This window comes from Pinus tabuliformis, chromosome 1_1, assembly GCF_031772625.1.
Source record: "Pinus tabuliformis cultivar Carrire ecotype Pingquan chromosome 1_1, CPIR1, whole genome shotgun sequence".
Taxonomy (NCBI): Eukaryota; Viridiplantae; Streptophyta; class Pinopsida; order Pinales; family Pinaceae; genus Pinus; species Pinus tabuliformis.
Window position 1 is genome coordinate 514657250 of NC_142297.1, and position 144179 is coordinate 514801428.

A 144179-nucleotide genomic window follows, 5' to 3' on the forward strand; every position below is an offset into this window, starting at 1 on the left:
CCGCAGAGGAAGAAGAAGACGTGGAGGAGGACATCCAACTATTGCGCTCTGCAGAGAAACTGCCCGTGTATGTCCCTTCGCGGAGAGGGAAGACCAAAATACCGAAGGATTTAGATGCAACAAAGAGTTCACTCCAGACTCCACTCCTCCCCGATGGCATTATCTTTGAGGGCTTGCACCTAGGCTGCATGCCCGCCATGAAATTTGAAGACTGGGACCTCACGGATAGCGAGAAATTCCTGCACCTAAAGACGACGAATCTGATGAAGCAAAATATGGAGGGGGCAATGATAACATTAGAGCCACGAAAATGGCTGCGCGGTGTGGAAAAGGCTGAGTTGCTGCAGTTTTTGTGGATACCACATTTCCACCACGTGCCCATCACCATTTTCATCATCAGGCAGTTGCTCTGCTTGGTGCATGATGGGTATCTATGGCTGGAGGAGCCTATTCCCATCATGACAGACCTCATCCATCGTATTTCCTGGCTCCCTTGTAAGGGAAAGGACCCCACCACTATAGCTGGAAAAGGCAGCAATTTGGCTCTCACAGAAGCCATGAAGGAAAAGTGTAAGCTGGAGAAAAAGAAGAGGGGCTACACCATCTCCAGAATCAAGGATAAGGGGGTGCACATAGCAACTCAACTCCTGTCCAGTAAAGTGATGAGAAAATGCCACGCCGATGAGGTACCATCGCCGGTGGTCGCATTGGTCGAACAGTGCATGGAGGGGGTCTAGTTCAACTGGGCCGAGTTGCTCTGCGAGGAGTTTTTGTTAAACTATCGCGAGGCCCAGGAGCAGGGTAAGACCTTACACTACACATGGTTTCTCTTATCCATCTTGTTGGTAGCGGGAGAACTGCCGAAGGATAGTCAGTTCTTGAACATTGACCGAGACTTACCAGACGTTGCGAAGTACGCTTCACTCTGGGCCACCAAGAATGTGAAACGGATTCGAGATACTAAAATTTTTTGGGTGCTCATGGAGGTGAGCATCCGAATGTGGATCAACAAGAGGTCGCACCTATTGCCTACGGTGCACAATAGTCTGCAGAGTTTTGCAGAATTCAAGGTGAACATGCACAACATATACATCAGGGCGTGAAAGGATCCGGTGCAGCAGTGGACAAAGCTACCATTTGTAGCCACTGATGACGCGATCTTTATGGTATTGGAGACATGGCCTCTCGAGTGGCGCGCCCCATATTTGGCGAAACTAGAGAAAGCAGCAGCACATAAACATAAGCATGATGCCAAGCTGCGCATCACCCAACAGGCCAAGAGAAGGCGGAACGAAAAAGTGATAGCTAAGGTAAGGGTAGTGCATGAAGTGGCACAAAAAGCCGCAGAGTAAAAGAAGGCCACAGAAGCAGTAGCAACAACGTAGAAAGCAGAGGCATCAACGACACAGGAAGAGGAGGGCCAAGCAACTTCCTTAGGGCAGGAGCCAGAGGACACCAAAATAGCAGAGGGGAGCGTGGACCAAGGGACCATGTCCACACAACTCAAACGGCCACACATCGCAGAGAGATCGGGTCCAAGGAAAAAGGTTAAGGCTTCAAAGTTGGCCATTGACCCAATCACCTTAATCGAAGGTGATCAACATGACATTAGCAAAACAGTTCGCGATGTCACAAGTGAAGCACTTCAAGAATTTATGACGGAGCACCAGAGTGTGTTGGGGGCCCTCAGGGCACAATTTGAGGAGTTACAGGTGCGACCCCCTTAGGAAGGTACCTTGTCTACCCACGTCGCAGTAGGCACTTCAGCAGCAGAGCAGATGCTGTGCGCGAGGATGGCCAACAAAATAGTATTGCTAGGAGTATTAGTATAATCAGATGCGATGGACCGAATGACGGTTAGCATCATGAAAGGCCTTGGCCTTAATCTAGCTGCCCTTCCCCGGGAAATGCTCTATCAGCTCTAGCATGGGATCATAGCAGAGATGCACGCTAGGGAGAACTGCGCGATCCAAGTTCTTAGTGAACCAAAGATCAATATGGAGTATCTCAACTTGCAGTGTGATGAGTTGGTGTCACAGAACAAAAGGTTGGTGTAGACGATAGATGACGCTTGCCAATGCATCCCAGAGCTGGCTATCGCAACAGATCTACTGGTAGAAGTAGGGATTCACAGTTTGGCAAGTGGAGTCCACGATGGGTGAGAAGAGACAATAAAGGTTCAGCTAGAGCTGAACCTTCAAATTGCTGAGCTGTGGTTGAAGGTACAACCTTCCACTCCCCCAAAAATATGAGAACAACGCGCCAGTGCTATTGCAGCAGGGATGGAAGATATTGGAGGTGCAGTGTGCGACTGTACGAATATGTTGGAGCAGGAACTGGAGGTCCTCACGACTTTTCAAGAGGATCCCAACATCCAGCAGCTGGAAACAGAGGCACACAAACTCCAGCAGTAGTACGACAACATTAGAGGGACTGCACATATAGTAGTCCTTACTCAGCGGCTTGTAAGGATGCAGCAAGCCAAGGCATTAAAGGAGCAGGTGGAAATGGCACGCCACAAGGAATCAGTCCTCAAAGTGCATGTCCAACCATGGATTAACGAAGCCATCACAATCAAAACAAATATTGAATGGAAGCTCACACAGATTCAAGGGATGCATGCACAGATGCAGCGCAGCACGCTGGAAACAGAGGTTTTAGAAGAGAGAATGCAGCAGGTCCAACAGGTAGTGGCTCAATGCACTGCAGACATTGGCACAGTTCGGAACCAAATAGAGGGACTCCACGCCAAGATCGCTGTGCCAACATAGTGACTCGAGGGTGAGTCACGATGTTTGTGTTGGGGGCCTATTGGGCATGGAATCCCCCCACAACATGTTTTGAGGCTCAAAGCCCAAGTTTTAAGTAATATTATTGTAAAGCTCCATGAATTGCAAGTGCGGAGCGCCAATTGTATGTTAGAGTCATAGGGTTGTTCGCCCTATGTTTTGAATGTAGTGTCGGCCTACCTATGGTCTGTAGACCATGGGATTGTATAAATAGAGTGAGGCTCTAAGTTGTCAAGACAAAGAAAAATGAATCGATGGAGTCTAAAAGATAGCGAAGCATAGAGCAAGAGTCTAAGTGTCTTGGGTCATAGTAGTAGGAAGAGGCTCTACAGCTGAGTGTGCAGAGGCTTGGTAGAGTCCGCAGTTGAGTGCGCGGACCCCTGAAACTAAGTGCACAGGGTAGAATCAAGTTTGTAACAGAAGGAAGAAAATAATAAAGAGAAGTTTCGTTACCAATTATGTGCACTTGTATTGTGAATATTGTTAAGTATAACAGAAAGCATACAAATAAGTTAAGAAAATCAACTAATATCAGACTACGAGTAGGAACTTGGCTAATAACACTACTCGGCCCCTGAAAAGGGTTGCGCAAAGGCAACATCTCAAGTTGTGAGGTACAGGTTGGTGTGCATAGTGACATGTGCACTAGGTTGAACCACAGACCACTTGAAACCATCAAACATCTCCAGGGTATGGAAACCTGGTTCTAGCACCCTCCCATACTACTTCAGGTGAGACCTTAGTCCGTGCTCTGTGGAATCTTTCCGAAAGGGCCAGTAGTACTAGGATTTGTTTAGCTAAATCATCTCTGAACCTCGGTCAAGCCCCAATAAGACAACAGATAGATTTGGACACTCCTAGGAAAATTACATGCTAGCATCTGAGGTTCAACTTCACTGCAGAAACCCTAGCCTCTCGGGCACTCCCTTAAACACCTTGTGTGAGCTTCTAAGATTTACTGGACACTCCCTAGACCACACAGTGCCAGGATCTAGGGACAAAAACCTTAGTTACATGCGAGTGTCCAAAACTCAGAAAGCCTAGACATGTTCAAGTTTCAACCATGTAGTTTTAGACCCTTTGTGCAAGCTTTCCTTTGTCCATCCTATGCGAAACAAACAATAGAAAAGAGAAGAGATTGCTTGAAGATTGTGTCCAAATGAGGTTGAGGTCTCTTATATTTATAGGCTTTCATGAGGGTCGACTTGATGTTGAGGCTGACCTATCCAATTGTACATGTGCATAGGGCCAACCTAATCCAATATACATAAGTAAATAAATAAATTCAAAACCCAGCTTCTGCTTTTCCAAATAAAGTGATATTTAGGTTGATTTTTGTCCTCTCAAAAAGAGGAATCTATTGAAATTATTATCTTCATCATATGAGCTGTCCAAGGTGGAATTTGACCACAGTTGCATAATTTTAACACTCCCTCTCAACTAGGAAGAATTCCACCTGTCAATATTTGTCCATCGATTAATATGCCATTATGGTATCTTCAAGTGTCATCACGTATCATCACTGATCATCTCTATCATGTAGTCATCATGCCATGACCATCTCAAGTATCTCATCATCACATATCATCAATCTACATCTCGATCTATCCCTTGCTTTTTCATGTTTATCGCTTGATTGTTTCTGCTCGTATGTTGAACATTGTCGAAATTGTAAAAGAAGAATAATTTATTACTGGAGGGGAGCTTAAGCTAACACCATCTATCCATCAGGCTATTATCCAAAATATCTTCTAGTGGGCTACTACTCAGAATATCATCATCAATCATCATCAGAGAGCATATCATCAAAGAGCACATATCAACCTAGAATCACATTGGGGAGCACATCTCAATCTAGAGTCTCATGGGGGAGCTATATGTCTACAACCCAATATTTAGCAATAGGATATCCAAATGCAAAGGGGAGCACATCTCGACCCTGGTATCACATCAGGGAGCTCAAAATCAACCTGAAACCGTATAGGGTTATCTCAACCCATCTTATTTCCTATTGATCTTCCCATCGATGACCCTGAATAGTCATGTGGTACAATACCTGCATCATAATCGAATTGGGTTGTACATCCCAAGTACAGTCTCAACTCATTGGCCAAATGAGGAGTCATATTCCCGACAAGCCCTACTTGTGGGTATGATGCCAATTGGGGTATACTCTGCAAAGGCCAGATAGGGGAGAAACATTCTTTGACCCTATGAAGATAGGGGAGTAGCATCTCTAACCCTATGGGTAACAGATAGGGGTCATACCCTATTGTCTAGAGTTCCCTCAACCCCAGGAGCCCTATATCTCAATTCCTCACCTTAGGATCTCATAAAGGTAGGAATATTTGGCTCAATGTCCTCGATCAGCGCTACTCTCATCATACTCAAATCTGGTATGTGCTTGTCTCAATAGTAGTTGTTTCCTATTCATATAGGACATCAAATCAAATATCAAATTAGATAATAAATAATCATATAAATCACAAAAGAATACCATAATCATCCTCCCTCTTAAGGAGGTTTCTGTTAGCTCTGCTACATACTGCTGATTTTCCAGGAGAAGGAATAAGTTTGGTCCTTGGTTGCTGGCTCAGAGATGGTTTATAATGGTTATCATGGTCTCTCCCTATTTTCCCCACCACCTATGTTTCCTCCTTCCTCTTAAATTCCCCTTAAACCCCTTTAAACCCTTTTTTACCTACTACCGGGCATATTTTGTTTTAACACTATAAAAGCCCGCCTAAACCCATGTTCCTCTAACCTCCTGGGCGCTTTTTGTTTATAATGCTATTAAACCACATAAACCTTTATTAAAGGCTTTTTGGGCGTTTTTATTGTTTTAATATTATAAACCTCGATAACCTTTATAACCCCGCGCATATAATAAATTCATAACCCTAAGCTTTAATAAACCCTGGGCCCACCCCTCGCCTATCACATCAACCCCGGAGCACATGTTTATTACCTCGACCGTCCGACCATGCCCACCTTATCATTCGACGGTGTACGCTTCCCCCTCTTCGTGAACTTGCTCGTCTGTTAACCCGCGGGGAAGCGGTTTCCTGCCTGCCACATGTCACATTTTCGTTGGATCGGTCACCCTCATATGGATACCGTCGAGCACCAAGAGTGGTGTGAGAAAACCGCTTATCGCCCTTCCGGTACGGTTCCCCGCTCGTTAACCCGTGTTCACCTCCGCCGCTCGATAGTCGTCCGATCATCCATCCTGCGATCGGACGGCCCACGATCCTCCGTTTCGCCTACTCGCCTGATAGCCTCTCAGATCGAATCTCCACCATTCATTCACATGATCCGACGGCCCTCATTGCATCTTCTTTGTCATCTCCCGATAGCTCCTCCCGCGCAATCTCCACCGTTGATTTTTATCATCCGATGGCTAGGATTTGTTTCGCTGATTAATCTACCTCTATGTATTTCATTGCCTCCAACCAGATTCCAATGTAATTTTCATGTTTATAGCGGTCATGTGCACCTGAAGAAAAAGGAGCTCATGGTTAAATACTCAGCACATTTAATTTGCAACCAACTGCATTTAAAGACAGAAAGGACATCCTCTAGCAGTTCAACCATGCAACAGTAATGGAAACTTATTCAGTTAATATTTCACCTGTTCAGGAAGGACATCAAAGTACAAAAAGAGCCATTTTATTCATTAAAAACAATCAAACTGTATCAGAGACCCATATTTGATTGTAAATGCGGTTGGTGGTCAGTTATGACCCCTCCATGCATGAGTTATGCAGAGCAATTTTGTATTCAACCTCCATATATACCTAGAGAAAAGATGTAATGAGGTTGATGAATGTTATTCTGATTGTAAAGTTCAACTTCTAGAGACTGTAACTATTGTGACACCTGCAGCTTCTGGTCTTCATTTCCAGCTAATACAAGCTTCTTTTGCTGTTGATTGCTCACTTTCCACTTCTTCTTCTTCGTTCCAGGCTGTGCCTACTCTGTATTTATTCATGTGCTGTTGATACTTAGCATTAGAGGGGCTGTCATCCCACCTCTGTGTTAGAATATAGCTACATCATTGAATTTCTATGCAAGTTTCTATTGTTTTAATGCCAGAGAGCTGTCATCCTGTCTGTGTATTAGGAAACAGATTTACAGACCTTTTTTAACTGGTTGCAGCTGGACATCACAGGGTTTTGTGCATCTGCTGGTGTGATCAGTGTTCTCCATCATCACATTTCCTTTAAAACTGTGAGTAATTGGTGGTCTAAAGCCTTGTAGTCTGGGGGTGTTCACCCATGTCTAGGGTTAAGCATAGTAGAAGTGGTTATCTGGCTTGAATATGCAGCATTTCTTTCATTCATCCACCATTTATCCAACTTTTTGTTGAGTTTGTAATGTTCCCGAGCATCTTTGATATACAACCTAGGAGAGTTTCTTGGGGTGATAATAGTTTCAATCACAAGCCTAAGCTTGTCTCGAATAGTTGCACTGTCTCAATATATGGAAGTATCTTAGTCCCAACTATATATATGGGATTATCTATCATCACTATGTATCCATGTCATATTCAGATCCTGATTAGACAGGTCTCTAAGGAGCTTCAACATCCCGCCTCATAGCTATCCATGCTAGCAACATAATACTCAATCTCGGTTGAGTGCAAAGTTATCGACCTGTCATCAATAATATCATGCCATATGTCATATTAAGGAAACACTAATATGTGCTCATAAAAAATAATATTTCTTAACAACAATACATCCATGCAGTCACATATCATAGGAAAAATATCTCAATCTCAAAAATAGTACATCTCATGCAAGCATTTCAAAGGATGTGTGGTGGAAACTCTATGTGAATGAAGCAGCTCAATCATGAATTTATTCAGGTTCTATGCACTTCAAGTGTATATATATATATATATATATATATATATATATATATATACGGATGGATGTTCAAATACAGAGCATCAATGCTTCAATCAATTGTCGGTTTTCCAAGTTAAATTTAACATCTTTTAATTCAATTAGAGTATCCAAGGATTTGGAGTCCCATTATTCAAAAACGTTTTTCAACAACCTTGCAATATAGAATTTCTTTCCCAAATTTCAGAAATTGATTCATCATGCCATGATACATCATTTCAAGCTTTAGAAGCCATCTCGCTCTGACTTAATTCATCGTAGGTTCATCACCTGTCAAGAGCAGACCATCAGTATGTAAAACCAAAACCATAATCAAAATAAAAGCCATACCTTGGAACTCATCATCCTAACTTCATAAGATAACTATAAAATAGTTACATATCTAGACCGGGGAGCTTGCTTCATGCAATGCTCTCTATAAGCATAATGCCTTACTAAGCCAATGTAATCAACCTTACATAAATCAATGTTTTATCAACAAATTCAGTGCATCAGAGTTTAGAAGTCAGATCAAAACTATTATCAAAGTAATCAATATCACAATATTAATTATTTAAACCAGGTGATAGGTAGAGCTCATATCAAGTCTTGACTTTAGTTATTATTGTTCCAACAAGTTTGTCATATATCATGCAATATCAATTCAAAACTCCATCAACACATTCTCATAATCATAATACAAGTCATTTATGTCACTAGATGCAAATGCATTCATCAAGGATAAGTCATGTAGGTTCCATCTTCATAGTGAATTGTAACTATCAATACTTCAATCATTGTGCTAGGAAAAAGTAGGCCAATACAAAACCATTTTTTCAAATACATAGATAAGTCATTGAAGGTTACTATGCCCACATAGCATTGATATTAGGGAAAATCAACAATCATCAAATTTAATCAGGTCAAGTCCAAATTTGTTATTGTAGAGAGATCTGTAGTGCAAAACATATCTCAAGTTACAATGTGTCTACACACCACCATGCACCCACAGAATGTCTCCCATATATGTGTCTTTCTTTCTTTTCTGCGCGTTCTTTCAAACTTCAAACATTTTGGTTTGTAATACCTTATCTTTTTTGTTTGTTGTGATGCTTGTATATCTTTCTTGACATGAATTCCCTTACGTACATAGGCTAGCCAATTCACCGGTGGCTGCATTAGAAGTATCATTTCACATGAGTCTGGCCTATTCATCGTTAGGTTAGGAGTAGGAGTAGTTGTTTGCTTTTCTTGTTTTTTTCTTTGATTTTCTCCACAATTTTCTTCTTTTATTTTCTTTCAGTGATAGGATAGCTTCCACATGAGACCATGTTTGGCTTCTCAAACAGGTATGGGGAAGTCCAAGAGGTATTTGTACTGCTACCAACGCTTCATTTTATATGTATTCCCTCTCTTTACATGAATATTTCATTCCTTTTAGTCGATGATACTCTGATGGAAAATACATTCCTTTCAGAGAAAGTCACAGTGAAATCATGATGCTTGCACTTTTAACTAGTACTGCCTACTCTAATTGGTCTTCTATTTTTTGGTTAATCCTTGTCAACTAAGTTGAGTAGAGTAAGGAGGGGAGGAAAACCTTAACAAGTATGTCATAGGTGTATATAAATATCTTCTCTTAAGGGATAACCTCTTCTTCTCTCAGTAAGTCGAGATCCCTCTTCCACCCCACGAAATAAATAAGTGATTATCCACAGTTCTTTGAACAAATAAAAATGAAAAAAAGGAAAAATGAAATAAAGGGTGAAAGAAGATAAAGGATTCATGCGAAGAGAGCTGAAGCAAGAAACTTCGTTGAGCTACTTTCCAGGGTCACTGGCAGCGGAGCAATGCTTGTGTTCCTGAAGTGACTCTGTCAGGGTACTGTTCAGGCATGTTGGTAGCGGAGCAACACCAGATATGAAAACTAAGGCTCTGACATTTTATTTTACTTGTGCATCTATATACTCCTCATCCCCAATCAAAACAACTCAGTTTGGCATTTCTTGATATGTGTGTTGCGATGAAGGGAATGGTAGGGACTATATCTTTAACTCAAGCTAAGTGAAGAAGTTGTGACAATAATTGAACTGAACAATACTCCCTAAAGAGTTAGAACCGTTTTGCATGAGACAAGGTCCATACAAAGAGCTGGAGTTGTACTAGTGTGTTGCCAAAAGGAAAATTTTAGGGGCTAATATTCCCAAGTGGGCTATTTTTTCATGGTTTTTCCAAAAAAAAGATTCGTTGATTTCCATTTTTTTCTAAAACTAATTCGCCCAAGTTTTATAGTAGAAAACTATTTTACCTTAAAGCTCGCCAAAATGATATAGATACTATATATAAAATCATTATAAATATGAATATTTTTATGAAGATATGACCAAATATTTTATAGTTTTCATATTAGGGACTAGTAAGATTCACCAAAATTTCTAAACTTTAAGATAGATTTCCATCCTTAAAATTTTCCCTATCGCCAGTGTTGTAGCAGCACAACCACCCTCCAAAATTTTTCCTATGCTTTGATTTTGGAGCCTTCCTTGCTATCCATAACAGCCTATCTTGCATTGTTTTAGGTATTCATGCTTTGATTGAGACTTATCTTTTTTATTTGTGCTTGTGTTTGCATGTTTCCACACTTAACTAATCTTTCTAACTCACAAGTTGATCTCCCGACTTGGTCACACAACAATTCTAGGCTTGCTTCCATAAATTACACATTCCTTGAGGGAAATCAACCTTGATGATGGGAATTGTATAGTTCAGACTGGAAGTCATCCTTGAGCTGAGAAACTATGTAGTCATGGAAGGTAGTCTAGCAATGAGCCTAGAAATTTCACAAGCCCTCACTGAGCTCAAAAAATGAGCAATGCACTAAGCTGCAAAGTTGCCTAGTTTACCAGAATTGCGCAATCTTTCCTGACAACATGCATGGAAAGTTTCGCTTAAAAATAAAAAAAGAAAAAAGAAAAAAATAAAAATCATCCCTAAAAAATAGGGATTTATTATTAGTATCCTGAAGGAGGCACTTCCGCTATTTCCACAAACTTCTCCCAAGTGTCACTTTTTCCTTGATTTTAGGCATGCACGTCACAAACCCTAATTCACTCAAATATATTTAATCACTGCCTGTAGATATCTTTTGTAAATTCGATATTGGAGCTCTAGAATTCTCGAGGAGATCAAGGAACCTTTGGTATGGTCATCGATTTTCTGGGTGAGTTTCGCTTTTGTCGTCTTTTGCTACTTTTTCTGTCGCTTTTTGTTGTTTTGCTTGTGTGGGTATTATTTTGCTTATTCCTCTTCATAGTTTTTGGTGTTTCAACTTGTTTTAATTTTTAGAAGTGTTGTTCTAATTTTTCATTTTACTTTCGCATCGCATTGGTTTTCCTATTTTTGCACCGATGGTTTTCGTTGCAGAGACTCTCCTCACATACTTGATTTTCCTTTTGTTTGATCAGTTTCTAGACTTAATATGCATTGATTTACTCATACTTGGTAATTTTTTAGCTCAATCTCACATCATCAGTCCTTTCTGCTCATTTTTCACACTTCCACTATGCAAATCTACACTTTCCTTGGCCATATCTTGCCTTGTCCAGCTGGCATTGAACAATATTAAGGCTCAAACCACAAGCTTGGCCTGTAGAACTGTGCAGTGCGCGGTATAGGCTAGCCCAACTACTTACTGCGCAGTTTTAGGGCTCATCCTGTCACCTCGACCAATGAGACTACACAATGCGCAATCTCTCCCAATCTATGCCTAGGTTGGGATTGTGCATAGTGCAATATCAAGCCTCAAGCTTCACCCTTGGCTGTTGGGACTATGCAATATAGAGCTCCCATAGTCAGCAAGTCTCCCATGTTGATAAAAATTGCACAATCCTTCTCTCCAGTTTCCCTGTTTACTGCGTGATCATGCTTTGAAGGTATATTTGCTGAAGCTAATGTTTTCTTTCCATGAGTGTCCTTGTTTTCCCATAGGTACCACACTTTTGAAGCATTTTTCTCTAGCAGTCACTGTTACCATGGCACCAAAGAGTGTTGCTTCAAAAGGCACCACTGAAATCAATACTGGGGAAGCAGTTGAGCAAACATTAGTAGACTTTATAGTGTATGCATACACTTAGTTGTTTATAGAAAAGGGGTCAACACTGTAGGTTTTAACCCCGTATAGAAATTACCTGCATACGAATTCTAAAACACATAAAATAAACAATGCGAGAGCATAACACATATACACAGAGATTTTCCCCTGGATCCCAAAACCGGGACTACCAACTTGATTTTCCATTATATTCATTTCAATGTTACAATACATATTTATACATGTTGAAGCATCCAATACCATGGACCAAAAACCATCGCATCCAAAACCATGGACCGAAAACCATTACATCCAAAAAACATGTGCGAAAATCATGCTAAAACCATAGGTGGGTCTGCCCAACCTAACATAGGGTCCAAAACCAAAATTTTTTGGGGCACTACCCCAGACCCCATAAAGTGGGGTTATAGGTATGCCTCAAACCCCATTTGATCCCCCCTCCCCCCCACTACACAATCGGTGCAATGAAGGGGGGGATTCGCTCCCCTCTAATCCCCCAGTTAACTACGTGGGCTAGTCATGGAAAGAATATAACACAACCCAACAAATGCTAACATGGTAGCAAGTTAATGTTGTTATTTCAACAAAGAGCCTTGAGGTAGATCTAGAGGACCGACATGTTTATCTCAGTATCTGACAATAAGGACTACATAAGGTTTATGCATATATCCATCATTTCCATGTGCAGATGTCATTAGCTAGATTGTCTCACACATTCATGATAAGACCATGACATTGAGTAGTGCTAGCGGATAAAATCTTGATACCTTTCGGGCAGGAGATTATCAGAACATGTATCACTTGCCCGAGGTAGTGAAGCTCATGGACACATTTTTCTATGCCTCCAATAGCTATGTGAATACAAAACACATTGTCAAAGGATGGGCGAAAGAGCCATCAAAGTTTCGATAGACACCCACCCATTTATACAAGACAAAGTCTCTTAGGAAGGCCTACCATCTCTTGGTTATCCTGGCTTTCAGTATCCATGGTTTGCAGAGCATCGATACCTTTCCTTAAGGGTGGGAAGTCTTATTGAACTAGGTTGTGAACGAGGGGAATTAGTTCAACTAGTCATATATGTTGGCTCGACAGTTGAGATCCCATGTAGCACAGGCCCAGAGTCCTCCCCAGGGTGAGCAAGCTAGGTTTTATATTTTTGCATATTTACTGGATGCAATCTATGCACAATAGTAGTTCCCTAGCATGAACTCGACATGGACACCATGAAAAATTGTTGTGCATATTTACTGCAGGCTTATTTTAGATTGTAGTCATTGAGGGGTAATGGAACAACTAACTAACCACTTTATCATCCTACTTTACAAGCTCATCTTTGAAGAAGATCCACCTTTCATGTCACAAGGAAAAATGGAGGCAATAACATACATCACATATTGGTATGCCTCATTGAGTGGCACCTTCCTTAGAGTGTTTGGCGGAGAGAAGCCTCTGCATGTTTTACCAAAGTATGCCACTAACAAGCTTTTCATGCAAGAAGTGTCATATCATCTCACCACATGGTTGTCAGTAGCTTTGCATGGGAAGAAGAAAGAACCATGGCCCACTCTTCCTCTACAAATTAGATTATATGAGATAAAGAACTTGACAGTCACAGATACCAAGGGAAAGGAGATAGTGAAGTTTGTGTTCAGTGCTCAGGACTTTAATCTATATGATCCCCGTGGTATTTGCAGAGACCATTGTGCGAGAATTTATTTTCACTGGATCAGTGGGGAATTTCATTGGATAGAGGAGGATCCATGGAGGAGCTGCTACAATGCCTCCATACTCCATAAGCCATTCATTTTAGTAGGGACTTCACAGGATACTCCATAGAGGGTAGCAATTCTAGAAGAAACAATAGCAGAAGGCAACAATCCCATGCAGGACAAGGGAAAGAGAAAGATTACCAACAATCCAGAGGGAGAACAAAGATGCAAGATGAAAGAAAATCCTATTGTCATGAAGGAACTTTTAGTAGCAGAAGCAAAGAGGAAGCAGACGATACCGAGAGTAGAGTGAAGGAAGAGAGAGAAACATAAGTTGCAGGAAGAAGAACAAAAACTGAAGGAAGAATAGGATTTTAAAATGAGAGAACAAGAAGAGAAGCAGAAGAAGGAAGAAGAACAAAGGCAAGGCATAATGGCAGAAGAAACAATGTTGATATAGATTGAAGAGGAGGAACAAAACCAACTAGTAATTGAGGAGGAAGGTGAGCATGATCCGGATTTAAGCAGGAACGCAATAGATTACAGAGATAACCATAAATACAGAGATGCGATAACCATAAATACAGAGATGCAGCGGAAATAATACTTCATTTCATTAATGGAAAATACTGAAATATGCTTACAACCAGAAATGGAAATAAACCAGCTAGGGCGATGGTAGCTTATCTCTGAGAAGAGATGTGCGGCTACATGCCTCTGAACTGTTCTAAACTGCGTTACAATGAGGCTCGAAGGCCTATTTATTGTTGAGAAATGATGGAAAAACCTTCACATTCCAAAACCTAACCCTAGAAGATGAAACGCCAAATTGTGGGCCCCGTTTGGGTAAATTGGTACATCAATTTCCCGGGGTCGTAACTTTGGCATACGATCTCCGTTTGACGCGCACGATAGCTCGTTAGAAAGATCTATCCGAGTACTACCACTTTGGGAGGCAACATCGGTCCATGGACCCATGTTGCCCCAGATTCCCAAAAAAACGTCGTTTAGGGCCTCAAAACGACTCCGGAAGTTCAGGACCCGAAAAACTGCTAAAAATAGTAAACTGTGCTACAATTTAGGAAACTGAAAGAGCCGAAACAGACAGTTGTGGGGGTCCAAATGGGATAGGTGGGTGGCCACCAACATCCACCTGGATCATTCCTTCCCCCTTAGGAAGCAATGGTCCCCATTGCGTTGAGTTCCTCGCTGAGATGAGGAAGCTTCTGCTGAGCTGGGTCTCTGGTGAGCTGTTCTGTAATCTCTGATGTGTTCAGAAATGGTGGGAAGCATGGTCGACAACAGTCCACATTGATCACTTGGTGCAAGAGAAGGAATGGAGGAATGCTCTGCTTCAAAGCATTGTTACCCGTAGCCTTGGTACTGGTGTACGGACCATGTCGGAGTGGTCTGAGCTTCTGATGGGTTCTGGTAAGGCATTCTTTCTGTCGATGCAACCAGACTTTGTTTCCCACCTGAAACTTGTGTGGTACCCATGTGGGTGAGGAGAAGTTGTTCATGTGTTTTGTCATGACCGTATCCCTTTGCTGCTGCTGCTGCATGGAGGAACCCTTTGCAGGGGTCATGGATGTAGCAACGATCTTTCCCTTATTTTGGGAGTGAGCCAGACAGATGAATTTCCTGGTCTATGAGATGAGCTTGCTGCCTTTCTTAGCGGTGATCAAAGATGTGGCAGTAGGTGGGGCTACCTTTGGTATCCTGTATAATGAATTATTCAAAGAAATAATGACAGCACGAGGCCTGGACTCATACACAGCATGTCGCCTCCACAAGTATGGCTGGCCTAATAATACATCACAAACGTCCAGAGGTGTAACATCACACAATACCTCGTCTGTGAAGGGCTTGATGCTATATGGAAGGCGGCACTGCTGGTGAACTTTGAGATCTCGTCCTTCATGAAGCCACCCGATACTATACGGCTGTGGGTGTGGTGTAGTCGGTAGGCCCAACCGCTTCACGACCTCTGCTGAAACGAGGTTCTTTTGGCTGCCACTGTCGACAATGAATTGCAGCGGCGAACCCTTCACCCACATCTGTGAGTGGAAAAGGCGTTCCCCTTCCTCTGGATTTTTGGGCTCATCTTTCTGGATCTTGGCGGTGGCAACAGTGGCGGTGGGATCCGCATCAATGATTTGCTTCCCTTTTCCATTCCCCTTGTCGGGTTTTGGCTCAGGGTCAGAACATGCATCTGATTCGGAAGCCTTCAACTCAGCCACCAGTGACTGCTTGGTCCGACACTCACTTGTGTTATGAGTGGGACTCTTGTGGAACTCACACCACTTCCCTGTGTCCTTCTTCGGCTTCATGGTGTTGTTCTTTTCTTGCGGCTTCAACGGTTTGTCTTGGGTCACCCTGCCTTGGCTTTGTCCTTTGGGCTTTGGATTTGCAGATCCAAAGTCTCGCTTCTTCTGTTTGAACTTTTGCTCGATTTTGACAGCGTATCGGTATGCTGTGCCGAGTGAGGAGATGTTCAAGAACCCCATCTCTTCCTGGATGTATCTGTGTAGGCAGCCACGGTATTTGAGTACCAGATGCAGCTCAGTATCTTTTATACCCAACTGTGTGCGAAGGGTATGAAAAATGTTTGTGAACTCCGACACATCTTGGTCTCGTCCTTGCCGCAGTGTGGTCCATTTGATGTATTTGTCCTCATAGGTTCCGACAGGGTAGTATTGCTCCTTGATGGCATCCCCGAAGTCATTCCAAGTGGGTGCGGCTAAAAATAGTGAGCCTGTGCTTTCATTCTTCTGCTCGTAGTAGGTTTCCCACCAGTCCTTGACGTGGGGGGCTGCTTTGAGAAGAGCGAAAACAATCTTTTCCCAACTTGAAAATTCGTGAACAGAAAAATACCCATCTAGCAGATTTAACCATTTATCTACAGCATCTGCATCTATTTGACCCTCGAAGATGGGGATTTCAAAATCAACTTGTACCTTGAAGGGTGTGGCATTTCCAGAGTCGTTGTTGGAAGCCGATGCGTCACCTCTGGGTAGCCGCTGAAGGATCTGCGCAAAGCTATCCATCATCACGTTCCTTTGCCGCTCGAGCGCCTCTTCGAGCAAGATTTTGATAGGATCTCCTGCCCCCTCGTCTTTCTTCTCACCCGCCATGGGAGGCCGTCGGGATTTGCGAGGCTGGTCTTGCAAAGGTTCGACCAGTTCAAGCCCTAACTACTTATATCCCGACCTCATTGGGGACATGCAAAGAAAAACAGAGAAAAAGCAGACCGCTCTAATACCACTGATCCAGATTTAAGCAGGAACGCAATAGATTACAGAGATAACCATAAATACAGAGATGCGATAACCATAAATACAGAGATGCAGCGGAAATAATACTTCATTTCATTAATGGAAAATACTGAAATATGCTTACAACCAGAAATGGAAATAAACCAACTAGGGCAATGGTAGCTTATCTCTGAGAAGAGATGTGCGGCTACATGCCTTTGAACTGTTCTAAACTACATTACAATGAGGCTCGAAGGCCTATTTATTGTTGAGAAACGATGGAAAACCCTTCACATTCCAAAACCTAACCCTAGAAGATGAAACGCCAAATTGTGGACCCCGTTTGGGTAAATTGGTACATCAATTTCCCGGGGTCGTAACTTTGGCATACGATCTCCGTTTGACGCGCACGATAGCTCGTTAGAAAGATCTATCCGAGTACTACCACTTTGGGAGGCAACATCGGTCCATGGACCCATGTTGCCCCAGATTCCCAAAAAAACGTTGTTTAGGGCCTCAAAACAGCTCCGGAAGTTCAAGACCCGAAAAACTGCTAAAAATAGTAAATTGTGCTACAATTTAGGAAACTGAAAGAGCCGAAAGAGACAATTGTGGGGGTCCAAATGGGATAGGTGGGTGGCCACCAACATCCACCTGGATCAGAGCATATGTAGAATCAGGAGTTTTCTCAGCAGATTGCGCACTTGATTGAAGTGACATATATGGATATTGAAGAGGATCCATAGAATGAAGATGTTGATCTAATGCCAAGCACACCATAGGCCATTGTTCAGTCTCCACCATCTCCAACAACAGAGCCAACCCTGAGGGAGGAATGGGATGGTGTTCCTCTTGGCGATGATCTGATAATGGATGTGTACAATCTGTCATTTGATGAGTTCCAAAAGAAGGTTGTACAAGAAAAAAGAAAGTATTTTATGGATGATCATGCATCACCTGCATTCGTTAGAGAAAGGGTGATAGTGGAAGACACCAAAAAGAATGTAAATGTCATTGTCAAACCTAAATTGGCCTTTGCACAATTAACATGATCAAACATTCAGTATTTCACAGTCAGGAATGAGCAATTGGCACAAAACTTGTAGGCTGTAAAGAAAGAGGCAGAACAACTCTATGGAGCAGCACAGAATGCAGTTTCCGCATAGGTTTACTTAGAGGAAATGAGAGCATCGATACTTGCTAAAGTATAAACACTTGCGAAAACCATGTGGAAACTCTATGAGGGTTTTGTGACCATACATAAAGAAGTTGTCCACTTGCATGACCTATAGTAGCAGAGCAGATATTTCGTTAAAAATCTCAAGAACATATAAGCTGCCATCACCTATGTGCAAGAATGGACAATGTGATATAAAGGGGCACTACTTGACTTATTAAAGAAAATAAAGCCACAGGAAGAGCTAGAGAAGGAGAGAGTTCAGATGTTGATTTAGAACAATAAGCAGTTCGCCTCATTTATTGGTAGCATTCAGGCCTCATATGTATGGTTGTTTAGTAGTTTTCATGTCTTGGTGAAAACTCAAAATATCCCATCAATTGGTTCACTCACCAAAGCCAAACCCAAGAACCAATTCAGAGAGGAGATCGAATATTACTTGGAGTAGCTAAGACAAATTGCACCATGGAAGATTTGGAGCTGAAAAGACAGAACGTAGAATTGCCTCAATGGTCCTGTCCAAATTAGAACAATGTTTCTCATGCTTTACAACAAACTTGAAATTGGTTCCAAAACATTGTACCTAGATGCCATGGAGTCTAGAGTCCGCTTCCAACCAGACACCATCATGAAATTTGGGGATATCATCACACAGTACCAAGCTTGGCACCAATATGTTACTGAGAAGCATCAAGTGCAAGTTGTTGAGCTAGAGTTTTCCCAAAATCAAGCATCATAGTATTTTGTCTTGTTAGGCTGTCAAGTTGTCTCTACCCTATTTTGCCTTAAATGGGTATGAGTGTAGAACGTAATATTATTAGTAATTATTTTGTAAAGTGAAATTCCAAGTCTCAATATTGGAACGTGAAGAGTCATGATGTAATGTAATGAGTCATTTGAAAGAAGTTGAAGAGTCATGAGGGTAGTCCAAAGGTCACAAAAGGGAGTTGAAGGGTCACCCACCCCTTTGTTATAAATAGAACCTCATAACTCATGTAAAGGGCTTTTGGGATCCAAAGTTTTGGCTAGGCTTAGGCTTAGAAGGAGCTTGGGAGTATTGTGAAGAGTCTTGGCTTCTCGGTAGCACAAAGCGAGTATATGTTTTTGGAGGACCATGTGTTCATGACTTTAATGTTCCACTATTGGCGCTAATGGTCCGTCAATGGTGTATGTATGAATGGAACTTCACTTATATTAAAATTAGAGTCAACATGCTTTCATGCATATGTTGTGAATATAGTAGGACTATTCTTGTTGTATTTGCAATGTATGTTATTTAACTTACGCTTATTCTTATGAACTATTTCATTTTCATTTGTATGAATCTTGTTGAATGCGTATTCATAACTTTAACTCATGGACTATTCTACATCTTAGCTTGTGATGTAATTACACTCATGTGCTCATTTCAAGTTGTGTAATATTACAAGATTCCAAGAGGTGCACTTTCTTTTCCCTTCGTGTGTTGGAACCTTCATGCATCGTACTTGACTTTCCGCAGGGTCACACACTTGGTCTCACCAAAGTTACGATACTTCACTCTACGCGTTTTCGCAATCAAGGCATAACATTGCCACCCACTGTTGGGACTCCTACTCCAAATAGTGTGAGATCTAGTTGCAACTTCATATCGAGGAGATCCCTTGAATTTTGGCAGGTCCAGCACCGTCAACACGTTGATAGAAGAACATGATAGTACAAAAACTAGAATCTACTTATTTAATTTTCTTTGTGAAATATCATCTAGTTTGAAAGAGAATGAGAAAATTTGAACCATATTTCATGTTATTATTCATCCAAGGATTTTATAAAATCATGATAGAGGTAGTCATTTTGCAAAGATAGATCATCAAGATCCTATAAGAATCATCATTATGGAAGATTCTTGGAAGAAGCATTATAACTGGTATATATTCCATCTAGTATGGAAACACTATATCTAAAGGATGAAGGAATGGTAATGGTGAAGTTACAAGTATGAAAGGAATAATTAAAATATTTCTTTGGAAAGAAACCTATGTTTGATAGGCATAAGAAGCAAGCTCGTTCAAGAAAAGATCGCTAGATGATTGTATGGAAGCAAAGGAATGCATATTTTAAGTAACTCCTCTCTACAGTAAGGTTCATATTTACAAGAATCTTGTAGAAAGAGTTGGATATAAAATTGTGCCATATAGCTACATGATTCTCAAAAATAGAAATTTAACTTGCTTTGGAATGAATGATCAAGACTCTCTCACAATATTGCGTGGCATAAATATACCAATGATGATCAACATCAAGTATAGTCTCTAGAAAAAAGAAAGGGAGTTAGCATTGACAACTCCAAGGAAGATATCGTAGCTTGGTTGCCAAGTTTGATCCATGGGAACTCTAATTAAAATGAATGCATGGAAGGATTCTTATATAATGTGGAGACGGATCATATGAAAGGATGTTAATCTCAAAGGACTCAAGTATGTAAATATTTCGAAGAAAGGGTCCATCATGATAACGTAAGTTTGATATTTATATTTTGATATTGGTTAACGTATTGTTTTTCTACCTACAAAGAGGTCGCAAGAATACATGAAGACATTTGAGACAAGTTCAATTGTTGGTATTGTACTCAATTCAAAGAACATATGGATTGAATGAATGTTTTCAATAATTCTTAGAGGATTGTAAACTCAAGATGTTTATATCATCTTGGAATTGAAAAGTAGCAGTGTACGAAGATGAAATAATCACTTTCATGTTCAAAAGGATCTATGACCAACTTGAAGTTTGATAAGCCTCAATATAATGCCTTCATTGATGATTATTAGAGAAAAGGGATGTGCAAAATTGATGGCCTAAACCCTATCACAAAATTAAATGCAAGAAGATGGCTCTACAACATTCAGGAAGAAACAATATCAATATGATCAGATATGAAGGAAAGAAGGACCCATGTTTCTATCTCCATGAAGAACTGGTAACTGATACTCTTATGGAAACAAGCTAGAGAGCTTGTGATTATGACTTCCCAATTGAAAAGATGTTAGGAATCTCCTCTGTATATGAGAGGGGATAAAGGAGTCTCCTTAAATAGGAGCAAAGATTTATTCCCTCTATTCCCTAATCAAGAGGGAATGTGTATCTACTCTCTAGTTGACAGAGAATGACGATGTAGATCGCACTTGTATTCTGTCATTCATGTGTCATGCACTTGATAAAGACTAACAGTTGGAAGTCTAAGTGAAGGCCTTGGAGGGAGAATGGAGAATGGAGGATTAGATAAGCATTTTTTATTTCCTTGAGAGAAGAAAAAGCTAGGATAGGAAATGGGCTGATACTCTTTGAGGATTGGACATGTATCCAAGATAAGAGTGGTTGAAGAGGACCAATGTTCTTTGAGGATTGGGAATCCAAGATAATAATAGTCCTAAAAGGAAATACCTAGTGAACATCTAGATGTGGTGTGTGCCTTGTAGAGGTAGTGTGGTATCTCATGTAACCCCTTCCATAATTATTGCATTAAAAATAGCTTGTCAAGTTAAGGTCTTACTATGTTGACAATGTTGGTCATAATGTTGATGCCTAAAGATGGATTTCCAGTCTGAATCTTCTTATGAGAACTCTTCAGTTTGAGAATATCTATATACTAGTTGTACAATTATGAATACCTCGCTAAATAAGAGGGAGTATTGGAATATGTAACTATTTTCAGTCTTCATAATTGTCATTGCACTCTTATCAATATGTATATCTTATGTAACAAGAAAAGGAAGAAAGAAAAATATTATTTTTAAAGCATGGGTTTCATTCTTCTAAGGTATTTTATGTCATAATATTTATTTTCATGAGTAAAGAGAGTCAATGTCATGTATATAAGACCCATCTGGGAAATATGTACCATGTAAAATAATTTATTTTGAGTCAAGATAGTCAAAATAAGCCTCTTATAAAAATTCGGCCTTGCTAGAGACAAGTCGGCCCAAAGAGGGTTATTTAACCTCCACATATGAGCATAAATATAAGTTTATCGACCACATTTGGAAACCAATGTGATCTGCAATCAAGGAGTTCGATCTAAAGTGATAAATTCAATAAGGAAGTCAAGAAAGACAAGGAGAAAAGAAGTCGGATCAAGAAGAAAGAAAAATCAAGTTTTTGGTCAACATTTTTCCCTAATGTCTCTCACACGTATGAAGATACTAAGCTACTGTAGGGGTTGAAGTTACAAACCTACTGTAGGTCTGAAATATTGTAGCTAGAGGCTGAAATTATGAGTTTGGTGTTGTTCTGGAAGGGTTTGGATCTTGTTGACTTGGCTTGACTTTAACCTAATTCGAAGGGCTTCTTAGAGGGCTGACTTAGTGCTAATAGGAGGTGTTGATCCTGAGGTTTGGATCTTGGTTTTCTCATTTGAAGTAGATTCTACAAGAAGATAAGAGATTTTTTTGGTTTTCTCCTTAGAGCAGTTTTGCCTTGGTTTGGAGCCTAATTTCTATATCCATTATATTTACTATTCTGTTATTGATAATTATTTGATGAAGAATATCTAATAAAGAAAAACAAGAAGATAAATAAAGTTCACAAGCAATTATTAAGTTTAAGGAGAAACTGAATTAATAGTTGTCCTACTACATTCTCCAACAAGGATGCCACTACATTCATCAGTAAATAAACCATCAGTAGTTAGGATGTTTGGGGCGATTATGATTGTGTTGGGGGCCATATGGTATTTTTCTAGTGTACTATGTTTAGGGCTAATAAGTGAGTGTATATTTTCATAGTTGTTCATAATGAATGAATATTTTTTGGAAAAATCTATGTAAGGATTTCTAATCCATCCTAGAACTCCTTAGACAATTTTTTTTGTGGAAAAACTCTATTCATTATGTTGATGGTTGTAATGGTTTAGGTGTTATATTATATTATGGGGATAACATGTCTAGAGTTGTAGTGTATTAAGGGTTGATTATTTCAAGGGTCATATTATATTAGGGGCTTACTGCATTTCAATTCATAGTGTGTTAATGTGTCATTGTGTTAGGCTTCATAGAGGTTATGTGTCATAGTATATTAGGGGTTAATGTGTTTTGGGCTATCCTCTATCTAGTGGATTCAAGACATAATGGGTTAGGGTATAAGTGTGTTATGGGGGTAAGGGTTGATAGGGTTAGTTAATTAGGAGTTTCATAGACATATGGCTCAACCATTGCTAACTTTGGCCAACATAGTCAATAATGGTGAAATATGGCTAATGGTTTACTATTCTAGCATGTAAAGAGGTTGGTACATTAAATTATTCATCTAAAAAATTTCAAGGTAAAAGATGGGCCCTAAAAAAAGTGTACAATCAACATTAACTTTTAAAAAACTAATGGGCTTTAAGATGTTTATTTCAAGCATAAGGGTAAATAATTTGGGAGGGAAAGAAGAACATTACCTTTTTTCATATTTTCAACTTATCTCCTTATTGCTTTACTAAAATTTCATGTGTAGGAACTCATTAGATGCAAAGGTATATTCTGATTCTAATGAGTATCCACTTTGCATATTTTTGATAAACGCACAATTAGATCAACCAAAAATAGATCAAAAAACATGTTTATTTTCAAGAAACACATTATCCTATAAAATTATTTACTACTATTATTTCATGTTTATACCATAGTTAGTTAAATATTTCATATGATAAGTTCTTAATATTATTAAAAGTCATAGATAAGTAAATCATCATGCAACATAGTATAGTATTGATGTATTTTTAGTAGTATATTAAGACCTATTGCATGATTATATCCAATGGAATATCCAAGGCAATTTAGAAATTAAGTTGAGGTAAAAGAGTTTTCAATAAATATAATTGACAAGGAATTATAAATATATATTAAAAATTCATGATTAAATACACAAATAATGAGATTTAATTCGATGTGATCACTTTGGGAATAAATGAAGACCACATATTTAGCTTCAAAATAATTATTCTAAAGGTGACTTGAAGCTAGTCATTAATGTCCTTAATAATAAATCCTTCACCACCTCATGTTATATATGAGTTATTATTTTTTTTGTAAAATATCTATCATATTGTTAGAAGAGTATAAAATTGTCTACGCTAGATGATTTATCAATTAAGAAATAAAATAATTTGCAAAATTATTCATGACGTACTAGAAAGAGTGTTACAATCCAGAGAAGGAACAATATTTGGAAGCCCCAATTTGGGTGATGCTTTTCTCATTGACAGGTGATTTTTGGGGTCCTAATATTTTTGAGGGCATTGAAAATTCTATTGGCACTTTCGTGAATATCTTTGAGGTCACAAAGAAATGTCGCTATAAATCTTACACAAGATTATGCATGTACATTAATATCTCTTAGCCTCTCTCATAACAAATTGAAATTTCCTGTCATGATGAAGTTTGGACCCAATAAATCACGTTCCCTTCAGGTGTTAATGACATGATGAGTATGGAAACCTATTTCAGTATTTCCCAATCATGAAAGTAGAACTACAGGAAAATATATCTTGTGATGATACAAATGGGTTCCGTAAAGTGGTAAACAAAGTGAGAATCCCTAAGAATTAGTCGACCCAAACCGAGATAAATATTATTCCAGTGCAGAACCACTTCTTAGTGATCGGTGCCCAAGAAGATAAAATTGAGTTGCCAGAGAATCTAATGGTTGTATAGTAGAACAAGATATATCCCTAGGGGAAAACTAATACTAAGATAAATACCCACAAAACCCCAAATAAGATCCTAGAAATAAAGGAGCTAGTTGTGAACATGGAGACTGTGATAGAAGTATAAGAGAACCAAGAATCCTAAGTGAATATGAACAATCTATTATGGAGTTTATAAAAGAGTGATCTCACTTGGATTCATAAGCAATTTCAGATGAATAGAAAAACCAATATTATCATCTTTATCTCCAGTGGTGGAACTAAAGACTGGGAAGAGACAGAGAGAACAAATCGCAAAACCTAGAAATGGATGCTCAAAAATAAAGAGACAAAGGTAAGGAATATATAATCATAGAAAAAAAGAAACACCAGAGAAGCAATCAAGAATAGGGGTGAGTATCTCATCACTTCAGGGTAGGTGGTTGTGCTTCCAAAGATTTTCTCCTCCTCTCAACATTATACCCAATTAATATTATCACCTTGAATATATTTGGCCTTAATAGCAGAGGAAAATAGTGGCACCTAAGGGATATAATAAACAAAGAGAAACCTGCAATACTTTTCCTATAGGAGACAAAAGTCTCTAGTGAGAAGGTAAAATATATTATTGAACAATGTTGCTAGGGATGCAAGACTATGGCCTTGGATAAAAAAAAGGAAGAACTAGGGGCCTTATTGTTCTCTAGAATCCTCTTAAGGTATCCTTTCAAGAATGGATTGTGTGTTATCGGATCCTCTCTGGAAGATTTTTATTTCTCTCATTAAGGAACTAGTATGCCTAATAATAGTATATGGGTCACACCTCCCTACAAAGAAGATGGCCTTTTTGTACAACATCTATGTTAACAAAGATCTCCATCATTATGAGTATTGGATTGTAGGAGGAGATTTCAACCTCATCAAAATTCTAGGGGAAAATAAAGGAGGTATCAAAATATTGGATCCTGAGACACACCAATTTAGAGGTCTTCTCCATGGCTGAAGGGAAATAGATCTTGACACCATCAATGGGATATTTACATGGAACAATCGTAGAGTTGAGAAGCATAAAGTAACAAGTCGATTAGAATAGTTTCTAATATGAAAATCTCTACTGGGTTGAGAAATATTTGTTGAAGTGGCTATATTTCCATGCCTAGGGTCAGACAACTCACTTATTTGGCTGCAACTAGATTTGAATGTTTTCCCACATAAATACACCTTTAAATATTTGAAAATTTTGGTTTTAGGATCTGAGTTTCCTGAATAAAGCCAAGACCTAGTGGGGAGAGATAAATGTACAAGGGAGGAATCACTACACACATTTCAGATAAAGTTGAAGGAACTCAAAGAAAAAATAAAGGATTGGAATAAAAATGAGTTTGACAACATATTCATGGATAAAAAATCTATGGAGGCTCAGATGTAGGTGTTTCAACAACAAATTATTCTAAAGGGGTGTATTGAGGATATGATTATGAAAAATGGACAATTGATTAATAAGTTGGAGTAGAGGCGGAAATAAGAGGAAAATATATGGAGGAAAAAGCCATAGATATAATGGCTAAAAGAGGGGTAGCAGAACAAAAAATTATTGCATAAGGAAATGATTAAACACCACCACCATAACAAGATTTTTTCTCTCTCTTGAAGGGAGGAGCAAAGAATTTTGTAGCATGAAGAGTTAGAGTAAGAATTGGTCTCATATTATCATGATATGCTCACGAAACCCTTGTCTAACTAATGAGACACAATTAGATGCATTACAGCCCATATTATCCACCTTTCACCTGGATCAGAGTGAGGCCATAATGTTTTCAAAAGTTTAATAAGTAGCTATGGCAATGCCCAGTAACAAAGCTCTAGGCATAGATGGATTCACCACAGATTTCCTCAAATCAAGTTTGTCCTTCATTGGATCAAAAGTCCACACCTTGGTGGAGGATTCTTGGTGCGCTCAAAAGGTATGGTCAGGTCTAAATTCTATATTTATCACTTTAATACCCAATCTAGGTAAATATAATGATCCTAGTGGATTTTGACCTATATCCCTTTGTAATGTGATTTACAAAATCATATGCTATACTATTGCGAATTGTCTCGAACCCCTACCAAAAAAATATATCTATCCTAAGGAGACAAACTCTGTAGAGGGTCACCAAATCTTAGATGGGATAGTGGCTACCCATGAAGTCATACACTCTCATAAGAAATCCAAAAACATTGGCATGCTCATTAAGTTAGACCTCTATAGCTTATGATAGGTTGATTTGGGATGATTTTGGCTTCTCCCCTCTATCGATCTCTTGGGTTAGGTCCCTAATTTCAACACCCTTTTTCTCTATTTTTCTAAATGGATCCCCAACCATGACCTTCAATCCCTCTCATGGTTTGAGATTGGGCAACCCCTTTCCACATTTTTTTTTCATTCTAGCCGCTGAAGTTATGGACCAATATATTAAAGTGAAAATGGAAATGCATCACCATAGTTATCCGTAGATATGGGAATGATACACCAATTACTCATCAATAGTTTATTGATGATATAATTTTTTTCCATATTTATCTTAGAGAACCAAGGCCTTAAAAGCCATTCTCTTAGATTTTATTGGTGCTTCTCGTACTATGATAAATGGAGAAAAATTCAACATCTATTTGTTCAAAATTAGTGTTCCGATGTAATACCAACTGGTTAGACTTTTGTACTTTCGGATAAATATTCTTCCTTCCAAATAATTAGGAATTTATCTAGTGGAAAACTCATTGCGAGCCTCGTGTTGGTAACAAATTTTAGAGATAATAACCAAAACATATGATAATTGGGCATTTAGATCCTTAAATATGGCAAGCAAGTTGGTTGTAACACCCTCCTCCCACATCTACCTAAGTAACCGGCCAACTAGGGTAAACATGGGATGAAGCATTAATACGATATGATTCAACTCCCCATGTGTGAGTTAAGGAAGTGGAACTGACAAAACACAACATCACAGACCTACAAAACTTACTACAGAACCCCTAGGAGCCATCCAAACCCTCCCGGTGAGTAGCCCTTGCGACAAACTAACTTTTTACTGCATTAAACCCATAGTCGCTCCCATGAGATAAACATGAGTGTGACTATGACCCTCCAGTTGCTCCCACAACATGGGTGTGCCTGCAACTCTTGAATTTCCCAAGCAGTTATGAGCCTGTGACTCCAAATTTTTTGCCACTTTTTTAGGACCAGTACTCAGGTCATTTCCCAGAACTCCATGACACATCCATAAATGAAAGATAACAACATAATAATGCTACAAACTTAATTAATTGAACAAGGACTTGACTGGACCCCTACTAGCCATGACAAGTATTTTGTCAAACGAGTCACAAATATAAATTCTATAGGTTTAAACAACATATATGAGCATAGGGGTCTCATACTTATCTAAAAATCACAAAGAAGCATTGATGCCTCATCACAATAACTGAATTACCATATATTAAGCCACATATTCATTGTACATTCAGTGATTAATCAAAACATGATGAGAGCCAGACATTTTGACTATCATAAAACTCATTCATAACCAGCATATAACCAAAAGAAATATCAAGGATATAACAACCATATAAGCCACACATAAACAAGTATATTTACCCATAAAATACCAAGGAGAAAGAGAGATCTTATTGATGATTACATAAGTCGACCAGGTATGGGACTTCTATGAACCACCCGACCGTAGAATAGGCTGAACCAAACCTTTCTTTCAACCAATCACCCTCGTGCCATATTCCAAGCATGAATGTGGGATCTCATAAAAAAAATCAATCAAAACCACCTAGGGCTTATAGAGGCCAAACCACCTCAACCCTCAACCAGTGATTCCACCTCACGGTCGGACATCAATAACCATCACAAAATTGGTCTCTACCAAATCGGTCTAGGGCTCCAACAAAGGCTTCTAGGACTAGTAACTCAACCCAAGTTTTTAGAGGGATTCCAGAGCATTTGTCCAAACAAGGCTTCGAGGAACTAATAACTCAACCTGTGGCCAAAATCACAAGAAAAAAAAACACCATGGCTATCCAAGAAATGGAAATGATAGGCAAATCCATTGTCAATCAAGGTAATCCTCCATGTCAATGACAGATCATAACCAAAAAACCACATGCATATGCAGGGAAAATTTTAAGAACCACCCTAAATTTATATGTATAATAAATGGGCGAATCCCCATGATACATAGGAAAAATGGGAGGCAATTTTATCAAATCTTTCACTGAATTATAAAACCTTGTAAGATCTTGGAAAATCTTTCACTGAATAATAAAACATTGTGAAGCCTTGGTGAATGTTTTGATAAAGTATGAAACCATATATGATAATAATAAAAGATATTCATTAAATTGTAATATACTAACATACATGTTTGGAAAAAAGAAACATAATTTTCACTTCCTATAAACAATGTTGCAAGTTTTAGTGGCCATGTTTGTCATGGTAGGAGAGATTAATGTTTTCTCTACCACTTTTGTCAAGCTACCACTTTTGCCAAGCTATCAAATTTCTTTCTTATTCCATAGAATTCAACTGCGAGATAAAAAAACACATCAAGTTTGTTTATCCCAACACACCAACAAGTAGCAAGCCCCAACTATATAATATAATGAAGTAGTAGGTATCCCAAAGGCTTGAAGGGGATCTAATGGAAATAAGTGACCGTTGTCAGAAGCCTTCCAATCAATATATAAATATATAAATGTAGATTTATTATTATTTTAATTGGAAATCTTCAATTAAATAATAAAATTTAATTATGTCTCTCCCAATCTAAATTTCTTATTAGCATAATTCACTACCTTCATACCATTTTTAACAACGTTGTAACATGTGGATTAATTTCCTTTTTGGTGCACAATCTCCCCCTTTTAGGACAATACGGTGCAGTGACACAACCCCTACAGATCATTACGACAAACTAAGAATAACAGAGAAGATGAAAGGTTGTACAAACCAACATATTTTTCAAACAACTAATCCAAGAGCAGTACCTTAACTCATGAAGATATCATATTGAGAATGTTTGAAAAATGGTGGGAAATCTAGGAAACTATTATCTCTCTTCTGCGAGGGTGATGCGGAAAGAGTTACGATTTCATTGTTTTGAATTTTTTTTGTTAAATAAGAAAAACCAATATTAATGGAGATATCGGTATTTTTTACTAAATTTTGTGAAGTGACTAAATGTAGCTTTAACCATTCACCTTACGATTTTTTTTACAATATAATTTCCTAAGTCTATTTAATATCTTCATTATCATAAAAACTAACCTATATCCATCTTAACTCCACATCTACCACTCTTAGAGGGATGAAATCTATTTATCCCTCCCAGCACTTGGTAGACCCAGAATTAAGATGGATCTAAGCTGATAGAATTTCCCTTTTAAATAGTCTATGCTCACATTAATACCATGGTATTACCATGGGTCAATACCATAGGTTATTATAAACCTGGAGCTTAAAAACTACTATTAGTAATTTATAAAAATTAATAAAATTAATAATTGATTTTTATTTTATTTTTTTATTTTAACGAAGTTAAAATGTTTAAGTGACATTAAATTACAAGATCCATTTTTACTCTTGATCTACCAAGCCCCGAGAGGGATCAAATATTTTTTCACTCTACGTTAGTTTGCATATCACGATATTTGATCCAGAGTAAAGATAGTTTAATTCCCCCCTTTAGATAGGGTGCATTCCATGTGAATACCATGGGTCAATACCATGTGCCATATTTATTTTTATTAATACTAATATTAGGGTTAATAGTGTTTTTTTGCATGGTATTAATAATAATTTGGCCCATGGTATTTGGCCCATGGGCTTCACCTAAATATAACACATTTTTTAAGTGTTCGTAAATATAAGGTGGCTTACAGAGTAAATATAAAAAATGTTTTATCTATTTACCATACTTCTCGTTTATTTATATTTTTATTAATTTACCATACCTCTTTTATAAATATGGTATTTGGCCAATAGGATTCAATTAAATAAAACCTCTTTTTTGAGCCTTCTTAAATAGAAAGAGGGTTATGGACTAAATATAGAAAGAGGTTTTATTTATTTACCATAGCTCCACTTTATTTATATTTTTATTTATTTACACGCTTGCGTGTTCATAAATATAAGGTGACATATGGAGTAAATATAAAAAAATGTTTTATTTATTTACCATACCTTTAGTTTATTTATATTTTTATTAATTTACCATACCTCTTTTATAAATATGGTATTTCGCCCATAGGATTCACTTAAATGAAACCTCGTTTTTGAGCCTCCTTAAATAGAAAGAGGGCTATGGACTAAATATAAAAAGAGGTTTTGTTTATTTACCATACCTCTAGTTTATTTGTATTTTTATTTATTTACCATACCTTTGAAGTAAGTATAAAAATAACTTTTATTTATTTACCATACCTCCACTGTATTTATATTTTTATTTATAACTATCATAAATACTTTTTCTTGAAAATGAGGGCGAATGGAAGATTGCAACTCCTAATTTCAAGGGCTAAATTTACTTTTTTTACCCTCTCCCTTAAAATAAGGTGGGCTAACCTCCATACCTATTTTTTTTATAAAATAAATTTGAGGCAATTTGTAACAATGTACTATGATACAAAATATTCGCCCAATAAAAATATAAAACCCCTTAATTTAGGCCAAGGGCGAAAATTTGCCCCTAAAATTTTCCATGTGCAGATGCCATGCATGCCAAAACTAGTGAGGAAAATATACATGCAACTCAGCACCTGCAAGAAAAACCTGTTGTAGTTGATGATCCCTATGTCCTCTTGCGCTTTCCTTATTTTCCTTTTCCTTATTGCTCCAAAACTCCAAGTATGCCACACTCCTCCAAGGGTGCTCCAAGAAAACTCTAAGTGTCCAAGGGTATAACTGAGAGAGAATAGAGAGAGAGCTCCAAAACTAAACTAACAAAAAGCAAAAAGCATGAAATGATCCTCAGAAGCCTTTTTATTAATGAGGCCTCTATTTTCTTCAATTTTCCATTATTTTCCTTCAATTTCCTCCTCACATGCAACATGTGACCTTTCACCTTCCTTTTCTCCTAATTTCCATTATTTTCATAAATAAATGCTAATAAATGCCATTTTGCCTTTCCAAAACCTTAACCATTGCCTTTGCCAATTGCCTTAGCCATTAATTAATCATATGTGATCCCCATCACTATGTTTTTTCCCAACATTCAGCTTGGAATACGTGTCCCATGACCAAGGTCTTATTTTAATTTTATTAATTTTTACATAGATTTTCTACCAGGACTGTTACAAAACCCTCCCTCTTGGGGGAACACCATCCTCTGTGTTCAATGAGACCTACAACCATAATAATGTTATAAAAAAAACATAATTACTATGGAGCTTTATAACTTACCTCGATTTAGTATTTATAATGATCAACCTACTAAGAAGAAAACCAACATGACAACATGACATATATAACATCATAATGACATGACACCCATACTGCTTATTGGAGCTTTATAACATAACTCATGGTGGTATTTAAATCCATATACATATGAACATATACCAAAACATATTCCAAACATTTGCTCAACCAATGAATAGAGAAGGATATATAGCCCACATCTGATCTGCAATTTCCCATGCAACTTCATCGGACCCAAAGTGCTTCCACTACACTTTAACCAACTTGATTGCTTGGTTCTAGAGCATGAGTATCTTTCTTTGGAAAATTGCACTAAGGTTTCAACTGGAATTCTCCTTCTGGCTCCACCTGCAACATAGACCAGTCAATCACATGATCAACATCTTTAACATAATTCTTAAGCAATGACACATGGAAAACATCATGGACTTTCACAGTCAGAGGCAATGCAAGTCGACAGGTTATTGGCCCAATCCTCTCAAGAATCCTTAAAGGTGCACAAAACCAAGGTGCCAACTTGGCACATGATCCAATCCACAAGGATCTCTTCTTCGGTTTGATGCACAAGTACACTTGCTCCCCAACCTAAAACTCCTTAAACAACCTATTTCGATCTGCATAGCTCTTCATCCTATCCTATGTTGCTTTCAGATTCTTCTTGATTACCTACATTTCCTGTTCCATTTCCACCAACATGTTTGGACCAATTAACACCCTCTTAACTAGATCACTCCAACTAATAGGAGTATAACAACTCCACCCAAATAATGCCTCAAATTGACTCATCCTCAAAGATTCTTGATACCCATTATTGTAAGAAAACTCTACCAGTGGAATATACTCTTCCCACTTCTATTGTTGGTGCATCACATTTTAATTTGGGGTAGCATCGGATGTGCTCTAGGCCTCAAATTTTGTAGGGAGGCTTGGGCACAATATTCCAAAGAAACCAGAAAGTGTTTTGGGAAATTATAACAAGAAACAATTTTATTAAAATAATTAATATTTGTTAATGGGCCCCTAAATCTAAACTTACGAAATTAAAAATATTAATAGGTATTAATCTAATTGTGGATGTAACTTCTAGAAGAAGACAAGGATCAAGCTAAAATGATCTTATCCATTGATTAGCTTTTAATTTGGGCCATTGAATGTCAACGAGAATATTAGTTAAGGAAGCTTGAGGGTCATTTGGAAAACACACTAAGAGATCAAGAGATCAAATTTCTGAAGTGAGAACTTAGTTCTAAGGAGGAAATTATGATTGAGTAGATTTCTCACAGTGAGCGGTAATGTGTATCCGAAAGAAAGAAGTTTTCCTGGGCTAGAGAGTACGAGGCAGAGAGAGTGCAAAATGACGTCTAGAGTGAGGTAGACACTAGCCCACGCAGAGTTGACATGGTGGTAGTGTGGGCCTTAGAGGGAAATCGAATTCCTGTTGAGAAAATAGAGTTTCAGTAGCTGGGAGCTAGGGTGTGAGACTAGGAGGCAAAGATTTGGATTTTCCAACCAGAAGAGGGTCCAAAGAAGGATAAGTGTGATACCCAGCAGGGGTGATGTAGGAACTGTGTGGGACTGTCACAATTATGCGCAAAGGCTATGCAAAGGGTACGCAGAGGCTGCATTTCAATATGATGAGAATCAAATTCTCCTAGTGATAGGGTCAGAGCACTTTACCATATGTTTTTTTCCAGTTTCTCTCTGTATCAGATTGCTAGTTGAGCATCCAAGAATTGTGCTCAGATTTACTACTGCATAATAATAAAACCCTTAGAATTGTTGCACCTATTTTCTTGCATTGGGTTTTTGTGGGGACATTTGTCCAAGAACAATGTTGTCATTTGTGTTGTATTTTCTTTCTTGCTCAGTCTCTTGTTTATGCATAATAGTTAATTAAGTGAAGGCTGCAATGTATATGTTTCGATATTTGTCGTAGGAAATGAAAAATAATTTGGTTGAATAATTTAACAAATAGAGGAAGAATTATCAGTTGTTGCAGTAGGGATTCTGGTTGAGGAATTTTCACATGGTATCAGAGTTGCAGGTGAAGTAAGAAGGGTAGTGCCAGAGATTCTAGCACTGAGCAGAAGAGGGAGATCGAAAAGCTGTCGGAGCCAACAGTTCGAAACCATAGAGAGTTTACACAGTACTTAGCTGGAGGGCTAAAATTTTGAGGCAGTCTCTCTCTGAGTGATTCGATGGAGAGAAGGACTCCTAGTTCGAATTTTTACCGGGGAAGATGGAGCAACATTGAAGCCTCATCGTGAGGAGAGTTGTTGGGACACAGATTTTTCTACATGAAGTTTGCTGGGCAGAAAATCGTCAAAATAGAGAAGAGAAGCACGAATAAGGGAATTTATTCGTCAGATAATTCTTAGCCAAGGAATCTGAATTCTCTAGACCTAAGCAATAGTAAGGGGAAGCAATTTTACTAACTCCAGTAGGGAGTGCGTAGGCTAGCCCAACAACAGCACAAAGGAGAAAAGATATTTTCGACATTTGTGGCAGAAATGGAAACCAGTGGCTTGAGGGATCAGGGCAAGTTGGAAGGAGCATCCAACTATGTCATCTGGAAGGCTAGAATGTCATTCCTTCTAAATGAGCATGCCCTCAAGACATTTGTCGACAGTGTGGTGGTTGTGCCTGCAGATCCAGATCTGCTGAAAAAGTATCAAACAGAAATGGTGAAGGCCAAGAGGATGATCCTAAATGGAGTAAAGGATCATGTGGTTTGTCACGTTGCTAGCAGAGGGACTACTAAGGAGCTATGGGATGCCTTGGCTACATTATATCAGGGATATTCTGAGCAGCGGAAGATGTACTTGGAGTAGAAGTTAAGATCTACTCAGATGGAAAAGCGGGAGTGTGTGGATGCATTCCTCACGAAGCTTAAGGAAACCCATGATGAATTTTTTACTACAGGGCATACACCTAAAGATTCATAATTGGTTAGCTTGGCCCTCAATTATATTTCATATGAGTTGCAAGTATTTTTCCACAGTATCCTGGGTAGAGCAACATTACCAAATTGGGATGAGATGTGGGCAACTCTAAAACAAGAGGAGCGAAGGAGAGACTTAGTCAAGGTTAAACTTGACAGAAGTAACAGGAGTGGGCCGAATCCCAAGGAGGAGGAGGATAATACAACCCTTGCATTGAAGGGACAATAGGAGCAGTGGAGATGTAAGAAGGATGTCTCAAAGATCAAATGTTTCAGGTGTGGCGAGATGGGTCAATATGATACATAGTGTCCTCTTAGGAAGAAGGAAAAGGATGAGAAACAAGATCTGAAGGTTGCGCCCATGAAGATCGAAGAGGAGGAGTTCGCCATGACAACCGAGATAACTCTAGGAGGGAGGTGGGTTGATTTGGAGTTGTAGTTCGAAAGAGATATAGATGGGTAGGATCCTTGAGGAGTCCACCTCTAGGATCATTTCCTTACTATGGGATCCCAGATCAGAAGTAGCAGGATGGACTAGCGTCAGATGGTGCCGAGGAATGTCGGGGAGACATTTGCAGTGTCTAGGAGCGTCAGAGACTAAACAACGTAGAGCAGAGTTGGTAGCAATGAAGATGGTACAGAGTAGAGGTCAGTAGCAGTGTAGTAGATTCAGAGGGTCAGTGTAGATACTAGCAATAGTCAGGATCCAACATTCATGTAGTATCATACTGAACACAGTTAGTTCAGTAATTTTGGATTTTTTTCCGTTGCTAATAGAGTAGCAACAATAGTTTGTAGTGTAGTAGAAGTGCTATTAGAAACACAGATGCAACATTTGAGAGGGAGTTGTTGTACAGTCTAGTGTTAACAGTGGTAGTACCAGCAGCAGTACAGTTGTAGCAGCAATGCAGTAGTTGGTGGACATCATGTCAGACATCAACAACACAGAGGACGATACTTCAGAGTCAGAGTAGTATGCAGTAGCGTATATTGCTAGAGCACATTCCTTGATAAGAGGGAGTGTTGATTTAGGGTAGCATCAAATGTTCTCTAGGCCTCAAGTCTCGCAGGGAGGCTTGGGCACATGTATTCCAAAGAACCCAGAATCGTTTTGTGAAATTCCACCCAAATTTTTTTTTATTGAAATAATTAATATTTTTTAATGGGCCCCTAAGTCTAAACATAGGAAATTAATAATATTAATGGGTATTAATCTAATTGTGGGTGTAAATTCTACAAGAAAACAAGGATAAAGCTAAAATGATCTTAGGCATTAATTAGATGTTAATTTGGGTCGTTGAATGTTAATGAGAAGATTATTTAGGGAAGCTTGAGGGTCATTTGGAAAACACACTGAGAGATCAAGAGATTGAATTTTTGAAGTGAGAAGTTCACAGGAGGAAATTCTGATCTAGTAGATTTCTAGCAGTGAGGGGCAGTGAGTATCTGTAAGAAGGAAGTTTACCTGGGCCGGAGAGTAAGAGGTAGAGAGAGGGTAGAACGACATCTAGAGAGAGATCGGCTTTGGCCCACACAGAGCCAACATAGTGGCAGTGAAATCCTTAGAGGGAAATGAAATTTCTACTAAGGAAATCGTGTTTCAGTAGCCGGGAGTTAGGGTGTGAGACTGGAAGGTAGAGATTCTAGTTTTCCATCCATTAGAGGGTCCAGAGAAGGAGTAGTGTGATACCAAACAGGGGTGATGCAGTTCTACACAGAGGCTCCAGTTTAGCGTTATCAGACTTAGATTCTCCAAGTGACAGGGAGGGGGCACTTCACCATACATTTTGTCCAGTTCCTCTTTGTATCGGATTGCTAGCTGAGCATCCATGAATTGTACTCAGATTTACTACTACATAATAATAAAATCCTCAAAACTGTTGCACCAGTTTTCCCACATTGGGTTTTTTCGGGGACATTTGTCCAAAACCAATGATGTCATTGGTGTTGTATTTTATTTCTTGATTAGTATCTTGTTTTTCACATAATATATAATTAAGTGAAGGTTGTAGTGTATATGTTTTGATATTTGTCGTAGGAAACAACAAATAATTTGGTTGATTAATTTAACAAATAGAAGAAACATTATCAGTTGTTGTAGTAGGGATTTCGGTTGAGGAATTTTCAGATCACATATATCCTCAACACGTCCTCTAATATCCTGTTGGCCCTCTTTGTTTGTTCATATTTATGTGGATGATAAGTTGTATTGAAAGCTAGCTTTGTACCTAAACTTGCAAACAATGCCTTCGAAAACTTGGAAGTGAATTTCACATCCCTGTCTAACACAATCTTTTGCGGAACACCATGCAATCTCACCACATCTCTAATGAAGACCTGTGCTATATCATTTACTGAGTATGTACACTTCACTAGAATGAAGTGTGCTACCTTTGTCAGCGTGTCCACCAGAATGATGATGGAATCATGTTGCCTAGACGGAAAACCTGTGATAAAGTCCATGGAAGTGACCTGCCATTTCCACTCTGGAATCAAAATCGACTATTGTAATCCACCTAGATGCTTACACTATGACTTCACCTATTGACAATCCAAGCACCTAGCCACGAACTCGACCACATCTCTCTTCGAATTCGGCCAATAGTAAAACTTCTTCACTATTTTCAGTGTCTTTTGATAGCCTTAGTGACCTGAATATGGTTTCACATGAAACTCCCTCAATATCACCTTCTTGAGCTCACTACTAATTGGCACATATATCCTATCTCTAAACCTGACCAATCCATCTACCATGAGAGAATAGTCCACATCCTGTGCACATGTGCCTACACCTGTACCACTACTTATACTTGTACCTGTACCACTACCTATACATGTACTTGTCCTCTTCTACAATCTGTGCATATGCTTCATATACCTGACATACTGCTTAGTTTCTTGCAATATCCTATCATGTAGATTTGTCTCATATGAGCTCATAGCTACTATATGATTTACCTTTATCCACCTACTAAGAGAATCTGTAACCTTGTTCTCTTTACCTATAATATACCTGATGTCAAAATCAAACTCATTGATCATGGCCAACCATATAGCTTTCCTGACATTCATATTTGGTTTGTCAAATAGATATTACAATCCTTTGTGATCAATCATTAATACAAATTGTATGCCAAGAATATAGTGCCTCAACATATTCAATGCATGAATGATTTTTTCCGACTTAAGATCACGTGTCAGATATTTTTGCTCGTGCTCATTTAGTTTCCGTGACTCATAACATACCACTTGTACTTCCTGCATAAGGACTCCACCTAGTCCTCTCTTGCAAGCATTTTTACACACCACGAATTGTTTGTTGAGATCTACGATATTTAACACTAGAGCATGTGTCAACAATTTATTTAACTACTCAAAACGGGCTGCACATTCCTCTCTCTATTCAAACCTCTTTCCTTTCCCTTGTAATTATGTGATAGGATAAGCAATCTACGAGAAGTTCCTAATGAACCTCCTGTAATACCCTGCTAACCCCATGAAGGATCCCACATCACCCATGTTCCTAGGAGCTTCCTGCTCCATGAAATATCTTACATTTTATGGATCCACTGTTATGCCTTCCTTGGAAACCACATGTCCCAAGTAATGTACCTTAGTGTGAAAGAAACAACACTTGCTAAGATTAGCATACCACTGATGCTCTCTCATCAATATCAATACTACTGCTAAGTTTTCAGTGTTCTCTTATTCATTTTTAGAATATACCAATATATCATTAGTGAACACAATAACAAACTTGTCCAAATAAGGACACAATACACTATTAATCAAGAACATAAAATTAGTTGTAGCATTAGTCAAACCAAATGAAACTACAAAAAACTCATAATGTTTTTACTTGGTCCAGAAAGTTGTCTTGTGAATGTCCTGTTATTTAATGCGTAGCTGATGATATCCATATCTCATATCAATCTTTGAGAACATGGCTACTCCCTTCAACTGATCGAACAAAGCATCAATCCTTAGCAGCAGAAACCTATTCTTGATGACCACTTTGTTCAGCCACATGTAATCAATGCACAACTTGAGAGTACCATCCTTCTTCTTCACAAATAGTACTGGTGCACCCCATGGTGATATACTTGGCCTAATATATCCCTTGTCAAGCATTTCCTTCAACTACAACTTCAACTCTGCCAACTCTGGCGTGCACATCCTGCAAGGTTCCTTAGATGTTGGTGTTACCCCTAGTACCAACTCAATAGAAAATTCCACTTCCATGTGAGGTGGAAAATCTGAAATCTCTGTGGAAAATGAATCCTAAAACTATTGTAGAACTAGATACCTACTCAAAACATTTGCATCCTCATATTCCTTACCTTTTTCACTAGAAATATGCACTGGAAATAGCACACACCCTTTCCTGTGACTATGCTTAGCCTACGTAACTGTCACCATTCTAATTGATGTTGCTTTCTTCTTACCCTACAAGACTGTTTGTTCCCCATTGTCATCTAAGCAATCAATAGCCTTGTCATAACAATCCACCTTGTTCCTATCAAGATATAACAAATCCATACCCAACAACATATTGTATGATCCCAAAGACAATACATTCAATTGTGTTGAGGTAGGCATATCATTCAAGTCAAATGCACAAGCTCTTACCCAATGATGAACTGTCTTCTTTGTACCTGTAGCCAACTGCACTAACCAAGAATCTGCATGTACTTCCTTATTCAAACCACACTAATCCACCAAGTCATGATTAACATATCTATAATTAGATCTAGAGTCAATCAAAATAGAAACAACTTGATCACAAATCTTACCGACCATCTTGATAATAGATGCCTGGTGATCTTCATGTCTATTATCCCATCCTGCATAGATCCTAAGAATACTCTGTCCAACATCCCCATCTATCTACGCCTCTTGGGAACTGTAAATATGTCGTCTACCACCCTGATGTTGTGGATAATCTCCCCTGCAATGCTCTCCTCGACAAGTCCAAGACTATAAAGGCTTTCAACCTTCGTCCTTATCCTACTCCTCAGATCGAAGTCTCTATCCTCTGTCAGATGCATTGAACTTCTTAGATGGCATTGCATTCTCTTTATTACCTGTACCCTGAGGTATTTCTTGCTTCTTGTCCCAATTACCTTTTCTTTGCATTACCTTTCCAGTCTGTATTAGTCTCAAATCTATGCTTTGATTACTCATAACAATGCTTTAGCTTTCGGATGGACTCATCCAATGATATAGGCTCATAAAACTCAATCCTATCTTTGAATGCTATCAGAAACCCACTGATGAATCTTTGAATCTTGGCCTTCTCCTCCTTGAGGTAAGGCACATACCTCAACAACTATAGAAATTTGCTAGTGTACTCCTCATCAATCATAATACCATCTTCAACTAATAGAATTCCTTCGTCCTATCATCATAGTATCTCACTGGTAGATACTTCTTTCGGAATAGCCTCTCGAACTCACTCCAAGTCAAATTCTCCTCAGAAATATCTCTGACATTCTTTACATCTTCCCACCAAATATCTACTTTACCTTTAAGCCTGAATGTAGCTATTTGGGCCTTCATGTTCTCTAAATAGTAGTGCAATCAGAAGAACTTATTCATTCCTAGGAACCATGCTTCTACATCATATGACTTCTTCATCTCTCCATCAAATGTAGGTGGCTTTTCTTTCTTAAACTCATCCATTAAATATCCCCTTTCACTCCTCCTGTAAGGATGATAATGATGACAATCATAGTGCCTGTTAGAATCAAAACTATAATATTATTCGTGTCTATCACCTCTCCTACCAGAGTGTCCAAAAACTTGCTATATTTGATTGTGTCCTCTTTATATAACCTATACCCACCAGGATACCTACTTCCATATGCCCCATTAGATTTTTCCTCCTTTCCATGACTTATCCGAAGTGGTCCCTGTCGCTGCAATTATGACAATTTATGAAGTATTACTGCATTAACCTCTGCTTCTTTCTCCTTATTTTTGCCTTCGGACTTCTTAATGTGTCTGCCAAGTCAGAATAATTACCAACACCACGATACTCATCTGATCCATAAGGAGAATCTCATGAACTATAGTCTACCATCTTTCTATTCATCTTGATCTCTTTACTGCAATGCATCTTATGTCATCTAAACCAAATCATAAACAAACTAACGTACCTTAGCATCATTCGGGGAGGATATCTCCTGTAAGATCATCTAATCAACATAATACAGGTATAAATGTAATCATAACAACGTGTAAATAAGTATCATATAGATAAAACAACATATAAACATCATTCCAACCATAGTCCAATCATTAATGAAGGAAAATACCAATCACATAGTATGAAATCATGGATGACAACAACAACCATACCAATGTACACTTGACAACACACAAGAACTTGACATGCATAAACAATGCATAACCAATCATACACTCATGATGGCACATTCCACGATAAAACCATCAACCTTCACATGATGGCATCAATACAACCATGATCTACACCTCACAGATGCAATAAGAACATAAACCACACACATGAGTAACACATATGAAACTGACATGAATGCATGACCAACACACCATCCATCCAATCAGAGGGGTGAACCATGTTCTGATACCACTTTGTAGTATCATATATGACCCAAAGAGAGCGAAACTCGCTTTGATACCACTCTGTAACACCCTCCTCCCACATCTACCCAAGTAACTGGCCAACCGGGGTAAACATGTGACGAAGAGTTACTGTAGTATGATTCAACTCCCCATGTGTTAGTTAATGAAATGGAACTGTCATAATACAAGAACATAAACCTTCTAGACCTACTGCAGAACCCCCAAGAGCCATCCAAACCTTCCATGTTACTAGCCCCTGAGATAAGAAAACTTTTTACAGCATTAATCCCCCAATCACTCCCATGACATGGGCATGAGTACGATTGGGACCCTCCAGTTGCTCCCATATCATGGGTATTACTACGACTGGAGACTTTCCCAAGTATTTTTGTGCATGCGACTCTGAATTTTGTGATAGGTTTTTAAGCCTAGGGCTCAGGTCACTGCCCATAACTCTATGACACTTCTAGAAATGAAATATAACATCGAAATAATGATAAAAATGTAATTAATTGAACAAGAAATTGACTGGACCCCTACTAGCCATCACTAGTACAAAATGGCTAGTTAATTACCTAAAAAATGACTAAAAATTGCATATAAATGACCATTTTTCAGTCGGTGACCAATAATGGTTAATTTACAATATCTTATAACGCGACCAACTTTTAGTCATATTTAGCTTAGTCATTAATTGGTCATCTCAATTTTATCATCTAGTAGTATATTTAGTCATAAATTTTGTCATTAATTTAGTCATTGATTTAGTCATTAATTACCACAATTAATGACCAAATACACAACAAAATATACTACTACATGGTCACCCGAGAAAACCAATTAATGACCAAAGAAATATGACCAAAATGTTGGTCACATTATAAGATACTGTAAATTAGCTACTAATAGTCATATATATGTAAATTTTAGTCATCATTTGAAACCAATTAGTGACCAAAGAAATATGACTAAATTTTGATCGTGTTATAAGATACTGTAAATTAGCTACTAATAGTCGTATATATGCAAAATTTAGTCATCATTTGTAATCACAAATTTATCATTTATCTTTTTTTAGTAGTTTCATATTCATTATATAAATGATTGATTTAGTAGTTTATATTCACTTCATTTACATTCATTAATAATCATTATAAACAACTAATTTAGTCATCGTATATTCATTTTATTTGTGTTCATCATTAATCAATATAAATTACTAATTTAGTAGTTCTAGATTGATTTTATATGTTCATTATTAATCAACATAAATTAATTCGTATTATTTTGCGACTAAATTTCAAAAAAAAAAAAATGTCATACAATGTGCATGTTCGTGTAATATGAAAACGAAAAGTTACATATGTTATTTACAATACTAAATAAAATCAAATACAACTATAAATAACTTCAACCACATAAATTATATTATATGAAATGTCAAGTATTACAATATGAGTTTCCAACTAAATATTGGTTGGACTACAATTTACACATGAAATATTGTTTTATCACTTCAAAACATTATCATTGTGTTGCCAAGGCATTGCAGGTGAATTCACCAACTCTAAAGGCTTGACCATCACTCTGGATGCGGGATATTGGCTTTAAGGGTATCACTAGACAGGTTCTCTTCTCTCTCTCTTTTTTCATTTGTCGCTCCAGTGTTATTATTCTCCTTTTTCTCCAATTCTTATTTGGGTATCGTGTGTAGGAAGGGTCATACTCATGTTTTCTGCCATATTCCATAGCTCCAATAACTGCAATCAAACACAATAAAGATCAACATATCACATATCTCAATCACAACGTCTATCATTACCAACTCTTACAAGGAAAGAGTGCATATTAAATAAGTAATAGTTTAGAAGTCAAATACCGAATGTGACTAACCTGATAGCATCCAATTACCAAAAGTTAACAACTCTTACAAGGAAAAAAATACATATTAAATAAGTAAAAGTTTTGAAGTCAAATATTGAATGTAACTAACTTGATAACATCTAATTACCAAAACTTTTGAATAGCTTGGATGGAATACACATGAATGGAATTTATTTCCACTACAGCTTAGTTCATGTACACATTCACCTAATTTTCCAGAACGAAAAGACCATACCCTAACATAATCTTCACTTACAACAACAAAATATTCTCCATTTGTATCCCAGCAAACTAAGTGCACAGGCTTTGTATGCCTCTGAAATAATAAATATATTAAAGATACTAATCATTTCAAACACTTTCTTTATCTAAATTTGATAAATGTTTACAACCACTGAAGATATTTCCAGAAAATATTTAAAAAATTAGAATATATAGGCATCACATGTGGAAACTGCAGATACCTTAAGTAAACCAATTTCAGCAAAACTAAGAGAATCAACAAACTCATAACCTTCATCCAATATTGCTTAGAAGTTTAGTGTGGATAAAAAAACATTGAATGTGAATGCAATATAACACAAAACATACCTGTAAAGAATGCAAATTGTGCTCAGCCTCAACATCAAAAATTGATACAACATTTTCTGCAGTGGCTGCAAGAAGTCTGCCGACTCCTATTTGAAATCACACTTGACTCATACTACCCTGTGAAGTAAGTGAAATCAAGAATAAGTCTTTCATAATTTAATGTGTACAACATCTTATCTAGCATAGTGCATTCATCACGATTAATTACATAGTTAAAAAGCTTATACTTTATAAATTGTCCACCTTAAAAGTTCTTGTGCAAATGTGTTGATTAACACTACAATAACGCATTTCATTTTCTCCATCACAAGAGTAGAGCAAATCATTGTTTCGATGGAAATCAAGAGACATAACAATTCCTAAATGACTAGTAAATGTTCTTAATGAATAGCTTGGTTGTAACAAATAACAATATGTTAGAATGATTTGACCTATCAAACACAAGATTTCGAAGCCACCACTCTTTAAGACAAAATTCCCATTGAGTAAATGCTTGGATGAAATCAACTTATAACGACAATCCTACACCCAAACTATTATAAAAAATTGAAAAAAATAAAATAATAAATAAATCAATCAATCAAATGCTTGCATGTGCCAAGAAGGTACCAAAGCAGCCCAATCAATGAAAGTAGTAGCATGTGCTAGATGGCTATCATCTAGAAACTAGTGTACTTAGACAAAAGAAATGCTAAGATTTGGAGGAAAACAAAATTATAAGCCCATTATGTCACAAAAATAAAAGACAAAATGAAAAATCCAAGCATCATTTAGGGAAAGGATGAATTGTTCATCTTCAAAGTTTAAGAGGACAATAGTATTAGAAAGTTGCAACAATATATCAATTATGCTGCTAAGATCTCAAGCAAACCTATCATGCAGGTCCCTTGATCATTAGAAATATGCAACAATATATAAAATGTGTTGCTAATATCTTAAGAAAACCTATCTTGCAAGTCGCTCAATGGGCATTATTTGAGAGGGGATAATTGAACCATCTTTTAATTTTTAAAGGAAAAACAATACTTGACATCCAATTACCAAAAGTTTTGGATAGATTTGATGAAAGACACATGAATGGAATTTATTTTCAATGCAGCTCAGTTCATGCACACATTCACCTTCTTTTCCAGAACGAAAAGACCATACCCTAACAAAATATTCTCTTACAACGTCAAAATATTCTCCACTTGTGTCCCAACAAACTAAGTGCACGGGTTTTGTATGCCTTAGAAATAATAAATATATTAAAGATACTAATCATTTTCAAGCCTTTCTTTATCTAAATCTGATCAATGTTTACAACTACTAAAGATATTTCCAGAACATATTTAAAAAATTAGAATATATAGGCATCACATGTGGAAACTGCAGATACTCTATGTAAACCAATTTAATCAACAAACTCAGAATCTTCATCCAATATTACTTAGAATTTTGGTGTGCATAACAAAATACTGAATGTGAATGCAAGATAACACAAAACATACATGTAAAGAATGCAAATTGTGCTCAGTCTCAACATCAAAAACTGATACAAGATTTTTTGCAGCTACTACAAGAAGTTTGCCAACACCTGTTTGAAATCGCACTTGACTCATACCACCTTGTGAAGTAAGAAGTCTATAGTGGTTGCAAGAAGTCTACCAACTCCTATTTTCTGCAGGGGTTGCAAGAAGTCTACCAACTCCTATTTGAAAATGCACTTGACTCATACCACCTTGTGAAGTAAGTAAAATCAAGAATAAGTCTTGCAGAATTTAATGTGTACAATGTTTCATCTAGCATAGTGCATTCATCGCGATTAATTACACAGAGCTAAAAAAACATATACTTTATAAATTGTCCACCTTAAAAGTTCTTGTGCAAATGGCATGATTAACACTACAATAACACATTTCATTTTCTCCATCACAAGGGCAGAGCATATCATTGTTTGGATGGAAATCAAGAGACATACCAGTTCGTAAATGACCAATAAATGTTCTCAATGAATAGCTTGGCTTTAACAAATAACAATATGTTAGAATGATTTGACATGTCTAATACAAAAAAGGTTTTAGGCTAATGGAAGAAAGATGAAAAATAGATGAAAACTAAACATAATTAATGGTATCTCACTTGAACCTTTTGGTGTTAGATCATTGATGGCAGCATGTGGTGGTTTGATCGAGTGAATCGACAATTGATGAATCGACATTGTTAGCCTCAGCATTGCATCTCAGATTTGGATCATGTAATTGCTTGGATCAGCATTATTGGTAAGTTTTATAGGTGGTTATAGTTTGTTAGTTTTGGGCCTAATTAGTTTATGGCTAGGGCGTATAGAACTAACTACTCTCCATCTGGGCAAAGCTCTTTCTGTGGGTTGGCTTGCTGGTACTGCACTTGCTTTGCTCTTTTTCATAGTTGGCTGGAATCGATGGCTTGGGAATGAATATTTGCAACCATGGGAAGGGGAAAAAATATGTGCTACGATGAGGTAGGTGACACAATGAGGTAACACAAATGAATATATGCCACTAGGTAAGCGATAACATCTCACTTCACCCATTGGTCCACCAGATGAAAGAGATTAAACCTTGTTGTTTACATATAAGCATATAAATTGATCCATGCCCAACTTATTTACCCATCCTAGTAGGTCAATTATCATAGTAGACATTACCACCCACCTATAGAGCCAGCAGAACAACTAGCAACATCACCACAGCCAATAGTTAGCCCAGTAGCCAGAGCCAGCAAGTAACTAGCCCGCTTTAGGCCAATAATATTATATTAAACTATAGGATCTTAACTTCACGTTGAATCAGTGAAGTAGTTAGCAGAGTGTGGTTCAGAGTGACTAAATAATGCCTATTGCAAAGATTTATGGCGAGTGCTAAAGTCCTTATCGAGGAGAACACCTCTCGAATAGTATCCTAGCTACCGCTCGTCGATGTGCTCATCATTCTCGCTACCACTCGATAATGGAAGTACATCTTCACTTTCCTTCCATGTGCAGTGATTGGGGGGAACCCTTCACCACTTACCTCTCTTGAAATGGAACTTGTTACAACGGAAAAGGTAAACCTCAACCTCGTACCTCAGTTGAGTCCCCTCCAGGCCATACAGATGCGATCTCTGCTTCTTCGCTTTGGTACCCTTCAACACCAATAGCAATTCTTGTGAGCTACCTCACCTAATACTTTACAGGGAATAACCTTGTACTGGAGATTTTTATTGGCTTTAGGAACCCGACCTATCATCCTCAAGCAATATAACCCCCCACCCAACACGCTACTCTCAACTTCACTTGGTGCCTCAACGCTTGGTCTTAGTCATCCTTTTAGGCCCTTGCCACTAGAGGAGAGATTACCTAAAGTGATAGAATAGGTCACTTAGGTTACATATAGAACATTAAGTAAATATGTCTGTAGAAATGTAGAAAATTAAGAGGAAATTATTCCAACATTAAAGACCAAAACGAGCATTCAAGATCTTTGAGGATTGACTGGCTGGTTTAGCTAGTGCAATAAACAACCTTCATTCAGCATGCCCTCGAAATAATTTATTGTGCCTTCACCTTCCCTGAGGATTCACCAACTATGAGAAAATTGGACTTCTTGTTGCATCTTCTGATTCTTGATCGCTTCCCTTTTCACTAGCCTTATCAATTATAATGTTATCAAAAGTCTCTGTTTCAGTGAAGTGAAGAAGTTGTGCACTTTGATTAGTGTTATTCTCAACTGGATCATTAGCATGACATTTTGGAGGATCTAAATCCAAAACACAGGTGTACAACCTCAGATGTGTGCTTCTAATGATGAAACATTTTAAAAGCTTCTCACTTCAATTTGGAAAATATTATTGATGCAAAGCATATTCCAAACATCAACCAAGACAAAAAATTGTTCCATAATGAAAATTTTGATAAGATTATCCAAAATTGCAGGTGTTCACTCCTGCAAAACAAGAAGTGAGATTCCAATTCAACATGTAGCAGCAATGGAAATGGAAAAAGTAGTATAATTTCATAAAGGTACCTCAAATATTTCATGTCTTATGACTCTAGGTGCCAGCAAGATCAATTAAAAAACAAGAACCACCTGAGAAAAAACAAATCAATAGTCAAGTAGTCAAAAATAAATATGATCCATCTCCAGCTCAATTATGTCAATCATGTACCATAGCCTAGGAAATGTCAGTGAAAGTGCCCAAGATTTTGTTCTTGCACCAAAAAAAAATTATGCCAAGGAGTTAGGACCAAAGGCCCATGCCAGAATCCCAGTGCAACCATGAAAACATGCCAGCATGCCTAGAAGTGCCATCACACAGCCTAGTAATACCACACAAATGCCACTATTGGTGATCAAGTCTAACTAGGTCAACATCAGATCCATGCCAAAGCCATTGATCAACTTGGACTAAGTCAAGACCTGCTATAGCAGACCTAAAAACAAGGAGCGAGGCACCAGTCAACCTCAGATACAATGCCCAAGGCCAACCTTACATGCAATTCCTAGGGCCAACCATTACGATCCACCTTTAATTATTTCGTTACAACATTAATCAATGATCACTTGAATTGTATAAATATGTATCATATCACCATTGCTCTCTTAGCAATCTCTTTAGCAGTTAGCTATAGCGTATCTTTCCTGGCATCTCTCATCACAAGGATCTGGTCGTTGCTTGATTTTATTCCTTTGAACTAGCAATAGTACTGTACAAATTTGAGCTACATCTTGTCACTAGGGGAATGCTCATTATGGGATGTTCATGATTCTCTCTAGTTTACCCTCTAACACTCAACTTTCTAAATATTTCTGCATTATCCTCTGATTTATTGTTTATGTTGTGCAAAATTATCTAATTAAGTTGTTTATTGAGATTACTACATTATACACTATTATTTCATTGTGCACACAACAGATGCGCTACTCTCTAACAATTCTCTAGTTCATTATATTACCATGTGAAGCTTTATTCCTTGCCTAAGCACTTTTAGCCACTTCTGCAAATCTAACGATTTTGCATAGGACTATGATCTTCTCAAATGCAAAGTTCCCTCTCTTCCTTCAAGGGCTCAATTGCTGCTAAAGCTTGATCATATTATCAAAGCTCAAAAAAGTCTCTGACAAGTACAATCATCTTTGGACCACAGTAGCAATTTCTGAAGCAACAATGGTGATTTGCATTGAATGTCCACATGGATGATATCCAAGTACAAGAAGCACAAATTCAATCCTACTCTCCACACTCCACACAATCTTCAGTGGTAGGAAATCTCAAACCCAACAGTCCTATCATTGTCAATGATGCCTGCATGAAGAAATGTATGAGCAATTTCCCAAATTCTTGACAGAGTTCAACTGTCGATAATAATTGCTACATCTGTGAACACTGGATCTGATCTATTGGTGAACGTACTACCTTAAAATTTCAAGTGAAAATCAACATCTTGTAGTTTGAAGTCAAGATCAATGTTGAAGCATTGGATGGATGGTTGCAGAAGGTCAATACCTTATTTGCAGTCAACCACTTCAGTGACACAAACAAGATTGCCTTTGCTACATTCAAACAAACAACAACCACATTTGGTTGGTGGGAGTCTCACAACAAATAGTGCACATACAATTCTCTTTGTCACAACAAGGCTCAGTATACCCAATGGAAACCATTGCACCATTGCAATGACTAGTCTACACAAGACTAAATAAACAAGTTCCATGATGTAATGGCTTATTTGGACAGCTAAGAGACCAAATGCAATCAAATCCCCAAGTATTGGAGCTGATCACATCACTACTTTTAAATCAAGCTCAATTACTTCAATAAGAACTCTCGTGGGATGCATATTGTTTTCCGGCAAAGAAAAAAGAACAATTTTGTGCTAAGAACAGTGGTAAGAGACCACCCAGTAACCAACACAAAAAAGGAATACAATAGCAGGTGCAATCTTGTGCTAAAGAATCAATCACACAATTATGATAAGTTGAACAAGGACACCAACCACAACCAATCAAAACCAAGGATCACACTACAATCAATGCCAACAATAGCAAAGTCAATGATGGACTCAGATGATGAGTGTCATGCATGCAAAACCCTTCTAGCACAAATTCAACCAAATTGTCCAACACAAGACAAAGGAAAGCATGTTGTCATAAGCATGAATCTTCCAATGTCTTAGTTCTCATTACACCAAGAGGTGCATTCTACAACCCAGTATACAGTAGATGTGTCTCATGGGCTATGCTAACATCATCATACATTGCCCATAAATCATTTTCAAAAATAAAAAAAAAACTCTACTGAAAGGGCTAGTACCCAGAATTCCTCTTTCCTAATAGAAGTGATGCATCATTTGAGTTCCCTTTATAAACTAATAAATAAACATTCTAGATCCATCTTACGCAGGGTCTAGAAAAAGTCGAGAGGAATCAAATCCCTCAAGATGCAAACCTTTATTCAAGTTTTTTCACCTCGAGTTATTTGATCACTCATGGTGTTTGATAGATTTAGGGTTAGGAACAATTTTATTGGTTACATAAACAAGTCCAGGGACAACCAATCTCACTAACATAGAGGAAGAAAAATAGTGCTTGTTCCACTCCTAATTTTCACTACATAAACATGCTCTGCAATCCACCATGGAATCATGGATAATGGATGTTTAAAGATTATGATTTATATGGCCACTTTCAAGTGACTCAACCTAGTGACAACACTGCACCCTCAATCGTACACCACTGGTTTGTTGAATCTGTGTAAGGAACTATTGATGACATAGTAATGCATATATTAGTGTAACATCAAGGCATGCAAGGATAAAGTCCCCTATGATGTGACCCCACTGGATATCTATGATTTGTTGCATGGAAAACTCTTTGTGTCAAAGCACCCTGGAAGGTACAAGTTGTGACCTCAAAGCATCATCCTAAACATTGTGAATCAACTCTACAGAGATCCCAAGGTAATCTCAAATGTTGAAGTATCTTTAATTTCTGCTAAACAATGATGCAAGTTAAGTTGTCATTTGCAAAAGTTCAACTTGTTGATTATCTTCCCACAAGTCACACAAAGACCATGGCACAGACCCAACTGTCCTTTGTCACATAATCTATGTAGTAGAAGCAGCACAATGTGACTTTAGAGGAATACACTAACAAGGACCCTATCAGTGTTCTTCTAGAATAACAGGTCCCACATTCAGTTGATATATCCCTAGAGCTCCATTTCCAAATTGACCAATATATTGCAAATGCATCATAGAAAACATGAAGATCAAGTGCCAAATCTAGGCACAGATACAGAAAGGATACATCATCTTGAGCAGTTCACCCTATAGAAGCCCCATTGTGCTCATGGCACAGAAAGACAATCCATGGTTCCTTTGCATGATCATTGCACCTTGAAGAAAATCAAAGTAAAGAACTGTTATTCTACTGCACACATTACCTTTGGGGTTTGCTCGAGAAACACAAATTACTTCACCAAAATTGATCTAAAGTTTGGGCATCATTAGGCTCTGGTTGACCTTCAGATGTTTGGAAAACTACATTCAAGGAAAACTATGGTCTATATGAATAGTTGGCAACGACATTCATCATGGGTTACCTCAATGACAATATTCAACAAAACATGGGATGAGCACCTACAACATATTGTGAAAATCTCATAAACTCTGTGACAACTCAAACTCCACCAATTTGGGAAAATGTTTCTTCTCAATAAAGGGAATTCACTACCTTGGATACATTGTTGAGGAAACAAGAGTTTGCATCAACCCAGAGAAGATATAGATCAATCAAAACCCGCCCCAACCACCATTCTTAAGCCACAATTTTTCTTGGCATGGGAAAACTTCTACGATAAATTCATCTTGGTTGCCTTTCGTGTCACCTTTTCCAAACCAAATTTTGAGTAGCATCAAACATAGTTCTCAAGTGGAATCAAATATAATAGTAAGAATTAGAAGAACTCAAAGACAAATTGTGCTCCACGCCCAATTTTATACCTCCCTGATCTACAACAGCCATTTGAAACCCAAATAATTTGCTTCTAAGCATGCAATGGGAACAATTTTAATCTATTTTAGTCATCCCATTACATAGCACTAAAAAACATTCAATGATGTTGCCACAATTGTTAATCTTATGATTGTGATTCTATTGAATTCTATAGTCTATCACCAAATGGAAGGATTGCATACTGGGTAAGGAGACAATTCTTCACTCTAATGGATCATTCAAAGGCATACTCCAAGTTCCATAGCACATCCCCCATAACAGGCATATCAATACCTTGCTCGGAAAAAAACTTCTCTGCTGTCTCTGCAAACTTTCACAAGGAGCCATGATTTATTGTATCCACAAGATGAGGATCAATGATATGGTCAAGCATTCCTCTTTTCTGCCAATGCATTTCCCACTCTGCAATGTTGACTTGCTCTCTTGGAAGAGCAAGATTTATTGCAGGCCTTGCAAAGAAAACCTCCATGAGCACCACACCAAAAGAATATACATCTCAGTGAGTCGCTACCTTCATAAATACTTGAGATCAAGGTATCCAAAATTGTCTTTCACAGCAGTGCTCACATGTGTCTGGTCTAATGTATGTCTAGTTTTGACAGACCAAAACTTGCCACCTTAGCAAGAAGATTCTCATCCAGCAAAATATTTGTTGTCTTCACATCATGGTGAATAATCCCCTGTGTTGCCCCAGTATGAAGGTAATGGAGGCCTCTTTCCACCCCTATACATATTTCAAGCCTCTATTTCTAGGACAGAGATGGAATATTTGTCCCATGCAAATGACTCCTCAGAGGCCCATTGGCCATGTATTCATAAACCAAAATCATTTCACAATGTTCCTCTCAGTATCCAATCAGAGAAATAAGATGGCGATGTCGAACTTTAGACAACATATCAATTTTTGTTTGGAATTTTGTGAGACCTTGCTCATATCTAGGATTATCTCATTGAACCGTGGTAAGATACCACCCAGTAACCAAAATAGAAAAGGAATATAGCAACAGGTGAAATTCTGTGCTAAAGAATCAATCACACAATTATGATAAGTTGCACAAGGCCAACAACCACAACCAATCAAAACCAAGGATCACACTGCAATCAATGCCAACAATAGCAAAAGTAATCTAGTAAATGGTGTTCATTCTAAAGTCAGGAATGGACTCTGTTATCACAAAACTAGACCCTGATAGGCTGCTAATCAGGAAGACTTTGAGTAACTATTTCAAACCAAAATTTTGGCTGAGGCTTAGCCTCCTCAACCTGAGAGGGCTCTCTCACTAGGTTAAAGATTTTAGTTTAAAGATTAGATGGCTAACTCTATGGAAAAAACAAGTGAAAAAAGTATAAATGGTTGAACACAATCAATAAACATCCATTGGGCTATGGAGTCAGAGTATGTTTTTAGTACAACAGCAGATTAGCTTACATGGAAGTCAGGGCATAGAGAGTTTTAATCTATCAGCAAAACAGAGACATAATATAGGAAACACAGTTTATAAACACATGAAGGAAGTTAGAGAATTATCAATGAATTCTAAGTAACATGTGTTCATACCACTGCAAGTGAGAAAATGAGGAAAGCCATGAGAAAATCAAACACATAAAACCCTCTCTGAATCCTGAGTAGTAAGGCCAAACTAATGTATTAACATCAAACATGCAGTCTTCTACAATAACATAATATGCTTGTTTCTTTGAAAATTGCCAACCCTTGAGGCATTCCACTTCTTGTCTTATATAGAGTTCATTAAAATCTTGGATTCCTTCCTCCAACATGAGGGGAACTCGAATTTTCTTAACTTGACACCTATTCATACCTAAACAGGCTATTAATTACAAGTGGTAGTTAACTAACAATCCTATAATCCTAATACAATTAGGAGTACAACTCATTATTATGATAGTAACAACCTAGACTTATGAAGTAAATTCAATCTTTGACAGCTTCTTCTCCTTAACTTCAACTTTGGTGATGACTATAACCTCCATGCTAGCCTTCAATCACTCCTCCTTTAACTGTCTTGAAATTTAGGAAAATGTCTCCTGCTATGCAGCCTTGGTCTTCAATGGTGTTCCTCGAAACTTCTGCTGGTCAAAATATCCCTTTTCATCATATAACATATGTTGAACTAGCCATGGAAACCTATCCTTACACTTGTGAAAAATCAAAACTCCTTAAAGTTGCCTGAAGAAAGTCAAACTAGGTGCGCTACGAAATGAACTGTTATTTTTGTAGCACAAGGCTTATTTCTTGCATATATTCTTCATCCCTTGAATTTTTCTTTACTCAGGATTGAAACCTTTTCAAATGATCTCCTTACACCTTTGCAGCAACATTCTTCTCCAGAAATAACCCCTTCATCCCTTTGAATATTAACCAAAAAGAACAAAATTGCACCTACAGCAGTTTCGTAGCACGCTACGAAACTGCTGTGCATTACATGTCACCTACAGCAGTTTCGTAGCGCGCTACGAAACTGCTGTGTGAGTCAAATTACATAGTTTTTTCCAAAAACTTTCCTCCTTAGGATTCTTCTCAGCTATTCCCTTATGCCAATATGCCACATATACTTGAGCTTACCCATCCATAAAACAACTTCAAAAAGTAATGTCCTAGCTTCAATCAAAATTGTGTTAAGGTTTCATCACTTACTACCTTATTCATTTGTGCTGAGGCTGACCTCCAGACTTGTTCAACTGAATCTCTAGGTCTTCAATTTGTCTTTTCATCACCCTGATATTAGTTCTTAATCTGTCATTGATCCATCTGATATACCTTGCTTCCTTAATTGTAGGGACAGTCCAGGTGAAGTATTGAGCATCTCTGCTAACTACTTCTGGTTTTGAAGCTTCTCTTTCTTCCCATATGGCCTTCATTCTTTTGAAATTGGCTTTTCAATTGCATCTTTCCTTGCCCTTTTCTTAAGTTGTGCAATCTCCAGATTGGCAAGCTTTAATTTCTTTTTGACTTCCTCATAGTCATTTTCTTCTTCTTGAGTATCAATTGCTCTGTTTTTGTCATCTTTGTGCATGAGTGATGGTTGCACTACTGGAACTACGAGCTCTTCATGAAACCATAATATCTCCCCTATCTCACTTACCTCCAACTCTATCTCCTGTAACCTTTTTGACTTCCTAGTCATAGGCCTTCTGGGCTTAAAAACAAATTATGAAACCTGATCATCAAATTGTAGCTTTTTAGAGGATTTCATCTTTTTTGACTTGCCCTCACCTAATTCAGTGAAGTCTACTTGGACCAGAGGGGATTCCTTAATTTCAATTGCCTGGAGAAGATCATTCAAATTTCCCTTTGAGGCTGGGCTTTCATTGGTGACCACTGTTTTTCCCTTTTCTTTGGCTATTTGGCTTCTAGTTACCCTTCTCTGGACTGTTCTTGTGCTGCTTTCTTCATCTGAGCTTTCTTCTTTTGTGACTGCTAAGGAGTATCTTAAACAATCAATGGTGTCATTGGCTCCTTAACTTGCTTTCTAGCCTTTAGTTTCACAAACCTGCTAGACTTTTCTTTTGCATGGTGACTAATCACTGGTGACGATATTTCTTTAGCCCTAGGGCTAAGTCCTGTTTCAGCTCTAAAACCAGACATGAAAAGAAATGTAGACCACTCTCTATCTACCTTCTGAAGTTCATGCAAGACCATTAATTTAATTAAGCCATGATGGAACAAGGATGTTTCACATGCCTCTTTCTTCAACTGTATTTTATCAGACATCTTGCCTAAACTCCGAAACAGAAAGAAAGGTAAATCTAGAGATATTATGCTAGTGAAATGCAAAAGGAGTTTGAAATGGTAAGAATACACCTTGTGGTATCTTCCTTCACAGGTGAAATACCTTTGTATGCATGAGAGTAAGTTGGCAAATGCATCTTTGACATAACCCCTTGGAACTGCTTTAGTCAAATCTGTCTACAAACTCTGGTTTCAGGAATATCTTGCAGGGTGCCATTTCAAACTTGAAATTCTTAAACCATTTTTCTTGACCTCTAGGAATTTCTGTGACTAAAGATATCACTTCAGGAGAAACTGGCAATTCTAACACCCCAATCTTTGTATGTAAGCCTGTGAAGTTGAGAGCAAATTCCTTAGTCACCTGGCTATGTCCTCCTTGTAGTTTCTCACAAAACCTCCAACAACCTACTTTTTTGAAGGCTTCTTCAACTGCTTTATCCTTTGTAAGAGCATCTAAGCCTTCAGGCTTAGTTCTCAAACATCAGCCTGACTTGTGATTCTTTCTTTCCTCCGACATATCTCCTTTGAAATCCCCGTAGATAGAACAACCTGGAAGAAAATGCCTTGCTTAATTCAAGAGCTGCCTCGCTTGAAATTTGTGGAAGAAATCTTGTCTCTGATCACCCTAGGTTTATTTGCTTCGAATTTAAGAACAACAGGAAGTGTCTCATGCATGAATATGAGCAAGACAAACACAAATATGACCAGGATCAACTAACCCTTTCCTTTTTTGAAATTTGAAATGACTGCGGACAAATGACCCCTAACGAATCTAATGATTGATATGAATGGTTGCATGTAAGTGGTAAGGTTCATGGACTGACACCTGATGATGAAAATATAACGGATTATGGTGGATTTGATAGTTAGACAAGATTTAACACAAATCCCCGATTTCATAGCGCATCCAGTGCAAATTCAGGGTTTTGCGCTACGAAAACACCTAACTACGAATCCCCGATTTCGTAGTGCAGGTAGTGTAATTTCAGGACTTTGCGCTACGAAAACACCTAGAGAGTTTTGTAGTGTGTTCAAAGTTTGAAATGACTAGACACATGAAACTTTAAGCATGACATGGGATTCACAGATATAGAAGCCCTGTTGTGCTCATGGCACAAAAAGACAATACATGGTGCCTTTGCATGATCATTGCACCTTGAAGAAAATCAAAGTAAAGAGTTGTTATTCCATTGCACACATTACCTTTGGGGTTTGCCGAGAATCACAATGTACTTCACCAAAATTGATCTAAAGTTTGGGTATCATTAGGCTCTAGTTGACCCTCAGATGTTTGGAAAACTACATTCAAGGAAAATGATGGTTTATATGAATAGTTGGAAACAAAATTCATCATGGGTTACCTCAATGAAAATCTTCAACAAAACATGGGATGAGCACCTTCAACATATTGTGCAAATCTCATAAACTCTGTGGCAACTCAAACTCCACCAATTTGGAAAAATGTTTCTTCTCAATAAAGGGAATTCACTGATTTATCATTAAGTTTCAAAACGTTGGATCCTAAAAAAAAATGGCAGCTGAGTGCAGAGGAGAAGTTTCTCTAAAGAATCATGGCGGCACAACTTCATTCCTCTATGAGGGTGGTGGACTTGGCTCGTGGTACCATCGGTCAAGGAAACCGTTTTGCAGCTTTGGAACGGTGCTGAAAGAAAGTCAAGTGCCTGGATCTGGAATAGAACAAGGCGTTTTGGTTCAAACCCTAGCGCAGGAAGAGGAGGGAAATCCTGTGGAGTGAGGAGAGTATTCTGGGGAATGAGGGGAGTCCTCCTCAAGGAGATCGAGGGTGTGTTCAGAGGATACAGATGGGTCGGTGGAGGCAAGAAATGACCACAATGGAAGCGTCTAGCCGGAGCCCTTCCTAGAGGCGTTGGCCCAAGCGGTAGCACCCGAGGCTGCAAGACGTGTTGGCGCGCTTGCTGTTGGGCCTGTAGTTGTGAATGTATTTCAAGAGAAAACCCCTCCCTATCCTCGCCATGGTACCCAGCCAGATCTGCCTGTAGAAACACATGCATTTCAGATCCAAGTTAATCTCTCGGGAAAAACGACTATACAATGGGTACGTGCAACAGATCTCGTGCAGGATCTTTTGCAAAAACTCGAATGTTGGCTAGGGATCCCCTCTTCTTACCTCAGATTGCTATATAAGGGTAAGCAACTTATGAATCCCCTTCCTCTCTCCTCTTACAACATTCATAAGGATGCTTCTATTGTGGCTACCTTTCGTTTAAGAGGTGGTTCCTTTAGGCAGACCTCCTCTACCCCTTCTTTCTCTTATAAAGATGCAGTCCGCAAAGACGCTACCCAACCACAGCCCTCTGCGAAAGCAGCCCAACCATCTGGGGCTCCAAAGCCATTTTTGGTAGACAAATCAGAGGAAATTCCTTCCATCAATCTCTCTCATCCTGGGATTGACGATCGCTATCAGTTTTTTGTAGAATCCGCACTCATATGCAGATTTAATGGGCTCTGGCCTCACACATAAGATCTATACCAATGGATCCATACCAATTGGACTAAAAAAAGAGAGATCTACTTATGTTCAAAAGGATTCTTCATTGTGGTTTTTGACTTAAATGAAGATTACCAGAAGGCCTTAACGAGAGGCCCTTGGTTTTGGGGCTCGGCAAGGCTTTTTCTCACCCCTTGGTTTCCAGACTTCGACCCTTCTACAGCTATCATCACCAAGATTCCCATTTGGGTCAGGCTCCCGAATCTTCCGATGCATCTATGACATATCTCTGTCTTCTTAGCCATTGTAGACACTTTAGGATGCTACTTGGCTGTAGATTCTTCACAAAAGGAAAATGGACTCTACACCTACGGTAGAATTTGTGCAGAAATAGATATTAGCAAAGGACTGCCAGATTAGATTAATCTCAGGTTTGGAGATTTCCACTCGACTCAAACCTTGGATTACGAGAATACAGCCTTTCGTTGCCGACATTGTCATCAAACGGGGCACCTCCAGAGTTCCTGTACCTAGTTCCTCGACAAAAAGAAGAATCTGAATCGCAAACCAAAATCCAAAAGCTGGAATCCATGTGTGCCTCCCCCTCCTATGGACGATACAGATTCCTCTAGTTCGGATGAGGAGGAAATTGTAGCAAATGGGTAGAATGTTGAGATTCCACTGGACGCTCCCTTGGTCGATCCGACAATCCCCTCTGCCCCTTAGATCTCTCAGAAACGTTCTCATTTATCTTTGTCCTCAGACTTTGATAAGGATATTCCGCCGCCAGGGCAGAATAGTCTACAAATTGTTACGGCTTAGCCAAACTCCTCTGGATGGGTCAAAGTAAGCAAGAAAAAAGGGAAAAAATGTCGTGTGGTAGTAACTGCCCTCTCAGGGTAGTTCTCTCTCCTTAGTTCTAGCTTTTTGTATTCCAGTGTTTTCTATGGCCCTTTCCTTATTTGTCTCTATGGAGTGAGGTGGATATCCTTTCACCTTCGGCTCCCTTTCTTTTCTGCTTCACTTGCATGCAAGCTTGATTGTACTATACTTTTCTAATCTTAATAGAATTAGTCTTTATTCAGAAAAAAAAAATAAAGGGAATTCACTACCTTGGATACATTGTTGAGGAAACAAGAGTTCACATCAACCCAGAGAAGATATAGATCAATCACAGATTCACAACCTACTCCAACCAACATTCTTAAGCCACACAAATTTCTTGGCATGGGCAAACTTCTACGATAAATTCACCTTGGTCGCCTTTCATGTCACCTTTTCCAAACCAAATTTTGAGTAGCATCAAACATAGTTCTCAAATGGAATCAAATATAACAATAAGCATTTGAAGAAATCAAAGACAAATTGTGCTCCACGCCCAATTTTATACCTACCTGATCTACAACAACCATTTGAAACCCAAATAATTGCTTCTAAGCATGCATTGGGAACAATTCTAATATAGTTTAGTCACCCCATTACATAGCACTCAAAAACCTTCAATGATGTTGCCCACAATTGTTAATCTTATGACTGTGATTCTATTGAATTCTATAGTCTATCACCAAATGGAAGGATTGCATACTGGGTAAGGAGACAATTCTTCACTCTAACAGATCATTCAAAGGCATACTCCAAGTTTCATAGCACATCCCCCATAACAGGCCTATCAATACCTTGCTCTACCAAACACTTAGTTGTTGTCTCTCCAAACTTTCGCAAGGAGCCATGATTTATTGTATCCACAAGATGAGGATCAATGATCTGGTCAAGCATTCCTCTTTTCTGCCAGTGCATTTCCCACTCTACCATGTTGAATTTCTCTTGGAAGAGCAGGATTTATCGCAGGCCTTGCATAGAAAACCTCCATGAGCACCACATGAAAAGAATAGACAACAAACTTCTCAGTGAGTTGCTGCCTTTGGAAATACTCGAGATCAAGGTATCCAAAACTGCCTTTCACAACAGTGCTCACATGTGTCTGGTCTAATGTATGTCTAGTTTTTGACAGACCAAAACTTGCCACCTTAGCAAGAAGATTCTCATCCAGAAAAATATTTTTTGTCTTCACATCATGGTGAATAATCCCCTATGCTGCCCCAGTATGAAGGCAATGGAGGCCTCTTTCCACCCCTATACTTATTTCAAGCCTCTATTTCTAGGATAGAGATGGAAGATCCATCCCATGCAAGTGACTCCTCAGAGGCCCATTGGCCATGTATTCATAAACCAAAATAATTTCCAAGCATTCCTCGCAGTATCCAATCAGAGAAACAAGATGGCAGTGTTGAAATTTAGACAATATCTCAATTCCTGTTTGGAATTCTGTGAGACCTTGTTCAGATCTGGGATAATCTTGTTGAACTGCAACTTTGGTCCCATCTTCTAGTTCACCTTTATAAACTTCACAAAAAATTCCCATGCCGAATATAAAATTTTCATCAAAGTTGTTGGTGGATTATTGTATCTCTACAAATGTAAAGAACTGGCCCATACTTGAAGGTGCAGATGAAACATAGCTACCAGTACCACTCTTGTGGGAACCTGGGGAAACTTTGTTGGCCATAGTTTCTGAATTCCCACCATGCAAAGGAAGAGGCAACCAGGTTGGAGGGGAGTTATTTCACTTCGATTTTGGGTGGATATACATGCAATACCTTGTTGCTAGTAGTCTTAATGCAGCAAAAGCTCCAACAATTGATCCAATAATAGGTCCCATATTCCCATTTTTTCCTTTGGAGTTCATAGGACTATTGCCATGAATAGGATAGGGCCCATCTAGACTTCCAACAGGACTGTTTATCTTCATTATTTCCAACCCATTTAGTATAGCATTAACATTGGTATTAACATATAGAGGACTTGTTGGACCAACTTGGATCTGGACCAGCTTCGCCCCAACTAAAGTGTTGGCAACAAAGTCTCGATAAAAAGACACATCCAACCCCCTTGCCTTGCTAGACATATCAAAGTCCGCTAATGCAGATTAACCATTGATATAGGCATTGCAAATCAACAGATATATAGCTCAGCTACCAATATCACAGAAATGCATCTAAACAAAATATGTGAGAATAGAGTCCACACTAAAAGTCCAAGAAATGTTGAAATTTTGGGTTTACAGTACTAGATGCACTCACAACCATTTCCTGTGTTGTTGCATAGACCATGTTAGGAGAAATAACGTCACTAACAAGAGCATTATATTTGATGAAGCTAGGATTAATAAAAGCACTCTTAGCAGTAGTTTTTATCTTCAAATACTTCTGAATAGTCTCCCAAACTCTTCATAAAGTATCATTCCTAGAATCGATCTTAGTTCCTCCCATATTAATCGTATAGACTGTCTCCAGAGCTATGCTAGAGAGTGCATAGCCATCCACAAGAGGCTGAATAGACAGAGCCCTCGTTGGTATCTACTATCAACCCATCAGGGGCCGAGACAACCTCAATGGCATTGACAAATGCCAGAGACCTTTTCCTTTGCCATCATTCTTCCATCTTGCAGTAACATGGCAACCCTAGAACTAGGTGTGGAGATCCATGAAGAAATAAATAGAAATGGGTTTCTGTATGATGTGGTTGTAGAAAATGCCCTCATAGACATGTATGCAAAATGTGGAAGTATATGGAAGGCACGTGAATTGTTTAACAAAATGCTTCAACAAAATGTTGTCTCACAGACAACCATGCATGTAGGATATGCACAGAATCAACTCATTGATGAAGCCCTAAAGTTATTTAAGGAAATGCCTCAACGGAATGTGGTCTCATGGAATGCCATGATTGCAGGATTTAGACAGAATGAGCATTGTAAGGAAGCCCTGAAGCTATTTTTTGAAATGAAATTGATGGGCATAAGAGCTAATTCAAAAACATTTGTTAGTCTTCTTCCAACTTGTGCTGGCTTGGAGCAGGGTATGGAAATCCATCAAGAAATAATTCAAAATGGATTTCAATTTCGATGTTGTGGTGATGACTGCACTTTTTGATATGTATGATAGGCAAGTCATGGTAATTATTAAGAAAAATGCATCATAGAGACCTCATGTCATGGAATGCAATGATTACAGGTTATACACAGAATGGACTTGTTCAGGAAGCCCTGGAACTCTTTAAGGAAATGCCTGATGTGAATGTAGTCTCATGGAATGCATTGATAACAATATTTGCATAGAATGGGCATGGTGCAGAAGCCTTGGAGCTTTTTCAACAAATGTAATCCACAGGTATGAAGCTAGACTCAAAAACATTTGTTAGTATTCTTCTAGTATGTGTCAATTTAGAAGCTTTGGAACAGGGTACAGAGATCCATGATAAAATAGGTAGAAATGGATTCATGTTTGATGTCATGGGGGTGAATTCCTTGATAGAAATGTATGCAAAATGTGGGTGCATTCATAAGGAAGTTGAATTATTTGAGAAAATGCCTCAATGAGATATAGTCTCATGGAATGCAATGATTGTAGGATACACAACAACGAGATATAGTCTCATGGAATGCAATGATTGTAGGATACACAATGCATGACTAGGGCAAGGAGGCACTAAAACTCTTTGAAAAAATGAACCATTATGGGATGAACCCGAATCATGTGACCTTAGTGTTTTATCTGCATGCAACCATGCAAATTTAGTTGATGAAGGCTATAAATATTTTTACTACATGAGAGAACATTATCAGATCACACCTACAATGGAGCACTATATATATGTGTATGTTTGACCTTCTTGGCTGAGCTAGCTGTTTGTATGAAGCACAAGACTTTATCAATAAAATGTCAATAAAACTTGATGCAATTATATGGAGTTGTTTGCTCGGTTCGTGTAAACTACATAATAATATGAACCTAGTAGAATGCATGGAAAAATGTCTTTCTGAGCTAGACCCTAACAATCTAGCCCCTTATGTGCTTCTCTCAAATATTTATGTTTCAACTGGCAGGTGGATTAACATTGAAAGGGTATAAAAAATGATGAAAGATAAAGGCCTAAAAAAGACTCCTCAGTGCAGTTGGATTAATATCAATAGACAAATACATGTTTTCCTTACAACAAACAGATCACATGCACAAACAAAGGAAATCTATTCAATTTTATCTTAGGAGATGAAGGTGGTTGGGTGTCTTCTTAACAAGAGGTTTGTACTAAATTCTATGAAGGAGGAGAAGGAGAATTTTTTTTCTACAATAGTGAGAAGCTTACCATTTCATTTGGTTTGTTAAACACATCTCCTAGAACAACCATTCAAATTGTCAAGAACCTCTGAGTATGTGGTGATTGTCACTCTGCACCCAAATTAATTTCCAAGATTGTTTCCTACAAAATCATTGTGAGGTTACCATCATTTCAAGGATGGAGATTGTTCATGAGGAAATTATTCGTGATGCTAAGTGGAGCAAGATATAAGAATAAGCTTGAATTATATCCTTGTATGAAGAAATAAACTATACAAGGTAATGTTTGGATATCTGGTGTGTGATGTTGTTCTTTGATTGGCAGAATCAATATGTGGATTAATTGTGGAAATTCATTGCCTACATCTACTAATGGCACATATCTTCCTAACCATTTAGCAGGATGATGATTGTTTAGATGCCATATTTATCGATCTCTAAAATCTTTGCTAGACAAGAGGCTTGAGTATAATGTGAACCTCTCAAGCCATACCGATAAATAGGAACATGAACATGGAACAGACCCTGAATAAGGGATATGCAAAGAGAGAATTGGGGTTCCTAGTACACCTAAAGTTTCTGTTGAAGCTTGAGCTTTTCCATATTAAAACCAAATAATATTTTCCGCAACATTTCTTCTATTTCCGTATGGCCTGCATTTGACTCTTTGAAGTGATTATATGAGCTAAATGAACCATGTTACTATAATGACTCAATCACTCGATCTCTCCATCCAAGCGATGGTGATTTTTGTTTTTACATATATAAGTGCTTCTGCATGCGAATGAGAATGTCACTGCTCTGTCACTGCGAATGAGAATGTCACGGGTCATAGGAGTCAACGGGTCTGGTGAGGAGGAGCACTTAGAGCCACTGACTATGGGAGGGTGGACGAGGTTCCAGACTGAAGAGGAGGTGCGTACCTCTAGACTGCAGTCACGTCAGAGAGAGACAAAGGGATTCGACTGTGCATAGGAGTGTGAGGGGACCAGAGTAACAAGGAGTTGACGTCGAGTGTTAACAATGCGAGGGACCAGTGTGTATGCTGATTCGAACTGGTGGGAGCGCTATTGTAAACTGTGATATGGAGTGGTGGTCATTCCTCCTTCAAAGCCTGTCGTGAGTTCGATATATGGATTCAGTTATGGTATGGAAGGCGAGGTCAATTGGGAGGAGTCGACTATGGAGAGGTGTCGAGACCAACAGCCCAACCAAGGTGCCAAGGTTGCGGGAGTTCAGGCCAACCGTGCTTTGGTATGGATTGTGCAGGTATAATGTATGGAAGGGAAGAGTATGGGAAACGATGCCCGATGGTAAGGGGTTGAGTGTGGTATATGTTGGTATAGTTTGAGTGGGAGGAAGTAACTAGGTTGTATGAGAAACCACTGGGGTAGCACAGGTGTACAGGAGCAACCAAATGCATACAAACACATTCAAATGCATACAAGATGCAGAGAATGGAGCAATGGAAGAGGTGTTAGTTCTACAAAATAGGCAGAACAGGAGGGAGTTACAAGGGAAAAAAAGATAAAATGGAGCTGGCTCTGATACCATGTCAGGCTAGGAGGTAACTCCTCAAATGGATTATTGTGTATTGCATTAAGACTGATCATGAATATATACATGGAGGGAGAGACTCTTGGGCTTCATCTCCCAGTGTCTCTTCATTTCCTATTCTCCTTATTTTCTATTTACACTATTTTACACAAATTCCCTAATCCCAAAGATTAGGTGCCAACACAATCAATCACAAAAGCATTCCTTAAATAGAAAACTCACTAATTTTAACCATTCAAATTGCCTTTAATAGAAGGAATGAAGGCACAAGTTTAATCATTGTTTTGGTGAGCATGAGTTGGTGAGACCAAGCAATAGGAAGCACAAGTTTGTGCGTGTTTCTTGTGAGAGGAAGAGTGTGCAAGAGAATCTTGTGCACGGGTTGGTAGAGGGTGGTAGAGATCAATAGTCTTGCAAGGGTTTCAAGCTTAGATCAAGCAAGAAAGACAAGTGTGTCTTTCATATTTTGTAAGAGATCAATTACTCAGTTTTTGCTATCAATAAAATTCTCATCAAGCAGAGGGTTTTTCCCAGTTGGGTTCCCTACTAAAAAAATTGTGTCTTGAATTGTGTGACCATGTTTTATTTTTGTTCCTAATTCTGCTACAAATTGAGTAGAGAAATTTTGTGTTTGTAAGAAAAGAAAATGTTTTTCATATTGTTCTTATCAACAGATCAGAATTTCATGGAAATTCTACATGGTATCAAAGCTCTTGGAACAGATTTAAGATCATCACAAGTGCATCACACAAGGAAAAGGAGGTTTGTGGCAGCCAAGTCACTTAGGTATTGGTTTGAAGTGAAAGGAGGCCGAGATAGTATTTCTTCTTGTGTTTCAAGACAGTCGAGATTGGGTAGGTGGTGGTTGTGTGACAAGGTTGAAGTCTGGAAGGTTTTTTGCGCAAGATTAGTGAGCATATTCTCTTCAGAACAGGTTGCAATAGCTCTGTGTCTCTTAGAAATAGACTGATCTCAAGTAACAAAGATTTGGGAGGGTCGTAGGGCCTCAAAAGAAGTTTCTACAGGGGTCGAGTAGAACCCAGGAACAACGCAAGTGGAAAGGGTGATAGAAGAAGGCTCAGCGCAGGTGTTGAAGGCAATAGCAAGCTGAGAGGAGGGTTGTAGTAGTTGCTACAACAACCCTAACCAGGGCCAAAGGTTGTTGACACTTGTACAAGCACATGTCCGGAAGAATTGAGAAAGAAGTTGATCCTTTAGGTGTGATATTCCACCTTTCAAGTATCGTGTTGATGTTAGGTTGGTAGAGGTCATGTTTGGACAGAAGTGGGCAGCTCATGTACATGTTGGAACACTGTTAGAGGGCTACCAGAAGAAGCCCTAAGTTCAATCCTTGTGAAGGACTACAAGACTAATTGGAGAGGCTGAATTATTTGAGCACTAAGTACAACTTCTTATGAAGGACTACAAGACTATTAGTGGGCCACTTTTTTAGAGAGCTCTTAGGGGAAGCAATATGTCTTACCAAGGGTTGAGAGAAGATCACTATATAGAGGGAGCATCGAACTTCATAGCTTGGAAATGGAGTACCATGATAGTGCTGGAAGATAATGAGGTGGGAGAGTACATCAAGCATGCTATAGTACCACCTCAAGACCCCCAACAATTGGCCCAACATAATAAGAATGATATCAAGGCAAAGATGATCATTCTAGAAGGGGTCAAAGATCAAATAGTGCCTCGTATCCATGAGAAGAAGACATCATATGAGATGTACAATACAATCCTAATCAGAGTACCAGTGATACCATGAATCTTACTCTTAAGGAGAAGTTGAGGAGTATCTGGATGAGAAAGGATGAGCCCATCGTCCCATATTTGACAAGGTTCACTCAGGTATGAGATGAACTAGGTGGGGTGGGCGAGGTTGTATCTAATCATGGTCTTGTGGGTTTTGCCTTACTTGGACTTCACAAGTCATCAAAAGGGTTCCAGGATGTTGTTAGTGGGAGAGAGAACTTCCTAAAGTGGGAAAGGTTTTTGACTAAATACATACAGGAAGAGATCTGAAGAGGAAACATAGAAGGGAGATCAGTTATGATAGAGGATGAGGAGAACTATGCTCTGGCAGGAAAGGGTAGCAAGGCTAAGAGCAAGAAGGGCCAAGGAGAGGTTGGGTCCAATGAGAAGGGCAAGAAGAAGGATCTACGTAATATCAAGTGCTTCCATTGCCATGAGTTTGGACATTATGCTTCTAAGTGTGTTGGTAAGAAGAAGGGGGTCGAGAAGGATCATGTTGTTGCATCAACGAAGGTACATGACTTTTCTACCCAGTTCAAGAAGGATATCTCATTGATGTCTTGCATGGAAAGATCAACAGATAACAATATGTGGTATATTGATTCAAGAGCTTCCTTCCACATGACTGGGAATAGGAAGAGTTTCAGCCACCTGAAGGAGAAGGACATACAGGTTCAGATTGAGCTAGGAGATGATGGTCAGTATGCAACTAGAGGAGTTGGTACTGTCAGCTTTCATAGGGAGTCAGGTAATTCCTTTCACCTCAAAGATGTTCTTTATGTTCCAGGATTGAGGTAGAATTTTGTTTCGATAGCCACCCATGAGGACAAGGGATATGAGGTCATCTTCAGCAGAGGTAAGGCATGCCTCCAACACTTAGCTTTTGGATGTAAGAAGTAGATAGGTTTGAGGGTGAAGAATCTCTACAAGTTGCAGGTAGAGACAGGTGTAGCCTTGAGCAACAAGGCAGGTAGTGCATAGAGCAGAGAAGTGATGGTTGAGCGAGCACAGGATAGAGCCCTCAAGATGGAGCTGCAACCAATATCTCAGTTTCAGTCTAAGCTAGTTGGAAATTGGGCTGACCAGTAGGATGATGATGATGAGTACCATATCCCAGGGTGAGTGGAGGTAACCACTCAGTCAGAGACTTCCAGTATTGGGAGAGTTTGAGCCAAGTGGGCAAAGGATTTGGTTATGGGAGATCTGAAGAGATTTGAGCCTCCCAAAATCAAGAAGCAACCACAGGGATACACAGGGTACATGGAATTTATGACTAAAGTGGTGGACTCGCAGAGCATGGTGGGAAAGAGCAGGTCTTCAAAGAAGGTTCCACAGAAGAAAGCAGGGAATTCTTCTATTTCAGAGGGAACAACTGCAACAGTGAAGAACTTGGTAGAGTTGAAGATAGATCCAAGTGGATGAGGTTCTTCCAGGAACACCTTCCTCACTAAGAGGGAGTGTTGGAAATATTAGCAAGAAAAGGGTTCCTTGATTTGTGCCTTAATCATAGGAGCCAAAACAAGTTCCTTATTGTGCATGACTCGAGTTCCTAAAATGTTGTTAATGTTCAACGTGGAGGGTCTATTGGTGGTAGGCCACCATCTATTCATGTGGATGAATTTATGGCTAGACAACATGAATGCCAATAGCCAGTAGCTTCAGCTGGTGGAGACCTGCAGAAACCTATGCAAACACTGCCACCTGAGACTGAGAGCAGTGTTGATAAAAATACTAAATCTAGAGAACTGAAGTCTCACCTTGAAGGTGACTTATAGGAAATCAATATTAAGTTGGAAGTTGTTTCTGAATCAGAAGACTTGTTGAATCAGAATCAATTTTCCTTTTGATTCAAACCAATATGAATCAAACCATCCCCCCTTCCTCACTCTTTCAAGCAACATAGTTGGATCCTTTTAATAAAATTAGTTTGGATAGTACCCCAGTTCACTAGGATTACTATTTCTTTTTGTGAATTCAAACAACCCCCCTCCCCCTCTTTCAAGAAGCATAGTTGGATCCTTCTAAGAAAGTGACTTGGAGAGTGCCCTAGTTCCCCAAGACTAGTATCATTTTTATATTCCAAACCATCCCCTCCCCCTCTTTCAAGTAGCACAGTTAGATCCTTCTAAGAAAAGCAATTTCAAGAGTGCCCCAGTTCACCAGGACTGCTATCAGTGACATAATAAAGAGATATAATGTGATGATTATAAATTTTTAAGGTGCTAGTGAGGACCTTCCAAGCCACAATTGGAAGATGGGTGCCTAAGATAAGCATGGAGTTATGCTTAAGACCTGAGCTTTGTCAGGGAAAAGTAAAAAAAAAACAAATATATGACACCTCAGACACTAGAAAATTGTAACAATATTGAACTGAGGTCTCCAGACCTAATGAGTACCACTCTTAATGGCTTGCATTCAAGGTAAGGGAAAACAAAACATGCAGGAATGAACACATAATAATACCACTAATTTGAAACCTTCACTTAGTAATTTTTCAAAAACATGGACACCTATCTTATAAAGTTATTTTTGAGACAAAATTTTAAAATGAAACAACAAATAAACAAACAAACAACTTACTAAGGATCCAGAAGACTTAAAGCATCCATATCCACTATATCCACTATATCAAAAGTGTTGTCCAAATTTCTGAAATTGAAGTTGATCTTCTCTCGAGATCGTTTGAGGATTTGAAAATGGAACATCAAGTTGTTGCCCCACAGAGGAATGAAAGGACATTAATTCTGCTGGTAAATTATACCCACCAACATTGTTGGGTGTAGGTGTCCTCGGAGGAGGATGAACATGTGTTAAAATTGGAAACTAGGGCCAAAATCCATGTGGGTCATCTTATTAATGGCAGCTGATATTTTTCTTGGATCCCTCTCATCGAGAGGTGTAGGATTGATCTAAAGATCATCCGATTCCAATAAGTATTCATGGAGATATGAATTTATTTATGTTATGGGACAATTCATCAAGGTCGACTAGCAAACAAATAAACCCCACTTGTGCTAAACGCTTTAGTATAAATAGAGGTGGCCTTCAAGTCATTTCTACACACTCACTTGGGATCTCTTCCTCTCTACTTGTCTTTGGGTTTTAGTAGGAGGAGAGATCCTAAGGGATAACGCTACCCTAATGGAGATCTACGCTACCCTAATGAAGAAGCCCTAGACACAGGAAGGAAGGGAGATCTAGCATGTTGAAGGGAGAGCCCTAGCCGCAGTCTTGAAGGAGATCTGGCCGCAGATCTAAGAAGCCCTAGCCGCAGTCAACAAGAGTTCTAATGCGCAACTAGAAAAGACCCTAATCTGTAGCAAAGAGGGAGCCCTATACGCAGCTAAGAAGAGACCCTAAGTCACAGCAAAAGAAGACCTAGCTGCAGATCAAAGAAGCCCTAACATAGCCTATGAAGAAGTAATAATACGCAGTCATGAAGGGTCTAAGGAGAGACCTTAAGACGCTATCAAAAAGGAAGCCTATACGCTATCCTAAGGGTGGTATGGATATACCCTAGCTGTAGCAAGCCTAGAAGAGAACAATGAGGAGTTAGGAGGCTATTCCAAGAGGTTGAGGAGCTGTTGAAGAGGGCCACAATCCATATCTTGAGGTTGAGAGGCAGGGGGATTGTTTTGGGGTGGTTAGGTGAAGGAATATCCCCTAGAAGGGTTGTCACAGCTAAGGGACAGCTTGTTGTAGCAAGCCACAGTAGATAAGGGGAGGTCGAAGGGTGGAATAGGGGTTCGAACAACCAAGGATTGCATCCAAGGCTTTCCTCCCCTCTTAGAAAGGCAACCATAGTTGTGGAGGGCTATTCTAGCCACATTTTGAAGGCTTTTTGGGTTGTTGTTAGAATTCCCTAACCAGTCTAGCAATGTAGCAAATAGAGAAGCCCCAAAATAGTGATGATGATGCATTGAAGTAGCATGAAGATGATATATTGCAGCAGCATGATGATGAATGCTGTAGCATGATGGGTACAATGATGAAGTGTATCATAGCATAATGAGGGGAAACACAATGGTGAGGTGCAACAGTATGATATAGCAAGTTCATGGTGCTGCAAGTATAGCACATTGGGACAGCAACATGATAATTAGTGCAGCAAGTACGATAAGCATGTAAGGGATAGAAAGCATGCTAGGGACAACAAGCAAGCAAGGGAAAACAAACAGGTAAGGTGCAACAAGCACATAGGTCAGTTTGGCAACATGGTGCAACAATGGCACATGATGGGTACAGTCATGATTGATGAATCAAGATGAGATGCATCATAGTGATGACGGGTACAGCATGGTGCAACATGGTGAGGTGCAACATGATGACGAAACATAGCACAACGATAGGTGAAGAAGTCACCTTGGAGAATCAGTTGAAGCAGTATGTCTTCAACTGATCTCATGTATCATCTTCTTAGAGATGATCTATGCTCTTATCTAGATAAGTCAAAGTGTTGACTTCTGTTGTAAATGTACTATATATCTCTCTCTCTGCTGAACTATTGAAGAACATATAAGAAGAATTGACAAAGGGTTTCCCCACATTTGGCTTTGTCCCTGGCTAGCACCACATCTTGTGTCCTCTTGTCTTGGCTTGTCTTCTACGATTTATATTTATGTTCTATCTATAGTTTACTTTAATTCTAATGTGATTGCTAATTTGGAAAAGATATTGAGATAACTATGAAAATTGAAATAAATTTCTCTAGCATAGAACATACCTAAACTTAACAACATGAGAATTCCAGTGGTTAGAATCCATATTGCATACAAAATCATAAATGCTCCAATGAAAGCTTGAATGAAATTTAAAAACTTCAGCAAAAACACCATGAATGCTCAGCATCCCTGGCACCCCATTTTCAGGAATCCTCTATCTTATAAACCCACTTTAGAAACAAGCTCAATTTCGCAAAAACAAGATCAGAGTTTGTGACACAAATACAAGATCCGTAAATTGCAAATCCAATTCAGAGAGGAGCCTAATTGGGTATAAATCGAACCAAAATTAGCATCCCAAGAGAGGATTTCCTGGTCATTCGCTTCAATCTGAAATGAAAGAAGATTGGTGGCAAGAATGCCATAATTGCATAAAAAAGTAAAGAATCACACAAATGTCCTCGACAAGATTTTGTGCCTCTTCCTGAACCACAATGAAGAGAAGGACGAGGGTTTATCCATTAATCCCTTTGTTTTTTTTGTTATAAAAATTTGATTTTGTTTGTGTTTGAAGTTCATGGGAATGAACGTTGCAATGCAAGATTGTAATCATCTAGTATTTCTAATTTTCCAATGTAATAAAGCAGACTAGAGATTAGTTTCAAACCTAGGATGTGTTGAGAATAGAGGTCAATCTCTAGAGAAGAGCACATTTGTGAATAGCTTATTTGTATTTGACATGCATCTTGGAACACTAATTTTGGATCACAGAGAATACTTTGTCAAATGACTTGAAAAATTGCAAACTTCTTCATTAATAAGGCAATATCAGAGAGTGGAACATATTTATCCAACAATTTTATCAAACACAAGAAGAAAAAGAAACATTAAATGGTAATAGAGTATAGCTTGTTAAAGGACATGAATGCTTTCAAAACTATGCCCTAGACTAAAATTTTCCAAGGTCAATATTTACCTCATAATTGAGGACAACTTGTTGAAGGACAGTGGTGCTTTCAAAACCACATCTTGGATGTGAATTCCTTCATGGCTACATCTTGTACTAAAATTCAGTAAGCTCAATATCTACCTAATGATTTTACAGAGTCAACAAAATTGAAAGGGCACTTTTACATCATATTTCAAACGTCTTGTATAGCAATACATAACAAAATTTAGTGGGTTAAATAAAAATAGAGTAATAAATTTCCCACTCACCAGGGTTGGGAAAAAATATTCAACGATCATTTGCAGGATCAAAAATTTCTCTGCATATTAATGAAATCCGCTCCTGCAAAACTCCTAGACCAGTTGCAAACTCTACAGGAATTCCTCCCTATAAAACATCGACTTCTACATAAGCAAGTGGCTCAAATGAATCCACAAGAAGTTGAGATTTATGAACTACAATTTCATGTTGTTCATCATGATCTTCTTATGGTTCTAGAAGCATAGCCATTACTAGATACCTCTTAGACTTGAAATCAAGAAGGGAGTTATATTCAAGTAACCAAAAATGAGCATCATGCAATGGTAAATGTTGAATAAGATTGTTTAAATCTAATCAGCATGCACTTAGCATCGATAGAAAATCTTCCATATCATCTTTGGAAAGATTAGGAATGGCATGAAGGCCCTTCCAAATGAAGAGGAATGGAGCCCAACCAAAAGGGAAATCCTCACATGTGTTTCCTCAGCTTTCATTGCACCAAAGGTTGGACTCGCCTAAGGGATCATTGCAACAACCTCCACTGACAACATCTCAATGCAAAGCACCCTCAACTTATCCCACAGGCAGGGGCCGATCTACTTTCACTCTTCTAGGAAGAGGCTGGCAATGGATTCAACAAGCTTGAGGATTTTATCGGAGAGAGGAGGCTTCAACCCATATGGGATCACAATGTGATGACAATTTCAGTTTTTGGATTTGGTTTCCATAGAAAAATAGTTTGGAGTGTCAAATTGGGCTCCAAATGGAATGTACAAAAGTGATCTTTGGTATTTATCTATGGCTTCATGTCTCAAAGTGAGAATGAGATAGTTTTTATAGTATAAATCAAAATCTAATCTGTACCAGAATGGTAGTCTCATGCTTTTAAAGATGAACTTAAAGTTGGGAATGACTCACCATGTTTTGAATATATCGAGAAGAAGACAACTGCTTCAGGAAGATAAATATTGCCAACGACAAGAAGAATAGATGTCTCCAAGTTTTTGAATGATAACAGTTCCTAGCTCTGGAAAACCCTGTAGAGCTACCTTATTTCCCTACAGAGCTATGGAATTTTAGTTATCTGGCACTAAACATAGTCTCTGTAAGTTGGCTGATAGAACTGAGACTCTCTCGAAGTCGATCACATGACCTGAACTTTGGATCAAACTGCATACAACAAGCACACCCATATCATTCTTGGACCAAACTCCATCACCAATTTCCGAGGCCAAAAATCGCGCTCCTCTGCATAGGGTTCGTTGTAATTTCCTGTTCCGATGGTAGTTTGACTCAGATGGTAGTTTAGAAAAAAGGTGAACTATGTTTACCTGCAGCCGTGATGCGGAGAAGAGAGATACGTGAGGCCAACAGATAGATATCTCGCTAGCTAGGTCCATATGCTGAGGTACAACATGAATAAATCTAGTCCTCAGTATCCTCCACTAGAATCACTTCCTGTCCATGAAAATTCGATTTATTCGATATTGCATCTGCCGCAATCAATGGACTGAATATTAGCATTCGATATTGGGTCTTCCACCATCAATGGACTAAAGATTTGATATTGGCTTTCGATCTTGGGTCCGATGGTAGTAAAACCATATCATTTTCCTGCATTATGGAAAATTTGTTGGGATATCATTTTCCCGCACTCTGAAAAGTTTGTGGTTGGGAGGGATGGATTGAAGATTCGATATTGGCTTTTGATCTTGGGTTCGATGGTAGTAAAACCATATTATTTTCCCTCGCATTATGAAATTTTTTTTGGTCCGATGGTAGTAAAACCATATCATTTTCCCTCGCATTATGAAAAAAAATTGGGATATCATTTTGCGGCACTGTGAAAAATTTGTGCTTGGGAGGGATATTGTTAAGCAAAATTAAAGTTTAAATTTTTTAAAAGTGTTAAATTTTCCAATGTTCAAAAAATAGATACAATGTTTTATTTACAATTTTACATATTTTAATTGTATTGGAGGATTTTACATATTTTAATTGTATTTGAGGATTTTACATGTTTTTGGTTGAGATATTAGGTAGTATTTATTATAATAATACAAATAAAAATAATTTAATTTTAAAGTTATGTTTTTATGTAATGAGTTTGTTATTAAAGTTTATAGAGGCAAAATGTGAGATGTTGGAAGGAAACAAGTGCTTTTAACCTAGTTGTATTGAAAACATTTAGGTGTTTTTACATATTAAGTGGGTAAAAATAAAATAGAGTATATAGTAAATGGATTTAATTAAAGTGTTAGTTTATTAACATTCATATGTCAAATTTGGAAGGAGTAGAATACACATCTTTCTTTAGGTTAAATATATTCAACTTGTTGCGCCAATGAGGTTGTAAGACCCTATGTTTTCATCTTGAGAAAATGGAGTTCTCTCCTAGTCATTCACATAGTTTAGGTTGTTATAAGCAAAGTAGGTGTTTTTCCTTAAGACGTGAACATTTCATTTTAAGTAGTGTGATAATGTGGTTTCAATAAAGCATTAAAATAGGGAATGAGCATGCACATTCGAGATGCTAGTGACATTAGGTTCTGCTTCAGGTATGAGTGCACGTCTAAGAAGACTCTAACAAAGGTTGAAGAGTTTGAATAGTTAGATATGTTGGAGGGTTGTAGTCTCAATTAGAGGTTTAGAAAAGTAATTTAAGCACCATGAGAAGTTGTGAAGCAAACTTAAGACATTTGACAAGTTGCACGAAGGAAATTTGGTAGTGGTACTAAGTGAACATTCTTTGATCAAAGTTCATACCCTCTCCTTAGCACTACCACTTTGCAAGATGAAGAAGAAATGTGAAATATATGTGCAACCAACTAAATAAGTTGGCAAGGTTGTTGCAACATATATAGGTGGTCATGTCATGTTGCAAAAGGAGGTGTTGGCCCACTCCCCTTTTCGATAATTTGTCAACCTTTGAATTTGATTCCTCGTGAATGTGATCAAATGATATGACCCTAAAGATTCTAATAAGCTCCATAATTTTAATCATCCTTTGATCCAATAAAGAAGTGTACAAGGAAGTATAACCATTCATCCAATCTAAAACAACCTTTGAATCCCCTATGACTTGTAAGTTTAGATTGTTGAAGTCACGCATTTAAAATGACTGACATAAACGACTAATTCATATTATTGTAGCTTTAATTAGGTAGTCATTATTTTGTTCCTAGACTAAATTAGTCATTCATGTTAGTCATTTTTAGTAGTATTACTTATTAGCTAGTCGTATATTTTAACTCGTGACTAAATTAGTCATTTATGTTAGTCGTTTTTAGTTGGGTCTCTTAATATTGCTAATTTTTGGTAGTATTTCACTTGGAAAAATTGTGGTGACTAACTTTTTTAGTCACCTAGTCACTAATTTCACCATTTTCTACTAGTGTATGATAGGAATTTCTGTTGAAAATAGCAACAAGAAATGCTAAAAATAGCATTGCTAAAGATAGCATTTCAGGATATTCCAATTTTAATTTGTCCTTGAATTAAAATTGAGAATTAAAATTATAATTTAGTCTCACCAGCTATTTGAAAAATAATTAATTAATTCATCCTGGATTAATTAGTTGGAGAAATTTAAACATGAAGTCTTTGTGAAGTCATGCAACAGTTATTCCTTTGATTGAGGAAGTTATCCCTTAGTTAAGGAGATAAGGATAAGTTGTATTTGAGTTGTAATTAGTTAGATCAGTTAACTGAGTTAAGTCTAGTTAGATTAGTTCCAAACAATTTGTGGAATTGATTGTGAGTTCAGTTAGTTAATGCATGCATGCATGAAACTAGTGTACTTTAGATAACTGAATATTCTTTCATAAATAACTCATTCATGTCAGTTCATACAAAGACCCAGTTGAGATTAAAGGCAGGGATAGTGTACTATCAGTTACAAGAATTTTCCTATAAGAAAATTTCTTGCATGCAGAAGGAATTCATTCATTGATATTTGCGTGGTTTTACAATGTGTTGGAGTAGTGTGTGAGATTAGTGTCACACAAGGTTACAGCTGGAGCACCCAGGGAAAACTGCACAAGGAAATAGGAGGCTTGGAAGGCAGAGGGAAAGGCATATGTGTTGTCTATTTTGTCTATGAGCAGCAGTGAGGGATTGTACTGAGAGCTGAGAGATGTGAGAGCTAAAGCTGTGTGTAATCCTAAGATATTTTCACTTGTATGATAATATAGATAGCAAGGTTTTTAGCCGAGGCTTTCCCCAGAGTATTCTTCTATGTTTCATGTGTATGATTTCTTCTTCTCTACTATATGTGTTCCGATTGATCTTGCTCAAATTGATTAAGCTTCCACAAAGTTTGATTGTAGAAGTATATCAAGTATTTTGTTTTAGTTACATTACATTATCAGGTGATCTACAGTGAGAATTTCTACATGGTGTCAGAGCAAAGGTGATCAAAGCAGAGAACAATATACAGAAAGAGGAAATTGAAAGTTTTGAAGTTCTTGATTGCAGGTACAAAATTGAATTCTTATCACACCTCAAAGTTCACCGATGGCATTCAATGGCTTGAGACTCGAGTATGCTCTAGATGGAAGCTCCAATTACATAGCATGGAAGGATCGCATGGAAGCAATATTAGAAGATAATGGTTTGAAGGATATCATTGATCAATAAATCCCCAAGCCAGTAGCAACTAATGCCTAAGAATTACTTGAATGGAAGAAGTGTGTGGCAAAGGTGAGGCATATTCTTCTAGAGGGATTTCGAGACCATATTGTCTTGAGTTTCCATGGGAAGGAGACTCCATTTTCAATGTGGAAAACATTGAAGGACCTATATCAGAACAGTAGCGACCAAAGGAAGATGGTGCTCAAGGACAAGCTTCGGAAAATCAAGTGGGAAAAGGGCGACACTATTTCTACATATCTAAACAAGCTCACCACCTACAGAGATGAGCTTGGTAGTGTAGGAATAATGACTGCTGAAGATGACATGGTGAGTCTTGCTCTCCTCGGTCTTCCAAAGAGCTGGCATAGCGACCAGGACTTAGTGAATGGAAGAGAGAAACTGCCAGATTGGGAATGATTGTGGTCAGATCTGATGCAGGAGGAGATTAGGAGGAGTACCAGAGATGGTTCTTCATCTAAGCATGATGATGAAGAAAATCTAGCCTTAGCCAGTAAGGTGAGGAAAGGGAAAGGGAAGGCTTCCCATTCCAAATCGATTTCTTCTCATCGTGGGAAGAATATTGACAAATCTAAAGTGCGATGCTTTAATTGTCATGAGGTGGTCCATTATGCAACTAATTGTCCATTCAAGAAATCCAAGAAGGGATCCTTGAAGGGATTAGAAGGTGAGGCACTGGCCTCTCAGTTCGAATTGGATTTTACCCTCATCACATGTATGGTTTCATCGATGGTGGGTTGTGTTTGGTATCTAGACAGTGGAGCCTCATTCCACATGACTGACGATAAGAGTTTGTTCAGTACCTTGGAGGAGAAAGACCTCAAGATGCATATAAAGATGGGCAATGATGGAAAGTAGGTGAAGGCACGATTGTGTTTCAGAGGGAGCATGGAGCTCCTCTCAGCCTGACTGATGTAAAGTATGTGCCTGGACTGAAGAAGAATCTGGTATCCGTCGCGATGTTGGAAGACAAAGGCTATGATGTATTCTTCATTAAAGGAAAGTTGTTCCTGAGACACATAGTCACGGGTTAGACCAAGAGGATTGGGATTCAAGTGAAGAATCTCTATAAGCTGGAAGTAGATGACTGTGCTGCATGGAGTTCGAAAGTAGAATTGGTGCAAAGCCAAGACATTGGCGAGTTATGGCATTGGAGGTTGGGCCACTTGCATCATGGGGCCTTGAAGATAATGCAGCAGATCTCTACAGGACTTCCCAAAGATAAACTTGAGCAAGTGGACACATGCAAAGGTTGTACCTTGGGTAAGTATGCAAAGTATTCCTTTCATGATCGAGACAGTCGAGCTAATGCAATCTTGGAGCAAGTCCAAGTCCATATAGATGTGTTTGGACCATTCTTGACAGCATCCACCACGAAACAAAGGTACTATGTGATTTTCATTGATGATTTTTCTCATAAGTGCTAGATCTATTTCATGCAGAAGAAGGATCAAACCTTCTCAAAGTTTTGTGAGTTCAAACCTTTGGTTGAGAAAAAATCAAGGAAGAAGATCATGGCCTTGAGAAGTGACAATGGTGGAGAGTATGTCTCTCAAGAGTTTAAGGACTTCTATGCAGCGGAAGGAATTAAACGGGTGTTGATGGCACTCCATAACCCATAGCAGAATGAGGTGGCTGCAAGGAAGAACAGAACAATTGTGGGGGTCGCTCGGGTGATGCTGCATGACCAAGGCCTACCACTTCATTTGTGGGCTGAGGCATGCAACACAGTGGTCTATTTGCAGAATAGAAGCCCGCATCGCATACTTGGGATGAAGACACAAGAAGAAGATTTCTCTGGGAAGAGACCAGATGTGAGTCACTTCAGGATCTTTGGCTCATCAGTATTTTTCCATGTGACCAAAGATGCCTGGAAGAAACTTGAGCTGATAGCTAAGTTGGGGATACTTCTGGGGTATGCTGATACACCTCACAGCTATTGGGTGTACATGCCTACCAGTCGGAGGACAGTGGTTCGCAGAGATCTTAATTTTGATGAGCAAAAGGCTGTGTGAGCTTCCCTTGAGAGGGAGCTCCAAATACAGCCCGTGGAGGAACGTTTGGTTCCTAAGGAGGAGGAGCCTCAGACTAATGTGGAGCAATCGCATGCAGAGGTTCCAGGAGTGGAGACATCCACTCAAGCAGAGTATTCCAGAGATGGGTGGAAGCGCACAAGGGAAGCTAACAGATTGTTGTCGGATGCGAGAGAGAATTTGGGAGAACCATCTTCTTAGCGCAGACGGAGGAGGTCACCTGATAGGTACACTGGATACATGGCCCTTGTTGGGGAATGTGTTGAGACCAAGCCATATTCCTTTGAGGAAGTAGTGCAGTAGCTGATTTGGGTTGATGCTATGGTGGAGGAGTATGACTCCATAGTTCGGAATAGTGTTTGGGATGTGGTTCCAAGATTGGAGAACAAGTCAGTTGTGAGTTCCCGTTGGATTTACAAGGTAAAGCAAGCTGCTGATGGTAGTGTGGAAAAGCATTAGGAAAGGTTTATTACCCATGGCTTCTCATAGGTAGAGGGGATCGACTATGTTGAGACTTTTTCTCCTGTAGCAAGGTACTCATCTATCAGATTGATTTTGGCACTATCAGCACAAATGGGTTGGAAGATCCATCAGTTGGATGTGAAGACTTCCTTCCTCAATGGCAAGATTGAAGAAGAGGTGTACATAGAGTAGCCGGAAGGTTTTGAGACCTTCGATCATGAGTCGTATGTGTACCGACTCAAGAGAGATTTGTATGGGCTGAAGCAAATGCTCATGCTTGGTACACTAGGATTGAAAACTACTTCACTGGTTTGGGCTTCACAAAGAGTGAAGTGGATGCGAAATTGTACCACATCATGGTGGAAGGTACACAAGTAATCATTGTTCTTTGTGTTGATGATCTGATATTAACAGTTGATGATCATCTGATCATGTCCTGCAAGGAGGACCTTGCAAGAGAGTTCGAGATGAAATACATGGGTTTCATGCACTACTTTCTAGGCATGGAAGTGTGACAGAAGGATGGGGAAGTGTTTGTGTCTTAAGGCAAGTATTTTAATGAGATACTCAGGAGATTCCACATAGATAAGTGCAAGCCCATGCAGACTCCTCTAGCAGGTAACTGGAGGAAGGAGGATGCTACTTCGGGAGAGGTAGTAGAAGATACTATGTATCGGCAGCTTGTGTGTTCACTGATGTATTTAGTGAAAACAAGACCAAATTTGTGCTATGTAGTGAACCAGCTGAGTCAAGGTATGGTTCAGCCTACCAAGTTGTTTTGGAAGGCAGCTAAGCTTGTTTTGAGATACCTCAGAGGCACATCTCAATATGGATTATGGTACAGACGAATAGAGGGAGTGAAGCTACAGGGCTTCACTAATGCAGATTAGGTAGGGAGTCCATTAGATCAGAAGAGCACATCAGGAGGAATTTTCAACCTTGGTTCAGCTGCAGTTTCTTGGTACAGTAGGAAACAGAGGTCAGTTTCACTCAGCTTAGCAGAGGCTGAATACATGGCTGCAAGTAAGGCAGCATGTGAGGCCATTTGGATGCAGAAAATTCTAGTTGGTTTGTTTGATCATAGGATGGATCCAAATGTGATCTATTGCGATAATTAGAGTTGTATCAAACTCTTTGAGAATCCAGTATTTCATGACAGGTCCAAGCACATCAAAATTAGGTACAATCGTCTTCGAGACTGTGTGGCGAGGAGGATCATGTTGTTGCAGTATGTTTTGATCGAGGAGCAAGATGCTGACATTTTGACTAAGGGATTGTCAAATCATGAATTCGAGTTCCATAGAGACAAGATTGGGGTGGTAGATAATCCTTTTCTTGTTGAGAGGGAGTGTTGAAAATAGCAACAAGAAATGCTAAAAATAGCATTGCTAAAGATAGCATTTCAGGATATTCCAATTTTAATTTGTCCTTGAATTAAAATTCGAATTTAGTCTCACCAGCTATTTGAAAAATAATTAATTAATTCATCCTGGATTAATTAGTTGGAGAAATTAAAACATGAAGTCTTTGTGAAGTCATGCAACAATTATTCCTTTGATTGAGGAAGTTATCCCTTAATTAAGGAGATAAGGATGAGTTGTATTTGAGTTGTAATTAGTTAGCTCAGTTAACTGAGTTAAGTCCAGTTAGATTAGTTCCAAACAGTTTGTGGAACTGATTGTGAGTTCAGTTAGTTAATGCATGCATGCATGAAACTAGTGTACTTCAGATAACTGAATATTCTCTCATGAATAACTCATGCATGTCAGTTCAGACAAAGACCCAGTTGAGATTAAAGGTAGGGACAATGTACTATCAGTTGTAGGAATTTTCCTATAAGAAAATCTCTTGCATGCAGAAGGAATTCATTCCTTGAGATTTGCACAGTTTTACAGTGTGTTGGAGCAGTATGTGAGATCAGTGTCACACAAGGTTACAGCTAGAGCACCCAGGGAAAACTATGCAAGGAAATAGGAGGCTTGGAGGGTAGAGGGAAAGGCATATGTGTTGTCTATTCTGTCTATGAGCAGCAGTGAGGGATTGTACTGAGAGCTGAGAGTTGTGAGAGCTAAAGTTGTGTGTAATCCTGAGAGATTTCCACTTGTATGATAATACACATAGTGAGGTTTTTAGCTGAGGCTTTCCCCAGTGTATTCTTTTGTGTTTCATGTGTATGATTTCTTCTTCTATGTTATATGTGTTCTGATTGATCTTGCTCAAATTGATACATCCTCAACATGTCCTCTAGTATCATGTCGACCCTCTCTGTTTGTCCATCTGTCTGTGGATGATAAGTTGTACTAAAGGCCAACTCTATACCTAAACCTGCAAACAACTCCTTCCACAACTTGGAAGTGAACATCACATCCCTATCTAACACAATCTTTTGTGGAACACCATGCAATCTCACCACATCTTTGATGTGAACTATGCTACATCATTCGCTAAGTATGTAGACTCGATTGGAACACTAGGAAAATATGAGAGATTAGTGACTAAACGACTAAAAAAGTTAGTCACCCCAACTATTTCAAGTGAATTACTACTAAAATTAAACAATTTTAAGTGACCCAACTAAAAACGACTAACTTAAATGACTAATTTAGTCTAGGAATAAAATAATCGACTAGATAATAAGTGACCTAACTAAAAATGACTAATTTAGTCTAGGACTAAAATATATGACTAGATAATAAGTGACAAAATTAAAAATGATTAACATAAATGACTACTATAGTCCAAGAATAAAAATATGACCAACTAACAAGTACAACAAGTATATGATTTAGTCATTTATGCTAGTCTTTTTTAATTGTGTCACTCCGGAAATGGAACATTGCAATTTTGATATTGAAGTGTTACATTTCACTAAATTTTGACACTGCAGATGGATTCAGAGATAAAGGGGGTCTCTGAATCCATATGCAGTGTTAAAATTTAGAGACAAAGGGGTTGCTTCCCCACATTCATGGATGACATCCACAATAAACATGTTAGTGTGGACTGACACACCTTACTCAAGAGATTTGATCTAGGCATTTGATAGTGTAAAACTAGCCAAATACCCATCAACATTGATAACAAATTGTTTAGCTAACCCTTATTTTCCCTGCGAAAATACTAAAGAGTTACTTTTCCACATTTGTGAATACATGTTAAAAAGAATTATAACCAACTTAATCACAAATTAATTATAAATTTATTGTTACATGTTACTCTGCTTTGATATAAAAGTGCATGTTTAAAAATCTCTTCAATGAAATGAATGTTTGAAAATGTAATCATAAAGGAATTATGTAAATTATATTATTCACTTAAAAGAAAGGTGAAAATATTCTAGAAAACATACAAGCATTATAAATCTTAAAAATATCTTAAAAGACAAATTAATCTATTTTTCCATTTTCTTATTTTACAAAAGAATATTTTTTTTCTTATTTTCCAAGAAAAATAAAAAAATCTCTTCAAATTCACAACTTCATACTTGTTTAAAAAGATAAAGACTCTTCAATATCTTAACACAAATCAAAGTGGTGGAGGGAAAAATCAAAGAAAAGCTTAAAAAAAGAGGGAGAAGTATCTTGTCATACAACATTTTCAAATATATTTTGCTCTCACCCCATACAATTCAATTATTGGAAACCAACACCGAGTGGGAAAGAAACCAAAGAGAGAGAGGGGGGGGGACATTTTACATGTTAATGTAAATATATGCCATCAAAATTCCACGTGGGTTCACAAGTGTTCGAGGGGCTTTGGAGCCATTTTCTCTCAGTCTTTGGTTTCTAAACTAAAATGCCATTGAATTTGCTAGGGTTTTGGGGGATTTTGTTTCATGGTTGTCCTGTGAGTTTAGTAGCAGAGTCTGGTAGCCATGACATCAACAATTTGGTGGATATTTTGCAGCAAAATGATGGATTGGTGGATCTGTCCCTATGACTTCATGAAGCTCTGGTGCAAGAGGGTTTGAAGGGCTTGGCCCGACTTCTGGCAGAGGGCATCAAAGAGGATTGTTTGATGAAATGCGAAAGGAAGATGTGGTGCCCGATTGGTTTACGATGGTGAGTGTCATCCAGACTTGCACCCATTTAGGAGCTCTGCAAAAGGGCATGTGGATCCATGATTACATAACTAGAAGTGGATTTGAATTAGATGTTTTTGTTGGAACTTCACTCATCGATATGTATGCAAAGTGTAGGAGTATAGATATTGTGTTTGTTGTGCTTGACAAAATGCTTGAAAGGGATGTGGTCTCTTGGATTGCCATGATTACTGGATATGTGTTCAATGGGAATGAAAATGAAGCTTTGATGTTGCTATGACGAAAGAAATTGGTAGGCCACATTAAAATTGATTATGTCACCATGGTGAACATGCTCCTAGCTTGTGCCTAGTTAACAATATTTGTGCAATGGGCTAAGTGGATCCATGGTTATAATATTAGAACATTATTTGTGTTTGATATTTTAGTGGGGACTGCTCTCATAGATATGTATGTCAAATGTGGAAAAATAGAACTAGCACGCCAATTTTTTGATGAGATGTCTAAATGAGACATAGTTTCATGGAATTCAATAGTTTTTGGTTATGGTGAGCATGTCGTGGAATGTTTTTCCCAAATGCAACTGATAAGCATGAAGCCTAACCATATTATTTTTGTTGGTATTTTATCTGCATGCAGTCATGCAGGCCTTATAGATAAGGGTTGGCAATACTTTCATTGTATGGATCTAGATTACTCTATCATGCCTAGAGTAGAGCATTATACATGCATGGTTGACCTTCTTGGTCATGCTAGATGTCTGTACGAGGTAGAGGACTTCATCAAAAACATGCCATTAGAACCCAGTGCTAGTGTGTGGGGAGCCTTGCTTGGTGCTTTTAAAATTCACTGCAATATTCAATTAGGAGAACATGTAGCCGAATGCCTCCTTGAATTAGAGCCTGAAAATGTTGGATGTTATGTATTGATGTCAAACATCTATGCCATGGCTGGCAATTGGTATGGTGTGGAAAAAGTGAGAAAAATAATGAAAGACCGAGGATTGAAAAAGATACTAGGATGTAGTTATGTTGAATTAAATAAAAAGGTACATTGTTTCCTTACAGGAGATAGATCACATGCTTAGACAAATGAAATATATGAAATATTGGATACTTTGGCTAGGAAGATGAAGGAGGAAATATATGTCCCTAAAACAACCTTTACACTGTACAATGTTGAGGATGAAGTGAAGGAACACCTTTTGTGCAGTCATAATGAAAAGTTAGCCATAGATTTTTCTCTTATCAATACAAACCTTGGAAGCACTATACAGATAAAAAAAAAAAAAAACCTTCGTGTTTGTGATGACTGTCACAATGAAACAAAGTTCATCTTGGAGATTGTGAAGCAGTAAATTATTCTAAGGGATGCAAACCAGTTTCATCATTTTAAGTATGGATTGTGTTCTTGTGGGGACTACTAGTAATGGCTATCTATACGAGCATTAGTCATGGACTTGTATGATTTCAAAATTTTAACATTTGTTTCCTACAATTTCCAGTAAGTACTAGGTATTACTTTTTCATTTCTAGCACAATGCTATGTACATTATGTAATTTGTGGTCAATAAAGAGATGGAGTAGTCACTTAACAAAGTATGACAGAGTTTAATAACTTAATGGAATGAGTAGACTAGACAAAAATTAGCTTAGCATAACAACATGGATCTTGACAGAATTGAGCACAAGCAATGAAGACATAAAGTAGATGGAGGCTAGTAGAGGAAACATGGTAAACACTTAGTCATCTGGATCTGCTAAAAAATACTTTGTTTCTAGTGTTGCGAATCTGAACTAAATGCCTATACCTAGTCCTAAATAAGATATTACCTGGAAAAAAAACATAGCAAATGAGCTGTTGCAAATGGGGATTACCATTCCCCCATTAATATTCAATAGTCCCGACTAAACCAATTTCTTTCTAGTTTTTTAACAACCACCTAATGGGTGTTCAGTCCATTCCTCTTCTCACTTTCTTTAATTTTTTTTCATAGCTCAATCCTATTCCTGATCAGTGAGATTTTCTATCAATGCATCCAGCCTACTCTTGAAGTGTTGTATTTTCATATTGAATAATATATACAAATCATGAGTTGTCAAACCACATGACAAACCACTGGAGCTAGTAAAAAACTATGAGGTGCAAGGCCCTAGCTCCATTTCGACATCATTAGTGGAAATAAAAGTAGAGGAAGAGGAGGGAGAATAGGCCTCCTAATTTTCTTCATCAATCATTGTGAAGGGCTTGATGTAAAGCTTAATGATGCCATTTGGAGAGTACCTATGGTTGAGGGGACCTGGCTGTACAATCCTGGGAGGATTTGTGGAGCAAGAAGAGAAGGGAGAAGAGTGAGAAGACTTGTCTCTCCTAACATTAGGTTGAGGTGAAGAAACTCATGATGGTGATTTGTTGCTTGAGATGACTCAGGTGGTCATATGATGTAGTGAGCAGAAATGTTTTGAGGTTTTGTAGAAGTCACATGTTTGCTAGCCATGTGAGAGGAAATTTGTTCATTTTGTCTCATAGATATACCACCATCCAACTCATGGGTGGGGGTGTGTAGTATCTCTACCAATATAGATAGTCTAAAAGAAAGAACTAATGAAGGAGAGGTATTTGACTTTGCAATTTATGATAATCTCTTACAAAATATGAAATTAAAAATCTGTTTTTAGTAAACTAGATATGTTTTTAACTTTTTCATATACCTTTTTTAATGATTAAATGCTTATTTAAAAATTTGACCTCGCTTAAGATGGATGTTTTGAAGTTGCACTTTTTGACATTTCTCATCCTTAATAAAACTCTCAAATATGTTTTTCAATACATTTGACATAGGTTTTCTATATACCTTTTTCAATGATCAAATGTATATTCCAAAATTTGTGCTACCTTTAGTATATATATTTTGAAGTTGCACTTTTTGACATTTCTCATCCTTAATAAAACTCTCAGATATATTTTTCAATACATTTGACATAGGTTTTCTATATACCTTTTTCAACGATCAAACATATATTCCAAATTTTTTGCTACCTTTAGTATATATATATATATATATATATATATATATATATATATATATATATATATATATATATATATATATATATATATATTTTGAAGTTTCCCTTGACATCTCTAGCTCCATTTCTAGACCTTACCATCTCACTCACTCATTATTTTCTAGCAGGCCATTATTATTCTGTATCTTGCCACAGACTATTGAGTATTTTGTATTATACCATGGTCTCTTATATATGTGTCGCAACAACACTACCACTAGTTTCTTTCTCTCTATATGTTATTTTTTAGCACTTTTTTGGAGATGCGCTTGCACTCCCACATTGTAGTCATATTGACTCTACCTTTCTTTAGTCCCATTGACTTCTTTGGTCATCAGTTGGACATTAATAAATTTACTTACTTACTTACTTACTTGGAATTATTCATTCTTAAACATACTTCAACATTTCATGAAATATGTGCAATGATACAAAAATTTCTAAACTCCCAAGATTTCTGGTTTTGTAATGTCAATTGATGCAAATGTAGGCTAGTTAAAGGCACAAAAACACATAGTTAAGCTTTCTAGCATCCATTGTCTTGTAGTTTCTAATTATTTCTTGTTTTTGTCTCCAACAACACCTCTAAATGAACAAGGTTGAGGAAGTAACAGTCTTATGACACACTTCAATGTCAATCCATGTTACTGGAAGCATAAATTTCTTGTCAGGAAAAGTATTTTAACTCATCATGATCACACGTTAAATATTGAAGGTCTCAAACTGGTGAAATAATCACCTGTTAGAAGGGGGATAATTCTGCCAATTCTTGTCTTCAAAGGGATCTGCATCATATCTTGATTTCATCTCCAACAACACCTTTAAGACAAGTAATAGTCTTACAACACCCTTAACTTAAATGCCAATATATGTGACTCAAAGTCGTCTTTCTTGGTCATGAACAAGATCTTCAAACTCATGAAATGGTGAGTTTTGTTGGGTTCTCAAAGGTGAACAAATGTCTTGTTAGAAGGGGGATGATTCTTTAAATGCTATTGTTAAAAGGGATCTGAAATTTTTTCAGATCTAGACATATTTTTCTGTTCCTCCTATTGAATTACTGGAAATTCAATATTGCAGGTTGGAAACTGCTTCTAATCTCTCCAATACTCTTGAAATTTATTTTTCCAAGATAAAGGTTCCACTGATCTATCTACCTTACCTTTGTCTTCCTTGAGGACAAGGACATGAGGGTTATCATTGAGGCACTTGATGGCCTGGAACTCTTCTTTATATAAGTTAGGGCTAGGCGGTTTAACACGACACAAAATTCTACCACAATCCCACTGAATTTCTTCCACAATGTGAGGAGGGAGGTGTTGGGCAATAATCTCTATGGAACAAAGGATCTCTTCAATGAGAATCTTGCGAGGATCAAGAGAAAATTTGAAGCCTTTTTCTAGGAGGTTGAGGGTATGGGGATCGATGAAGAGTGAGGAGAGGTTCACCACATACGAAGGTCTAGAATTGGGGGAAGAGGAGACTAAGGGAATAGAAGAGGAATTAACCATTAATAAAGAATTATTAAAATTATTATTAATTGAACTAGAAAGTGTTGGAAATAATACTGAGAAGGGGCAGGGGGTGAATCAGTATTTACAAATCAATAAATTTTTCATTTCCATAATCAGATTTATATACGCTACTTGAATGAAGGGAACTCGTGTGTGCATGCAACTGTTCTTAAGGAAACCAACGTATATCCAGTGAACTTATGATTCAGTTAATTCATCATATGTTGATCTTTAATTAGTGCATCAGTACTTTATTAAACATTAAATAGTAACCATGTGTAGTAATAACATAATAAACTATCACACATAAGCAACAAACATGAACACCAAGACTTAAGGTGGAAACCTAATGTGGGTGAAAACCACGTGCTGTTGTCATCTCCATCCTATTTTAAAAATAAGAAAATATGTTTACAATCTTGTACTGGTGTAGACTCATACCAATATGTAGAACCCACCTGCAGAAGGCTACAACCTTCTCTCATTCTCCAGCTTCTTTTGGAGGGGAGCTACAACCCCCTAGTTTTTGTACTAGCTGATATGTTTACTAGTACGTAGGCTACGACCTATAGAAGGCTACAACCTTCACTCGTTCTCCAGCTGCTACCGGAAGTGAGCTCCAACCTCCTGATCAAATCACCAACCACTACTGGCAGGAAGCTTCGACTTACTCACTGAAGGCTCCAACCCTTAGTATCCTCTAGGGACCAAATTTCATTAATTTTCACACTGGATACTCCTGGTACACATTACTACAATATGAAGGCCATGTTTCATCAAATTTTCACACTAGACCCAAAAGTAACATTGAAGCTCAAAATCAATTACCACTGCAATACAACCATCAAATACATTTGCATCAACCAATCACTGAAACCCAATCATCAATCTCTAATATAACTAAAACCCAATCATCAATCTCTGATATAACTGAAACAATCAATCGTTGAAACCTCTGAACCTCTAACACAACTGAATCAAACAATCACTGAACCTCTGACGCAACTGAATCAAATAATCACTGAACCTTTGACACAACTGAATCAATCATTGTAACCAGTACACAGATCTAAACCCAGAACAATGCGTCAACAACCAGAACTAACTGTAATCTCAAAAGGCATGTGTCAAAATGTATATGCTCCTTTGATGAAGTAAACCTACGTATATACGCTACTTCCTTTTGCCCAACCAGCGTATACTTATAAAGATACTGAATCATAAAACCTCTAAACCACAAACTGTACCGATCAGTGACATTCTAAATATCTATTGTCATATTAGAGAGTTCTAAACAAATAGCAACAAGGATCACCCTTCTTTCTCAAACAATTAATCAATGAGACACAAACTCTTTATGCATTTAGTTTTACTTTCAAATGTAAGAAGACTTCATTGACAGATAGCAATAAAACAACAACACTAATCTGATAGATCAATCATCCTTGAACATCAAGCTTTTCTTTTGCATACGCTACTTGGAAGAGTCGAACTAGCATGTATATGCACCTTAACCAAAGCGAACCAATAGATAGATATGAAAATACTTACTTATAACTTCGTTGCAATTCCCGACTTCAGACATACCCATATCATCACATATAAAGGATAAAACATGTGTTAACAATTTGATCTAGCCCATCCATTATTAGATCACATAATGATAAGTCATTATGATCCTGATCCATCATTAGATCTCATTCATCATCAAATGCTCAGGTGTATATTTAGTCTAGATCAAGCAAAGCATCAGAAACCCATAACATGCATATTTTCTTTTGATCTAACACTTCATAAGATATTCATTACCTATGCACTTAGCCCTTTGATCTCCTCCTCCTTATATACTTAGATCCTTTGTCAATACCTTGAGCCAAAACCACTTGGGACCAATACCTTGGACCAAAATGTCGGATGAAAACCTCAGACCAATACCTTGGACTAAATACCTTGGACCAATACCTTGGACCAATACCTTGGACCAAAATACCTTGGACCAAAACCTTGGTTTTCCAACATGTACGCGCTTTTTGTCTTGTGGGAGTGCGTGTATACTTCTATGCTCTTTTTGTTATGTGGACCAACGTGTATATGTTTTTTTGACTAAGTGGACTTGCGTATACTTCTTAAACTTCTCTACATCAACCTTTTCCTTTACCTTCTTTATTCTGATCAGTAGACCTCAGTTCCATCTACCTGTTCTTCTGTACTAATTCCCTGTTACCTCTGAATAGACCTGATAAATTGTAATTTGCCATATTACTTCTGAAATGATTCCTTTGAACTGCCCTACATTTTGTCACATCTGTAAACACAACTGGCATGCATTCTGTCACATCTGATATCTCTCCTGTAGATTCATCTAGTTACCATATACAAGTGAGTTGTTCTTCTACAAGTGGGTTGCATCAAGTACAACACATGCATCATAATTCCAACAATATGCCCCTTTGGACTTGATGGCAACCATGTTGGTGTTGATTACTGCAAGCTGTAGAAACTGTTAGAGATAACAAGCAACACCAAAATACTCTCCCTCTTTGACATCAAGGGCAAAGGGCAGACCAAGATATTCTCCCCCTTTGGTATCAAGGGTAAAGGGCTGACCAAAATGAATACTTTCATATCTGAATAACTGAATATAAACATTGGTCATGATCCCCCTAGGCACATGCTGAATTCTCCCCCTGAGCACATGCAGAGTCTGCAAAAGTATTTTCTAAAAGAATAACATGACTCTATAACTCAACTAGGTGAGTTTTACCTTCCTATCACCAATGAATCATACATACATCAATCTCCCAACCAAGTGGGGATATATCAAATTTGACTTATCCACCCAACCAAGTGGGGATATACCAATTGTTTATACATTAATGAAATATAGAAATGATTACATCATCATTCCCATGCATAATGGGGGTACAAATTACATCATTGATATACATGACATTTATAACAGAGACCAAATATCTAAACAAGACCATGATAGTCATTAGTAACTATCATACACTATGTATGATCTACACCATAAGCATCTATCAGCAACATCCAGACCAACAACCTGTATATGTCCATCATCTATTCCCAAGATATGATAATGTAATATCATCAACATGTGAGAAATTATGCCACATATAGATATCAACTCATCTTCTTGATCTCATCAAGATCAACTTGCTCTCCTTCCTTAGTAGAAGAAGCCTTATAATAACCTTCCATGAATCAATTAAGCATATGTCATATCTCCAAGCTGTAAAACATAATTATTCATATCATATCATATGTATGTTAAAACACCATATTCATCATCTATGATTATAACATCATCATCAAGAACTGCATGATCTTTCCACAAGAACCCTCAATATATCAACCATTTATCATCACTAGGGAACATCCCACATCTGATAAGCATCAACCATAATAATGAACATATGTGAATATCAAACCTATCATCATAAAGTAAGAAGTCATCATCATTATGTGACTAAGTAAGCCATGTCTTCGAATATTCATGTCTTCAAATAGCTATGCCTGCAATAACACCATTCTCTTGGCCAATCAACAACATTTATCAATATGCAACTTAAGTAATCATCCATGTATCCAACATACTATATATCCATCAAAGAGATAGTAATATGTATCTAGAAAACCATGAGATCATAGTCATTTATCAATATTTCTTGATACCATCAATAACAACAATCCACAACCATGTGAGATTCAAGAACTATAGGAATCCTGCATCATAACTGCACCATATGAACTTTATGCATCTTTTGAAGGCATGATGACAAAAACATAAAAGAAATGAGTGGCTCATCATCAAATAATGAAGTTGTGTACTTCTCCTTGTCCTTATGAAGATCATCATGTAAGCAACATATATGTACTGTATGCATCATCAAAAATTCATCCACAATCATCCATAAATCTGATCTGAATAACAACTATGTAACCCCAAGCAATACAAGTATCATTTGAGACTTCATCATAGGAAACTCATAACCACAACATAGCATGATGTATCATTTAAACACTTTAGCCACATAAGCATCATCACCATTGACAAGAATCATTAGGTACCAAAGACTTCTAAAATTAATGCCAACAATGCATTATTAGAAGCATAACATATTCTCCCCTTGAACTTGTGCCACTTGTTCACTATCAGGTCTAATCATTGCATATATCAATAAGAAATAACAAGGCATCATCATCAATCAAATATACATCAAGTCATCAACAACTTATGAGGATCAAAAAGCACTTCTAAATAACATCCACAGATTGTAGTCATCAATCATCAAGATAGAAAAGATAATTGATAATTGTCTGAACCATATCAAATCATTTTTCTGAGTTTGTCCCACTGCTTCTTTATCAAATCAACATATACGTGACTGTGTAGCTTCTAACTCACGTATATACATGACTTGTCTTCATGATAACTGTGTATGAGAATTAGAACACTAAAATTTCATACTTTCAGTTCCTCTTGAGTCTGTTCTATCTGCATATTGAGTTATGCCACATATTTCTGGTTGTACTTCCTTCTTCTTCCATACCTTGGAGTGTGATGATGTTTGCTCCTTTTGGTATGTTGGCCGAAATTTTCTCCTGCATTCTTTTGCTATATGCCCAAACTTGTTACAAGCATAACATATTATATGTTTCATATTCCCTCTATAGCAGTTAATGGCTTTGTGACCAAACATATTGCAAGAAAAACAATATCCCTTGAAGTACCTAGAAGTTGATGATCTTTCTGTGTGACGGTTATTAGCTTGAACCATTCTACTTCTACATCTGGCTGCAACATGTCCAAAATTATGACATATAAAACATTCAACATTATTCATTAGAGGAAAGAACCGATTATCACTTCCATAGTTAGGAGTAAATGATTTTCTTTGAAGATTTTCTTTCCTTGGTTGTTGATGGGGTTGACCTCTTAGCTCCTTATTGAGAATTTCATATTTTGCATTAGAGTTCCTTGCTTCAGTTTGTGAGCTAGATTCACCTTTAACAGTTTCATGAAAACCAAGACCAGATTTGATGGCAGGAGACCTTTGACTACTAAGAATATCATCCAAAATCTTAGTATTATCTTGAAATCTTAAAAGTTTATCCTTTTCGTCTCATTTACCTCTTAGGATATTTACCTCAACCTGATATTGCTCTTCCTTTTCAAGATACTATTTCTTCATGATTTCTTCAACTTTTCTTCCATCTTCCACTTGTTGCCTTAATTCGAGAACTTCATTTTCTTGTTCTTCAAATGCTTAGAGTATTTCTTCATTCTTCTTATTTGAATTTTTGAGATCTTCTTTTAGAGAAACGACCATAGCTTCAAGACCTTCACAATAGCTGGTTCTTTCTGTAAGTTCCTTGGTTGTTGTGTCCTTTTCATTCTCTTCATTTCTCAATGATGTCACTTCATCCTGCAACCTTTGACATTGATCTTCCTTTTCCTTGTACTGCTTCCTTACTTTGTTTCCTTCCTCCAACTAAGATTTTAATATGGTAACTTCTTCTTTGTAGAAACATTCCCTTTTATCAATTAGATCTTTTCAATCTCTAATTGTGTCTGTGAGCTTTTTAAATTCTACGTCTATTTTATTTCTTTCTCTTTCACCCATAAGAGAAAATTCAATTGTTTCTCTATCACTTTCATTATCTTAAAATGAACAGAGAAATGTATCACCATAGGACAACAAATTCGCACCTGATAGTTCTTTTGCTTGTTCATCTTCATTCTGAGGTGATTTTAAATCTGAAGAGTTGCTTCCACATAAAGGCCAATCATCTCTCCCATTGTCATAGTTCCTTTGAGATGTCTTCTTCTTTTGAGGTGCTTTCTTCTTTAGCTTCTTTCCCATTGTTAATACATATCTCCTTCAAGCGATCAAGCTTCTGCCAAAGGACCTACTCAGATACCAATTGTTGGAAATAATACTGAGAAGTGGGGGGGGGGTGTTGAATCAGTATTTACAAATCAATAAATTTTTCATTTCCATAATCAGATTTATATACACTACTTCAGTGAAGGGAACTCGTGTTTGCATGCAATTGTTCTTAAGGAAACCATCATATATCCAGTGAACTTATGATTCAGTTAGTTCATCATATGTTGATCTTTAATCAGTGCATCAGTACTTTATTAAACATTAAACAATAACCATGTGCAGTAATAACAAAATAAACTATCAGACATAAGCAACACACATGAACACCAAGATTTAAGGTGGAAACCCAATGTGGGTGAAAACCACCTGCTGTTGTTGTCTTTGTCTTCTTTTAATAAGAAGAAAATCTATTTACAATCTTGTACTAGTGCAGACTCATACCAGTATGCAGGCACCCACCTGTAGAAGGCTACAACCTTCTCTCATTCTCCAACTTCTTCTGGAAGGGAGCTATAACCCCCTAGCTCTTGTATTAGCTGATATGTTTACTAGTACATATGCTCCAACCTACAGAAGGATGCAACCTTCACTTATTCTCCAGCTGCTACTGGAAGGGAGCTCCAACCCCCTGATCAAAGCACCAGCCACTACTAGCAGGAAGCTTCTACTTCCTCACTGAAGGCTCCAACCCTCAGTATCCTCCAAGGACCACATTTCATTAATTTTCACACTAGATACTCCTGGTACACATTACTACAATATGAAGGCCATGTTTCATCAAATTTTCACACTGGACCCATTAGTATCATTGAAGCTCAAAATCAATTACCACTACAATACAAACATCAAATACATCTGCATCAACCAATCACTGAAACCCAATCATCAATCTCTGATATAACTGAAACAATCAATCATTGAAACCTCTTAACCTCTGACACAACTGAATCAAACAATCACTGAACCTCTGACACAACTGAATCAATCACTGTAACTAGTACACATATATGAACCCATAACACTACGTCAACAACCAAAACTAATTGCAACCTCAAAAGGCATGTGTTAGAATGTATACGCTCCTTTAATGAAGCAAGCTTGTGTGCATACGCTACTTCCTTTTGCCCAACCTGCGTATACCTCTAAAGTTACTAAATCATAAAACCTCTAAACCACAAACTGTACCAATCAATGACATTATGAAGATCTATTGTCATATTACAGAGTTCTAAACAAATAGCAACAAGGATCACCCTTCTTTCTCAATGAATTAATCAATGAGACACAAACTCTTTATGCATTCAATTTTACTTTCAAATCTAATAAGACTTCATTGACAGACAGTAGTGAAACAACAACATTGATCTGGTAGATTATTCATCCTTGAACATCAATATTTTCTTTCGCATACGCTACTTGGAAGAGTTGAACCAACGTGTATACACACCTTCACCAAAGCGAACCAGTTTATAGATCTGCAAACACTTACTTATAACTTCACTGCAATTCCCAACTTCAGACATACCCAGTTCATCACATATAAAGGATAAAACATGTGTTAGCAATCAGATCTATCCCATCCATTATCAGATCACATAATGATAAGTCATTACGATCCTGATCCATCATTAGATCTCATCCATCATCAAACCCTTAGGTGCATATTTAGTCTAGATCAAGAAACACATCAGAAACCCATAACATGCATATTTTCTTTTGATCTAACACTTCATAAGATATTCATTACTTATGCACTTATCCCTTTGATCGTCTCCTACTTATATACTTAGATCCTTTGTCAATACCTCAGACCAAAACCACTTAGGACCAATACCTTGGACCAAAACCTTGGATCAAAACCTTAGACCAATACCTTGGACTAAATACCTTGGACCAATACCTTGGACCAAAATACCTTGGACCAAATACCTCGGACCAAAACCTTGGTTTTCCAACATGTATGTGCTTTTCCTCTTGTGGGAGTGTGTGTATGGGTATACACTCTTTTTGTTCTATGGACTTGCATATACTTCTTAAACTGCTTTACATCAACCTTTTCCTTTACCTTCTTTATTCTGATAAGTAGACCTTAGTTCCATCTTCTTGTTCTTCTATACCAATTCCCTATTACCTCTGAATAGACCTGTTACACTGTAATTTACCATATTACTTCTGAAATGATTCCTTTGAACTACCCTGCATTTTGTCCAATATGTAAACACAACTACCATGCATTTTGTCACATCTGATATCTCTCCTGTAGATTCATCTAGTTACCATATACAAGTCAATTGTTCTGCTACAAGTGGGTTGCCATCAAGTACAACACATGCATCATAATGCCAGCAAAAAGATATACATTCAGAGGAGATGAATTTTTAGAAATCAGATTTTTTAAAGTATTAACCGACTTAGAATTGGAATGATTTGAGTTAGCATGATCCAAATTAAAATTTAATTGATTTAGAGAAGGATTATTGGTGAGATTAGATCGATCCACATTAATATGATTTGAATTAGAATTAGAGTTCGAACTTCAGATGTTGATAGCGAGACCATGGGGGAAATCAGAACTTATAGAGAAGGATGAATTAGTGTGATACGAACTATAGTTTGAGTTAGTAATAAAGAGGGAGGGATCATGGGGGAAGACAAAAAAAAGTAGATAAAAGCATGGGGGTGTTTAGAGACCCGAGATTAAATCGAATTGGGTAGCATTGGATCGGAGTAAGAGGGTGAGAGGTTATGTAAAGAGCAGGTATGAGATGGAGAGTTAGGGTTGGCTGCCATGACGTGCCGTGCTGATCACAAGAATCAAGGGAGAATAGGAACTAGAGGAAGATGCATAATTTTTTTTAACTAGAATTGAATGGATCAGGAACATAATTAGGGAGAGCAACATTTCACGAGGTGAGAGGGCTGACTACTGAGTTGGTCAACGAAGAGTCGTGAGAAGTTGAAATGGAGGCAGGAGTAATATATAGCATATTTGAATTGAGAGGATTGGATGGAGAGCTTAGGGGGGCTTTGACTGATAGTGATGGAGAGCTTGGGGGTGGGAGTCGATTGATAGTGATGGAGAGTTAGGGCTAGCTACTGCGTCAATCACATGAATGAAGGGAGAATAGTGTTGGGTCCCTATAATACTAGTGATTACCCCATTACTATTGTAGTTATACCCCTTATTAATATTGTTGTGCCCCTATTTCCCCCATACTGTTATTATTGTGCCCCATAGAATCCCTCTATTGTTATTTTTGTGGCTTTATATTATTATTGTTAGGTCGGTTGGGTTATATTGTGACTCCTTAGACTCCTATATATAGAAAGGAGGTTTTGTCATTTGGATCATCCAAGAATTGTTCATTTATGTAATGTAAAGGAGGTTTCCCCTCCAAGAGGCTGAATTCTAAGGCGTTGATCTATCTTTTCTATCTTTTCTTGAGCTGGTTTCATAACATTTGGTATCAGAGCTTTGGATTCTAGGGTTTCGCTGCTCCAAACAGGTCATCGTGGAATTTTTGCTATAACTTTTTTTCTGTGACGTTTCAGAAGCTAAAAAACAAACCCATTTGAGAAGACATCGCGCTGAATCTCAGGTCCAAATTTCAGAGCTTTTTGCACTATATTTGCGGAGATATGATCTGAGGAAGTTGGTCTTCTTGCAAACTCCTGAATTACATTCCAAACAGGTGACTTGGGGAAAATCATCATAACTTTTTCCTTGAGCATTGGATTGAAATTTCGTAAGAAGGTGCAGAAAGAGGACAGACTATAGTTTCTTATTTATATTTTTCAGAGCCAAAGGACGAAACAGTGACTCGTGGCATGTCGTACAAGTTCGTTATACTGAACTAGTCTATAATCAGGTCACTGTGGGATATTTCGCATAACTCTTCCTCGGAGAATCCAAATTGGATCAGACTAGTGGCATTGGAAAGAGGACACATAGGGCTACCACAGGTTGCAATTTCAGAACTATATGATCTAAAAGTATAGAGATACATTAGAGGCAATATCGAGCTCCTACAAAGTGAAGAAAAGGTGTGTAGATTCTTTTAAATATTTTCTTAAGAGTGGTTTGAAAATTTATTTTGAAGGAATTCAAAGGGCTAGTAGAGCATTATTATCGGTAACTGATGCCCTGAGGAAAGAAAATGCAAACACCTAGTAAGGAACCTGAAAGCTCTAGCATGACTCATGAAGAAGAAGAAGAAGAAATGCTATATGATATATCAAAATTACAAGAACAAGTGCAACAAGTGTCACTTGCACAAAAAGCAACAGAATCTAAGATGGATGGTTTAAGGAAAGATTTAGAAGCTAAGATGGATGGTTAAAAGAAAGGTGTAGAAGCTAAGATGGATTGTTTAAAGAAAGGCGTAGAAGCTGAGATGGATGGCATGGAAGCTAAGGTGAATGGCATGGACGCTAAAATTGATGGCATGGATGATAAGATGGAAGAATTGAAGATAAATATGAATAAGTTGCTACAAGAAATGGTCACTAATAGTGAAAGGGTACTAAAGGAAACTCATGATGAGAACAAAAGAAATGTTAATCATGATTCCATAGACTCTAATGTTGGATTGAAGACTCACCATATTCCAAAAATTGATATGAGGAAGTTTGATGGCAAGGATCCCACCACATGGATATTACAGATGGAGCACTTCTTCGATCTCAATAATGTGAAAAACACACAAAAGGTACATATGGAAACTTTATATTTGGAACCAAATCAGTTTGTATGGTATCAATGGCTTTGCTTTCATAAACAACTTATCACTTGGGTAATTTTTAAAAATTGATAGCACATTATGAGGATACAAAAAGCAACACTTTTTTTAGCCAATTGATAAGTCTCAAACAAAAGGGTTCAATAATGGAGCACATTGAGGAGTTCCAAAAATTGAACATAAGGGTAAAAGATATTCCAGAGGAGCATAGGATTGATGTGTTCATAGGTTCTTTAAAGGATAATATCCAACATGATGTTCGCCTTTGGGAACCTGATTCATTAGAGAAGGCATTTAGGTTAGCAAGAAAAATAGAAAGCAAAATTATGGCAACCAGGAAGCATACCACTCACAACTATAAAGTCGGAAGTGTTGTTTCCCCTAGTCTTCCACAACCTATAAGGTTGACACCTCAACAATTGGAAGAAAAAAGAGCAAAAGGGCTTTGTTACAGTTTTGATAGCAAATACACTAAAGGTCATAAGTGTGCTAAGAAGAAATTATTCTACATAGATTGTGAAGAGGAAGAAGAAAAGGAGCAAGAAAGGTCAAAAGAAGAGGATATACTCCAGGAAAAAAGCCTAGATGAAGAACAAATAAATCCGACCATATATTGTAATGCATTGGCGGGAATTACCACTCCTCAAACCATCAAGATAGAAGGACAAATCAAGAAGAAAAAGGTAATAGTGTAGATTGATTCAGGAAGCACCCACAATTTTATTCATTGTAAGGTAGCAAAAGAATTGAATTGCTTCCTATATCCAGCACCAGAGTGTCAAGTGATGATTGCAAATGGAGGAACAATAAATTTCTCGGGAAAGTGCCATAATATCAAGCTATCCATGAGAGAATATGTATTGACTAGCCCAATGCTTTCCATTCCAATGGGAGGTGCTGATGTTGTACTACGAGTCTAATGGCTACAATCCTTGGGTACAATAGCTTTTAATTTTCAAGAAATTTTCATCAAATTTTCTACGGAAGGAAAGGAAGTTGAATTAAGGGGTATTGTAGGGAAACCGGGAAAGATAATCAGCTCTAATGGTATGACAAAGCTTCTAAAAAAGGAACAAAGAGGTGTAATTGCACAATTGTGTTCGCTAGATGTTTCCACATCAGAATCATCTATTTCTCCAGATCTCCAAAAAGTCCTAGACAATCATTCCAAGGTATTTGAGACTCCCAAAGGTCTCCCACCTATGCGTGATCATGATCATGCTATTCATCTGATTCGAGGAAGTGTTCCTCCAAACATCAGGCCGTACAGATATCCCTATGTCCAAAAGGGTGAAATTGAACGTATGGTTGTAGAAATGCTAGAGGCTGGTATAATTCAACCGAGTCAAAGTTCTTTCTCTGCTCCAGTAGTATTGGTGCACAAGAAGGATGGATCATGGTGCATGTGTCCAGATTATAAGGAGCTCAACAAGCTCACTATTAAAGATAAGTTCCCCATTCTTGTCATTGATGAATTACTGGATGAATTGCATGGATCAATTTACTTCACCAAGTTGGATCTTCGTTCAGGATATCATCAAATCAGAATGAAGACTGAAGACATTCCAAAAACAAAGTTTAGAACTCATGCTGGTTTCATAACAAATAGGAACTGGAGGAAGATGCATAATTTTTTTATTTATTAGAATCAAATGGATTAGGAACATAATTAGGGAGAGATGCATTTCACAAGGTGACAGGGGTGACTGCTGAGTTGGTCGAGGGAGAGTCGTGAGAAGTTGAAATGGAGGTGGAAGTAATAAATAATAGATCTGAATCGAGAGGATCAAATGGAGAGCTTGGGTGGGAGTCGATTGATAAGGTGGAGACAAGGTTTGACCCGTTGACACTGGAGACGTTGGAGATGGAGTCATGATTCAGGTAGTTGACTTCTGAGGTAGCATGATGCTTTGATGGTTGACAAAGAGGTTTGAGTTGATTACAAGGGTGATGGGTAGTTAAAACAGGTGAATGCTACGAAGAGGGATGAACGAGGGTTAAAAGAGGGTGATTATGGCTGCAGGTTAGTGAGCACTTTGGAGGTGTCGGGACGACTATACAATGATGAGAGGACTGGAAGGCTCTGGGGGGCCAAAATCCAAAGACCACGAGAGGCAAAACATTAAGGGAACCTCTACCAAGCTATATCAGACCATGAAAGGTTCTCGGGTCCCTTTAAAAAGTGTTTAACCCTTCATACACAGTGGGGGGGACATAATCCATGGACGATTCTCGGTTTCTTCTTTTTGTAGGTGCTCCAAGAATTCCCTTTTGTTGTTAATTGCTATTCTTCATTTCAATTGATTTATTTAAGTCATTTGTGGACATTAATATAATTTTATTTTATTTTGTTTCTTGCTTGATCTTGCAATAGTGTGTTTGCATTGTGCAACCTTTTTCTATTTAATAATTAACATCTTGAAGCTGACAAACCTTAGAATATTTGCAACCCCTATAACAGAATTATTTGTCTCCCATCCAATTGGAAGAGTTCTCTAGTTTTTCTGAGAAACTCAACCTGCATGATTTCTTCCTGTTGCATTATTTTCACAGGTTTCAACTTTTATCCTCAATAAGTTCTTTGATATTACATTGGGTACAAATAAATCTATAGAGGTTTGACTCATGGGATACCAATGATTCCCCACGGGTCTTCCCAAGTCTCAACTAAGCCGAGTTACTTGGATCATACTCAGCTTAAGACTTGGCTGAAGTTGTTAAAATTTGGCTGACTTTTCAAGACTTCAAAGCCTAGAGGCTAGACTTGTGATCCAGCTCACTTTTCAAAATATTAGAGTCCAGAGGCTAGACTTGTGATCCAACTTAATTTCAAGACTATTGAGACTTGGCTGAACTTGTTAAAATTTGGCTCACTTTTCAAGATTTCAGAGTCTAGAGGCTAGACTTGTGATCTGGCTCAAGACTTGAGAGTCTAGAGGCTAGACTTGTGATCCAACTAAGTGTGAAAATGAAGATCCTCTGTGGAAGTATGAAGAGTTAAACACATTTTGGAGGGTAAATCACGCTTTGCAGATAAATATCAAGTGTCAAATGTTGTATTATCATATAATATGAGATGATCTTATGAATTTGTGCACAAGATATTCTTTTATAACTTTATATGGATTTGGAATGTCATATTTTTTGTGCACAATTACTATATTTTGTTCCCAATATGTGAGTTTTTTGGTAGTTGTCGAGGCTTGCCCATTCTTGACCAGAGTTTTGCTAGGTCATTGATTCTTCCCAAGTTCCACGAGCCGAGTCTTTGCCAAGTTCAAGTCTGAGTCTCACAACTTTGATACAACCAAAGACTTGCTTTATCTTATTTCTGGCCAAATCATGTAAGAGAGCCTATGTACGGGTCAGATTATTCTATTTAATGTTTAACATTTTTGTGCTAGAAAGTCTAGGAGCCTCTGCAACCCCTCAATAGAGTCATTTATCTCCTAACCAACTGGAAGAATTATGTTGTAGTAATATTTTCCTTTTCCAAGAAACATTACGAGCTTGTCCATGATTTATCATTTTAACAGGTTTTGACTTTGACAAGTTCTCTGACATTACATCAAGCATAGATTCAACCAAAGACTTTTGGGAAATGGTTTCTTCAATTCTAATGAAAAGGAATTCCAAAAATACATTCTCATGTCCCAAATCAATTGTTGTTCAAAGAGTGCAACAACTATCATGGGTTCTTAGCCCTTATGATTATTGCACATAATGTAATTAAAATCATGTACATGACCATATGAACCAAATGCATTTTTCTTTTTGTCATGTTGAAAATAAATTCTAATTCGAGACTATATATGTTATGATAGAACATGAATGCATCCCCTGTCATTGCTATAAATATCACAGGTTCCAACCAACACCACTTTTTTTGATGTTCCTCCTAAAAATGTTCCAATATTCTTGGCAAATGCATTGCGTTTTCAGTTGAAATGTTTGTTTGATGGTATTGTCTCCTTTAACAGTGGTCTCTTGTGCTTGATAGGATGTATATAAAAATCAGAATCAGAGAAGAACACTCAAAGTTTACATTTTCTTTGAAGATCAGTCTCCAGATAAAATTTAAAGTATCCTCTTATAATATATAGGCCTCTGCAAACTAAGCAATCTATATGTGGCATGGGATTTTTGTTGCTTCTTATCTGCCTTTCTATTTTTTCTTTTTCCTTCAGCGTTGCAAAAATTGTTGAATTGGGTTATTTTTCATGAGGTTTTCACATTGCTGATATGATGTGCCTCAAGATACATGATTTTTTAGGTATTTGAATATATTAGAATATTTTGAAAAGATTGTGATATATCTGTAATATATCGTGACTTGACTCAAAATATTGCCGAGGGTGAGACAATATACTGTTAAAGTGTGAAATTTTTAATTCTTTTGCTTCTTTTTTTTTGGCTACAATTTGGTTTTTGGCCAATATGAGTTTTCTTTTCATATTTATGTGGTAATGTGATTTTTTTTATGTTGTTGGTGTTTTAGATTAAAAAAAGGAAAAAAATGGAATATTTTTGTCTTTTTAAGTTTGGTGATAATTTCTTATTTTTTTCTTGATCTTTTTTTTTTTTATTTATAAAAGGTATCTTTCCAAACCTTTGGTGATATATGCCCCAAACAATATTTGCAACATCTTTTTACTATTGTGCATGTGCCTTTAGCTTTTTTACTGTTGTTTTATTTTTAAAGCAATCCTATTGCTACACAAATGGGAATTAGTAGGTGATATAATTTTGAAGATCACATGATTTCTCATTTTAAACGTAGTTAGCTTTTCGTTTCATGGGAAGAATAGAATGCCACTTTGCAACCTTAAAGTTCAAAATTCAGTTGTTTATTTCTTCTTTCTTCACCAACCCATTTTATTTTTTCTTCACCAACCTGTACCTATCAGAACTATTACAATGAAGAGTGGGATTCCCTTAAAAAACCCAAAGACATAGAAGGCACTATCCCATCCATGGGAAGTCCCTGTCCTCTTAACATACAATTTATCCTTGGCTACACAAGTCTGATTTAGTGCTTTGAATAGGAGCAATGCACGCATAATAACATGTATTCTATGCACCATGGCCCTCTGTTTTCCACATACATAAATCAAAACCCCAAAACAAAAGTAAAGTGAGGGCAATTGGGTATGACCTGCAGGAAGGAAATCCTTTGCATCGCCTTACAAATTGTACATTTTAGTGTGGACATAATTAAAATTTGTATTGAGTATGACAGTTTGAAAAAAAGAGACTATACTCATTGGCATCTACAATAGGGTATGAGTTATTATATGTATTGTCTGCATCCAACTCCTTGAAGTTGAACAGTGGTTTGATGTAATGACTGTTGAGGACACAATAATTGGGATTATCCTCCAATTCTACTAGAACCTGCACCAAAGATTCATCTGACAATAAGAAAAAACCCATTATGGAGAGATCCGGATCAGGGCCTTGCAGTGTGCTCGCCCATGCCACATCTTTTAAAAATATTTCAACATGCCCCATGTGAGTGAACCCAATTTTTTCAAACATAATCATGGCTCTAGAAACTAAATCTTTTCTGGAGTTTCTGACCTCCGTAGAGAAAATGGGTAGGATGGAAATCCAAATTGTTGCTATGACCTGAACATAGATGCACAACACAGTGGGGAATATGAGGTTTTCCATGGCTGGAACACCCAATTCTGGACCCAGATCTAATTGTTTGAGAAAAATCCCACAAGGAATCAAGACTTATGGAACATTCTGAAGCCAGCTGAAGACAGGGGAATTGTTATACTGCAGGTAAGCGAGTCAAAGAGGGAGGGAATTTATAAAAAGAAATAGGAATCCTACATGGATGGAACAAAGATTGATTGTTCATAAGGGAAAAAAGGTAGTGAATTTTCTTGGCTAGGGTTATAAAATGATAATAGTCCAACTAACCCACCTCTTACTTCAACTCCAAGCAAGAATCTACCTCAGAATCAATTTATGAACTAGTTTACTAGAAACTACATGAAATATTGATTATATATATAAACCAGTTGAATTGGCTTATCGAATTGGTTATGTACTGAACCAACCAGTTTGATATGGAACTAGTCACTGAACCAGTTCAAGGGCCAGACCATCCTCTTTTAGGGTTAAAATGGCTGAATTGGTTGGTTTTGAAAACCCTTGTACTTTGAAATATATTTTATCATTTTAGGTAATTCTCTTGGACTTTTTACATTAGATTCTGAGAACTTTGACTTGAGTTGAAATTGACATTTTCCAATAATTATATCTTACAGTATTTATGTTTGGATTATGTTTCCCTTGTTGGTTAGTGGTCTTGGTTTTCAGAAGAGAGGTCGGCCTTCACGTGCAAATGATAAGAATACAGAGCCCAGGTAATACTATTTATTGCAATAGTTTATTTGAGTGTGTTCATCAAAGTATAATTTTACTTGTTTATCTTATGTTGCAATTCAATTCTTTTATTTTTCCATTAGAGTTACGAAAAGAAAGAATAACTTACATACAAGTAGCTAGGAGGATTACCAACAATCTAGGTGATTATGTAGTTATTGTTAGACTTCAGAGTGTTGAGATCATTGAATGTTAAGAAAACTCACTGTAACCATGTTATGTAAGGAGCAGAAAGAGGGTAAGGAGAAAGAGGACCAAATCAATAGTTGCCCCAAAAAAGTGCAACTTAGATGTAGATGATAGAAGGATAAATGAGTTTGTAATGATCCTAAATAGGAATACAAGTGATATAAAGAAAATAATCTGTGCAGCAAATTATAAAAACGAAATACACATTAAACATTCACAGAAAATCTACAAATATGGAATTATTGAGCCATTTTATTAAATTTCTAAGGTCCAAATACAATGGATGACAAGATGGTGACCCTAGGCTTGTCTCAAGGACAAGCTGGAGTAAACCCAGGTGATGGAACAACTAAGATGATGGTCGTTCAGTTGTTGCACCACTTTGCATTGCACTGTCCCAACAAACTACTGATATGCAACTTTGAATTACTAGAATGTGCCCAAAAACTACCAAAAAATTTATATACTTCAAGCCTTAGACTCCTTGGACAAAACCCAGAAAAACCCAGAAGAGAATTTCTTTGGTTTTGACTTAGGGTTTTTGGCCTCCTTGGAGCCTTTCCCCAGCTACTACAACCAAATTCAACTTGCAAGAAATAACTTGCAACTCCCTCTCAAAATACCCCTGGAACGTTGGGCTCACTTGTACTGACTAACTCCTTGCTCCTCGGATGACCCTTGGTCCAGATGACTGCTCTCCCAGCACCACGAGTTTGTTGCTACAGTGGCCTCTACGCTGGTCCAACTTGTTGCTACTCCAGCAGTGTTTCCTTTTTCCACGCTGCCTCCTCAACTCTCGGCTCTCCCAGCAAGCTGTGAATCCCTTTTTTCTGGTCTATTCCTGGCTCTCCCAGCATGCTGTGAATTCCCCTTGCTGATTACCAACTCCTCCTGCGTGTTCTCTAGCTGCCCAGGAATACGCAGTTTCTCCCTGCACTGATGGCTGAAATGTGTGATTGTACCAGAATCCCTGAAAACCCCTATGTAACAGCCTCCCTAGGGCGGGCACAGATGGTCCCCTGAAGAAGAGGTTGAATCTTCCCTGCAGAAGACTCATGGCTAAACAACCAGTAGACTCGTTGAAAAACAGAGCGTACAAGATGAGTTTGTTTGTCAAAATAATCAAAACACTCAAAAATGAGAGTTCCATCCCCTTTTATCACCTTGGGCTCCCTTAGCTTCTTGTGGGCCCTGTTATCACTCCAGGAAACTCTCCTAGGTTGTAGCTCGGAGATGCCTGGTAACATATAAATCTTCAATATTGTTCTTGGAACTATTGGAATCGATGATGGTTTGGATCAAGTCAGATGACTGTTTCAACTCTGTTTTCACTCAAGACATGCATGAACACTCTCAGCTTTACAAGGCTTTAGACCACTAATGCTCAATAGTTTATAGATTCAATGGATAGATGGAGAATATTGACTGTACCAGCAGATGCATACATAAACACATAAGAATGGCTAGCTAAAGAAAGTAAATGAAGCTTGCAAATCTAATTTATGAACACAGAGATAATATGACAGTTATCTGGCATTAAACAGAGAAGAAAACATGAATAACCTATTCAAGTGCAAGCTTAGAACAGAGGAGAAAATGGGAATTGAATATGTAACAACAACATAAGCTTATATTGATGGAATGAAGATGAGACACTGAGAGGAGCAGAGTCTCCATAGTCTCCAAAAGTTGAACCCTTAATACTTCTAACTTTTAGCCCTTTATAGGCTTTTTACAAATTATTCTCTCGGGCTATCTGAGGCTCGATGTGTCTTAATCTATCCCCTCTGGCTTCTAACTGCTTGATTCCATGATTAGACAACCATGAGCCATAAGTCTCTTTTTCTAACAACAGAGTAACTAAATTCTGGTAATTTTGCCACGCTGTCAGGTAGCTCGCTCATGCCAACAATGCTCCATGATCACTTCTGTTGGTTCGGCTGTGTTGCACTGTTTTTTTTCCCCTTACAGCCATATATTCCCTTATTTCAGTTCACCTGTTGACTGTTAAATAACACGAACAGAGCCAAAACAGATCTATCAGGTCCGTCCCCAATCGTTGTCGCATGTCACGAATGGCCTATCCCTTTTTTTTTAGAAATACAATTAAACATTGGAAATACATTAAAAATGGCTCATGGAGGACTTCAAATATTATTTATTTTCATTCCCAAACCCCTTCGGGTCTGGATTTGATCGCATCGGCGCTATTTTGTTGTGTTTTGTTAAATAACGAAAATATGCAAAATACATAGGAAAATGCCTTTCGGTGGATCTCAAAACTTATAAAATAATGGTTATATATCCATCGGGTCCCGTTAACTACATCGTGCGTATACATGTATATGTATATGTCCACTCCATTGTGTTTGTTGATTGCAATATCGTGATGCAATTAATCGCAATCACATATTGCTCATGCCCCAAGCCAATGTAAGCGCTCTTTATATTTTCTGATAGCGATCCTGTGATGCAACATGGGCCGTTGATCTGCATGCTTGATTGACGGTCCTAGTTGACTCCGCCAGTCGCCATCGCAAGTTTTATATGGTCCACGCCGATATCCGTCGATTGCCACCACCGATTGCGATCTGTTGATCAGATCTGGACCGTTGATCGGCTAGATTTGACGACTACTGTGCATTTCACTGTTCAGACCTCCGATACTCAGTTTTTCACTGTTTCCTTGGGTTTTTGCCTCCCGATAGTGTTTTTCCGCCATTCTAAGGGCTCTTCTCATGTGGTTGTTTTGATCTTTTGAATGATCTTTAAGAATGTTTTGAAGATTTCGAAAGTGTTTTGGATCCATTTTGGACCACATGCCAACAGGGCTAACACTGGCTCCTTCTAGGGATGAAAGTCTCCATGTGAGATTTCAAGAACTGCAGACTACTGCCTTTCCAGTAACAATCAAAACAAACTTATCTCCCAGTGTTCCATTGGGCATGGATTTTATTTTCATAGAAAACAAAAACTGAAAAACCCTATTACAATATTAAGGCCTTAAAGCCTCATATGAAGTAAAGTTTCAAAAACCTCCCATTGACTGGGCCATCAAAAACACCTTCCCCCTCCAAATTGTGCAGAATGAAAGTATTGTTCATTTGAACTTGAGCAATGACAAATGGTCCCGTCCATAAGGCATCAAATTTATGATGGTTTCCCTTCTTTTCCTTCAATGCATCCCATTTGAGAACCTAGTCACCAACTTGAAAACTGTCCATTTTTGCCTTCCTATCAAAGGTTTCTTTGATTTTCTTTTCAATTAAAGGCAATAAGAGAGGGCTTATAGGTCTTAATTTCTTCTTAAAAGGGATGGTGTTCTTCTCCAGTGGAATCTTATCTTGAATGATGTTGGTGTCATAGGTCTTAAGATCATTGTACTCCCAAGAAAAAATATCAACAAATTGTTTCAATAGGGTGCAATACTCGGAATTTTGGGCAGAAGACAAGTGAGTGGACAGATTTATGTACTTCGGATGGGCTGGACTCCCTACATTATGTCTATGAATAGCAGACTCATTTTCTTTTTTGGCAGGCTTATAAGGTACATCATTATGATCAAACAGCTTCTCCAGGGGCACCAATCCTTTGGGTATATGGTTGTTAGGTAGCTGAACAATGTTGTCCTAATCAGTCTCATCCTTTAGCTTGGACTGGTTGCATTCTTCAATAGTTTTGTTTTCTTGGTCGATGTGCATTTTAGAAAATTCATCAACGACTTGTAAAAACCTATTAATTTCATCATCAACTTCAAAAACTTTCCAGTATTTGACATTGTCAGGCAGAGATGGCCTATATTTCACCTAAAATTCATAATTCAACTTAGGAGGCAAAGGAGGAATAAACGTGCTAGCAGACACAACAGGGGAATCAGCAAGTTGGTTCTTCATTCTCGGGATGTAAGAAATGTTGAAAATATTAAAAGAGTCCTTGAGCTTCCATACCTCATCTCTGTATGCTTTCAGCCTTGGATGCTTTGTTTGGAAAGTTTTGTTGACCTGCTGAATGATAAGTTTTGCATCTCCAAACACCTTCAGACCTTTGATGCCAATTTCTTTAGCAGCGTTTAAGCCCAATATCAAGGCTTCATACTCTGCTATGTTATTTGTGACCTAGAAAGTTAATTTGAAATACAAATGAATGCATTATTGTGTGGGGGACACAAGGACTACACTTGCCCCTGCAGCTTCCTTAGAGGAAGCTCCATAAAAGAACATGTCCCAAATTTCTGGGCCTTCTTCCTCTACTATCTGGCAAACCGATTTCTTAAGCTACATGGAGGCCAACTGAGATTCTTCAATCTGAAGAATACAGGCTCCAAAATCAGTGTCGACAGCATAAATGCGATGATTAGTGGGATTCCTTTCATCACTGATGATATAAGCCAACTGAGCTTCTCTATATAATCTCATACTCTCACCTCCAAAAATTGGGACAGTAGCATAGGACAGATCATTTTGCAATGTTCCACCTAATCTCTTGATCTAGCCTTCGGAAAGCAACATGCCAAACTTGGGGGGTACATCTGCTACCACAATATCTATCGTCATGCTCTTCATAGGCAGTTGAGATGAGGTGATGGCTAGGTCTTTGATTAATCCAAAACATTTCACTTTTCTAGAGTCAAAATAAAACAAGTCATGATAAGGCTTGGTAATGTCAAGACCCAACTCATCCATGACAGCCTTGGGCATTAGATTATGACTGGCTCCTGTGTCCAGAAGGTAGTTGTGAAGGATTTTGTCATGAATAGTCAAAGAGCCATAGATGATGGGGAGTTGTCATCACAATTTTCAATCATTGCGCTGAGAACAATAGCTAGTTTGTCATCTTGCAGATTTACATAGTCAGTGGAGGCTTGGAGGGCTTTAGACTCAAGGGCCTTGAGGATATATTTCTTGAAGGACTCATTCTTCACTAGTTCAATCAGAAGTATAGGTATGCTTAGCTTCTAAATTTATGATTCAAAACTGAAAGGTGAAGGACACTTGTCAAGGCCTTTTACCTCGTGAGATGGAGCTTTAAGGATGATGGGATCAACTGCCAGTCATTTCTGCCTTTTAGCTTGCTGTATTGTAGGGACAACAGATCTCTGAACATGAGTTTCCTTGGAATTATTCATCTTTGACCTCAGATCATATCTTTGTTGATCATTAGTTTTCAGAACATCTCCACCATCCCACTCTTGGTTGATCTGGTCATTAAAAAATGACTTTTCATAGGCAGCTGAGGTCAAAAAGGAGGCACTACCTTTGTCTTCTAGACAATGGATCTCATCATCTTCTTCAAACTGCTCTTCTTCCATGACTACATTCTGGAAAGGGGTCTTCACCCTTTGGTCTTCATTGGCATCTTTGCTTCTTTGTAGAATTTGCAACTGCTCATTAGCTCTTCTATATGGATTTGGGTTTCTAGGAGCAAAGGTATTAGGAACTCTTCCTTTCCCAGGGTGCTACTCAACCTTTAATTTGGAGATTTCAGAGGCTAATTACTCTATCATCTTGGTCATTTTATCTATCTTGGGATCTAAGGATGATGATGATTCACCCCTCTATCTCCTTCTATCAACATTCCCCTTGAGCTTCTCTACATCCATGATGTTTGATTCTACTTCCAAGGTTGCATCCTACATATCAGCCAAGATAACACACCGTCTCTCCCTCAGTAGTAAACAGAAGTCAAAATCAAAGGCACTGGCATAGGTGATTTTAGCAAAGGTAGTGGTGGGTTTTACTTCAGCAGGTATCTTGTTGTACATGTGGTTAAACCTCTTAATAAAATCGAACAACAACTCACCATTTTCCCTCTTTAAGTTGCCAAAATCAGTGTGGTAGTAGAGTAGATCCTTCTTATCCCCAAAATGCTTTAGGAATACATCATCTAAAGCCTCAATATCTGCTATAGACCTTAGGGTCAGTTCTCTGAACCGTTTTCTAGCCTCTCCATCTAGACTTTGGACAAAGACTCTCATCCATATATCATCTTCACTAATGTCCAGGTTATCAGCATAGCTATAGAATGATTCAAGATGTTCCTCAGCTGAAACACCTTCAGTCCTAGTGAACTTAGGCCTATAGTTCTAATATTCTCTAGTAGGCATGGCATTCAAAGGAGTGGGAAGTAGTAGAGGTCCATACCTAGTAGCTATGATTCTTTCCATTTTGGTAGGTGCTTGTGATCTTGCCATAGCTATGGTGGCTATAAGGGTACTGGAAATCTGAATAACAGGGGGTTGAAGAGTGACTAATAGGACTAAAGGAGTATGATGGATAGGAGGAGAGGTTTCCTCTAGGCTTGCAACAAAAGGAGAACCTAAAGAATAAGGAGCTCTATGGATCTCTAAGATTTTTTCTTCACTACTAGTATTAGATGCTATACTCTCAACATGTATTTGTTCTATTACAGGATTTTCTTGAAGAGATATAGAATATTGTTTAGAACTACCTGAACCTGATGCTCCTTTCTGCAACTCCTTTCTTTCTTTGATGATTTTTTCAGGGTCAGGTACTGGGTCAGTTTGTGGTTTTTGAGGATTTATCCAAGTACGCCTCACAAACTAAGCCAAAACTATGAAGTGGATTTGCCAAGAGGTTCATCCTCCAGTAGAGTCGCCAGATAGATAGTTACAACCAAAAAAGTGCCCAGACTTTGTCTATCATCAAAGCTGGATCTGGGTCGTCTCCCAGGGAAGTTGAGCTTCAGTCTCCTCTCCCCAGCAATGATTCCAATTATGTTATCACTCCAGGAAACTCTCCTAGGTTGTAGCTCGGAGATGCCTGGTAACATATAAATCTTCAATATCGTTCTCGAAACTATTGGAATGGATGATGGTTTGGATCAAGTCAGATGACTGTTTCAACTTTGTTTTCACTCAAGACATGCATGAACACCCTCAGCTTTACAAGGCTTTAGACCACTAATGCTTAACAGTTTATAGATTCAATGGATAGATTGAGAATACTGATTGTACCAGCAGATGCATACATAAACACATATGAATGGCTAGCTACAAAATTAAATGAAGCTTGCAAATCTAATTTATCAACGCAGAGATAAGATGACAGTTATCTGGCATTAGACACAGAAGAAAACATGAATAACCTATTCAAGTGAAAGCTTAGAACAGAGGAGAAAATGGGAATTGAACATGTAACAGCAAAATAAGCTTATATTGTTGGAATGAAGATGAGACGCTAAGAGGAGCAGAGTCTCCACAGTCTCCAAAAGTTGAACCCTTGATACTTCTAACTTTTAGCCCTTTATAGGATTTTTACAATGCTCTCGAGCTCTCTAAGGCTTGAGGTGTCTTAATCTATCCCCTCTAGCTTCTAACTGCTTGATGCCATGATTAGACAAGCATGAGCCAAAAGTCTCTTTTTCTAACAGCAGAGTAACCAAATTCTGGTAATTTTGTCGCGCTGTCAAGTAGCTCACTCGTGCCAGCGATGCTCCATGATCACTTCTATTGGTTCAGCTGTGTTGCACTATTGTTTTTCCCCTTACAGCCATATATTCCATTATTTCAGTTCACCTATTGACTATTAAAAAACACGAACAAAGCCAAAATAGAGCTATCGGGTCCGTCCCCAATCGCTATCGCATGTCGAGAATGGCATGTCCCTTTGTTTTTTAGAAATACATTAAAACATTGGAAATACATCAAAAATGGCTCATGACAGACTTCAAATATTATGTATTTTCATTCCCAAACCCCTTCGGTTCTGGGTTTGATTGCATCGGCGTTGTTTCATTGTATTTCGTTAACTAACAAAAATATGCAAAATACATAGGAAAATTCCTTTCGGCAGATCTCAAATCTTATATAATAATGGTTATATATCCATCAGGTCTCGTTAATCGCATCGTGCGTATACATATATATGTATATGCCCGCTTCATTGTGTTCGCCGATTGTGATATCGCGATGCAATTAATCGCAATCGCATATCGCTCATGCCCCGGGCCGATGTAAGTGCTCTTTGTATTTTCTGATAGCGATCCTACAATGCAACGTGGGCAGTTAATTTGTGTGCTTGATCGATGGTTCTAGTTGACTCCGCTGGTCGCCATCGCAAGTTTTATATGGTCCGCACCGATATCCGCCAATTGCCACTATCGATTGTGATCTGCTAATCAGATTTGGACTGTTGATTGGCTAGATTTGACGGCTACTGTGCATTTCACTGTGTAGACCTCCTATACTCAATTTTTCACTGTTTCCTTGGGTTTTTGCCTCCCGACAGTGTTTTTCTGCCATTTTATGGGCTGTTCTCATGCGGTTGTTTTGATCTTTTGAATGATCTTTAAGAAGGTTTCGAAGACTTTGAGAGTGTTTTGGATCCATTTTGGACCACATGCCAATAGGGCTAATAGGCCCCTCCTTCCACTAACTCAAATTCCTTCCAATGTCCTCGTTGGCCAAATTCGAATCATGCATGGGTGGCCTCCACATTCCACTAGATGCCAAAAATAATTCGAGCTACCTATAGTTCCTAAGTTTCTGCGTGTGGGATTCTCCTCTTAAACCAAAATTGTTGCCAAAATTGTGTAGCAGCACCCTGTTACAAATGGGTTTGAGAAGGGACATGATAGAGTTTGGGACATTGGTTTCTCTCGAAGATCAGGCTTAAGGACTTGCAAGTGCAAATAATAGAAGTGACAATTTTCAATTAGTTTTTGGGGTCACATGCCAAATTGAAGAGATATTATCAGTTCTATATCATGATGGGGATGTTTATTTTATTTCTAATTCATGAGAAAATAAGGTGAAGGGTGAGCAGATGAAATTACGTGACAAAGCCAGACTTGTCAACCAGAAAATGGGTCATCCCAAAATAGTGCAATAGAGTGTTCCAAGAAATGAAGGCTAGGAATATTGTGAAGGAAGCAGAGGAGGTTGACTGGATGAAGAAAGATTCCTTTAAGGAATTGAAGAGGATGGAAAAAATTGCTTCAAATCAACATAAAAAATGACAGGGCTTACAAGGTACATTTTCATGTAGTTCAACTCATTTTTTGTTTATTTTAATTTCAATTGTATAACATGTATATCTATTATCATCATCGAGTATTAACTCCATAGTATAAAATCCTTGACTCGTTCAAATGATTTGAAAATGTCATCAAATATTAAGTTGTATAAATGTTGAGTGTGATGGATTTGTCATGGAGCTAACGTTTCTGTCTAGTTTGCAACAAAGTGAATAGAAAGTGGTGGCACAAAGACATAGAAAAATAGATAATGTAGTTAAGCACCATGTTTTTTTGATGTATGAGAGTGAGAGTCTTGCATATAGATATGTTTCAATATAGATGAATGGCTGGAAATAAGTCGTTGAGGAAAACAAGCCAGGGAAACTACTGAAGACACAATCAACTAGGTTTATGAATTGTGGAACCCGCTTTTGTCATCAAGTTAAAGTCCATACATCATTTATTTTCCCCTAATTATTTACTAAAATAGAAATTGAAACATAATGTAGTTATACAATTCAAACTTCATATGTTATAACTTATATTCATTGTTTGAGTGTTTTCCTTTTTGTATATTGCAAAGCTTCTTAATTACATTCCTTGTTCATGTATATTTTTTGTTTTGCTATATTGTACACTTGTTTTTATTCTAAATGTGTGAAACTTTTTCCTCCATGTAGGATAATAGTGTATGTCCTCTTGGGAACAAAATACCTCAATGAAATGAATTAGTGCACCAAGGGCATTGGCAAGAAGCATTGGACCGACTGCTGGAAACAAATAATTTTCCATAATTCACTAGATGTGTATGCCCTACCCCTTGTGAAGGTTTGTGTGTACTAGGAATAATTGAAAATCTAGTATCTATTAAAAGTATTCAATGTGCCATCATTGATAAATCTTTTAAGAAGGATAGATGGTTCCACGTCCACTTGAGAAGATGACAGGGTATGTGTCTTTCCTTTATAATTCTTAATGTCATTCTTATGATGCTTATAATTTTGAAAATAATCTGTCTGTTTTCTATGATGTGGTGAAGTAGATCTTGATATGGATGGGTCATTAGATGTAGGAAGAAACTTGTTATAGTGGGCAGTGGGCCAGCTAGTTTGGTTGTTGCTGATAAACTTAATAAAGCTCATGGGAACTCTGCCATTGTTTATGAATGTGTTGATCGAATTGGAGGTCAGACAATGTATGGAGTTCCTAATATGAAAAACAAACTTGATGTTATCCAACGACAAGTTGATCTGATGGTAGAGGAAGGTGTTAATTTTGTTATGAATGCAAATGTTGGATTTGACTCTCTTTTCTCTGTGGAGAAGATTCACACTCAAAATGATGTTCTGCTTTTGGCATGTGGTGAAACAAAACCACAGTACACTTTCTATATTTGATTTCAATTCATATTTTTCCCATAGGAGTCGAGGCCCTTGTTGTATAGTGTCAATTTATTATATATATATATAGATATATATTGTAGGGATCTCCCTATGCTTGGCTGTGAATTAATGGGAATACATTTTTCTATGGAGTTCCTTCATTCAAATACCAAGATTTTGTTGGACAATGGATTGCGAGATGGAAAGTTTATTTCTGCAAAAGGGAAAAGGATGGTTGTCATTAGAGGAGGATAAGCTGGAATTTATTTTATAGAAACAACCATATGACATGGATGTAGAAATGTTTTGAGTTTGAAGCTCCTTCCACAACCCCCAAATTCTCGTGCTCTTGGGAATCTTTGGCTTCAGATTTTTTTTTTTTATTCATCTTCATCTAAATAAAAATTATCTATCTATTATTTTCTATCATGTTGTATCCTAGTACAATTCCATGATTATGGGTCTTTGTTCACTTTTTGGTAGTGGCCTAAGGTTTTCTGAGTAGATTATGGCCACCAGGAAGCTATTACCAAGTTTGGTAAAGATCCCAAGTCATATGAAGTGTTGACAAAAATGTTTATAGATAATGACAATGGAAATGATAAAGGGCTTGAATTGATTAAGGTCAAATGGGAAAAAGATGAGTGGAAAGTTCTAGTTGAAAGAGATGGAGGGCACAAAGGAAATTATAGAAGCAAAACTTGTTTTCTTAGCAATAGGATTTCTTGGACTAGAACAGGTAAGCTATGTTTTTTTAAGCATCAAATTTGTTGCTAAGGTCATATAAGACTTTAATTTTTTATTGATAAGCACAATGTAACGATTCAGGTCCAATCTGAATTTAGTTGACAACATTCATTGTTGGACTATGTTTTCTTCTTTGGAAAATTGAGTAATTCAATGATATTGCAACCTTCCCAATCCATAACCTTGAATACACATCTTTTCAACATTTATATTATGTGTCTAAAAGATACTGGACATACACACCATATTTTCTAGAATTTCTCCATTTACCTCCTCACTCTAATTTCAGTTTTTTATTTGGTTTGACAGATTATTGCAGAGAAGCTTGATATGGAAAGGGATAACATGTCAAATTTCAAAGCCAACTTTGGTGATTTTGTAACAAGTGTTGATGGTGTTTTTGTTTCTAGTGACTGTAGACATGGATAATCACTAGTTGTTTGGGCCATTACTGAAGCAAGACCAACAACTACCCAGATAAATAAATTTGTGATGAAGGAAGACCAATTGATCAAAACTTGTGAAGATAGTGGAGGACAAGGATAAACACCCAATGTTCACTTTCAAAACATAAGTGCCCCTTGGGAAACTTGTTGTAGAAAGTCATAATCCCAGGAAAAATGGAAACAACATGTCAAACATGCAACTCACTTTCCTTGTTATTGAAGTTGTGAAAGGAATCAAAGGTCAAGTTCTCTGCTTTGAGTGTCTCACATTGCTATTCATTAATACTAACAAGGAGGGAATTTTGGAAGCATTAATTGTCTGGTCCAAGGCATTTGTGATGGAAAAATGGTCTATACGAGACATTTTAGTCCCAATGGACATTTCATCATTTGCATTTATATCCTATTTTTTTCCTATGTACACTAGCTATGACGTTGATGTTTGAAATCCATAATTATTCCCTTGGAGGAGTGCAAATGTGGTTTCCTAGTCCTTTTTCTTGATATGGCACCTTAATTTTCTCTTAGGATTCTACATGGTGATAGATGTTTAGTGGTGCAGAAGGATAAATGAATCTTTGAGTGTATGGAGGTAGTTGACAGGAAAAATTTAGAAAAAATATTTAAACAATGGATAACTTCTTTGTTTGAATGACAAGTCCAAGAAGGGCTCAAGATGTGAACATAAATCCTGGTCCTACAACCATTGCATAGGTTTTTATTTTTATTTTCATTTTTTTATTTTTGATATGTTATTTTCTAGTATACTATTTGATCTATTTTTTTAGTAACTTTCTTGGAAAAAAATACAGGGATGAGGAGGCATGCATTGCAATATTGTTGTCTTTGGGTTCCTAGATTGAAAACTCAGCAGATGGCTTTGTACAAGATTTTGCTTCTTTCTTTGCTATGGGACTTAAAGAGAAGGAAAATTTGCGAAGAGCACACCTTCATAGTCTGAAATTAGCACACCAGAACTCAAATATTTTGATATGGGTAAATATTGTGGTCTAGCTCTAATGGTTCAAAAGTTTAAAGTTATAAATGATATTATAGCTTTAAATATTTTGTTTTAAATGAAATATGCCCATCTTGAAATTTATTTTGAAGATGGTATTAATTGAATTAATTGCTTTGTATTTTTCAACCAGATGATACCTTTGGTGGAGCCATTGATACAACTTGCTAAAATTGGTGCTTCTAAACTTGCACAAAGACTAGAGGGAATGTATGCTCTGCTTCTTGTAGCAAAGATTTAAGCTGTGGATACGAAAGCTAGTTAGTGACATATTTCTCATACAAGGCCTTTCCTTTCTATCCATAAAATGGAGAGACAGATAGTCACCCATGTTCACAGGATCGATGGATGTAAATTAACTATACAAAAGATTACAAATAACAAAAAGATGTCAATATCTGGATTTTCTTCTTATGTCAATGTGATAATGGTTTCTTGTACTAAGGAGATCTATCTGGTTTGTCACTACCATGCGAAGTCACAAGTAGACTCTAATGTCTCAAGGGTTACAGTCATTGTTGAATTTACTTAGAAGCTGGTGCCTATGCTTGGAAGTGATCCTAACATACTCTTTTTTAAGAGTCTATTATATCATATCTCCATTACCTTCTTCTGTATAAATTATGTTTATCCCTTATGGACTCATATTATTTGAACCTTATCGGTATTTGTGTATCTTATAGATGTAAAATATATGAGGCATTCTCCATTCTCCAACCCTATATTGATTGTTCCTATTTTCACCTTTGATGCAAACAAGCATTGATCCCATGTGATCATCAAATTTCTTCTCCATGATAGTGTTGTTATAGGATGTATGATGCATTCATGCATGCTTATGTATGTTTGATTGCATAAGAGAGAGAGAGAGAGAGAGAGATGTGAACATTGGTATTTGTTGCTTTCAGGAGTTGCACGACTACCAGGCTTCCATGTCTGCATTGGGAGTGGAGGAGAGAGGTAACTCCCATAGTGGTATTCTGAGAAAGGTGTGCATCTCAATCCTTTTCTATTATTTTTGTGCCATATCAGTTTCAAGGTTATGCTTACCTTGTGGAAATGGAAAAGATTTGATGTTTTAAGTTTGTAGTAGTTCGGGGTCCTCCTCTAATCAATTTTATTTGCAAACGAATTTAATGTATTTATACATTTGAAGTCATCATTGTAGTTGGTCTAATTAATAGATTATTGACTACATAGTTTTCCTATGAATTTTGATATTATAGGTATAGAGATGATTCTTAGCATTGAGGTGGTGAAAATTGAAATTGCCACCAAAATGTACAACTTTCAAATACACTACTTTGATCATTTCAACAGGTTCTACTTTAAACTCTATATATATATATATATATATATATATATATATATTTCAATATATTAATAATAAGAAATTGTTATACAATTTTTAAAATAGTATTTTGATTAAAATTATCTATGTAAAACAAGTGATTTTCATGTTACTTACCTTTTTGTTTAGTTAATTAAATTTCTTACTTCATATTTTATCTTCTAAGATATTATATTAATTGTTTTCATCTTTTTATTAAACCTATTATAACGAGAGCCAAGTGGTGGAAATGTGCAAAAAAAAAGTAATGACATTGCCACTATGTGACTCTTTTTTATTATAAGTTGTCTTTTTCTTTCCATTTGTTTTCACAAGTTATCAATAGTTTGAGGTTTTTAGCATGTAACTTAGTTGGCGTGATTGTGTTTAAGCTTTTCTTGAAGGTTGAATACTAAGTTCTTAAGGTGTTATTTTTTATGGTGACATTTTAATTGTTTCATTTATACAGGTTCTTTAGACACTTAATGGCCATTATTGCCGAAATGAAGAAAACTTGTTCGAGTTTCTTGCTTTTATGGGGAAAAATGACATTCACATTGCTAATGTTGAGGTATATGTCGTATAAAAATTTTATAGTCTACTTTAGTTTATATTTTAGTGTTCATCATCATTCATGTCTTATACTTTACATTGTATCTTCTTTCATTTTCAGAAGAGAAACTTGGTATTGATGGTAAGAAGAAGCAATTCAAGAAAGAGGAGAACAATAACACTGGAGTGACAAATGTAGAAAGAGAGAGAGAAGAGAACCGGTCTAGTGATACCTTGGAAGCCAATATCTTGCATGTGAGACACACATACAAACTGATGGTCAAGTATTTAGATTTGATAACTTCACTTGCAATGCTTTGGAAACACAATGATAATGTTTTGAAGTGATGAAACGATATTTCATGTGTAAATTGTAGTCCAATCAATATTAAGTTGGAAATTGATGTTGTAATACTTGACATTTCATATAATATAATTTATGGTTGAAATTATTTATTGTTGTACTTGATATTTTTTAGTATTGTAATTAACATATGTAACTTTGCATTTTCATATCAGATAAATGTGCACATTGTATGCCATTTTTTTAATTTAGTAGCAAAATTATACTAATTAATTTATTTTGATTAATAATGAACACATAAAATAGAACTAAAACTACTAAATTAGTAGTTTATATTGATTAATGATGAACACAAATAAAATGAATATACGACGACTAAATTAGTCATTTATAATGATTATCAATGAAAGTAAATGAAATAAATATAAATTACTAAATCAATCATTTATATAATGAATATGAAAATATCAAGAAAAGATAAATGACAACTGTAAATGATACATTTGTGATTACAAATGATGACTACATTTTGCATACATATGATTATTAATAGCTAACTTACAATGTCTTATAACACAACCAAAATTTAGTCATATTTTTTTGGTCATTAATTGGTTTCAAACAATGACTAAAATTTGCATATATGTGACTATTAGTAGCTAATTTACAGTATCTTATAACGCAACCAATATTTTGGTCATTAATTTATTTTTTTGGGTGATCATGTAGTAGTATATTTTGTTGTGTATTTGGTCATTAATTGTGACAATTAATGACTAAATCAATGACTAAATTAATGACGAAATTTATGACTAAATATACTACTAGATGATAAAATTCAGAAGACCAATTAATGACTAAGCTAAATATGACTAAAATTTGGTCACATTATAAGATACTGTAAATTAGCCACTATTGGTCACCGAATGAAAAATGGCCATTTATATGAAAATTTTAGTCATTTGTTTAGTAATTAATTAGCCATTTTGTACTAGTGGATGAAGTGTGCTACCTCCGTCAACCTGTCCACCACAACCACGATGGAATCATGCTTCCTAGATGTCCTCGACAAACCTGTGATAAAGTCCATGGAAATGACCTCCCATTTCCACTTTGGAGTCAGAATCAGTTGAAGTGGTCCAACTAGATGCTTGCACTCTGCCTTCACCTATTGATAATCCAAGCACATAGCTGCGAACTCTACCACGTATCTCTTCAAATTTGGCCAATAGTAAAACTTTCACTATTGTGACTGTCCTATGATAGCCTAAGTGACCTGAATATGGTTTTGCATGAAACTCCCTCAGGATCACCTTCTTGAGATCACTACTATCTGACACATATATCTTGTTTGTAAACCTGACCAATCTATCTGTCGTGAGACAATAGTCCACATCTTGTGCACCTACACCTGCACCTGCACATATACCTGTACCACTTCCTATACTCTGCTGCAATCTGTGCCTAAGATTCATATACCTGACATCCTATTGAGCTGCCTGCAAGATTCTATCCTGTAGATCTATCCCATAAGAGCTCATAGCTACTATATGATTTACCTGTATTTGCCTGCTAAGAGAATCTGCAACCATGTTCTCTTTACCTTTAATATAATTGATCTCAAAATCGAACTCATTGATCATGGTCAACCATCTAGCTTGTCTGATTTTCAAATTTTGTTGGTCAAATAGATACCATAATCCTCTATGATCACTCATCATTATAAATCATCTGCCAAGAAGATAGTACCTCCACATCTTCAATGTAGAATGATCATTGCCAACTCAAGATCATGTGTCAGATAATTATGGTCATGCTCATTTAGTTTCTATGACTCGTAACATACCACCTTTCCTTCCTACATAAGGACTCCACCTAGTCCTCTCTTGCAAGCATTTGTACATACCACGAAGATATTTAACACTAGAGCATATGTCAATAGATGCTTTAACTACTCAAAACTGGTTGCACATTCCTCTATCCATTCAGACCTCTTTCCTTTCCCTTACAATGATGTGATATGATAAGAAATATGTGAGAAGTTCCTGATGAAACTCTTGTAATAGCCTGCTAAACGAATGAAAGATATCACCTCATCTAGATTTCTAGGAGCTTCCCACTCCATGATAACTCTTACCTTTTATGGGTCCATTGTTGTTCCTTCCTTGGAAACCACATGTCCCAAGTAATATACCTCAATCTGAAATAAATTTCACTTGTTTATCTTAGCATACAACTGATGCTTTCTCAATAATCTCAATATTGTTGCTAAGTGTTCAACATGATATTCTTCATTTTTAGAATATACCAATATATCATCAATTAACACAATAAAAAAACTTGTCCAAATAAGGATGCAACACATTATTCATCAAGCACATAAAAGTCGTTCGATCATTAGTCAAACCAAATGAAACTACAACAAACTCATGTAATGTTCATATCTAGTTGGGGAGGTTGTATTGTGAATGTCATCTTCTTTAATGTGTACACGATGATATTCAGATCTCATATTAATCTTCAATAACACTTCTGCCCCCTTCAATTGATAGAACAAATCATCAATCCTCTACAACAAATACCTGTTCTTGATGGTGACTTTGTTCAATTGCCTGTAATCAGTGCACAACTTGAGAGTACCATCCTTCTTCTTCACAAATAGTACCGGTGCGCCCCATGGTGATATACTTGGCCTAATGTATCCCTTGTCAAGCATTTTCTTCAACTGAAACTTCAAATCTACAAACACTAGTGTTCTCTTCCTGTAAGGTGCCTTAGATACTGGTGAGCCTACCCCTGGTACCAACTCAATTGAAAATTTTATTTCGCTCTCAGGTGGCAACTCTAAAATCTCTACAAGAAATACATCCTGAAACTACTGTAGAACTCGATAACTTCTCAAAACATCTGCATCCTCAACTTTCTTACCTTTGACACTAGAAATATGCACTGCAAATAGCACACACCCTTTCCTATGACTATGCTTGGCCTACATAGATTTCACAATTCTCATTGAAGTTGCTTTCATCTTACCCTACAAGACTCTTTGTTCCCCATTGTCATCCAGGCACTCAATATCCTTGTCATAACAATCCACCTTGGTCCTATGAATATATAACCACTCCATACCCAACAACATACTATATGATCCCAACAGTAATACATTCAAATGTGTTGAGGTAGGCACACCATTCAATTCAAATGCGCAAGCACTTACCCAATGATGAACCCTCTTCTTTGTACCTGTATCCAACTGCACTAACCAAGACTCTGCATGTACTTCTTTATTAAAAACACATTTATCCACTAGGTCATGATTAACATAACTATAATTAGATTTAGGTTCATCCAAAATAGAAACAACTTGATCACAAATCTTATCGTCCTTGTTTATAATAGACATTTGGTGATCTACCTACCTATTATCTAGCGCTGCATATATCCTATAAATACTCTGTCCAACATCCCCACCCGTTTGCGCCTCGATAGGGTTTAACCCCGTAAAGAAATTACCTGCATACGAATTCTAAAACACATAAAATAAACAATGCAAGAGCATAACACATAAAACACATATACATAGAGATTTTCCCTTGGATCCCAAAACTGGGACTACCAGCTTGATTTTTCATTATGTTCCTTTCAATGTTATAATACATATTTATACATGCTAAAGCATCCAATACCATGGACCGAAAACCATCGCGTCCAATACCATGGACCAAAAACCATCGCGTCCAAAAACATGTGCAAAAATCATGCACAAAACCATAGGTGGGTCCGCCCAACCTAACATAGGTTCCAAAACCAAAATTTTCCGAGGTGCTGCCCCAGACCCCATAGAGTGGGGTTACCTGCACCTCTCAAACTCCCTGTGACTCCCCCCACTATGCAATCAGCGCAACGAAAGGGGGGCTTCGCCCCGCTTCTAACCCCCTGGTTAACTATGTGGGCTAGTCGTGGAAAGAATATAACACAACCTAACATTCTCCCACTTGTTGTTTTCTTTCCACAGGGGGCCACAAGAGAGATTAGTAATTTATCCATCCCTCCAACACCCATTGTTTCTCTACACCAAGAGAACTTCTCAGAGCTCACAAATTTTGTCAATGCATCTGTAGTGTTCTTCATAGTGTCCACCTTTACTAGCAACACCTTTTTGTCTTCTATCATATCCCTCACAAAGTGATACTGAACATCAATGTGCTTTGTCTTTGAATGATATGCACGGTTCTTTACTAAGAATATTGCACTTTGGTTATCACAGTCTATCCTTATAGCTCCCTGTACTAACCCCATACTTGAACACAATCTCTACAACCAAACTGCTTCCTTGCTTACATGAGTGGCTGCCATGTATTCTGCCTCTGTCGTTGATAGTGCCACTACAGATTGTTTCTTACTCATCCAACTGACTGCACCTCCAAATAGGTTAAACACATACCCACTTGTAGATCTTTTCTGATCCAGATCTCCAGCCCAGTCTGCATTAACAAAGCCACGAATATCCAACACTCTATCCAATCCTGGTCTTCCTTGGTAGCATAAACCATAATCACTAGTGCCATGCAAATACCTGAAAACCTGATTCATTGTTGTCCAGTGCTCCTTCCCTGGTTTTGACATAAACTTGCTCAATACTCCCACTGCATGTGCAATGTCTGGTCTATTACATACCATCGCATACATTAGGCTATCGACTGCACTTGCATAAGGAACACGGGACATGCCCTCTTCCTCTTCTTGTGTCTTGGGACATTATTCAGCAGATAACTTTACACCTATAGGAATAGGAACCTTCATCGGTTTACTATCCTGCATATTAAACCTCTGCAATATTGTCTCGAGATACTTCCTCTGGTTTAACCAGAGCTTCCTCTTTGTCCGATCTCTTTTAATTTCCATGCCCAAAATATAGTTTACAGCACCAAGATCTTCCATGTCGAATTTGGACAACAAATGGGTCTTCAAATCCTAGATAATTTCTTTGTCATTACCAACTAGCAATAGATCATGCACATACAAGACCAAATAAATAACACGGTCACCAATTAATTTAAAATACACACAGTGATTTGCTTTGCTTCTGGTGAAGCCAAGTCCCCGTATAAATGTATGAAATTTTGATACCACATCCTTGGTGACCATTTTAACCCATACAGAGACTTCTTTAACTTGCATACCAATTCTTTCTTACCCTTCACCGCAAAGCCTTTAGGTTGCTTCATGTAGATCTCCTCTTCCAGATCCCCGTGAAGAAATGTTGTCTTCACTTCCATCTGTTCTACCTCAAAATCAAAAGAAGTAGCAACAAATAAAAGTAATCTAATAGAAGTTACCTTCGCAATAGGAGAAAACATATCACCAAAATCAATTCCCGGCACCTAGGAATAACCTTTTGCTACCAACCGAGCTTTGTATTTCTCCACCTTTCCTTCTGCATTTGTATTCTTCTTGAACACCCATTTTCTGCCAATTGGTTTCCTTCCAGCCGACAACTCCACCAGATCTCAAGCCGCATTTTTGTGCAAATATTCCATTTCATCAACCATGGCCTCTTTCCAGAGTTTCCATCCTCTAAATCTACTGCTTCCTTCATAGTTTTATGATCATCATCAGTAATAGATAAAGAAAAATTTGAACAGAAAGCAGATGGACTATACCTTTTTGGCTGCCTTCTTTCTCGAACTGATCTTCTCACACCCGGATTTTGTGGCTCTTCATATTCTAATACCTCCTCTGATGTAGAGTCTGTTTCTTCCTCCTTTAGCTCAAACTCTATCTTCTTAGGTTCCTTTGGTTGGACTTCATGTTTAATAACATATTTTACCTCTCTGAACACCACATGTTGGTTGTACACAACCTTCCTTGTTATTGGGTTCCAAAGCTTATAACCCTTTAAACCATCCTTATACCCAATAAAGATGCACTTTTCATATTTATTATCCAACTTGGTTCGTTTCTCCTTGGTAACATGTACATATGCATCACATCCAAATACCCTCAGATGTGAAAGAGAGGGTTTCTTACCAGTCCATACCTCTTGTGGAGTTTTATCCTCCAACACTGATGAAGGTGATCTATTGACCAGGTAACATGTTGTCTCCACTGGCTCTGCCCAGAATTACTGTCCTAACCCGGCACCACTGAGCATGCTTCTTGCCCTTTCCATCAATGTCTTGTTCATTCTTTCTGCAACTCCATTTTGCTGAGGTGTATATGGAGTAGTCTTTTTTCATGCTATACCACACTTCTTATAGAATTCTTCAAATTCCTTACTGCAAAACTCTCCATCGTTATCTGTCCTCAACACCTTTATCTTCTTCTCTCTCTAGTTTTCTACCAGAGCCTTAAATTCTTTAAACCTATCAAAGACTTCAAATTTCTTCTTAAGGAAATATATCCATGTATTCCTTGAGAAGTAATCTATAAATGATACATAGTACACAAACTTACCTAGTGATGGAACCTTCGCAGGTCCAAACACATCACTATGCACAAGCTCTAATATATGTTTTGCCTGCTTACCACCAGAGGGGAAACTCACCCAATTCTGCTTCCCATGTACACAATTTTCATAGAAATCAAAATCCAAAGAGATATTACTCATACCTTCTACCATACCTTTACCATGAAGTATTCAAAGGCCCTTCTCTCCAATATGTCCAAGCCTTTGATGCCACAGCATGGTCTTCTCTCCAAAGACCACTAGATTTTCTGCTCCACTTTCAGGAACCACAGAACTGTTGCACCCATCAACAACAGTGCTACCTTGCATCTTGTACAGAGTTCCAATCCGAGCTCCCCGCATTAATACCAGTGCTCCCCAAACCATCTTGCAGGTATCCTTCTCGAACACTATTTTTACACCTGCATCATCCAACTTGCTTATAGAAATCAGATTTCTGACCAATGCAAGAATATGCAGAACACCTGGAAGTGTTCTAACCATTCCACCTTGCAACTTCAACTCTACTTTTCCGTGACCAATGATTTTAGCCTTCCTATCATCCCCTAAGAAGACATCACCACCATCTGATATTTCTCATACTCGCAAAACCACTCTCTATGGGGAGTGAAGTGAAAGGATGCACCTGAGTCAATCAACCATGCCTCATGATCTACATGTGTACTTGAAGAAGCCAAGTACACATCCCCACCTTCATCTGAGGTGGTTTTCACCTCTCCATAAGGAGCATCATCAGATCCCTTTCCTTTATCATGAGCTTTATATTTACAGTCCCTTTTGTAGTTCCCTTCCTTTCTGCATTTCCAGCACACCACCTTTATAGGTTTTCCTAGAGATTTATATCTCCCTCTAGATTTTGATCTCCCACTCGATGAATTATTTTTGTTTCTATTCTGGGACTATCCTCGTACAGACAAGGTATCACCATTTTGGCTCTCCATATTTTTCTGTCTCATCTCCTCCGTCAGCATGGAAGAGACTATTTCATCAAACTGCAAGGAAATTTCATTGTTACCTATTGCAATAACCAAACTATCCCACGAATTTGGTAGAGAACACAACAAACTGATGCACTTATCTTCATCTAAAATTTTAATATCAACAAATGCTAACTGACTTACCACAATATTAAATGCATTCAGATGCTTTGTCACCGAGTCTCCATCTTTCATCCTCAGGTTATATAGCCTTTTCTGTAGGAACAGTTTATTCACCAGAGACTTAGATTGGTAAAAAGTCCCTAACTTGTCCCACAAAGCCTTCACCATAGCTTCCCCTGATACATTCAACAATACTAAATCTGAGACACACAATCGTATTGTGCTCTTTGCCTTCCGATCTAACTTCTTCCATTCTCCAGCGGACAGTCCCGTTGGTTTAGTACCCAGATCTACCACGATCCACTGATTTTTATCCACCAACAGATCCTCCATCTTGAGTTTCCACAACTCAAAACTCTGACCATTAAATTTCTCGATCTCTATCTTTCCATTGCTCGCTATCTTCTTTCACCACTAGAATTGATCTCACGAATCTCCTGCTAAACAGGGTCTACCATAGGCCCAAGCGAAACCCCTCAGCCACAAAGGCGTCCCCTTGAGGCCAAAACAGCTCTGATACCAAATGTAGGTTTTAACCCCGTACAGAAATTACCTGCATACGAATTCTAAAACACATAAAATAAACAATGCGAGAGCATAACACATAAAACACATATACATAGAGATTTTCCCTTAGATCCCAAAACTGGGACTACCAGCTTGATTTTTCATTATGTTCCTTTCAATGTTATAATACATATTTATACATGCCAAAGCATCCAATACCATGGACCGAAAACCATTGCGTCCAATACCATGGACTGAAAACCATGGCGTCCAAAAACATGTGTGAAAATCATGCACAAAACCATAGGTGGTTCTACCCAACCTAATATAGATTCCAAAACCAAAAATTTTCAGGGCGCTACCCCGGACCCCATAGAATGGGCTTACCTACACCCCTCAAATTCTCTATGACTCCCCCCAGTACATAATTGGTGCAACAAAGGGGGGGCTCCGCCCACCTTCTAACCCCCTGATTAACTACATGGGCTAGTCGTGGAAAGAATATAACACAACCCAACACTGGGAACTATCAATCTGCGGTCTACCACCGTGATGCTATGGACAATCTCTCGTGTGATGCTCTCCTCCACAAGTAAACCACTGCAAATGCATCCAACCTTCATCCTTATTTTTCTCCTCAAATTGAAGTCCCTATCTTCTGTTAGAGGCATTGAACTTCTTAGATGGTGTTACATTCTCTTTATTACCCGTACCCTCATTTTATGCTTGCTTCTTGTCCCATTTTCCTTTGTTCTTTGCATTGCCTTTCCAATCCAACTTAGTCTCTAATTTGTGCTTTTATTACTCAAAACAATTATTTAGCTTCTAGATGGAATCCTCCAATGACCTAGGCTCATCAAACTCAATCCTATATTTGAATGCTATTGGAAACCCACTAATGAATCTCTGAATCTTGGCCTTCTCCTCCTTAATGTAAGGTACATACCTCAACAACTCCATAAATCTATTAGTGTACTCCTCATCGATCATAGATCCCATCTTCAGCTCATAAAATTCCTTTTCCTTGTCATCATAGTATCTCTCTAGTAGATACTTCTTCTAGAATAGACTCTCGAACTTACTCCAAGTCAAATTCTCCTCATAAATATCTCTGAAGTTTTTTACATCTTTCCACGAGATATCTACTTTACTTTTAAGACTGAATGTAATTGTTTTTACCTTCATATTATCTAAATAATCATGAAATCTGAAGAACTTATTCATTCCTAACAACCATGCTTTTGCAACCTGTGACTTCCTCATCTATCCATCAAATGTAGGTTCCTTTGATTTCCTAAACTCATCTAGAAAATATCCCCTGTCACTCCTCCTATAAGGATGATAAAGATGATGATCATAGAACGCATCATAAATAGAACTAGAGTAGTACCCATGTCTATCACCTCTTCTATCAGAAGTGTCCAAGAACCTTCCATCTCTAGTCGTGTCGTCTCTATCTAACATGTAACCACTAGGACAGTTACTTCCATATACCCCATTAGTTCTATCCTCCTTTCCGCGACTGATCCGAAGTGGCCCCTGAAACTGCAATTCTGACAAACTCTAAAGGATTACTGCATTAACCTCTACTTCTTTCTCCTTATTTCTGACTTCAAGCTTCTCAATGTGTCTATCAAGTCAAAAGAATTCCCAACACCACGTTGCTCATCTGATCCATAAGGAGAATCTCGTGAACTGTAGTCTACCATCTTGCTAGTCATCTTGATCTCTTTCCTACAAGGCATCTTATGTAAGCTAAACCAAATCATAAACAAACCAATGTACCTTAGAATCATTCAGGGAGGATATCTCCTACAAGATCAACCAAACAATATAATATATTTATAAACATAATCATAACATCATGTAAATATGTATCATATAAATAAAACAACATATAAACATCATTCCAGCCATGTCCAGTCATCAATGAACAAACATATCAATCACATGCCATGACCTCATGCATGACAACAACAACCATACCAATGTACACTTGACAACACGCAAGCGCTTGACATGCATAAACAATGCATAATCAATCATACACTCATGACGACACATTCCATGACAACACCATCAACCTTCACATGGCGACATCACTACAACCATGATCAACACCATGCATATGCAATAAGCACATAGACAACATGCATGAGTAACACATATGAAACCGACATGAATGCATAACCAACACGCTGCCCATCTAGTTTGAGGGGTTAACCATGTTCTGATACCAATCTGTAGTATCAGATATGACCCAAAGAGAGTGCAACCAACTTTGATACCAATTTGTAACACCCTCCGACCACATCTACCCAAGTAACTGGCCAACCAGGGTAAACATGTGATGAAGAGTCACTTGATATGATTCAACTCCCCATGTGTCAATTAAGGAAGTGTGAGTGACATAGCACAACAACATAAACCTTCCAAACCTACTGTAGAACCCACAGGAGCCATCCAAACCTTCCAGGTGACTAGCCCCTGAGACAAACTAACTTTTTACTAAGTCGCTCCCATGACATGGGCATGAGTGTGGCTGGGACCCTCCAGTCATTCCCACTGCATGGGTATGTATGCGACTTGGGAATTTCACAAGCATTTTTGTGCCTATGACTCTGAATTATGTGCCACTTTTTTAGGCCCAGGACTCAGATCACTGCCCAGAACTCCATGACACTTCCAAAAATGAAATATAATTACAAAATAATGATACAAATTTAATTACTTGAACAAGGACATGATTGGACCCCTACAAGCCATGATAGGCATTTCGTCAAACACATCATAAATATGAATTCAACAAGTTTAAACAATAGATCTAAGCATAGGGGTCTCATACTTATCTGAGAATCACTAATAAGCATTAATGCCTCATCACAATAATTGCATTTCCATCTATGCAACCACATATTCATTGTACATTTAGTGATTAACAAAAACATGAAGAGAGCCATACATTTTCATTGTTATAAAACTCATTAATAACCAATATATAACCAAGAGAAATATCAAGGATATAACAAGCATATAAGCCACATATAAACAAGTATATTTACCCATAAAATACCAACGAGAAAGAGAGCTCTTATTGATGATTGCATAAGACGACCAGGTATGGGACTTCCACGAACCACCTGACCATAGACTAGGCTGAACCAAATATTTATTTCATCTAGTCACCCCCGTTCCATATTCCAAGCATGAATGTGGGATCTCATAAAAAATCAATCAAAACCACCCAGGTCTTCCAGAGGCCAAACCACCTCAACTCTCAACTAGTGATTCCACCTCATGGTAAGACATCACTCACCATCAGTAGCTTGGTCTCTACCCAAGCTATCCAGGGCTCCAGAGCATTTGTTCCAACGAGGGCTTCCAGGACTAGTAACTCAACCCACAATTATTATCGGGCGTCTAGAGTGTTTGTCCAACTGGGGCTTATAGGACTAGTAGCTTAACCCACCAAGGGCTTCCAGATGATTTTTCCAACCGAGGCTTCCAGGAATAGTAACTCAACCCAAGCTGTTATAAGGCTTCAGGTGCATAGTAAGTAATGCATGCATCATAATCATAGCATCCATTTGATCGAGGTAGGAACGTGTGTTCCGTACCGGTAAGTGAGTTGTAGGGTCGAGGGTATAGGGCGGAGGGTAGAGTTGGAGGTTCTAGGGTCGAGAACATACCTGATATACGGTCAGAGCAAGGAGGGAGGGTAAGGGGCAGATATACCTGATTGGGACTGTCCAGGTCAACTCTAGGTCCTAGCCTTACTCGATTTAGGATCCTACCTAATCTTGCCTGCCTTCGGAGGTACCATCCAGCTTAGCTAGGGAGTGGTCCTACCTTCGATATAGGCTTATTTATTCGATTGGATTTATTCTATTGATGATGCTCCCCATGTTCCCCCATCACACCTGCAGTTAACCTGATGCCCACCAGGATAACCTACCCGCCTGGGAAATAGCCGAGAAAAGAAAGCAAGCTGCACGGAACCAACACAGCTTGTTCCTACCTGGGCTGGAATGGCTCTGAGAGAGAAAGAAGAAGCACTAGCTCTGGCTGGGGACCGACCTGCCAACACTTACTGCACGGGGGACCCCGTAACCCCCTTCCAACCAGAGAGGCACCAACCCCCACCAGTACAGGACCACCTATCCAATCAGGACAAGACAATCAGGACAGTACCACCAAGTCCACCTACAGGGCCTACCACCTGCCATCTGGGTTCCCACCTGCCCACCCATGACGGAACAAGACAGAACAGCTAGGTGGTGACGTAGTTGCTTATATACGTTATTTTACCGTGTTTCCTAGTTAGTTGATGAGTGTTGTTGCTTGATTGATTGGCTTGATGAACTTGATTGATCCATACCCCACATGTTCCCTACAGAGCTTTATTGGATTTACTTGCTTTTCGATGTCATTTGGCGTACAATAACCTCTATATGCTTATCACCAATTCGTACCCCTTGGGATCGGTAAACTTTTTGAATCTGATTGACCAAATGAATCTGACTTTGTTCCATAGTTATCCTAGCGCTTATGAATAACCTAGAGATTTTTTCTAACCAAGGCTTTCTGGAACTAGTAACTCAACCCACATCCAAAGGCACAACATAGCCAACCAGAAAATAAAAAATAAACCCACATCACCATGGCTATCCAAGAAATGTCAAGGCTAGGCAAATCCATTGTCAATCCAGGGAATCCTCCATGCCAATGACAGATTAGAACCAACAAACCACATGCATATGCCATTCATGCCGAAACTAGTGAGGAAAACATACATGCAACTCGATACATGGAAGCAAAACCCGTTGTAGTTGTTGATCATGATGTCCTATTGCGCTTTCATGCTCTTCCTTTTCCTTCTTACTCCAAAAATCCAAGTATTCCACACTCCTCCAAGGGTGCTCTAAGAAAAATCTAAGTGTCCAAGAGTATGAGAGAGAGAGCTCTAAAACTGAACTCAAAAAAATAAAAATAAAAATAAATAAATAAATCCATGAATTGTTCCTCAAAAGCCTTTTTATTAACGAGGCCTCTATTTTCTTCAATTTTACATTATTTTCCTTCAATTTTCTCCTCACATGCAACTTGTGACCTTTCACCTCCATTTTCTCCTAATTTCCATTATTTTCATAAATAATTGCCAATAAATGCCATTTTGCCTTTCCAAAGCCTTAGCCATTGCCTTTTCCAATTTCCTTAGAAATTAATTAATCATAAGTGATATCCATGAATATGTTTTTGCCCAACATTCAACTTGGAATATGTGTCCCATGACCAAGGTCATATTTTACCTTTATTATTTTTTACATGGATTTTTTACTAGGGTTGTTACATTGGTTCTTCTTAAATCAATTCTCTAAGCTTTACCAATATATCAATTATCAGTTTTAGCAACCCCTAAACTCATCTATGGATCTATCACTTCCAAGATTAGATACTTTCTATTTCAAGTTGAAAAACATGCCAAGAAATGGGCATTAGTGGTGTGGGAGAAGCTTTGCACCCCAAAACTAGTTGGGGATTAGGTTTGGTAGACCTAGAAATCTTGAACAAAGCATTAGGGGCAAAATTATGGCAAATATGACTACAAGGAGGGGAGGAGATCTAGAAATAGATTTGGGACAAGAAATATAGTAACTTATCCTCTTCAGCAAAAAAATTGTGGGTCATGATCTTTCCTCCAGGCTCTTTAATCTGGAATTTGACACAAGAAAACAAATATTCGGTACAATTCCATGCTTTCTAGGAAATCAGGGATGGTCCAATAACTCTCATCTCAAAAGAAGCTTGGAAAAAACTCCCTCATCTAGGAGACTAGGCATACCTTATGGAGTTGAAAGAATTTACTATGAACCATCAGGGTGTAAGTGTTGTAGTTTTTTGGAAACCAACTCAAAACTTCAATCTATGGTGAGAGTGGAAATCAATGGAAGACTAGTCAAACCATTAGGCCTTGCTTTCATAGCTACTTTTATTCCAACATCTAAATGAGCACAAAATTCCTATAGCTCATGACTGGGATAAACTTCACTAGGGGTATCAAGTGGAAGGTATGTTCATGCTCAAGAAGCTTACATTTTGTTAGTTGAACACCAAGATTTACCTAGAGAAATATTGTGGAGGAAAAATTGAAAAAGAAATTTATAGCCCAAAATTACTCACTTCCTTTTACTAATAGGAAAGAGAAAAAGTCTTACGCGGGACCATATCTAGAAAAAATATTTAAGGGTCCTTCTTTTTTATATCTCTGTGGGTAACAAGAAGAAACCATGGAACACCTCTTGAATTCATGTCCTTTTGTGAATTGTAATTGGTCTCTAGTTCTTTCCCTCTTTGGTCATTTGGATTACATCCTCAACAACTTGGTGGAATCATGGGAGCACTAGATATTTAATTTATTCAATAATTAGGTGGTTAATAAAGCATGATTCTGGTTGGGGATTTTGTTCTATGGGCATTATGGAAATAATGCAACAGAAGTATATTTCAAAACTAGAAAGAATTTATCGACCTTTTATGGCATGTCATTAGACAAATAGAGATACAATCCTTTCAGAAACATGGTCCCCAAATGACTAGAAAGTTAATAACTAGAAGGTTGATATCATGAATAACCTAGATATCTCTCAGACCATAATTTCTCCTTTTGTGTCCAAGATTCCCCCTCCATGAAGACCCTCATCCTCTTGTTTCACCACTCCACCTCCACAATTCATAAATTTGAATTTTGATGGTTCTTCTAAAGGAAATTTTGGCCCAGCGGGATATAGAGGAATATTCAAAGATTGGAACAAGAATACTCTTATGGTATATGCTAAAAATTATGGCACAACTAGAAAAAAATGTCGCAAAATTTATGGCACTGGAAATGGGATTATAGTTGTTTGTCGATACAAGTTACTCTAAACTTCATTTGGATGGGGATTCCTAGATGGCCATCTCGATTGCTCAGAAAATAATAAATGTTGCTCCTATATCCAAACTGTCAAAGAGTTGGTGGCTCAAGCATCTTGTCTCTCATATCCAGATGTCGATTCTTTCTATTTAATATGTTATTTCTTCTCATTCAAGAAAAAATGACAATAAAGTTGTTGAAATTTTAGCACATGTAGGATGCCAAGACAAAGATCTTAACCTCAACTCAACTTGGCCAATGGAAAATTAGTTGAGCTAGATATCGCCAATGCAAACCATTTTGGACGAAGATCCCCACTGGAGGTGAAAAACGAGGCGGGGAAAGGGTAGGGAGCAAGCCCCACCCCACCTCTTTATAATTCATTTAAGAAGGGTGTGCGTGTGTAGTCCCCCACATGCAGAAGTGTGTGGCATCTAATGTAGAGTACCAATATGAAGCACCAATTTTCTATTCTCATTCTCATTCAAAGGGGATGAATGCTCTTGTGTATATGGTATTTTCCTGAATACCCCCCACCACAAGTGGGATTTTCCGGACCTTCCAGCATGGGGAGGTTTTCTCATGGTAGTGAAGTAATTTCCGTGGAAATTTCAGAGTCAATTTGCATGCTTTGGAACCTATGATTCCTTGTTTTTGGGCCTAAGAAAGTATGGGGTAACAGATAAATTGCAGTGGTTAATGGCACCTAGGCATAAAAAAATCTTGAATGTTGTATATAGAATAACTTCATGAGGGAGGGGGTTCCTCTCTAGCAACATAGTTAAAGTAAATCAGTGGTGCCCACTGAACTTGACTTTCATATAGAGACTAGAAGTTGAGATCTTAACTCCTCTTTTATATCGAGAGTGGTTGGCGACTTGGATGACCTTACCAGTGGTAAAATATATGCCTATTAGTCTACATTCTAATTTTCTTGGAGTTTATTATGTTGTTTTTAGTCCATTCTTGGGGTAAATTCTTGCTGGCATTCTATGGCCACTCTTCCTAGGGAGTTTGTCTTAGATTAAGTCCTTATGTCCAACTAGTTGGCCCAATTTTATTTTTTTGTCCTCTAGTGGTAGTTCATTCTGTTGGGTTCACCTATTTGGGACATTCTTTCCCCTTTGGTTCAGTCTCTCAACACTCTTTTTTCACCCTGACTTCTCCCTCTCCAAAGTTTGGTGCCCAACATTTGGTCTCTGTTCTTATTCCCTCCCGGTTATCATGCATTGGTAGTGCATGCGCAACCACCAAGGAGGGGTGGTCGAGGCCCTCAAGGTAGACCATGTGCCTAAGCCCAAGAAAAATAAGTTGCAACAATATACAATTTGGCCACTCCCTCATAAATTTGGTCTGAAATTCATTAGCTAGAATCCTTATATGTTGTTGATTGACAATCCTTCTCTGATTCTAATATTATAGATGAGGTTTCCCAATGGGTTCTTGACCATAGTAATACCATTGGAGAATTGAAGAAATTCCTTAATTCTATAACATTGCAAAGGAAGTTGAAAACCATACTAGATCAAGTTCTAAAACAAAAATAGAAGGAACAATACAACATATTTGCATCCCTCGAGGATATCAAATATGGTCAGTGGAATCAATGCTTATGTTTGGAGTGTTTGGATTCTAGGATAGATGACCTAGAGATCCACCTTTAGTGTGAGGAGAAACATATAACCCCCTTGGGATCTAGTTCCAAAAATCCTACTCCAGTGACTTCATCAAAATGATGCGCTTACTATGTACTTTGTATTGGGTTGTTTGGTAAATCTATTTATTTCTAGATGATGGTAATTTTTGTTAAGACGTTATGATGGGTAGATGATCAACATATATAGTTTCGTAGATCGCAGATTATGATCACCTATGACTGACTCAACTCGACCATGAATATCTATTTGATATAATGATATTTTAATTTTCTAAAATAATAAAAAATTAATTAAAAAAATTACAAAATGAATTATCACCACCAAATATAACCATGCATAAGTTGAGATGCACTTCACTTTTATGTACAATAGTAATTGTAAATAGGATTTGACTTGGAGCTTGGGCTAACACACCCTTCTTACCTCAAATGGTATCCCTCAAATGATATGATGGGATACGGTTTTGCTCAAAAAATGAGATAAGGTTTTACTCAAAACTTTATATATGCCATTCTCCAAACCCATGAATATTTGGCACTAGCTATAAAGGACATCCATACAATTTCATGTAAGAAGATTCAATTTGACGCTTTGAATTTTCATTTTTTGGACAAGAATTGTTTCATCTAAACATGGAAGATTGTAATATTAATAACAAATTCACATTAATTTGATTTATTTATTTCATTTGAGAGGGGAGATTTAGATAATGTCGAAAATGTACCAAACTATTAACCACTATAAAAATATAACAAAAAGTTCCATATAAAACAAAAGTTCATCTAGAGTTTCTAACATACAACCTCTTGATCTTGATAGTACATCTAAACAATCACCATCTATCTAAACTCTCTCAAGTATCATCATGAAAATGCTTTATCATGAAATTTTTTATTTTAGTCAATATAATAGAAATAACAATGGAAAAAATGTTATAAATGATCTCTCCGAATATGTTACTCTATAAATGTTATAACTTGGACGATTGCCTATGAATTTTGCAGATTAAAATATTTAATATGAAAATGGCGTGTACCAGCGAGCTGTTCACTGTTAATGTTCGTGGTGTGTTAGATATATTCCCAGCTTCAACAAATTGGATAACAAAGCTTTTCACTGATCAACCACATACCCTATACTTCTTTAAGTTTGTCCCCATTAAAGTTTTTTTTTATAAAAGAATTCTAAATTTTGGAGGCATCTATTATAGAAATGGTAAAATTGTGTTTTTAGCTTTGGTTTAATGTTTTAATTCTTAATGAGCCTCTTCCTAAATGGGCATTTAATAGTCATCATTCTTCTTCTCTACGCTGACGATATTGTTCTTCTCGCAAGGTGCCCATCTGATCTTGATAAGCAACTTATACTTCTTAAGGATTTCTACTCTACCATGGGTATGATTGTTAACACCGACAAAACAAAAGTTATGATTATCAAATCCAAGAAGGACACTTATGCTAATTTTATGTATGACAATAGTAACTTGGAGGAAGTATCTTCCTACAAGTACCTAGGAATTGATATTCATCACAAGCTCAACTAGAACTATAGAATTGAGAAAAGGATTAATGGGAGATGGGAAGCTTTTTTGGTCTTGAAAATAATTGTAAAACGACAAACCTCGTAATGTGGGATAGAAAGAAGTTCCTCTTTGAAACTTTAGTCACTTCGGTTATCTTATATGGATGTGAGCTTTGGGGTTGTAGCATCTCTAAAGAATCTTGGAGAAAGATTGAGAAAATCCAAAAGCGTTTTATAACGTATAACCTCAAAATTAAAATCAACACACCCTATCCTATTCTCCCTATAGAAGTGGGTCTTTCCCCTATTGATAGCCTAGCTATGACTAGGCTTTTGTTGTACAAGAAAAAATTGAATAACATAGGAGACCATAGACTTCCTAAGCTAGCTTTAAATTCCAGCCAAAACCACCTAAGTCTCAAACGAGGTTGGTATAAAGACACTAGGGCCTGGTTAAACCATTGGGAGATCGACGAGAATGTTGCATTACAAAACATTAATAACATTAAAAATATTGTTACTTCTAAGTTCAAAGAAAAAATGTGGTGTGAGAAAGATTTAGCAGCCAAAAGAAAATTAAGATATTATAAGGAGGTAATCAATCCCACCCTAGAAGATCAAAAGTATCTCTCTGTTTTAACTAGCTCAAAGAAGAAAATTAATATAGCCAAGATTAGAACGAACTCTCATGAGCTCCATAGTGAAACGGGTCGTTGGGTAGTTCCTAAAACACCATGGATGGAAAGGTTCTACCATCTCTGTGAGAATGCGAACATCCAGGATGAAAATTGCTTCTTCTTAGATTGCCCTGCATACAACCACATTAGATCTTAGTTTCAAAATCTTTGTTGCAATACTGACCTTCCTAGCCTTTTACATTGTCAAAATTACAGTGAGCTCGGGAGGCTTCTCTCCAACCTTTTTGAGCATAGGAATAAAATCTTAAATCAAACTAAATAATTCGTTTCTTTAGGTCTGATAGGCCAAAGTTTGGTCTCAGTGGATGTTAACCATCATCATCATCATCAAATTAGTTATATATAAAAGTGAGATAATGTTTTTATTTAGTATTTTTTATTGTTTTTATTAATTTTTATGTAAATAAATATATCGTTTTAAATATTTATTTATGTGTAAGAACATATTTTTAAATTTTAAGAGTTTATTTATAGATACATATTATTTTGAATGTTTGTAAATATTGATTTTAATTAAGAGAGGGGAAGGGAGAAAAGTGAGTGAGAGAGAAGGGGAGTATGAGCTATGGTGATTCAGGTGGATATTGGTGGCCACCTACCTATTCCACTTGGACACCCAACATTGTCTCTTTCAGTTTTTCAGTTTCCTTAATTGTAGCATAGTTTACTATTTTTGGTAGTTTTTTGAGTCCTAAACTTCTGGAGCCGTTTTGAGGCCTTAAACGATGTTTTTAGGGAAACCAAAGAGACCAAAAATGTCTCAAATTGGCTTGCCTATTTGGTTTCAACATTCTCTTCGAGATTTTCAAAATGAGGTATTATGATAGCCAAATGAAGATCTTATGCCAAAGTTACAACCCCAAGAAGTTGATGTACCAATTTACCCAAACAGGGCCCACAGTTTTGGCGCTTCATCTCCTAGGTTTAGGTTTTTGGATGTTTAGGGTTTTCCATTGTTTCTCAATAATAAATAGGCCTTTGAGCCTCATTGTAACACAGTTCAAAGGCATGTAGCCACCACATCTCTCCTCAGAGATAAGCTACCATTGCCCGAGCTATCTTATTTCCATTCTATTTGTAAGCATAGTTCAATATTTTTCCATTAATGAAATGAAGTGTTTTTCTACTGCATCTCTGTGTTTATGATTATATATGTAAGTTGTTGCGTTCTGGTTTAAGTTTAGATCAGTGGTATCAGAGCGATCTGCTCTTTCTCAGTTTTTCTTTGCATGTCCCCAACGAGGTTAGGGTATGAGGAATTAGGGCTTGATCTAGTTGAACCATTGCAGGATGAGCCTCGCAAAACCCAACAACCTCCCATGGCGGAAGAAAAGAAAGCCGAGGGGGCAGGATATCCTTTCAAAATGTTGCTCGATGAAGCTTTCGAGCGACAGAGAGACACGATGATGGATAACTTTGCTCAGATCCTTCAACGGCTACCCACAAGCAAAGCATCTTCATCCAGCAACCACTCTAGAGGCACCACTCCTTTTATGGTACAAGTTAACTTCGGTATTCCCATATTCGAAGGCCTAATAAATGCAAACGTTGTAGATAAATGGTTAAATCTATTGGAAGGATATTTTTCAATTCATGAATTTTCCAATTGGGAAACGATTATGTTTGCACTTTTCAAAGCCGCCCCACATATCAAGGATTGGTGGGAATCCTACTATGAACAAATGGATGAGAGTGAACCCTCACTATTTTTAGCTACACCCACTTGGAATTATTTTCGAGACGCCATCAAGGAATAGTATTACCCTATCGGGAGCTATGAACATAAATACATAAAGTGGACCATGCTATGGTAGGGAAGGGACCAAGATGTGTCGGAGTTCACAAATACTTTCCATACCCTTCGCACGAAGCTGGGTATCAAGGATACTGAGCAGCATTTGGTGCTCAAGTACCGCCGCTGTCTACACAAGTACATCCAGGACGAGATGGAGCTCCTAGACATTTCCTCACTCGGCATGACATATCAGTACACTATAAATATTGAGTAGAAGCGGGACTTTGGAGTTGTGAATCCAAAGCAAGGAAGAGGCACCCCCAAACCATGGAACAAGGGACCAAGCCAAGGCGAGGCTACCCAAGACAACCCGCTAAGGCCACAAGCAAAGAAAAACAAAATGAAGATGAAGAAGGACATGAGAAAATGGTGTGAGTTCCGTAAGAGCTCCACTAACAATACAAGTGAGTGTCGGGCCAAGCAGTCACTAGTGGCTAAATTGAAGGCTTCCGAATTAGAACCTGATAAGGGGGTTGACAAAGGGAAGAAGATCATTGATGCAGAGCCCAGTGCCACCATGGCCACCACAAAGATCCAAAAAATTGAGCCTAAAGATCCAGAGGAGTGGGAACACCTCTTCCACTCACAGATGTGGGTGAAGGGTTCTCCGTTGTAGTTCATTGTCGACAGTGGGAGCTAAACGAACCTCACTTCAGCAGAAGTCATGAAGCGGTTGGGCCTAAAGACTACAACACATCCACAGTCGTACACCATTGGGTGGCTTCACCAGGGACGAGATCTTCACTTCGGCCAGCTATGTCGCCTTCCCTATAGCATCAAGCCCTTCACAGATGAGGTATTGTGTGACATTGCTCCTATTGAAGTCTCTGATGTATTATTAGGACAACCATACTTGTGGAAGAGACAAGCTGTATATGAGTCCAGACCTCGCTCTATGATTATTACTTTGGCTAATAAGCTGTACAGGATACTGGAGGTAGCCCCGCCTACCACCATCTCTTTGATCACTGCAAAGCAATGCAATAAGATCATTTCCTAATTTGTTTTCCTTATCATTCGCCCCCAAGGCAAGAAGAAGGTTGTGGCCATGGCTTCTAAGCAGGGTTCCTCTGCACAACAACAGTAGATGGACAAGGGGGTGGAGGAGTAAAAGGACATTTTTGCCTCACCCACAGGGGTACCTCTACATTTTCAGGTCAAGCACTACATCGATCCGATCCAGATGTGTCACTTCCCAATGGACCGATCTATCGATGCTTTGTTCTAGAGAACAATGAGATCAAGAGGTAGATTCAGGAACTACTACAGAAAGGGAACATCAAGCCAAGCTCGTCACCCTATGGGAGCCTGATTATATTGGTATAGAAGAAGGATGGGACCTAGAGACTCTGTATTGACTATTGGGCACTGAACAAGATCACTGTCTGGAATTTGCACCCAATCCCGAGGATTGATGACCTTCTAGACCAGCTCAAGGGGGCCAAATATTTCAGCAAGATTGACTTGAAGTCTGGTTATCACCAGGTGCCTATCGAACCCTCCAATGTGTGGAACACTGCCTTCATATCAAAGGAGGGCCTTTTTGAATGGTTGGTCATGTCGTTTAGATTGACAAACGCCCCTGCAACCTTCATGAGACTGATGGACAACATCTTTCGGCTCTTCACCTGATCCAAAATCTTTTGCTTATAGATGTATTAAAGAATTACATGCTTAAATTGTAGCTTAACCGAGAAAACTTAATGTGCACATGAGACAAGAGGAGAAACACATAAAGCATGAAAGAAGACAACAAGACTTGATAACAGAGTTCATCTGACTTGGACTACATCTCCAGGCCCTGCTCAATCAATGGGGAGGCCTTCATTCATTAAGTGGCATGAAAAAGAAGAGTACAGGCATCAGTTACAAAAAAGGAGTTTATATCTCCATACTGAAAATGGCTGAAAAATGCAGAACTTTGATGGAGAAATCGACAGCGCCATTATGTTCGTGGCGTTGAGAAGTGTTGAAACCATATAAAATTTGTCAAATTCTGACAAAGAGAAAATTTGGCCCTCCTGCAAAATTTTGCCTCGAACTGCGTGCACTACCTTCTCTGCCTGAGCGCACTGAAAATTGCATTTTAAATAAAAAATCGCCGGCGGATTCTTCAAGGAGGTCGTTGTAGGGAAGTTGGTTAGAATTGTCGAGTTTATGAAGAGGGGTCAGGGGATCAAATCCCATCCCTTCCATTTTACCCATGCAATATTTTATAGTTTAATTTGGGGGGTGGGTCCATCGTACTTGGTGGTCTGCTCCTCCCCATTTCCACTGCCATTGTTTTATGTGGATGATGTGGAGGGGTGACGAGGTTGACATCTCATGCCCCCCACTACATTAATGTAAATTGGTTGTAACGTGCCATGGGAGGGGAAGGGGGTCGTGGCCGGCCCCTCCACCATTATTTTATTATCTTTTTTGTGGTGGTTCCATGGGAGGGGCCAGGGGTACTGGCCCGCCCCTCGACCAATAGCATTGTGTGGATAAGAGTTGGGGTGGTGAGGTTTGTGGCTTGCCACCCTATTTTTTATATATTTTTTTGTTACATAAACCGAATTGGGCATTTTTGAAAATTCGGTTTTGGACCAAAGGAGTCTTTTTGATGAGGCCAGGATTTTTCCTGGAATCTGGCCGGAGTTGGCCGAATTCTGTCCGCCAAAAAAAGTCCAAATTGCGCCTTCGTTAATCCTGCCTAGTCATTAGAATTTCAACCCAACTTTGACTGCCTCTATCTTCTTCATCCGGACTCAGATTGGAGTGTTTTTCGCGCCGTTGGAATCAAGGAAACAAACACTTCGATCTGATGTCAAGTTCATTGTCTTTCTGCCACTTTGAATTTTGAGATTTTTCCATGCCGCTGTGTCTGAAGATCCACCTGGATCATCACCAATGCATTCATGGTGGTGAATCTAGATGAAATCTTGATCTTCAGCCAGAGTTGGGAAGAACACCTCCACCATATTTGACAGGTCCTTCAAACCCTTTGACAACACAAGCTATGTGCTAACTTGGAGAAATGCACCTTTGGCCTGACCCAAGTTCAATATCTAGGGTACATCATTGATGAGAAAGGTGTACATGTGGA

The 144179-nt window shown here is 37.9% G+C and overlaps 2 pseudogenes; one reads left to right on the forward strand and one right to left on the reverse strand.

The window, feature by feature from the left end:
• Positions 1–52294: 52294 nt before the first annotated feature.
• On the reverse strand, positions 52295–61996 carry LOC149214045 (receptor-like protein kinase THESEUS 1; annotated as a pseudogene).
• Positions 61997–62050: 54 nt separating this feature from the next.
• LOC149214046 (glutamate synthase 1 [NADH], chloroplastic-like) lies at positions 62051–117379 on the forward strand (annotated as a pseudogene).
• Positions 117380–144179: the final 26800 nt, after the last annotated feature.